Source organism: Cololabis saira, chromosome 1, assembly GCF_033807715.1.
Source record: "Cololabis saira isolate AMF1-May2022 chromosome 1, fColSai1.1, whole genome shotgun sequence".
Taxonomy (NCBI): domain Eukaryota; kingdom Metazoa; phylum Chordata; class Actinopteri; order Beloniformes; family Belonidae; genus Cololabis; species Cololabis saira.
Genome location: NC_084587.1, coordinates 22,366,283 through 22,485,663, shown reverse-complemented (window position 1 = coordinate 22,485,663; position 119,381 = coordinate 22,366,283). Strand labels below are relative to the sequence as shown.

The window sequence follows — 119,381 nt, the reverse complement described above, 5'->3', positions numbered from 1 at the left end:
GTGAGAATTTCTGCCTTTTGAGAAGCTGTAACGAGAAGGTTTGTCATCTTTTCCCAGCAAGTAATAAGTAATTAACGCATTATCAAAACTGCAAACTGTCACACTCAGTACAGCTTATGATTTTTGCGCTAGCACATGAAAAAACACTTTTCTAAGTCCGTTAGAGGGCACATGTGTTGTGTTGACAGAAATGCATTGCTTTTCATAGTGGTCGGGTCCTAATTGCCGCCCAGTGCACCAACTTCCAACACAAACCTTTGGTCCCAACCACTTCCCCTCACCTTCTCCAGAGTGGGCATTCCAGTATAGATTAGCTGGAAATCTTTCCTGTTCTATCGAGGATAATCCCTCAAACAAGGCTGCCCGGCTCTCATATTAAGAATGATTCAGGCACAATGAATTCCGGTCAGGTCAAGACTCTGCTTTTATCTTATGACGTGGCCGCTTCAGCTCTTATACTTTAACTTGCTGAGAGAATAGGAGGAGACAGACGAAAGGAAAAGGGAACGTTTTCTTTTAAACTGTTCAAACAGAGTTCAAAGTCCTCGTGTGGACTTGAAGCCCGAATTAAGGTCACGGATACACTGCAGCTCTGTCCATCTAAAAAAAAAAGGAGGAAAAGTGCGTGTTGATTGAAGGGTGGGAGTTAACACTAAAGAAGTTGGAGGTCTTAGGGATATTTCCTTCAGCCTCAAACTGCACACTACATAGCACAGCATTCATCAGGACTGTGTTTGTCTGAACAGGAATTACAAAAAAAAAGAGTGGGCTTTTCTCCTCCCAGGGTCACACAGAAAAGAGTGACTCACATGTGTTTACCCCACATAATGTGATTTAAAAGTGACTGAGAGGACACTGCTGCCTTTAAGATAGCAGGAGGCTTTAATGATCCCCATGGCATAATTGTGTATAATGGTTAAATTAAGCTGCTGTGACGTGATTCTATTTTCATTTCTGAAGTCAAACAAATGAGCCTGATTCGTTTCTTTTTCATGTTGTTCCCTTAAACACGTATTCACAAATGCTGAGAATGATGCGGCACCAGAACCAATACGCTCAGCTTTATTTAGTTAAGCTCATTTTAGTCAAATTCAGCAGCGTGTAACAAAAAAAAAATCTGAGGAGAATGCTGCAGGCAGCGAGCTGTCATCCTCTCTCCACTTCTACGGCTAGATTTTGTAAGATGAGGCGGGCAGGAGATTTGCTAACAAGATTTATAATTTTACGCCAAAGTTTCAAGCTTTGGCTTGTTCCCCTGAGTGGGATTGGTCAGCATCTAGAATTTTAATTCATTCATGGAAACACTGCGCAGTGTTTCTTCGTCTCAGAGGAGATGGGTTCAATGAGAGCATAATACAAGAGCAAGCTGTGAAAAAGCCTCCTGTGACAGAGCGCAGGGAGAAAACGCTGCCTTTCATCGAGCTAAAGTGAAAAGGACAGTATGGGGAAGACAGGGATTTTAGTGGTTTTACAGTTCAGTGGTGGTGTGTGAAAGCACGGTCTTCCTGCAACGTGGGTGGCACGGTTGTTCCAAGCATCTCTGCTAATGTATTGTCATTGGCTTTATGCACTTGTCAGCGTCTCTGCTCGCTCTCCGAGGATAAATGTTGATTTTGCTTTATCTAAGGTAAGCCGAGGCAGCAGGGCTTTGATTTGTTGAAGTGCAACAGTCTCCGTGTGAGAGCTCGTGTCACTGCAGATGTCCAAATTCCTCTGACATGTTTATTGTTTTCTTTTATTTCGTGGAGGTCATTCTGCGCGGCTCTAGCGCCACTGTTAGCTGTTCCGCCATGCAAAATCTTGTTTGTCGTGTAAACAGAGGAGCAGAAAATAACAAGCAGAAAGAAAAAAAAAAGGGGGAAAAAATTTCCCCCTCTTTTTTCTCCCTCACCTCATTCACTAGACACACTCTCCGCTGTCCTTTATTTGTAGCCTAAGTGCTTTGGCATTAACTCTTATTATTTTTTGGTAAATAAACCAGTTTCTGGTAAGAATTACACACATCTTGGTGTGAGGTCCTTTTCAGAGAGGGGCCTGGATCCTTTTATCTAAAATGTTTTCTATTTCTGCTTTTGTAAGACACTTTTGACTGCTTTGAAAAGAGAGAAACCAGGTTTTTCTTGCGTTTCTGGGGGTGAGGTTGGGGATTTTTCTCAGCATTGTGGTGAGATTTATTCTAAGAGGCTGCATTTTTTCCTGATTTCGCTCTTTGTTCTCTGTAAGTAGTTCCAGGTCCCCCCCCCCCCCCCCCACAACCCCACACCCACCACTACCCCTTACTCTCTCTCACACTCATTTGTGTGCGTGTAGCCGTGTACAAGGCTCCATGCTTTTCCACGCGGGCGTATGTGTGTGTGCGCGAGAGGGGGGCACATGTGTGAATGTGTGCGCGCGAGGGTGAGGCGGGGACTTGATGTGACACCTGCTGCTGGGATGAATAGGGTCAGTGGCAGGGCCCTTCAGCAGGCAGCAGCTGCTCGTTGTCACTACAAACCCAACTCCCTCAGCGCATCAAAGCCTCTAGGACTACAACTGAATCCCTGAACTTTACTACCCTGACAAAACACATGGTGCCCTCCACCATCATCCCCTATCATTACAGTTATTATCTCAAAGCAGTTCAGTTCCCCCCCTCTCGCCGAGGTCACGATCTTAATCGTTGGGAAGGAAACTCGAAATTGACTTACAATTTCAAGTAGGTAAAACATCAAAAACAAACTTCAATTTCCACTCTCGTGCTCTCTGAACACAGGAAGAGGTTTCTAGACAGCTGCTGACAGACAGAGATTCCTGGTATTCGGTTGGTCTGACCTGTCTGCGCTCTCTTGCTGTGTGGTAGTCTGCCTTGCATGTGACGTAGTAGGTCTGAAAACATTCCCCGTGGCATAACAGGAGGAGAGGGCAGAGGATCAACACAGAGGTATGAAAACAACAGTCTGTTGCTCCAAACTGAGCATACCAGCTCCAGTCTTTATTGAAAAATAAGAAATGTAACATCCGTTGCAGCCGGCAATCACTGCAAGGTAGCATCCCTATCACCTTCAATCTCTGAAGGAATCACCCAAGGCAGAAAACGTACTGTTTTGTCCCTCATCTATCCAGCAGAGGTCAGCCTTTTATTTACAGATTTTTTATCCTGAACAAAACCAATTATTTTTCCCCATTGTGAAGCCAACATCCAAAGATATATTTATTACATTATCAACCGTGTAAATGGAGTCTTTCGCATATTTTTTCACATCACTTTGTTGGACAAAATATACATCTCACATGCCATAAGAAGGGCTGGAAAACCACCTGTGGAGGAAAAAAAAGTTTTAACTGGCACAGAATACGCTACCAACAGCAAGCACAAGGTGAAGTAAAACAACCCTAAACAGAAAATGGAAGCAAGGCTTCCAGCTGAAATGCATAAAATACTAAAATAAACAGCATACTTGGAGAGCCAAAGTTGTGTTTTGAGTGTTTCATGAGTTAGTCTTTATTGATTCCTGTCCCTTGTCATTTGAGCCATGAATATCCTTAACGGTAGCACTAAGATGAAGGATAAAGGGGCTTGATTCTTTTGTAGAGTTTATAGTTGTTGTACAAGGCAGCCTTGGACTGTGGGGCTCTCCTGGGCCAGCAGGTGCGTCCGTTGCCGAAGTAATCCTCTAAACACAGACAAGTGTAGGAACCATCTGTGTTGACACACTGAGCGTGGCGGCTGCACTTGTGAGAGCCGGTTAAACATTCGTTCACATCTTTAAAAGAAAAAAGAAAAAAAAATTGGCGGATTAGAAATGCACAGTAATAATTCTGTAATATATTTATATTCATCTCTTTATATTATGTAGAAACAGCAGACAAAAGACACTGCGTGGAGGTAAAGTGAAGCTGCTCTGTCAGTACAGAGAGAGCAAAGCATGTCAGGACCGGCTGCTTCAGACCTGCTCAGAAGATAATTTTGCAGCGCTCATCACAGTCATGAAAATAAAAACAGCTTGTGGGTGAGCCCACAGCAGAGCGGGTGAGCTATGAGTGCTCATCAAATAAACATGGTCTCTGAATTCTCTGCTGGCAAGCACTTTTACACAAAAATCACTCTCGCTGCCAATTTACACAGATGAGGAGAACATGTGGAGATGTGCTGTGATCCATTCAGTCATTTGCGGCACCGACATTGGAACAAATCTGAATTTGTGGTGAAAAATCATGCGGCCTAGTGGTCATCTTGAGATCCCTTGTTTGAAACTAGCGAGGATATTTGGGCTGCAACATCTACCCAGTATTTCCTGTTCATTCCAGCTGTAAATGTTTAATCAAAATGTGACAACCTCAGTTCCCCAAAAAGTTGGTACACTGTGTAAAATGTCAAAAAAAAATAGAAAGCGGTGATTTATAGGGCTCATAAAACCGTATTCTATTCATTAATGGAAAACAGAAAGCCTACCATATGTTGAAAATGGGACTTTCATGAAAAATATCAGCTTGTTTTGAATTTGATGTCAGCAACATGTCTTGGAAAAGTTGGAACAGACTGATGTTTACGTCAGTGTAGCATCCATTCTCCTTTTAACAAGAGTTCACTTGCATCTGTGAACTAAGCTTGAAGCTTGGATTTGCTGGAGTTTTTGGAGAACCGATTCAGAACAGATTCAACTACTGAACAACCCTGGGTCTTCTTTGCCACATTGTTCCCCCTGATGCAGAAAAGGTTTTCAATTGATGAAAGGGCTCAGATACAGGCAGGCCAGTTCAGCACTCAAACTGTTTTTCTATCAAGTCATTTTTAACAGATACATTATGCGTTGTCTTGCTGAGAGATGCAAAGCCCTCCATCAAAAACATGTTTTGTTTGGAGTCTAATGCCCCTTTTTCATTATACAGCCATGAGGCACAGAAACGTGTGGACTTCCTCGTTGCAGCAAGTAGTAGCCGTTGCCATTTTTTGCTGTATCAAAGTTTAGTTGTAAAGTAAATACCACGGCCCGTGGGTTGGGTTTTAAATATGGCGGGTGTGAAGGAGTTGCTATCAGGACTCATTTGAGACGTTACTCTCTGGTCAATCAATGGCCTAAAGCCTGGAGACGTTGCAATTTTAGCCTGATTCAGCTATTGTTAGCTGGAGCCCAAGCCAAGTAGGTCGGGAAAAAAGGAGGTACTAACTATCACCTCGTGAAAAACCCTTAAAACAGAAAAGAGTCGAGCAGAGCTGTGACGAGTAGATACTAGTGGAAAAGCCCTATATGTTGCTCTAACACCTTATTTTCTGAATTAATGTGATCTATACAGTTATGCAAGCAGTCCATCCATCCATCCATCCATCCATCCATCCATCCATCCATCCATCCATCCATCCATCCATCCATCCATCCATCCATCCATCCATCCATCCTGGACTAGTACACCCTGCGTCTCCGGTCCGTCACAGGGTTCTGTCCATTATATAGATACTAATGCATTCATTCATCCATCTTTTAAACTTTTTCATGCTAAGAAACCATATATGAACATGGTCCAAAAAAATCACCAACTTCACTGAGTTAATTTAACATGGACTGAGGTAAAGCTGAAACGGTCAAACAAATCAAAATTGGAAATTCTCTTTGAAAGCCATGGACACCACATCCTCCGGTCTCAAGTTCAAGGGACCATCTGCCTTATCATTGGTGCTCAGTTCAAGAACCTGCATTTCTGACGGTGTGGGGGTGTATTAGTGTCTATGGAATGGGCAGCTTACACATCTGGAAAGGAAACACTAATTCTGAAAGGTGTATACACGTTTTAGAGCAACATATGCTCCATCCAGACTGTGTTTTTTTCTTCAGGGAAGGCCTTGCATATTTCTGGAGGACAATAAACCACATACTGCATTCATTACAAAACCATGGCTTCGAAGAAGAGTCCATGTGGTAAACTGACCTGTCTGCAGCACAGACCTTTCACCATGACACTATAGTTACATCAGTAAATGGGGAAAACAATAAAGAAGACCCAGGGCTGTTGAGCTGCTAAAAATACAGGCCTGTAGTTAAAAGAACAGGGCATGCTATACAGTCGTTGACACGTTTTAACTTTATTCAGATGTATAACTACCATTTCATTGACAATGAGCAAATCTTTGAACTCAAATTGACAAATTTTACCTGAATTTACAGGAAGAAAAATGACTATTTTAAACCGGTCTTCATTTTAGGATAATTTCATTACCACCTGAACCCAATTGGGCCACTATTATGGAGCAGAATATAATGTCACAAAATATATATCTATAGTAAAGAGGATTACTCTATCTTTTGAAGAGTCCCAAATGCACATGCAAAATAGCAGGATATGCTGTTTCACACTTTAACTTAATGTCTACTTCTTCTACGATTGCAATACCCTTAAAGTCTCTTTTCCACTGTAAAAACCAGAGGGATTTCCATGTCTATAGCATTTAAAATCATTCTATGCATGGATTTCACTTCTGACCACATGGGGGCAGCACATCAAAAGAGAGTTGTATCAGCCCCTGATGTTAGACAAAACAAAGTGTACCTCTGGTGGAGCAAAGTGTTATTACAACATTTGCCGTACTATCACCAGTCACAGTATGTTTGGTGACTCTTTTGTCGACACAACTCATCTAATGTACCCATGTGGTCAGAATTGGTATAGCTACATAGAGTAGCTTAAATATAAAATATTAAAACCATTGGAAATAACGTGTTTTTGTCAATTCCATTTTGTCTACCAGTGAAATGTAACTTTTAAGAAATACCTCAATGTCTACCAGTATTATGTGATCTTCAAACAATGGCCTGTAAAGTTCAATAAAAAAGTGCAAAGAGTTGCCATGCATAATTCAGTTTTTAACGAGAATGATTTCAAAACCTGGCCTGTTTTTGTACAATAAATGTCAAAGTTAAACACATTCATTGTTTCTGGAAGCATAAAATTATAACCTTTTTTTCTATCAAGTGAGTTTTCTTTGATTTAAATAGTCATTTATATTTTACCTCGACAAGCCACAGAGCCCTTTAGCATCCCGATCACAAAGCCTTTTTGACACACACAAACAAAGCTGCCAAAAGTGTTCTTGCAGGTCCGTCGAGGTGGACACACGTCAGCTTCCTGACACTCATCTACATCTGCAACAAAACACAAATGAATCAAACAAAAAAACACCAACATCATTAAAATATCTGTCTCTCTTTATGACCAATCCCAGACCACCCATTAAAATTAGATAAAAATATACACACACACACACACACACACACACACACACACACACACACACACACACACACACACACACACACACACACACACACACACACACACACACACACACACACACACACACACACACACACACACACACACACACACACATGCATTCCAACCCTTCCAAGGACAAGGTAACAGATTATTTCTTGTTCAAAACAGTAATTAGTTTCCAAAGCACACAGATGAGTAGTTTGACCTTGCAGCTTTTTCTTGGTACTGAAGCTTTGAGACGTGTGCTGCTGTTTAAAAAACCGGATGGACACAAACACCCACATCCTTGACTCTTAGCAAATTTATAAAATGACATTACATAACGTGATGCAGAGATAAAAAAAAAAGTTCATTTATTTGAGTCATCTGCATTTAACTAGCATGTAGTTTCATGTTCTTTTTGATTAATAGATCAATATGCCCTTTCTATATGTTCTATATCTAAATGGAAACAGATTTAACAAAATAAATGTAATTTAAAAGGACACAAAACAGAAAGCTACAGAAAGGAAGTGGATTGCTTTTCTCTCATAATTAACCTTATAATTCAAAATGGGGAAGAAATATATTGTCTTGAAGAAAACACCAGTGTAGGTATCTGCGACAATATTGTGTACATTAAAGGTAAACCATTATCTTCATATTTAATTAGAAAATAAGACAGCAGCTAAGTGTGTTACATTTGACTAATAATGTGAGAAATTTGGTCTTCTGTGAAGTGTATTTTCAATATCTGTTTAAAATATATATCACTGTGCAGTGATGTGGAAAAAATGATATTTTGCCATTCTGCCTTGGACATCAAATAGTTCCCACAAAAATAGTTCCCACAGTGTGAGAATTTTTCCTGCACAGCTGTGAGAGAGACTGGCTCATTACAGGACAGGAGCTGTCTGCGGCTGAGTTATCGAGGGGAACTTGAGTCATAAAGCGGACACTGATGAGAGTCCAGGGTACGTTTTTCTATACTTTAGCTAATTAAAGGCTTCTTATAATTGTTATGGCAGACTTCCATCAGTAACTTCCCTTCAGATGGTTGACGTAATGGGAATGGGATGGCTTCGGTCGTCATTTGCTTTGTGCAAAAATGATATCGTAAGCAAAAAATATGAGGCAGAAATACCTTTCGATTTCTCCATGTTACTTCTTTATTCATTAAGTAACTAAATCCATATTTTCTAGCCAGTGTACACACATTGTTTCACATTTTACAAAGAAAAATATTACATTGTAAATATTACCTCGCTTGACCTACTGATTGTAATATATGGAAGGACCTTCATAGCAGTATTTGATCATCTTAGGAGCAAATTGACAAGCTTGGCACAGATTTTCTTTGGAAGTTTCTTTCATTATTCTTGGCAGCTCAGCCTCGTTGGATGAGGAAGGTTGGCGAACAACCATTTTTAGGCCTTTCAAGAGGTGCTTTATTGGATTTAGATCCAGACCAAGCACCAACCATCTCATTTCTGCATTGAGTCTCATGCAGAACTAAGTTTTGTTGCAGTCGACTGACCACCACTGGGGGTGGCCACAAAAGCGAATCAATCTCCGTTGACTCTCATGTTAAAATGTCCAACTCTAGAGGTTCAAAAATATAGTATGTTCGTCATGCTACTGCCCCTTGTGAAGCAACCACCCATTTGCTGGATTCCAGCATCGGCTAAAGACGGCCGTCATATTTGATTTCGCTATCGAGTCAACATGTCATTTGACATATCCTGCTGTAAATGTCTGATGGCAGCTCTGCAAATATTTCACTGGGGGTTGATATGAAGTGAGCGTGATCCCATTGGCTTGCTAAGCAACATGGCTGTGCTCTGAAGAACAACAGGCTTCAAAACCGGTCTTCAGAAACCAATAAGTAACATGAACGAAACGGTCGTCCATTGTTATATAGTCTATGATCCAAACTCTTCTTTGATTAGTCTCTTCATTTTTCCAGAAGCTATTCATGTGTTTGCTTGGTGGTATGCTTTGGGTAATCATCTTTTGTCTCTTCAGCCTGATGCTGATGTCTTTTTTCCTTACCTTACTTGTCTGAAAAAAACGTTTAAAGAAATCCCTATAGAATGATGCTGCGATCACCTTGTCTGACCAGAGCCATGGTTGGCTTGGGCTACTCATCCTATCCCTTGACACAAGCTCAACCAAACTTTGAAGGAAGTCCATTTTGGATGCTTTTGCATTTGCAAACCTCATTCTTTTTGTCACATCTCATGATGACAGAAAGTAGATGGAATGGCAAGTTTTCAGCTTTCCATCTCAGCTCAGATCTGTCTTCACCATTTTAGACAAATAGAACATCTTCAGTGATGTGGACTCCCTAATCTGCCTACAGACCCTGCGCTCGATTTTAGCCCAGTGTATGAACAAGATCCCGAGACACTAAATCTCTGCCACGTTTGGCACCAACTCTTTCCCAACCTAGAGTGGGCAATCCACCTTTTCTTTCAGAGCGCTAAGTCTTTAGAATACAGTTTGCAAATTTTATATCCAAGCTGCTTCATACTTGGCTGCAAACCACTCCACTGTCTGCTCCAGGTCTCTGCTCAGTGAAGCCAACATGACCACATCATCTGCAAAAGGCAAAAATGAAATACTGAGCCCACCGATCTGGAAACCCTCCATATTTCAGTTCCAATTCTGTTCGTAAAAGTTAGAAACCAATTTTGTAAAAAAAATAAATAAAGAAATGCCGTCCTGCCTGAGTCCAACACTCACTAGAAAGGAATTATGTCCAGAGTAAACTCAATTCGATATGCAAGGTGGATTCCAGTCATGTAGTAGAGTCTCTGTAACATTACCCATCCAAATTGCACTGGAGCTCGACTGCAAGTCTTGTATTTAGGGGGATACATACTTTCATAAATTAGATTCTTTAGTATTCTGTAATTCATAAATGAATTAAACAAATGATTGTTATCGTGTGCTCTACTTCCAAATATGTCTCCAGGCATTGTATACTTAAAAGCTAATCTCTTTTCATTAAAGTTGACATTATCCAAGACCCCCCCCTTTTTTCTGTACAATTTAAAATTGCCTAGATGAAACTCCACCCCTTTGCCTTTGGAGTTATTAGGTATTTGATTATATATCTGTTGAGGTTCATTACTGAGCTGAATATCCCACTGCGCTGTGCCTGTGAGCCACCCATAGTGTTGTGCTGTTGTGGAAACATCATACCACCCATTACTTTTATCAGGTGGGATATCAGTCCTGTGTGAGGTCCAAATGAACAAAATCTTTTGGGTTAATGAACTGAACCTGAACAAGTCTCATTGGTGTTGCTGCAGCTGTGTCAGGATCAGTGCTCCATTCACTGAATATAGTAAAGTAGAATACAGCTGAATGTGCTTATAGCCAACAGAAAACATTAGTCTTGAGGGCTATCCAGTGGCGAAAACTGCCAAAATTAGCCTCAACGAGTCCAAGACCAATACGGAACTAGACCAGGTAAGAAGATTTAAATATAATTTAAAACTGGTGCTCGTCTCCAATCTTCAGTGGCAAAATTGCTTAAATGTAAAGATTTATAGGAATCCGGTGTGTTTGTCAAAGTGACAGCACTGCTGGAAGAATCATGACCCGAATCAGGAACTGCTCAGTCATGTTTCAGCTGAAGAAGGTCGGATCGAGGATCAATGGACGGTTCACACGATGCAATAAAGGACGGAGCTGTTGAAAGCATGTTGAGTGGTACACAGCAAAGACAAGTATGAAGAGAGAGCCTTATACAGGCACAAGTAAACTCTGGGAGACAATGCAAAAGGTGACTGAAGTCCATCGCATCTGCCTCTGTTGTGTCTGTGAAGCTCTGGAAGTGACAGTGGGAAAGCAACTGGCTTGGCTTGGCCTCAGCCTTGACTTTCAGTTCAGTCGTGGAAAAGCGACTAATGGCTCCCAATGTATAAACACCCAGAGCCTGAAACTCCCTACTGAGCCATTACAGATGGAAGAAGCTTTTTAGAAATTTGAAAAAGAACCCTTTTAAAAGTTTGTGGGGAAATATGCTCAAGAGCAAAGAAGAAAATAGTCAACTTCGAGTACTTGTAGCTTCTTTGGGGTTCTATTATCCTGCATATTGATCATTGAGGCTTGTAATGTTTCTGGCACTACCATCTCTCCATCTTGATAGCTTTCAGAAGCAAACAGGCAAACAGTGCAATGTGTTTTGTTATTTTAAGCAAGAAAGGAGAACTCTGTGCTAAACTTGTAAAAGTCATGGAACAAAACTGTTCTGGTGTTGTCATCAGGCAGAGTATGCCATGTTTACATCCCTGTTTTACTCATTTCACAGGCATGTCTGTTTTGATCATCTGTGCAAATTCAATCTCCTATCAGTGTAAACTCTGTTCAATTTACTTTAATTTTAAATGATTCTATCAACCCTTCAATGTTATTTATGTGTTACAAGAGAAATTACTTGGCAAATAGATTTTCTTTAGCGAAGTGTCTAATTCTTGGCCATCATAATAAAATAAAGCATTTTTGTATTTTAATAAAGCATCTGAGCTGTTGCCTTCATATAAGCATCAGCAGATAACACGAAAGTAAACTCTCTTGGCAGATTACACCAACAGTTATCCAGGATTTTACCATCTATTATGAGCATGTACTGCCCTCCATCCTGTGCAACTCTCACTGCTTTGTGTACAGTCTATTTATAACTGTGTAATGTGAAAATCTGGGTAAAGAGGCGTTGGAGTCTTGGAGTAGTTTTCTGCAGCCATGTTTTGGTAAAACCCATAATCCTGCATTCTTGATATTCCCAGTGTCCTTGACAGCGATCCAAGCTTTGTTTGCCAGTGATCACAAATTCCAAATGATGATTACGGGAAAAAATGCTTCAATCTAGGTCTTTGTTCCCTGCTTTGCTCCTGCCCTGCATCTGCCTCCGAATCAGTATATCAAGATTTGGGGTCTTGTTCCAGGAATTGCTAAGGCTTTCAAAAGCTGTTCCCACACGAAAAAAAGAGGTTTCGCATTGGAAATTGTTTCTTGTCATAAGACATGTTAAAAAATGTTACAGTGTACATACCACATCAGCCAAACCAGCATGGAAAAGTGCTTCAAATATATATCCTTTTAAATAGAAAGACATTTAAAAATGTTGACCCTTACTTTTAGAGCTTTGAATGGTCAGGCTCCTTCTTATATTTTTGACCTACTATAATCTTAAATCCCAACTTGCAATCTTTGGTCAGCAGGGGTGGTCCCAAAAACCCGTTTCAACACGTGGGTGATCGCTCCTTTGCAGCACAAGCACCTAGGAATACTCTGCCTCAATCGATTCGCTGCCTTTTCTTTGAAACAGGCTTTTAGTTGACAAATGGTTTTATTTGTTTATTTCTTATTTTTTGAATCCTGTGTTTTTGATGTACTCTATGTCTTCTTTTGTATTGTTTTTATCTGGTGAAGCACTTTCTGACTCACATCTGTGAAAGGTGCAATATCAATTAAAGCTGCAAGCAGCAATGAACGGGCCCTCGCACTCACGTCAACCGCCCCCCATAAGCATATCAGAAATGACACCACCCACGACTTCCTATGTAAAACCATTCAAAAGTTATAGCAGAAAAAAGGGACGACCAGTCAGAAGAAGGGGCGGGGCTAATTCAGGGCAAAGAAGATCAAGGACTCATTACAGAGTCCCATGACACCACCCACGACTCTCTATGTCAAAACATTCAAAAGTTATAGCAGAAAATAGGGACAACCAATCAGAAAAAGGGACTGGGCTAATTGTCACCAATTATGGTCAAGGACTCAATGCCGAGTCCCATGACACCACCCACGACTCTCTATGTCAAACCTTTCAAAAGTTATGGCAGAAAAAAGTATTCTAAGGGGCGCTGTTGAGCCGTGAGGACACGCCCATTAATGCAAACCATGAAAAAAAAAATCAGATCACTCAAATGAACGACGATCATACAGTACAGCTGTATCTCATGGTCCAGAATGTATGATATTATATTAATCTATTATACCATATTATATTACATGTTGTTATTTCATATTAGCGTACCCAGTAATATAGCATATTGTATTATTGCATTGTATGTTGCTTCATTTAATATATTTTTGACTATATTATATTGTAAAATTATATATCATAGCGATTGCATTATTATATAATTTCAATTTATAACACTAATATACAATTCCTCACACACACACTCCTTCCAAATGTTTCTTTTTTTTCTCCATTATGACAATTGTATGCTGTCATCCGTTATGTTTTTTGTTTTTAAGCTTGTTATCTCTGTTATTCAAATATATTTATACATTCATTAATATGCTATACTGTACTTTGTATTGTGTATATTGTGTGTGTGTGTGTGTGTGTCTGTGTGTGTGTGTGTCTGTGTATATATATATATATATATATATATATATATATATATATATATATATATATATATATATATATATATATATATATATATATATATATATATATGTGTGTGTGTGTGTATACCTGAAGTGTGACTACCTGCAGAACGTATTTTAGCATGAAAGCTTGCATATTTAACGTACATCAAGCATCCTGTATCATAGCTACATGTCTGCCGTTTGTAACAAAACAAACCGCGTGAAAATCGGTTGAAAATCAAGTGAGTTATAGTTATTTTACTTATGCAGACACCTCCTTCCACAATAGAAGTGAACGCTCTAGAGTTAAAGCGATACCGATCCAAGATGGCGGCCACGTCCGACGTTCTCAGGCAGTCAATGCGGCGCCTCGACCAAGATGGCGGCCGCGCTGAACATCAGCCCCTCCCCCCGCGGGAGCTGCGCGCGCAAACTCCACTCAAATTCAAAAGTTATGGCAGAAAATCGGGACAACCAATCAGAAGAAGGGGAAAGAGAAAAGTAATGTGCGCCGTCACAGGACAGAGACGAACATTTTGATGTAAAAAAAACACAAAAATTGCTGACAAAAATTTTGGCATATCAAGCCAGGCTTGAACTCTCGACCTCTGGCAGCAAAGACCGCAATAATCTGGCTGAGCTAAGTCTCAGCTATTCCTTTTATTTGACCTACTGGCTTAGGACAGACCAACATAGCGATAAAATGTCTGGAACTTTTTTTTCCTAATTTTTTAAATATTTGTAAGTTATAAATATTAGTAAAACCCTACTATTTAAATTGTTACTTTTTCTGTAACCATTCTGCCAAGGTTGTAACCGGGCTGAGCCGGGAATATTTCTGAAGTCACCACATTACAGGGAGCTGATTGGTCGGGGGGCGGGGCCGTCATCACCCTACTCGCCACTGATTGGTCGGGGGGCGGGGCCGTCATCACCCTACTCGCCACTGATTGGTCGGGGGGCGGGCCGCCATCACCCTACTCGCCACTGATTGGTCAGGGGGCGGGGCCGGCAGACATTTGAATCAGGAAGCGGGAGTCAGCGCGAGAGCGACTGGCGGCTCGCGGCAATTTTATTATAAAAAAAGGACAACCAATCAGAAGAAGGGGCGGGGCTAATTCAGGCCAATGAAGGTCAAGGACTCCATAAAGAATCTGATGACACCACCCACGACTCTCTATGTCAAACCATTCAAAAGTTATAGCAGAAAATCGGGACAACCAATCAGAAGAAGGGGCGGGGCTAATTAAGGCCAACGAAGCTTAAGGACTCATTACAGAGTCCCATGACACCACCCACGACTCTCTATGTGAAACCATTCAAAAGTTATGGCAGAGAAAAGTATTCTAGGGGGCGCTGTTGAGCCGTTAGGCCACGCCCATTAATGCAAACCATTAAATATCAAATTTATCGCCAGGCCTGGCTTGCATGCAAATTTTGGTGACTTTTGGAGAACTATCAAATATGGACCAATCAGATGAAGGGTGGGTGCGCTTTTTCGCGTCTAGCGTCGCCACGGTAACACTTTTGAAAGAGAAAAGTAATGCGTGGTGTTGCACGATGGAGACGCACATTTTGGTGTATAACACACCTGGGTGCACGTTACGGTTCGGGCTGAATTAACTGCCGAAGGAATGGCATAAATTGCGCCAAAATTACACAATTAATTCAAAATGGCCGACATCCTGTTCGGTTTCGGCCATGGCTCCAAGAGACTTTTCTTTAAGTTGTGCCATGATACAGGAGTGTACCGATTTTCGTGGATGTACGTCAAACCGTATTGTGGGGCTTGAGGCACAAAGTTTTCCAGGGGGGCGCTGTTGAGCCATTTTGCCACGCCCATTAATGCAAACCATGAAATATCAAATTTATCGCCAGGCCTGGCTTGCATGCCAAATTTGGTGCCTTTTGGGGAACTATCAAATATGGACCAATCAGATGAAGGGGGGGTGCGCTTGTTGGCGTCTAGCGTCGCCACGGTAACACTTTCGAAAGAGAAAAGTAATGCGTGTAGTCGCAGGATAGAGACACATATTTTGATGTATAACACATCTGGGTTCACGATACGGTTCGGGCTGAATTAACTCTCGAAGGAATGGCATATATTGCTCCAAAATTACGCAATTAATTCAGAATGTTCAAAATGGCCAACTTCCTGTTCGGTTTCGGCCATGGCGCCAAGAGACTTTTCTTTTAGTTGCAACATGATACAGGTGTGTACCGATTTTCGTTCATGTACGTCAAACCGTATTATGGGGCTTGAGGCACAAAGTTTTTTTCTGTCGAACCAATCAGATGAAGGGTGGGCGCGCTTTTTGGCGTCTAGCGCCGCCACGGTAACGCTTTTGAAAGAGAAAAGTAATGCGTGTTGTCGCAGGATGGAGACGCACATTTTGATGTATAACACACTTGGGGGCACGTTACGGTTCGGGCTGAATTAACTTTCGAAGGAATGGCATAAATTTCGCCAAAATGACACGACTAATTCAAAATGGCCGACATCCTGTTCGCTTTCGGGCATGACCCCAAGAGACTTTTGTTTAAGTTGTCCCATGATACAGGTGTGTACCGATTTTCGTGCATGTACGTCAAACCGTATCGTGGGGCTTGAGGCACAAAGTTTTCAAGGGGGCGCTGTTGAGCCATTTTGCCACGCCCATTAATGCAAACCTTTAAATATCAAATTTTTCGCCAGGCCTGACTAGGGTGCAAAATTTGGTGACTTTTTGGGCATGTTAAGGGGGGCAAAAAGGCCTTCACTTTGTCAGGAAAATAATAATAATAATAATAATAATAATAATAATAAAAATTCCTGCAAATACAATAGGGCCTTCGCTCTGAAGGTGCTCGGGCCCTAATAAAATGTACTTACTTTAAAAAAAAACTCAGTAAGAGATATAGTGTAGAAATAAATGTGTTCAGATGAACATATTTTGGTAAGAATTTTATTGTTCCTTACCGTATTACCATATATGTTGCTTACTGTGTGTGATATTTGAAAACTGTTTTCACTGTGTTGCCCATAAAGTTGGACTAATTTTGTTTTCAGAAACATCTTCTTCTTTTAGTCCTCTTTTTATTTGCAATCATTTCTTAGAAATAGGTAAAAAATGTTTTATTCAAACTTTATGGGCAACATTATGAATGACCTCTCATTCTCGAATTAAGTCTTGTTAATTTAGTTGACACTGCCCTTTTATTAAAATTTGTTTCATTCATCTATGAAATACTGTTTGGGGGTCTAATAATCTAATACTATTTGTTTTGGTTAGTTTTTTTCTGTCTTCCATTGAATGTCTGTCTACTGGGACACTGATTAGAGTGGACAAAGAACCAGAGAAGGTACAAAAACAAACAAACAAAAAACAACGAAATTATTTAGACCTTTATAACACATTTGATTCATAGAGAGCAGCTTAATAGCTCCTAGAATCCTTCCCAGAAGAATCTAACAAGTTAACTGACTAAATCCACACAAAGTTTTAATCGGATTTGAGGCCAAAAGCTAAATCTTGAATAACCCCAGTGATACACTGAGAGTTATTCCTGAAGTAACATTACCTTCACAGGTCCTGCTGTCAGCAGCCAGGTGGAGGCCGGGTGGACACAGACAGCGAACAATTCCCCGTCTTTGCAATTGGCAACCAAACTGGCAGCGCAGGAAGAAACATGCATTCTCTACTGCAAGACATGGGGACAAACAGTGGCTAAAGGACGGGTCAGAGGATGACACACACATGCTGTTGTGCCACCACACAGTAGACCCTGCAACATTCAAGCCCAACACTTAGTAACCTCACATAGATTACAAACCTAGGCTAATTTATGCCCTTGAAATATATATTTTTACTGCTAGGCTTTGCTGCTATCACTTTTGATGACCTAAGCAAAAGTTATGGACCCTGAGAAACATGTATTCATCATTTGCATTTTAAGATATTACCTAGCACATGTTGAGTGTTTGTTTGAAAAAGAAAATTACTCACTAATGCAGGTGTATCCATCCACGCTAAGTGTGTATCCAGATTCACAGTAACAACGATAGCTACCGTCTGTGTTCATGCAGCGCTGGGAGCACGGCCTCTCCAACAAACCACACTCATTCACATCTGGAGTTAATATGGAACATTATTTGAGCAATAGGTTTTAAGTCCTTGTGGTAAGTGATGCAGAAGGACACAGGTAATGGACAAGAAATGAAAAACATAAGGCTGGCAACAGTTTTATTAATTACACTCCACCTTCATCACATCGCGGTCCTTTATAACCTGAGAAGCACGAACACTTGTCCGGTCCCACGCATTTTCCATTTACACAGGGCTTCCTGCACACCGCTGTGGAGCACAAAAGACAGAAAATCTAAACACACGTGACTATAACATAACCGTCCAAACAGATGCATCATTAATAGTTTTTTTGTGTGCAAGGTAATGAGTAAAACTGATTGGTGACTATACAGAATTTAATATTATCAGTTGCCTGTTAATGAATCCACCAGGCACAAAGTAACATGAACATTTTTTGGGGTCATGTATCGAGTCCAAATGGCTCTTCAACAGCAAAATGCTCAGCTATTTCCACCAGCAAGATGCTTACCTGGCATTTGTTGTCTGGCACGTTGTATTCATTGGGTTTATTCATGACGACATTAGCTTAAAACAGTCAGCGTGGTCACATTCACATCTAAATCAAGCTATTGGCAACAATCTAGCTAAGGATTAAGCTGGAGTTTCAGAGAAATCCAAGTATACATGCGCGAGAAGACAATCGATTATTGAGTGAGGTGCGTTTGACTCAGCGATGCTATATGGCGCTACACACACTTCTGGGTTGCCGTTCTTCCAGTTCCTTCTTTGTTGTTCGTATTCTTCTTCTCTCGTGTTGATATTCTGGCTTTCGCTATGTCGTCGTGTCGATGTGTGCTCACTGAATTGCGGAATGACTTACGATCACAAATGCCGTTTACGATCCTCCATCCAAAACAACAGGAAGTGGTCTGATCATAGCTACACAGTCCCAGCTGTTCGTGATCCCAAGTGTGTTTTAGCGGAACGTCCACTGACCTGTGGAGGCTGGGACAAGAGTGTAAGATGATTTACGTATTGTCATTAAGCTTCAATCTTAACATTTCAACTCTCATTTTTTTTGAGACGTATAAATATTATCTGTCATCTATGGAGGATGAGGCACAAAAAACTAAAGAACCCGCTGCCAATTGTTTTAATAAAACCGTTAGTTGTCCATGGTCGGTTGCGTAGGTAAAATAAATGACCTTAGTGGCTGAGAATGCACCAACCACCCGAAAAACCTGTGTTGGTCGAAAGAGAGAGAAATAACCAAAACCAAAAAAGAACAGGTGTAGGCTACGACAGAAAATCAGTTAAAAATTAGCACAGAGTGCTCAAACGATTGAGGGAACGGAAAAGACTGGCATGATGGCTGTATTTCTGTTGGCTACATAGTGTCTTTTAAGCTTGTCAGACACTACATATGAATGAAGTGGTTTGATACCTTGACATAAAAAAAAATCGGTCAAATTTGTTCTTTTGTTAAATTTGTTCTTTTATTCAGTAGCAGCTATAGCTACAGCTACATTTCTTTCTATGGCTTCAAATATCTTGCTGTCATTACTTTAGCTACTGAACTTGACATGTGAGAACTTGAATCGAGAGAGCATAATTATTACTCCAATAACTGCTGATTATAAGCAATTATGAGAGCATTATCATAATCACTCATAATCTGCAGTTAACAGACCATCACAATGAGCTCGAAGTTGGCCTAGAAGGGTCCTGGGGCACTGATGGTTCGCCTGGAGCTAGCAGCCTTTAGCTTTGCCTGCCATATCAGTGCATCCAGGCAGCAGCAGCTACAGCAGCAGCTGGGGGGCAATCTGGCACAAACACCAACCATCTTCCATGATAAAGTTCATGCAGAACTACAGTAAAAGGTGGCTGCATAGGTGTGTCGTTCTCCATTGACTCCCATGTTAAAATGTCCAGCTTAAGAACAGAAATAGCCTAAGTACATTTACAGCCTGGTCCAAAAAACAATTTTGGTGTCAGTTTTTTAATGTTAACATCCATGACAACTCCGAAGGAGGGACATTTTTTTCGTACCACATCAGGAGAGTTTGTATAAAAATTTTAAATAAATCTATTTCTAATATAATTGCATTGACAGAAGGCTCACCCAATGGCTAACCATTATCAGTTCTTCATCTGTAACTGCCATGCTACTGCACTTAGCGACGCAACCAGCCATTGGTACCACGTGACAGAGATTTTTGATTTGAGTCAGTCTGCTAAATGGTAGCCTGTATTCTGCTGTAAATGTCTTCCAGCAGCTCTAGAGATATTTCAGCAATGATCAGCTGAAGGAGTAGATCAGTCAAAGCGAACTTTAATTGACATACAGTGGGCATGTTATCTTGGCTTCCTGAGCAACATGGCTACCCACCAAACAGATTCAAAATCGTTCTCCATAAAACAGTGGATCATGTGACTTAGTGCTTCATCCATTGTTTTCTGATATTGCAGCCAAGGCAGCTGTTTGGCTCAGGGTAAAGATTGACAAGTAGCTGCAGTCTGGCTGCTGCTACTGCAGGACTACCTAGCTGGATGACAGCTAGTTTCGGCCATCCGGCTAGCGGTAGCTCTGTTGCTTGGCCAGAATTCCAGCAGATCTTGTTTTGTCTCTGCCAAAACCAAAACAACATAAGAAATAATGCTAAATGGACAGATTTGATTCAAATGTAAGGTAATTGAAATCGTAGGTTTGTACTAGCTAAGCTGAAATAGTTATCTTGTGTTAACAGAGCAAAGGTGGGCATGTTGCAATCGACTAAAAAGATAGTCGGTTTTGCCATGGTGCCTATTTAGGATCAGCCAGTGTTTAATAGAATCAGCCAAAGCCAAGATGGCTACCAACAACGTCTGAAAAAGGGGCTTCAAACTACTTTTCAGATATCTCTGACTGACATCATAAAGAGTTTCTTTAGTTAATTTATGCAGTTAATGTATGCACATCGATATAGGGTAGATTGCAGCACAGCCGTATCCTACAGTAGATATCGAATAACATTCATGGAAGCATAACACATAAAAACAAACAAATGGTCTGAAATGTGTTTGTAAAAATTAGCGTAGTAAGGCCGGTGGACTAAAATGCAGGGTAGCTATCAGATAATTGAATGAATGATCTCAGGTACACTGTCACCTAAACAAAAAAGAAAAACAAAACGTTGGCCATAAAATCCCACCAACAAGACTTAAACAATGTATACATGCCTGTGTTTCTCTAATTTTTTCCAAAAAGTTTAACTCTACCTTTTTATCAATTCAAAATTAAAATGTAATTTAAATCAGAATTCGGTTCTCATATTACATTCCATTTTAACAACTTGGGACTCGATATTTCATTTAAATTCCTCTGTGGACATTATAGGCTTTGGTCTGAATTAAATTTTTCTGACTGAGTTTTGATAGCTTATATTTATTTCAGTTAGAGTTTCCTCTACATCTGGGATTACACATCCTCACATCTTAGTCTTCCTCATATAACCGTTTGTTTTTTAATTGATCCAGCAGACTGGAAGCTTTTGAAGAGAGCTGTAAACTGTGGGAGTTTATCCAACTTTATTTGCTGTGATAAACAAAGGCACAATGCTCTTAATGGTAAACAACGCTTCTCTTAAATCACCTCTAATCCACACTGCCCAGGTGGCTTTAACCTGATTTGAAGATATAAATTGCATACGCTGTGTTGGAAAAGGCCACGAAGAACCAAACAATTCTTACCCCACAAATTGTTAATAACAGCTGGTAAACAGATTCTTGGTGTTTTTATGTAATATTTAGCATCACTGTTCTACGAAAAAGCTGCAAATATTAAATACAGAGAAAGAAACAAACCCAGCTTCTACACAATCACTAAATTGGATTTTATTCAAACAATTTTTTCTTTACATTTTTAACAAACCTTCTTACCTTTCTTGCTGATGAGCCAAGGAGAGCAGCGTAAAATGCAACAGCACCACAAAGATCTGCAAACTTTGCTCAGTCATTTTTCTTCCACCAGTTTCCAGCCTTTGAACTACATATTAGCTTTTTCTGTCCTCCAAACTCTTTTTTGTGGTCAAATGTTTTGCGATATGTGTCTTCAAAAGACGACGGTGTGAGTGTTTGTCTGAACAAAGTGTTTGTCTGAACAAAGTGTTTGTCTGAACAAAGTGTGTGTGTGTGTGTGTGTGTGTGTGTGTGTGTGTGTGTGTGTGTGTGTGTGTGTGTGTGTGTGTGTGTGTGTGTGTGTGTGTGTGTGTGTGTCAGGGGGGGTCACATGGTGTAATTGTAAGGTGCTGACAGTAAGAAGTGTGTATGAGCTCACCTGGGTGGAGGGAGAAAAATACAGAGTGATGCACAAAGAGTGGGACGAGGTCACCAGGGACACATTTCTGACAAACATGTTACAGATATTTGCTTTGGTGTCATATATTCAGGTTTATTTATTTCAAAACATCAGGCTCCAATCTGTAGTTTTTTCATTACTTGTGTAATTTATTTAAAAAAGAACTAAAGATATCTTTTTGACTTACACTTCAGCATGTAAGTGCTCCAAAGATTTATACATGATGTGAACACGGTCTCACTGCATGTTGCTCTTTTACCCTTTTTAATGACTTAGAAATGACAAGAATGTGGAAACTCCGACTATTTTGAATCCCAGGGCTGGGACTCTTGGGGTCGGAAATGACTACTGGCAGCTGTGGAGGTGGCGTCTTTGAAGCCTTAAGTATTACCAGGGACTGATCAGAGTCCAATCAGTTGTATTAAGCTCAAAGCAGAGACCATGTCTGGATGCCTGGTGGCCCGCTCACTTTCCAGACACACAGTGACACATGGTTGTGTATCCACAACTGTCGGTGACATTACTTTGACTATATTCCCAGAGGCCTGCTCTCATCTTTCCTGTAACAACTGTCTTACCCATACATTACCTTTACCATAAACCGTCTCTTCATGATTTGTAGTATGTTGACTTTTTTCCCCTGTCAAGCAAAATGTGTCCCTGCACAAAATGAAACTGCACACATTTTGCTTCAACGCTGCCTCTGCCTGATTGATGAACATCAGCTGTTAAAAACTATTTCATAAGTTGATATTATTAGCCTCCTCGCAGCATCACTGACGTTACCAAACTGTTGCATTTGCACATTCATGCATTCCCGTATGAAGGCCAGACATTACTTAACTAATTTTAGAGAAACCTGGATGGCATCAATTCCTTGTTCCTTCCTCCATATGTTTTGTGAAGCAAAACCCAAAATCTAAGAACGAAAACCCGGAATTTGTAACCGAGAGTGCCAGCCAAGAATGACGTCAGAGCGCTAAAACCCTGCTCGTCTTGGTCATGGAGCACCAGCAAGCGGAGATAAGTTGTTAAAGGTATTGTGACATCATTTTTAACATGCTTTTAACACTATTAAAAGTCTTGGGCAACATCCCTCAAATGTGTCTAAAAGAGTGTAACAAGAAAAACTTCACTCTAGTAATCTTTTCCTGGCTTTTTATTACAGTGTTTTTTTGCGCCGTGAAAAATGCTTCCTTTCCCCCCTTTCCTGTCAATCATTGCTCCGCTCCTCCTCCAAACCTCCTCCTCCTCCAGCCATACGCTCACAGCGGCGTCGGAGCGACAGGCGAAGCATGCACGGAAAAGCAGGAGGGCGAACCACAGCAAACAATCATAAAAATAAAGGCATGCAAGCAGCACTGTCCCCTTATCTTAAGTCCAGTCAGTGGCCGCGGGTCTTCTTAGCAGTTTTCCTCCGGTGATTAGAACAAAAGAGGCGTGTTAAGCCTCATTTATGGTTCCGCGTTAAATCGACGCAGAGCCTACGCCGTAGGGTTCAGCGTATGGTGCGCGTCGCCGCGTAACCCTACGCCGTAGGCTCTGCGTCGGTGTAACGCGGAACCATAAATCAGCCTTTATGGTGCGCTGGAGAGGAGAGGAGACAGGGAGCTGGGTGGAGGGGGCGGTGATTTAGCGGATCGTTACGTAACGATCCGCCACCAAACCACATGCGCCGTTTTTGCATAGTTATGCGGAAAATCCCAGAAAGCACACAATACACTGAATGTTAAAAGTTCGTTGTTTTTTGGGTGTAATTGATGTCAAGACACCCAACAAAACACAAAAAATCAAGAAAAATGTGTTTTTCATGTCACAATCCCTTTAATGTCTGTCCCTTCTTTTTTTGTAGATTATCAATTTGGCGCTGTGTCGTCAATAATGGACCTGAGCATCTTCGCTCAAAGGGTCAGAATTCTTTTTATCTAAACTAAAACAACAAAGGACATTTTTAGCCAATTCCTTAGGGTCCATTGAGCTTATTTTACAATCATCACATATTGGTGTTGCCAGGAAGGGGTCAGTAGAGACCAGGCCAGCCAGGTGGAAGTACCAACGGACTTGGAAGGAATTGACTCTACCATTGGAAAGGCATGTAACCAGTCAGAGAAATGAAGGAGGTTACGTGGGCGGTGCTAAAACCGGACTACAATCAACAGAAGTCATTGTATGAGGCCCACCCATGCCCCGTTGGGATTGGTTTGGCATGTTCTGCACCAACGGGGCGACCAGACTCATTTCATTAAAGAGAATTTTCTCGAAGTTAATGGCATGATTGACCAGGCTACAGGGTGAACACTCACACTGTAAACCACAATGTTGAAAAAGAAAAAAAAAACAACTATATGATCGTTTTAGGCTCTGGTTGACTCTGGGGAGAGAGCAGCTTAAAGTAACTGAAAGCTATAAACTGGCATACTACCAATTCATTTTCAGTTCTGACTTATTCCACACAAACTCAGAACCCCACCCAACTCGTCACCTTTATTTTATCATATATGTCACCGCCACACATCAGCAAGTGAGGTGGAAAGAAACCATAAAACAGCTGTGCATGGTCTGGCTGGAATTAGCGCCAAACCTCACTCAGTCTCGCAGAATACGATTTAAGTAATTCCTGCCCGCCAGAGAGGACAGGGGGGAGATGTGATTAAATAAAAAAGAGAACAAAAAAAAGTCTGTAAACAGTAAAACAGGATGACAAACGTTGATGATGCTTAGCTCAGTGTGTGTCAGGTGCAGGAGTTGATCAGAGCAAGAGTTTCATACTCTTTCATCTACCAGTATGGAGAGGATTTCAAGTGCGTCTCAGTGCCAGAACTGCAGACCCCCCCCCCCCCCGCCCTTCTCCTGCACTTCTGACCACATTAGAAGTGTAGCGCACTGGTGGTCCTCGATACCTTAACTTGAAAGAGATGTCCCACAAATAGATCAGCTGTCCTTTAAAGCTCATTCTACAGTCTGCCTGCTCATAAAGTACAACATATCCATCACAGATGATGGAACTGAGTCACTCCACCGATGTTAAAATAAGTTCATACAGAACATATACAGTTTTATTATAGAAACATCATAAATGGGTTGCAAACTTTAATCCAAGCTTTTACTTAAAACTTTATAATAAGGATCAAAACATTTCCTTCATGGCCTTATAATTGATGGGGGGAAAAACATGTATTAGCTATTACCTAATGAAGGATTTAGGATTCAGTTTTTTTCAGCAGTTACGTGTTACTTTGTAATCAGTTAATGGTCAGTTGAATATTAAAAGGGTAAGGAAGAAATCAGGGTTACTTAATTACTGATGATTCATCAATTAGTATATTCCTCAAGTATTTTGAATAACTGTCTAACAGATGATGAGTAAAAAAAGAACTTTCATTTTTTCAATCCCAATAATTTTAAAATTAGGTTAGGTGATTTGACATGACTTCAAACCTTTTTTTTACCATTTTCAGTAAATACCTCATCACCATCTGTTACAAACAGACAAAAACACCCAACCAAGTGCAGCCTTTGCTGTGTAAACTGGAAATAACTCAGTGGGGGCACCTTGCTATCAGGAGACATGATGCCATCTAAACACTGCTAACCCTACTTTAAAGGCGCCACTACACAGAGCAGCTTTCAGTCATGAAGATTAGCCCGAAGCTTCCATCTGGCAGATGAAAGATGATGCTGTTGCCTCATGTCTTTCCTCCTTGGCTTACTGTTAACCCAGACCTGAATGCTCCAGACCCGCCAACTTTTTAAAACGTCCGGTTTAGCTACACTCGCTGATGATCAATTCATCCATTTAATTTGATCAGCTGCGGCTGGCTGACACTTTCCCTCTTAGTTCTTATGGAAGGACAAAGAGCGTGCTATGAGTTTCTTAGACTGCCTTTGGGTCTGTTTTTCGGGCTCAATTTGTGTTAAATAAACTCATTACGTATTACACAAGGTCTTATACGTCATGTGCTTATCTAAATGTCAAAGTATTTTGTTGCAGTTCACACAAGCCTTTACGGTATAATTATAGACCTGGTAAGACCTGGAGGATTTTTACATAATGTCCAGATACTTGAATTAAAAGAGGCCGTCATCTCTTTTTCATGTTTCTTTATTGTACTTTTAAATGACAACTTTTAGGATGACTTTAATCTTAGGCCTTTAAGTCTAGATAAGCTCTATGGGTGCACCATTCTTTAAAGGGTGCTTCCCTGATTTATGAGCCACTGCTTTCAGCACCACGAGCTACAAGAGATTTTACTTTGCGAATGCTTTTAACGGGTGACCCTCAGATGATCGACAGTCACGGGTCAAGGGGCGGCGAGGGTATGTAAAGGAGTCGTCCAGGTGTGAGAGGTTAAAGGTTGAATGCCAGAGATAAGGTCAGCAGATGGGACACCTGCAAGGACTTGATGATGAAAGCAGCGGAGAAAACAACGTAATAGATTCGATGGGAAAAACATGGCCTTTCAGGCTTAAACCCAAACTCTAGACCTTCGTTCTGACTTTCTGACACGTTTTTTTTTTGTTTTTTTGTTTTGATGTTTGCATAAGAGACTAAATGAATCTGGTATTGTTGTCATATTAAAGGATCAGTCAACTACTCTGATGATAAATTCTCTAAATGGACAAAAATACTGTATGTATGATAAAAGCAGCAATTGTGCTAGCATTTCAGATCTGTGGTGGAGAAGCCCTCCTCCCATGTAAAGCACATAATAAGAACATCCGTGCCCACTGTGGGTATAAGTGAGAACAGGCAGAAAATTCCACAGGAGACAAACTTTGCTGCAGATTGTTCTTATAGTCTTATTTAACGCATGTAGGTGGTAGCAGCTTTATTACACGCAGACTTTAGCTGCACAACAGCTGAACTCAACCCACGTCTGCAGAATGATCAAAACCTTTCTGTTTTTAAGGTTCAGGCGCAATGTGGGTGCCAGACCCGACTTAAACAAAAGTTACAGAGTTTCAAAGGAAACTGGACCAGTGTGGACACAATCTCAGACCTTGAAGTGACCTGCATCCTTGGCTTCAGAGATTCATCTGGTTTATGTCACAAAATCGTATGTTCCAATGTAATTTTTCATTCAGGAATAATCAATTGTGAATTATCTTAAAAGTCTGCTAACTATTACAAGAGATTTCCCTCTGCTTTTGTTAATTATCAACCTGAGTAAATTTGATTAGCCCAGATCTGGTTTTGCCAAAACTAACCCACAGTTCGTCAACAGGAGATCTTTTCTGCCCACAGTAATAAACTTCTGAAGAGACTTAAATTATGAGTACTGCAACAATTATTCCCCTTTGGGTATTAATAACATATTTTGAAAATTTGAATTTCAGATCTACAGTCCAGGACAGATCTGCTGGCACGCCTGGAAAAATCCTTAATGTATTCAGAAATAAAGGAAAATTAAACCAAAATATTTAGGACCTTATTGTTTTCACAAAATATCCAAAATTACTGAACACGACCAAAAAGGCTTTCGCGGAGTGAAATAAATGATCAAGAGATTATAAAGATACTGCACCCCCTTGACGAATTTGACAACATTCAAGATACTGATTAAACAAAAGAACAATCAGTGATTTCTACATTTAGTTTGAACTGTATTAAACTGGAGACAGTTTGAAGCCATAATATCTAGCATTTTGTGTTGTCAGCTTCATTTCAGGCTTGCAGCACGACGTGCAGGAGTAAAATGTGCCTCAGTGAATCACTACACAGTCGCATGAAGATCTGTATTCGGTGCTTTAGTTCTAGTTTTCATTTACACGTCTGTGCGTTTGTGTAGGAGCTACAGGAACATGTATGGTGCTGTCAAAGGCAACACGTCACTCTCGGCTTGCTTCTGCTTCTCTGTTCCTCGGTTGGGTCAAGGTAAACAACTGATGTCGGCTGGAGCGGACCACCTAAGTGTACGTTTCCTTGTGGGGATATCCTCTTAGCAAAGCGAGGAAATTTTCCGAAACACATTAAAAGAAGTTATGCAAATGGTTTACGGCAGCGCTCGTGTGGCTGTATTGTTATATTAATCTGTATACACTGTGGCTCATCTTGGCAGGAGCCTTTGTTTGTCTTCGGTCCTAATCTGCAAGGCTCATCTCGGGCTTACATCACTCAGAGTCAACAGAGTGACATCCGCCTCCGTCTTACTCCTAACAGAAGAGCTACCACTGGGGTCAGATGTTCTCTTTGAGTGCATGTGTTTATGTGCGTCAACCGAAAAAAAGAGCTATAAAAGAAAAGGTCAAACAGTTACCTTGACGTCTCTGCTGTTGTTCACAGGCCTCTGACCACTGCGGCACAGCAAATATCGCATTGGCTGCTTTTGTTATCGTTGATGCATCAGAAAGATACATAACACGGTTTAACAGCTTCATACAGCCAAAATTAGTGCTGCATTTTCTGATGATATATTTACTTTTGTAGGACAGACTTCTTGGCAAAAATCTCCTTCGCTTCAAAAAGGAAAAAGAAAGAGGGGCACATCTTGTGTTCGCTGCAGGCATGGCCCATTCTCCGAGTATGCTGTGTCTGCCAATCAGTTTATCACACATCCCTACAAAATAGGCTGAGGTATTGCAAAAGGACTAAGAAAACACATGAACCGTAATTATGTGTTGCTTGAAGATTTTTAACAAAAAGAAAAAAAAAATCGTACTTGCATGCGCACCTAAGCATAGACATTTCTGCACCTCTATGTTGTTAGACTCTTACAGCCAGTAATGATGAGGTCACTCAGGCTCAGTATTGCTTCAGAGGAAAATAAAGGAATCTAAAAACATGATTAAGATTAGATAGCTGTCGCCAAACTGTTCAGGTTCATTCCAAATGAGTTGTTGTCTGTGAATCCAGACATTAAAGCGGCCCAAAACAATACATTGCTCATGATTGATCCAAAGCAGTGATGAGGTTTTGCTTTTTGTTACACTTCGCAGCCTCTGCTGAGACATGGACTGCTAATGGTCTTACCTCAACTCTGAGGTCCCTGGTTCACTAGTTGGTCGACTGTGAAGGAAATCCTGGCTGCCCGCAAAGCTAACAAGCACTTGGTTGACACTCTTTTTGTATAATTCCTGAACCTATGTCCCAGATCCCTGGATAGGCGCCTCTGTTCATGATGGCTCTCATTAGATCTTCACAGCATCTTTCCTCACTCTGTAACTGTGCAATTACCACTGCAGCTCCTCACCTACTCTCCTCTGCTCCAAACCCAAGAGCCGCTGCATACCAAACGCTAAGTCAGACTTTGCACGTGCAACCTTTAGTCATAATTTAGGAATAATATGCTCCTGGATATCAAGTGGTCACTGGATTAAATCACTTATCTTCTGATTACATGCTTTCCTTTATCAGGATGCATTTCTTAGAATATGTCTAACATTGGATAATGTCTCAGTTTTCCTTCATATTTGTTGGGAATGCCCTTACAGAAGCTGGTGCCACAAATATTCCCTTCTCCTATGGTGATCTATGGTGATTTTGTATTTATCGGGAATGGATTTATGGCAGCTGGTGCCATGGTGACACATAGCTCTAACTATATAAACCAGTGGTCTGCAACCCTGATCCTCAGGACCCACTGAATGTCCTGCATGTGTGAGATGTTGCTCAGCCCCAGCGCACTCCTGATTGCATCACCATCAGCTTGCCATCAAGGTCTATGCTAGTCGGCCAATGGTCCACTGATTTGAGTCAGGTGTGTTGGAGCAGAGCAACATCTAACACCTGCAGGACAGTGGGGTTGAAGAACACTGACATAAACCTTACTTTATAGAGATTCCAATGTATATCTAATTTGGGATTCCTTGCTGTTTTGAGGTTAGTTCGTTGATCACCGCTTCTATGGAGCCAAATCAAGGCCAAAAGTTTTGCTAATTTGAAAATAAAATTTGAACCTGAAAATTATTTTTTTCAGTTTCAAATCTTTTTATTTCAGTTTCAAATCTTTTTTTCAGTTTCAAATCTTTTTTTTTCAGTTTCACGTCTTTTTTTTTTCAGTTTCACTTTTGGCCCCGATCTGGCGTGGGGGGCGTGGCATCAACTGAGAGGGGCGTGGCATCATGAGTGACAGCTTAACAGAGAAGGCGGGGGACGTTCCTCAGTCATGTTGCCTTCAGGAAACGTAGGTTGCAGAAGTATGATCAACACTGTATATACACCATATTCACGTGATTGGCAGTGGAAAAAACTGATATTAGTGACACATTTCTGTTTAAAAAGCTGTTTTAGACCGTACTTGGTAGTATGTGGAAGTGGGAAATGTCAAACTTTAAAGTGTGGCTGTTGAACTGTACAGTCTGGCATAGTTTATTGCTTTTATACTGCGATTGGTGCCAAGTACGGTGTAAAACAGCTTTTTAAACAGAAATGTGTCACTAATATCAGTTTTTTCCACTGCCAATCACGTGAATATAGTGTATATACAGTGTTGAATCATACTTCTACTGATAACTTCTGCAACCTACGTTTCCTGAAGGCAACATGACTGAAGAACGTCCCCCGCCTTCTCTGTTCTGCTGTCACTCATGATGCCACGCCCCTCTCAGTTGATGCCACGCCCCCCACGCCACATCGGGGCCAAAAGTCTGAAACTGAAAAAAAAGATGTGAAACTGAAAAAAAAGACGTGAAACTGAAAAAAAAGATTTGAAACTGAAAAAAAGATTTGAAACTGAAATAAAAAGATTTGAAACTGAAAAAAGATCTGATACTGAAAAAAATAAAATTGAAACTGTAAAAAAGAATTTTCAGGTTCAAATTTTATTTTCAAATTAGCAAAGCTTTTGGCCTTGATTTGGCTCCATACGCTTCCCAATATCTCAGTATAATCTATCTATATAATCTATGGGACCGATAAAGTCCGATCCTAACCATCGAATCGTGGATATACAGTATGTTCTAATGATGATAATGCATTTGTGTTAATTATAACATCAGTTAATTATTACATCTGGTAACAAACTGGACAAGGGCACTGAAAAGGAATTGCGGCCCCTGGTGACCTGTCCGGTGTGCACCCCTGCCGCTTACCCATAAGACAGCTGGGATGGGCTCCAGCCGACCTCTGTGACCCTGAATAGGATGAATCAGGGATGAGCATAATGGATGGGTGGAAATATAGCCTGTCTCCTTTCAGAAAATATTAGGATTTCACTCTCATCAAGGATACATTCAACGAAAAAAGACAAACGGTGTAAACATTTCCTTAGCAAATCTCTATTATCGTTTGCATGGCTAAGGGCTTTTTGGTGGTGCTGCCTCAACATTGCCAAAGCCTTAATCCTCGTTTTGGTACAGAGACTGCCTGTGGTGGTGGTGTGCTGTGTGCATCCTAATCTCTCCAAAGCTCTGTATCTAATGGCTGTGCTGCCTCTCTGTACACTGTGTACCTCCACATAAGCTACAGCCTAACAGGCATGACAAACGGGGTGAGAGGAAGAGGCTGTTACACAAACAGAGCAGGGAGGAAGGAAGCAAGGATGGAAAGAAAGAAGGAAAAAGGAGTTCATGATTTCATCTGAAAATATTTAACAATAAAAGTGTAGGGATTTTCACAACAGCAACCATAGGGTAGAAGTCGACTTTCAAAATAAAGACATGTATAATAATAAGAATTTCCCAGGATCAGAGGAATGATCAAAACTTCACTTCCAGGCTCACTTTTATTCCTCTATCATTGATTAGTTCAGTTTGTGCAATGAATTGTTAATGTTGGCATAAACTTTCCTTCAGTGGAGCAAATGTTAATCATTGGCTTGGGATTTAAAAAAATAAAATAAAAAATTATTACATTTCAATGTTGCTGAAATGCCCTGCAGAATTATGTCCTACTGCTCTTTTGATTTGAATGGAAAAGTAATAAGTAAAAAAACATATTTTGTCATATTCATGTTTAAAATAAACCTCAAAGAAAATTAAATCAATACAGATGAAGAAAAATATTAATATGGCAAATAATGCCACAGTCTGCAGAGAGGTGTAAAGCTTGAAATAATTGCATCCCCATAATTTAAATGTATATGCATAAATAACATAAATATAAATGCACCCAAAGATCTAAAGTCTTATCTATATCTAGATTTTCTTTTACACATTGTGACTCCTGCAATGCTGGTCATCCATCTCCTTTGTCTTTTTTAAAATTTCGTTAAAACGTCACCTCTCCCCAGTGAGTCTTACCTGTCGCCCCAGCACCCCGTGCTGCCCTCAGCCCTCTGTCGGGGTTTAGCATGTGTTAACATGACAGATTGAGCCCCAGTAGGAATCTTAATTGCATCATTTCATGGATGCGAGTCAGTGCGTGGTCTGGAGAGAGTAAACAAGCTTTGAATCCAGGAGCAGAAGGGCAGAAAGGGGAGAGAAGGGCACATGGAAGGAAGCTGTAGAAGAGGGTTCAGGTGAAAATTAAAGTGGACGTAAAGAATTGGAAAGTTCAGATTGTAAATAGCGAAAAAAAAACTCATATAAGGGAGTTGGAGCCACACCAAACCACACTAAATTAAGATCAACTCTGTGGTTGGTCATGTAATACAACGAACAGAGAAGCTGATGAGGGAAGAGGAAAAGCAGCAGCCTTAGTTGGAAAGTCATTAAAAGTAAGTGATCGGAAATAGGGAGTGTGAGATTTCAGCAGCCTCTGTCATGTTTTTCACTGGAAATACACACTAGAGTAAATACATGAAGTCACAAAATGCACTGCGCAGTTAGGGCCGGACAAAACCAGATATACACCTGAGAATCTCACAGGAATCCAGCTGAAAACAAGCACAAGTAAAAGAGGCCCAGAGCCAACACCAGATATGATATTCTCACAAAAATGCATATGCCGGAGCCAGGAGGCAGCGAAGCTCGCCTTCTAAATACCACATGACCAAAGTGAAAACTGTAGTCTTCCAGCAAAGGAGCCTTCCTTGATGAGACTTCAAAACTTAACAACTCTGGCAAATCCTACCAGACTCAGCAGTACGCACAACATACTTCACATTTACCCGTGATTTTCTCTATTTTGCGGTGTTGTGGTGAAGTGGTTTCAGAATAATTAGATTACTGTGGAAATAGTTACTCATTCTGGAGGGATCTTCAAACATGGCCTTAAGAGATGTCACAAATGTAACAAACATCAGGACAGCTGTTCAAAATCAACGACATGTGTAGACATGAGCGATATCAGACAGTTTAATCATTGCAGTCATTTCTAAATTATAACAATTTTCATAAAGAGTAGTTTCAGACATGAAAATTGGAAACTTTCATTTTTAGTGAGTTGTTTTGGAGAGAAAAATCTGGAACATTTTACTGCTTTAGCTTTAAAAAAAAAGATCAAATATCAACAGTATATTGATGAAATCTTAAAAAAAATAACTGAGAAACTGGGATATTATACATTCCATGTCACTTCTACCCTTTTCAATTTTCTGTATATACATTAGTTTGATGAAATTAGAAACTGTAAGGTGAAAAGCGAGGAGAGACATCCCATTATCCCATTTTCCATGTTGAGCTCGATGAGGAAGTGAAATGGGTTGCAATTCCTTGACTGACCACTGGGGGTTGGCTCCAAAAGCGGGTCAATCTCTATTGACTCCACGTGTTACAATGTCCAGCTTTGCAGCAAAATAAACAGTTGCAAGTGGGGATGGGAGGGGCCTTTATTGACTGTTGCAAAGACTCATGGGAGTGTCCCTGCGTTAAAAATGACAGTTCTGATAATGTTATGCAACATGTTTAGTTTCTTTATGAGTTTTTGTCTTTAACATGACACCGTGACTGAGAATTTAGTTCAACATAATGGCATCCAGTCTTGTTTAAGCACAGTCTAAAGTGAAGTAACATGCTGTCTTATTGCCGAGCTGGTGATGGTATGGGGTTTATTAAAAAATCAGAATGATTAATGAGCAATTTTGTACCCACATGCTTGGCATAATATGAAGTCTGTTTCAAAAAATGGCTTTGGTTGCCATAGCTGGATGACATAACCCTTTATGGGGGTGAATTAAGCAACAAATTCATCTATTATGAGGTCTGCTTCCTTTTACACTGAGAGGAGTCAGTTAAAATTGTTTGTACCACTGATAGGATGCCTCCTCACTATTTCTCTTTCTGAATCTGCAAGACACAAGCAACTGGAAATAGACATCACACCAACTTGTAAAAATGCTTTATTTTACAGTCCAACTTGGGATGACTGGGTAACTGGAAAAAAAAAGAAAGGACGGATAGAGACATAGAGGCCTGGATGTCTCTGCAATACAGGCACGCCAGAGATAGTATAGCTAAACATACACCTCAGTATGCACACAACCTGGCAGACTTGGCTATCACAGTCAACTGAATTGTTAGGCGGTAATTTTGCACTTTTACTCATAGTGTCCTTTTGACTGCATCAACTGATCATTTCAAGAGGTATTGGACATTGATTATAGTTTCCAGAGCCTCTGGAAAATTGACACAGAACAGAAACAAAAGTAACTACAGTATAGTGACTGACTGTTCAAATTTGAATGAGAAGAAAAAGAACAGTACGTAAAGTTTTCATCACTGAGCTATTGTTTTCCTGCTCCACAGGTTTCCTGTGTTACTCTATAACCATTCCTTGAGCCGACTCTCAGTCATGTATACAGTATTACAGTGTGCTTCCAGCCATCTCAGTCCTGCAAATATTTAGTATACAGACTTCTCATGTTTATTCGAAGTACTGAGTTACACTGTTTGGGAAAGATAGCCAGACAAGGGCCCTTTGGGAGAGAAAAAGAAAACTATTTCAAATGAAAAGTAATGATTCTTGCCACAGATATTGTATAAACTGAAATATATGCTGGACCTTGTAGCCCAATTGGACAGTTCCACTTAATGCCATTTTGATTGGATCTGAATGTTGCGTAGACAACCTAGTATTGCATTACTCTAAATATAGCAGTGTGTTCATTTCGGTGTCAGACTATGTGTTTGTATGAGAGAGACTAGAGTGAGGTGGGTGGTCTCCACTCACTTATCGTTATACAACACAAAAGACTCACTGGTATTTTGAAAAGGAAATTAATATTGCCATTAGCAGTGGCTCTCGTGTGTTTGCCTCCATGCATCAATGTGTTTTCAGTCTAAACCCAGAATGATGGCAAGATGCTGTATGACACCATCACAGCCCATCAATTTACTCACTCCTTACTGTCAACGCTTCTTCGTGAAGCCAGTATAAAGGAAAAACCCTGGCTGTGTGGCCACACTTGCTTTAGTTTAACTCAAAATATTCTTTCCGTATCTCTTTATTTATTCTTTTGTCCTAGTGGGAGGGGGAAAAAGTGTAAATGTTCCAGTTAACTTCCCAGAAAGTCTCATTACGACTGGAGCGATACACTTCTTATGGATTTAATTGCCATATTTAAGGATTATGTTTTAAAGAAGGTATGTTATACCCCCTTTTCAAAGGTTGAAACCATTTCTTGAGGTATTAATGATGTTTATGAGACATATTTTGGTCAAAATACAACAGAGTTATAGTGCAAAAATCGTCCTTTTTAGCCAAGTTCAGGGGGTGTAGTCAGCCAATCAATCCCATCCCATGATGTTCATCCAACCGTTTTGCCTAATTTCAAATCCCTAAAGTACAGCAAAGGCAGCATGAGGTGAAGTTGGTTGCAGCAAAAGATGATGAGTCTGGATAATTTAATTGTGATGTGGGTCTGTGTGGTAACAAATGCAAACCACTTGATGAATGAGACATTTTCTGATCCAAGCTTCCCTAAACAAGAGTCAGGGCTGACCTACGTCTGATAATCAGCAACTCATTGCATCAGCTACAGCTGTGGCAGGCAAAATGCCTCCGTTTCAACATCCAATGTTATTTATACTCTGCTGGGAATCAAATTCGGGTTTATGAAATTTGCAAATCATTGGGTTTTATTTTTATTTACATTTTACTCAGCAACCCACATTTTTGGGGATTTGGTTTATAGATGCAGCAGTTTCCTTCAATAATTATACTGATTTTACATTTTCTTGGCATTAGATTTAGCTGTTGCTAACTGTATATTGTAACTGTAATATGCATCACATTTCTTCAGGGAAATTTGTTCTTATTCTGTTTAAAAAAAAGAAAAAGACATTACCAGTATCCAAACAATGAGAGGAGCAATTCAGACATGCTATAAATTTTAATAGACATATTGATACTTTTGAAGAGAAACAAAGTTATCCCTAGTTTTATTTACAATACAGGAATAAAAAAAAAAGTCAAATACAGTTCAATAGTAAAAACAACATAGAGAACTTAAATAATTATTTTATCTGTGTAACTACTTAAATAATGAAAATGGTTATTCTATTCACACCACGCTGTCTCAGCAGCTACAATGCAACTTTCACATTAAGTGCTAAAAACAAAATTCTGATTTTCCATTTTACAGCATGAATTCCATTTTGATATCTTTTAAACCAGGTAGAGTTTGATTTATTTTTCAGCAAAACACAAACAAAGCAGGAGATGAATGACAAACACAATTTATGGATGATAAACTTTCAATTAATCATGATACTTGAAACTTGCTTCTCAAAGTAATGTGGGGGAGAAAGTATCTGCCTTCGAAACTATTAAACTGAACCGATGATCATGTCAAGACTCGTTTTATGGCATTTAAAATGACAAATCAGGTGATTTACTAAAAAAATAATGCCATGCATGCATATATTTGTATGAATGTAAATTTGGCATCTGAAAAGACAAGCACAAGTATACAGACACATACACACGCGCACACACACACACTAACTAGTGTGGCTCCAGACAATCTTCTGACAATGTGTCTGAGTCAGATGCTCATTTGAGGGTTCAATATTGACACCTTTTTTTTTTTATAACTCCTTTTATAACTCCTATAACGCCTTCCACGGATAAGATCTGCCTCTGACTGTGAGCTGATTCTACAGTGACTTGGAGGACCAACAGGATCTTTGATCATGTTACAACAAAGAGACATTTTTGACAGTGGTAATAAAACCATATGTCAGGGGAAAGAGTTAGATGGACTCTGCCAACTGCTCTGAATTACTCTATGCAGGCACAGACATGCATTACTTTTTGAGAAAAAAATAAAATAGAATAAAACAAAAAAAAGCCCCCACGGGTATTCCATAAAAGCTGCAATATGTATAAGTACAACATGAAATGACATATGACCTGACAAGCTTAGTGTAAAACTGTCTTCTATACATACCATTTTCTCCCATATATTATTACGCTTAAAAAAATAAACCCTCCTCTATGATAACAATAGTAATGCTATAGTTTTTTTTTCCTTTCTTTTTTTTTCCGCAATGCTAAGTAGTACTTAGGTAAGCTCTATTGGAAATATACATTACCACGCTTTCTCTTCCCTTTGTAGATTTGAGTTTCGGTTTCAGTGTGTGACACAATGAAAGGAGCTTGTTCGACTATACCTGTGATAATGTTGTGTGTGTGTGTGTGTCCGTGTGTGTGTGAATGTGAAACTACTCTCCTTCCGCTTATAATATGTGTTCAAATTCATTCTGAATGAGAAAGTCAATGAAACAAAAAATGAATACAGTGCATGAAAGCCAAAAACTCCATTTGGATAGCAGAAACTGGCTTTGAAAATGTTGTCGTTCTTATTTCCATGTTTTTAACAGATGATTCATTCACTACACTGAGAGCAAGTGAGTGTTGCGGAACAAAGTATACAGACTGCACATTACCTTAGTTTGTACGACAATTTGCCCAGAACCTAAATACAACAACATAGATGAGACAACATGACCTTTCTTTTAGTGCTGTAAAATAGTACAGTACAAAGCACTGCAGGTTCTTTGACCCGGGACTCGGTTTCTTCAGTCTGTGTACACAGACGTTTATGTTGCCATGTTTTTAATGGACCATGAGCACACATTACCTCTTCAGCTGTGCCACTTCTCATAGTTTTAAATCCTGAAAGAGCTCCTGAACAATCAGCAGTCTCCATTAAATACCTCAAACTCCATGTTTGGGGGTTGCAACCATTTATTGGGGGAGGCAGCAAATAGTGCCTGACAGTCTTGGGTTTAAATGGCCCCTTCCAGGGGAGTTTGTGTTCCTGTGGAGTCAGTCACGGACAGGTGAGATCATGTCTTGGTTGAACTTCCATAACTTTGTCATGCTTGTCAATCAACTCACTGTCTGCAGGTCTTTTTGAAAGTGAACACAGCTTGGATGCCAGGCTAGGTGCTCAAAAGCAAATAGCCTATAGGTGAGATGAGGAAGAGTTTGGTATGACGACATGGATCCAAAGCAGTCTGACAGGGATCCTGTATGTATTTGGGTATTTGTGTGTTTGTACATTATCATGTGGGTGTGAGGGGGATTGGGATGCCATATTAAAGACACCTTTTTAAGAGTTTGTCGGTGGTGATAGGTAGATTTGTCTCAACATGAGGATGACGGTGGGGAGCACCCCCCCCCTGCACACCCCTATACGATGTAGCTGGTCAGGTCTAAGAAATATGAGGTCATATCAATGATGTGGTCGAGTATGCCGTCTTTCTCCTGGTCGTTGGGCATACCCCGCTCACTCTTCTCACACTGAGCACCAGAGTAGCCACTCTTACACAGACACTTGTTTGGTTCGATACACACTCCTCCATTGCGGCAGGCTGGTTCACATTTAGCTATGGAAAACAAAGGGATTACAGATTAACATCAAACAGATATCTCATGGGAAAATATGGCAAACCTACTGTGCATGTTGTGCATTACTAAACCTCATTTACACATAAGCAATGAAACACACTTACCAATTCGGCAGAAGGGTCCCTCCCAGCCGGGACTGCAGCAGCACTTGCCAGTAGGAGTGCAGTGTCCGTTCTTGCAGTGCCTGGAACAAGCTGTCATCAGCAGCTCTGGTGGCTCCACCTGACGCTGGCACTCCTTGGGGGCATGAGGCCTGCAACATTTGTTAAGAAGAACAAGAGAAAGTCAGTCTGTTGGAAATATAGGCGTCACATGGTTTAAAAAAAAAATTGAGAGAAACTAAACATGCACTGGTGTTTTCAAAAATTAAGACTTGAATACAGATTCCCTATCTACCAACGGACAACAAGTGTATTGTGCAGTAGGCGATTTGAACTGTAATACAATGTTTAAATTGTAAATTACATCTCATGAAACATGAGAATGATAAAACTGGTCTCCCATCCTAAGCAGAAATCTGAGCTTAGTGACCACAGGTTGATTAATACAACTCGTAATAAATTGCTTCCTTTCTTTTGTATCTGCCTTTAAAGGCTTAGAGATGGAAAGCATTAGCCAACACACAATTTTGAAACAACTGGCTTCTGATGATGAAGGCAATTTGGCTTCTGAGTAACTTTTAGTTGATCTACAATCAGAAAGTATTTTCTGTTTCCATGTAAAACAAGTAACCACACCCAAAATGATCTGTGGTTACTGGCAGTTATGCGAGCTGTTGTGACAGAGAAGGAGATGGTGTAAAAGTCTGTGTCAGTGCCATCTTGTTGTTGCATAAATCTTTTTCATTGACAGCAAAGGGAAGGAAACAAAAACATTACATTCAGATTGGTAACTATACAACACATGCAGTTAGAATCAAAAAAGCCAAACCTGATCACTACATCACAACTACAGGAGTCTTTATACATATTTTCACAGAATCTTAAGACAGTAAGTTATGCTACAGTATGTAGTCTTTTTATTGATTTTTCTTGGGCCTTTGACATAGTAAATCATTTTAAGTTAATACAAAGACATATCAGTGTAGTACTCTCTGATCATATTAAGAGATGGTTTGAAAAGGATGGCTTTGGCAAATCTCAGTAGCTGAAGTCAGAAGGTTTTGGATCCAGTTCCCTCAGAGGGACAAAAACGCGTCCCCCTAGGGTCAGTTCTGGGACCAGTCCTGGGATCACTTTTATTAAATTTAGAAATCAACAGCTATGACTGAAATGCTTTCTTGGATTTCTTTTTCTGCTGATCAACAAATCAAGTGTACAGCTGGGACACCCATGTCGAGAAAGATGTTTTGAACTGCTTTGACTCTTACATTGTTCCCACTTGAAGAACAAAACAATATATAGGGTTAACGCAACACTCAAACTGATATAAACATGATGTGAAAAATGCACACAGACACAAACATCTCCGCACCATATGCGTCAACTTCTAACATGAAAAAGACATACTGTGATCATTCCATATTAAGACAAACATCCAGACACGCACATGACCAAATGGGCTGAAGCTGAATTATTTGATATCACGCTCTAGAAATCTGGAAACAATATAGCAAGTGTGTAATCAAGTTCAAATGTGGAGTGTTTGTTAGTACTTGCTGAAACACACACAAAGACATGCACACGGTGTACATTTGTGAAAGTGAGAGAATAAGGAATACAATATTGGTGTATAAAGATTTCAGTTATACCGAAGTGAAAAACATCGGGCATTGTGGGACAATGGGAACATATGCATGCATATACACAGTGGTTAATTTGAGCCGGATCCTGCCGGAACAAGATCCGGCACCTCTCGATTTTGGCCTCCCTGCGTTCCGGGACTTATTTGGGCAGATCCGGCACCTCTCGTATATATATAAAACAATAATAATATAAAAAAGTTTTTTTTTAATGTATAAAAAATAATAATATGCATAAATTCATTTACAGAACAAATCCCAAGAATTTCATGTTGTTTATAAAGATTTAACGTCATTTGAAAGAGTCGGAGATTTGGTGATGCAATGAAAAGATGTGCCAGCAAACCACGCCCCCGACCAAAAAAACTTTTGAAATTTGCTGGATCTGCAGCAAGCAGCGAGCAACGCAAATATGGCAAAAAGACAGCTGAATTTGATGTCTTTTTTCAAGAAGAAGGAAGAGGTACATGATTCTTTAAAAAGAATCAGAAAAGCAACAAGCGGCGATGAGGGCAGGTGCAGCGGTCATGAGACCAGCGCCGCAGCAGCAAGCCAGGTTCAGCGCCAGCCGGAGCGGGGGCCAGCTCCAGCAGTCAGCCAGGTGGACCACCAACAGCCAGAGCAACAGGCCAGTACCCTGGCATCAGCTACCCCGGTAGAGCACCCGGAGCAAGAGGCGGGAACCTCGACATCAGCGCGCTCACGGGAAGATTCAGAAGGAGAGGAGAGCGCACTGAGCGGAGAAGAAGGCGGGACGTCCAGCGACAGGTGCGGGATGGGATGCGCAACTGTTTGGACAGCAGCTCAGTTCAAGGTGAAGCAGACTTACTACCCCTGGCTTCTTATGGGAAATTCGGGCTTGGGCTGTACAATTTGTAAGGCGGTGGGGACGTTGGGGCCAGAAAAGACGGGCGGGATGAAACTCGCAAAAGAATGGGTTTCAAATACAGTGAGCTCATCTGCTCCAGATATAAAAAAACAGCAACGCGCACTCAGAAAAAAAGTATTTGAACATGCCCGTACCAAGGCTCACCTAGCAGCAGCAAGCATTCTTGAGAAGGCTAAAGTAGACACTTTAGGACAGGCTATAATTAATAGTCAGTCTGAACAGATGACCACTACAGCGCGCATATTTCGCACGGCGTACAAGGAGGCTAAACGCCACCGTCCCGCACATGGCTTTGAACACGAGATTGATTGCCAAGAGTTAAATGGACTCGATATGGGGAGGATTTTACACTCCAATGTTGCGTGTGTAAATATACAGAAACACATTTCGGAAGAAATGAAAAGGAAACTGTTTGAAAAAATAGTACAGTGCGCACCCAAACTCAGTCTAATGCTGGATGAGTCAACCAGTTTAAGCAAAAAGAGCTGCTTAATAATATACATTAGGACTCAGTTGCCTGATATGGACAAGCCTGCAAACATTTTTACTGATCTCGTCGAGCTAGATGATCTAACTGCTCAAGGTATTGTCCACAATTTATTATCTGCTCTAGAGCGCGTGCATTTGACTCAGGATTTTCTCTCTAAAACCCTCATTGGGGTAACTTGTGATGGCGCTTCTGTTATGTTAGGGCGTAAAAGTGGAGTGGCCAGTCGGCTCCAGGCCATTTTCCCCAACATTACTCTGTGGCATTGCTCAGCCCACAGACTAGAGCTCGCGGTCGCAGACGTAGTGAAAGAGATGGGCGCTATAAATCATTTTAAAATATTGATGGACAAGTTATATGCACTGTATAGCACATCTAACAAAAACCGAATTGAGCTGAGAGAGTCTGCTGAGAGCCTAGATGTCCAGCTATGCAAAATAGGTCGGATTTTAGACACTAGATGGGTGGCATCAAGTTTTAGAACCGTTGAAGCAGTGTGGAAGAACTACCCAGCGCTTTACAAGCATTTCAAAAGTGCATCAGAAGATCCCTCCCGTGTTAGCATCACGAAGCAAACATACAGTGGGCTTGCTATGCGCATATCTTCACATGCTTTTGTGAACAACTTAGGTATAATGTGCGATGCATTGCAAGAATTGTCCGAGCTCTCAGTCGAGCTTCAGAAACGAGAAATTACCATCATTTCAGCACACAAGACAATTTGTCGGGAAATCAGGGTACTTGAAGCAATGTCAGATCGGCCAGGGCGCTTCACTGAGCTGAGCCAAAGGGGAATTGAGGAAAACTCTTTCCATGGCGTCACACTGAATGCAGGAAAATCAAGCGACAAAACACTTGACCCCAAGCAGTTTTTCCTAACTGTGGCCAAGAACTTGGAGGCCCGTATGTTATCCCAGGGAGGCCGGTTGCCAGATAAAACTGGATATAACAAGTTTATTGAGGAGTTGAAGGTGCTTTACGCGCGGTATTGGCCCGAGGGTGCAGGTGCGCTGTATGGAGAGGCTGAGATTGAGTCGCTGTGTCAGCGCTTTAACATTGCCAACCCACGCGCAGTCATACGGGCCTACAGAAAGTGCAGAGACTCTGATGGAAACGACACGCCTGAGGAACTGATGGGGTTACATGCGGCTGTCAACAGCATTCCTATTGCAAGTGCTGAATGTGAGCGTGGATTTTCTCAAATGAACTTGATTTGCACTCCCAACCGTGCATCTCTGCTCACATCCACCATATCCTCTTTACTCTTCCTAAATCTTGTTGGACCCCCCCTGGCTAAATTCAATCCAGTCCCGTACGTGAGGTCGTGGGTGGCCAAAGGACACAGAACCGCCACTGACACACGCAGTAAAACCCGAAACAGAGAGGGGGAGGAGAATCCGGACATGCTCGTGGTGTGGAGTGTTTTGGACAACTAAATATGGTGAGCATACTGTCTATTAATAGGCCGCCGTGTCAATCTTTAAATAATAATAATGGAAGATTTCGTGTTATTTATTGTAATCTCTGATTTTTTTTTTTTTATGTTTTACAAGTTAGACTCACCAGCTTTGCTTAAAAAGACCAAGGGTCTCCTCCTCACTGTGTTGCTGGCTCCTGCAGGAGGAACTACTCAGTCGGGCGGTAAGTGTTGCTCCACTATGTTTTGAAGAACTTTCTTTGAGTTTTGAGACACTAATCAAACTTTTCCTTTCCTCCCCTAGGCATCCTAGGAGCCCGAGTAAACTCCTGAAGGGAGAGTTTGTGTTTTCCACACTGATTGTTTTCAAAATTAAACACCACGCTTCAGCGTGTTAAACGTGACTTCCTGCCTGAGTGTCGTACCTTCACCTGCCTTATCACAATTTATACCATGGATATTATCTGAAATTGAGGCTTGTAAGTCCCAGAGCATGGCAAGTGGGCTGCTGGGCATTTGCGTGTTGTTTTTAGCACCATTTTCTGTATATGTTCCGGGACCTGTGCCCATCTCGTCATCCCTGCGCTGTCATGTGTACTTTGTGTTCCTGCACCTTATGATTTACAAATTAAGCACTGCATATACAGTATACACACATGCAGGGTAACTTGACTCCTGTGGAGCCATGCTGGTATGAGAGCTGAGAAGCATGAGCAGTGAGGTCAGTGTGTGAGTGTGTATGTGTGTTGTAAAGTTGAAGCCATCAGATAACAGGCCTCATCAATCATGTCTGAAGAGCAAATGGTCATTCAGCAGTAGAAGCCAAAACTACATGCAGCTCAGGACCAGTGCTGGAAATTACATTTTCCTCCCATCAGCCTAAGAGGCGGCTGTATTTTAAGTTCTTCTAGGAACTTCTATTGTTTTCCAGTCATCATTTGGGGAAAAAAAAGAAAAAAAAATTAAGCTTCAACACCCGCACCCATACGAACACACACAGTCTCTCTGTTTCCCTATCAGTTCATAATCTATCTTTCTAACAAGAATGTGAATCATATCCTGACTATGTTATTGTTCACTTCCCTCCATAGAATCTGTCTTCACACCCATAATCACACATTGTCAATAAATTAAGAAAAAACAATAAGAAGACAAGGAGGCCACTACAGTTAAGGCAACTCAGTTTTATCATTTCTTTTGTTTGCATTTCATAGTGAAAGCCAGATCTAAGGTTCATTACTGTCATACTGTGTAGGCCTGCATGTGGGCCTTGGTGATATGGACACAAAAAAAGAAAGAATAAATAAAATCTTGATATTTTGTGTCCCATATACAGTGTATTATGAAGCTAAATTCTCAGCGATGCCATTATAATTGACTTATCTTCACCATCTTAAAATAATGGCCTAAATCATGTTTCTCAAGTTTTTTAAAAATCAAAAACAACTGAACCAAATATTTGAGTTAGTTTTTCTGTTTCCTGAAAAACTTGAGAAAAATATGACGAGGCATAATTTTAAGAGGATCTGTATATATTAGGAAATATGTCAATTTCTCTGATCAGAAAATATAACAAGTCCAAGCCAATCTTACTGTGTAATCAGTGAGATTACACATTGACCAGCAATCACTGATGCTACGAATACAATTTTGTCAAAAAATACTGTAAATGATCACTATGCTGTAATTCCAGCTGTACACATGTAGTATGATAGCTCAGGGAGAAAGTTGGTAACATTGATAGTTCACAGCTGGGATAAAGACAGAGGGGTTGCGGGAAGAATGGATGTTCCCATCCTCACATGATAGTTTTCATGCTTGTTTAATGGAAAGAAGTTTTATTTGATTTCTGTAAAATAAAATAATATATCCATCCATCCATAGTAATTAAAATAATATATTTAAAAAAATTATGTTTTTGATTATAAGTTGAAAATAGGGATGATTCTATGTGACTATAAGGCACTTCAATTTTTTTAAACTTATAATTCTTAATAATTTTCGTATTAATTGTACTTACTTAACTTATTAATTCCGTATTAAATCCAATTGAGCAGCTATTCTGACAGCAGATTTACTAGAGTTCTATATGGGGAAATGCTGAACTCCTATTCTGCTGTTCAGTACTTTAGAAGATATTATATTTCATTTCACCTGTTTTAACACTGAACATGTTGAAAGATGCATTTTTCTTAAAAAAACCCCCAAAACATCACTTGTTAGATAACTATGATTTTATGTAATGCTAACTGTACCTTTTGACCATGACTCTCAGCTTGATAACTGTTCTCCAAATGCTCTGGAAAACACAGTGACGGACGGCAGTGACAATAATGTGACTTTGCGTGTGTTAAAGTGGCTTTAAATTTGGAGGATGGGAGTGTTGGGTGGGGTGGGGGGGTGATTCCCATGCTCCCATCAGCAACCAACTCCAGACTCCATCCCTGCTGGCTTTTGTTGTTGCAGGCTGCATGCAGTTAAAAAACAGCTAAAGAAGGAAGAAAACAGAAAGAGAAGGAAAGGGAGAAAGAGAGAAAGCGTAAGAGTCCCTGGAGAGTTGGGGGGTCTGTAGCTAACACTGTTAATAGCAGGCAGGGGTCAGCAGTGCTACTAAACAGTCTGTACGACTGCCAGGGTGGCTGTGAAAACAGCACCTGCTGGTAGCGACACTTGACAAAGGCAGCTGGGTCAACAGCCACTGTGGGAATTTATCAACTTTGGAAGGGGTGGTGTATGTGGGAGAGCAAGAGAGTGAGAGAAGGCAATAGCACACTCACATGAGTTAAAAAACGACAGATAAAGATGAAAACAACTGATGTCAAAAGGTTGCATTAAAATCTAAATATAGTAAATGTGAATATAAAAATACAGAAAATGCTACAGAGGAGACAAGACAAGACTATGGAGGATAAATCCAGATGAATACAACAATTCTATTCTGCAAGTCTCTTCTTTTTGTACTATACCAGCTAAAGGCTGGCATTTTCAAGTCTCCTGTGTCAGAGAAGTGGGGATGCGCTAACTCAAATGTGTTCCTGATCTCTTTAATTATTTTGTTTGTTAGTGTGTATGTGCATTCAGCTTGTTATCTTCCGAGGCCTGTTTGATTGACATGAGGTATATGTGAGAAAAGTGCTGTGGAGTGGTGTACATTGTGCACCTTAACAATGGCTTAATCAAATGGCCCAGTGTGGTCTCCTTTGCTGTTTTGTGATCTGACTCTATTGTTTGAGGGCTCCTTTTGTAGCTTTATTCCTTATTTTGATTGTGTAAGAAATTTACTGTGCATTGTAGGAGGCAGGGCTATTCAGTGTGACTGCCAAGCAGCTTTGTCAAGACGAGGACCACAGCAGAGATGTAGGAAGATTTAGGAGGGATAGGAAAATAAAGGAACAACTTTTTTTCTGTAGTGTGCTGGGAGCTAGTGCAACACACATTCACACAGGCTCACAGATGTGCATGTGCACATATTCCCACTACCCACATAGTTTACACATAAACATACAACATACAGATAAAATTATCCACAAGTGACGACCTGCAGTCTGCTTTCTAAGCAAAACCAGTGATTTCTTAGTTCATAAAGAAGGTCCCAGGAGAAAATAATGAAAATAAAATAATTGTGTCACATTAAATTCTCTGCTCACTGTAACTTAATCTGTGCAATTTGCAGCTGACAAAACCCAAACTTGTAAAAAAAAAAAAAAAAAAAAAAAAAAAAAAGGCCTTTATATTATTCTCTGTGGTAAGAGGCTGCACCAAACAAAAAGGCAATTGGCCTTTTACACCAGTTTTTCTAAAATTAGGTTTGTTTTTAGCACAGCTATATTATTACTTCATAAGTAATTATGCCATTAAATGGAGACTTTGTGGTTAAACGTGACACTGAGTCTGCATTTAATGGGACAATATAGTTTAATACCTGCCAGAAATATACTGCATGTGGTCAATCATCATGTCATAGCTGCTGTTGTAGCTGCTGCTGATGGTTAACTTAAGCTCTTGCACACCAAATGCAACATGCCCTGAGCTCATGAGTGTCATGCACTAAATGGCAGGGAGTCACATAGTACAGAGAAAATTAGGTGCAGTTTTTTTGAATCTTTCACAATTGTTGGGAAGAGGGGATGCCTCTGGTTTGAATAGAGACAAAGATCCACCTGTCCCATGCTAATAAACAAGCTCCGGTATTAGTTCTACTATTAGTTTATTATTATTACATTAGGTCTTATGTTAGTTCTTGAGAAAAAGAAGGCAAGAAGCAGCTAAGAAAAGCATCATGTGGGTACATGAGAACTTTTCTTTCAGGGAACAATTTGGGCTTGTAAAGGAGTTTTTTTTCCCCACAGTGACCGGTTCAATCTTTTGACTCAGGCATGATCCTTAATTGATGTTTTGTGTCAGTTGCTTACACAGGTATATGTCATAGTGTGGGGCTGTAGTTCAGTTAGGTTACCGCTTCTCACTGTGTTAGGCTGGCAAGGTTGCTGAGCTCCACGATTCACTGTGGTTTTGATCAGCATGGCAAGAAAAGTTTCAGAGAGCAATGGTATGCAACACAGAGACATTATTGCACTGCAATTCTTGCATATTTTCACTACCATTTAAATTTCAAATGAAGTTTGTCTTGAGGCTCATCTTTAAATCCTTAATTCAATTCATATAAGGTCAAGTTGATTTGACCACAATATCCAAGATTTACATCTGTTCCATCGCTTACTCGGTCACGCTCTTGTTTTTTTCTTTTGTATTTTTCTTGAGACTCTTAGTTTCCTCTGCTATGATGAATTAGCTCAATTTTTATTGATATAAGACATAGTACAATGTGCAGTTGTTGCACGAGGTAACCATTAGTCCATAGGATGAGAGTCCAAAGGGACTTTGGAGGCTTTCTGTCAACAGTATGGATAGGAGACCACAAGAGTTAATCAAATTAAAGAAATTGATCATAAAAAAACAAATAAGAATTAAAAAAAAACAAAAAAAACAGAAACTTGTAATTTAAGTTAGTGAAATCAGCTGAAGGTGGTTGAGCTGTAAGGTGGTAATTTTTGTAATAGTTGTCATTAAAAAAAAAATCATATGAGTCATGTAAGTTAGCATATGAATTATATGCATAATTTTTATGGCAATACAAATATGAGGCTTTCATCTGAATGTGATAGTGATAGTGATGAGTTATAAACTATGAAGCTAGTTTGATAGTCCGTTCACTCCGTCATTCAGCTATCTTCCTCATACACAGTTTGGTTTCTTGAAAATGTAAAAAAAAATTAAAAAAAAGGAAATAAATAATAATGCAGGCTACCTGATTAGGGTAAGCCCACAAGGCTTATTTAAAACATTAACTTGAGCAGATTACAAAATAAAAGGAATAAAAAAAAAAATGCAATTAATCGTGATTAATTATGAACAGGCCATGCAATTAATTACAATTAAACATATGAACTAATATAGTATCTTTTAAAATATTTCCATCCCACAGCCCCACCACAAACAAGACCCCTCCTGCATTCTTTCTTTCTCTCAAATATGCCCTCATTCACACCGCACCCATCCAGCATGTTTCAAAATGCATGGTGGCCTATTTATTATTGGAGGGGTACTCCAACTGACAAACAAATACCTAGAAATGAAGTCATCTGGCCAGGACATGTTTACACAAACACTGCTGAGCGATTTTATGGCTGATGTTTCCTTGTAAGCCTTTACCACTCTCCCTAACAGTTCCTCCTTCTCCCCCTCTATGTTCCCAAACACACAGCTGATCAAAACACGGCACTAAACGCTATACTGGACCACAAATACCACTATACTCTTAAACAAACCTCTGCCTGAACAGGCTTTAGGGTCCAGATGTCCTTGCAGTGTGAAAGAGAAAAAGAAGGCAGGACCACCAGACTTGATAACATGCTGAGGTTAGACACCACGGTATGCCATTTACTCCCCCCTGTCACCCTCTCTCCATCCTCCCAGTAACAAGATCCTAATAACTAAGCTAGTGTATTAGGAGTCAGGGCTCCGACACCACAGGGTCCACACAGACTAAACACGTCCAGTTGATGGTGGAAAGAATTATTCTGTGGGAGAAATGCGTCCAGAAGTCATGCCAGAAAACATAAATACAAAGCAAGTCACTAGGGCGTCTTTGAAACATCTGTGGTATAATTAATTGTGCTAATGCTTGGGTGGCACTGTCGTCACCCAGGAATAATCAGCTCTGGATATGTTTCTATTGTGAATCTGACATATGCAAATTCTCTTTCTCTTCCTATATGATGTTATACACTACAGTGACTGAACAGTAAGGGTTAACACTAATAAATCTCTTGTATTACCTTAAAATTATGATGGCTGAAATATTTAGACGATTCAGATTGACACTATGAAAATGCTTTAAATGAAAACATTTGCTCACACATTTGAATTATGAAATTGTACTTCGTATGTTCCCTCCATGTTCCATTTTTTAAACATCAGATACTAAAGTATTAGACAGGAAAACACATGATTAAAGTTCACACTAACAATAAAATAGGTGTGCATATTAAGGCCTTGTTGAACTTTATCCACGTGATGACAAGTGAAATATCCCCCATAAAATATGACCCTACTGCATATGTGCTTGATTTATTAAAAGGCTTCATAACAGGTTAAGATCGTGTTTTACTTGTACTAACTACGATAATTGATGTCAAATTATATGAAAATAACCAGAAAGCCATAGTAACTGGGATGCACATGTGCAACAAAGCGGACTGATGCAAATAGGAGTTGTATGTAAAAACAAATGTTTTGAATTGTTTTACACAAATTGCTGCTCAACCTTTCTTTTAGCCAAGACTTGTTGAACTGCAAATATTTACAACAATATTTTGTTTGCAAGTAAAGGCTTCAGGGGAAAACCAATAAGGAAAGCTGTCTTCATTATTTTATGTAATCAATTATGATCTGTAGTTTCATTAGATTTAGTTGCAGAGAAGAAAGCCAGATCGTGAATGGTATCCTACAAAACAAAAATAGTTTGACGTTTGAGGTTAAAGACCAGTTTGCAGCTCTGTAAGAGAAAGCTCCTGGGGAAATGTTTACTTATTAAACAAGGTTACAAAGTCACCAAGTTATAAAAGCACTTCTTGATTGTACCTTTTAGGGTCTACCAGCTTGTAGAGTTTCCCACTGTGTGACTGCGCCAGGGTTTTACTGCTTGCCAGTATGTAAACTTCACCTGCAAAAGGAGAACAGTCACAGAGAAATTGGTCGTCAGCATGATTTGCACTAAGTACTTCTATTTGCAGCATACTTGTATCAACCAACAATTAGCTGAAATCGCAAGACATGACAAGAGAAGGACAAAAGGATGAAAGGACAGTACTTGAGGGAATGAGGAAAATGAAAGCACCCGAGGCTTCTATAAAACTGGACTCGCCAAAAGACTTAAAGAAAGAGTTTAATGGGACAACTGGATATCCATGACTGAGAAACAGAGGGATAATTTAATGAGGAACAATCCTGCAAGAAAATTCCATAAGGGGACAAATTGTAAACATGTGTCTGTGGGGCCCCTTCTTTGGGACATACAGTTCTTGCACTGCTTGCAAATCATGATCACATGCAGGAATCTTTAAGTACCTCATCAACTAATAACTCCAAGACCTGGCAACAACCGTGATCAAACATTTCTAATGGATGTTGGAGTGATTCACATCATGTGTTCATTTTAATCAGAAACACCAGCGCTGACAGTTAATAATTCTGCAAGTGTCTGGTGGAGATCCAACTGGTAAAAATGCTCTGAATCATATTAATCAGTTTACCACAACTTACCCTGCATGTCTTATGTTAATCCTGCTGCCCCCCAGATAAATAGAATCCAGTCTTTGTGGCTGGTTTGCCATTTGATACAATATTACTGTCTTTAGAGGATCACTGTGATCTCATGGAAATGGAAGTAAACCCCAAAAGGTAATATGCACAATTGAATAACTTTCTGGAAAAGTGTGGCAGAAACAACTGGGGTGTTTTTTTCATTGTCAGTTTGAGATTTTAAAGGATGAGTTTATGTACCGGTAATAAAATTACATCAAACAATTCTTACATCCTTTGGACATGTGTTTTCTGAATTCTACGTATCTTTAAGTAAATCCAGTAGCTTCAGAAGATATGTGAACGTACAGTTATGTGATACAGGGAGAAATAAAAGAATAGAGAAAACAGGATTAGAGCTCAGTTGAACATCTGAGAAGATGTGATGAATAGGTTTCCTAACCTAGTTCATCCTCTCCAAAGCCCAAGATATGTCCAACAAGAATTGAGCCACAGGAGCTGGCTGCGCCAAGACACAGAGCTTTTTCCTGCCACTGTTCACCACTTGTTGAAGTTGAAAATGAAGACTTCTGAAGGATCCGCAGGTTACTAAGAAACAAAAGCAAAACACACGCACACACACAGACACACATGTACAGGGTAAGTCATTGACACTATTATATTTTACAATGTATCACACAAGACAGGCACATTTTTTACACTTGGAAAATAGCTACAGCAGTACCACCCAAGTTACAGCTGATATCTGGAGACAAGGACAACTTTTACTTCTCATAATATGGTTCAATGACCCATCTTCCTTTTCCAGCCCATGGCCCACATGGTGTTATTTAAGACCTCGTATTTAGTTTCAAAATAAACACCATGCCGGAGCCTTTACTCCACCACAACAATATACTCCCAAATTATAATGAGACACAGAATTTACCAACCACACATTGTTTCAAACACTGTACCAACTCCTGATAGTGTGCCACCACACTATTTACTTCCTGTGCTTACTCAAACGTCAGTGTTTGACATCAGCAAAGTAGGATAAATTACAAACCAAAGAGAAGTGTGAGCAGCATAGGGCAGGATGTCTAATCTCCATTTACACTAAATGGGTCGTGCTATAGTGGTGACAGTAACACAAAGCTTATTTTCCTCCACGTGGTTGGAACCCTCTGTTTACAATGGCACATGCAAGGAACAGATTTTTCACTATGACAAGATAAGGGGAACTCATGCTGATCTCAATAACATTTATCTCTTTTCCCCTCAGGGACAAATGAAGTATTATTCAATTGAAATTGAAAAGAACTGAACTACGGATAAGTCATTAATCAACAGTAAATCATACTGAGAGGATGAAGCTGCAATAAAAAGATAACAATTAATTTATTCTTCTTTAACTTACCCATTCTTATCACCAAACACATAACTGCCATATAGTCTTCTAGACTGGCAGCCCCTGTAGATGAAGCCCCCCACAGGTGGTGCCCCTCCACTGGTTTGCAGGTCATAGATTGAGGGTTCATGTTCTATAAGGGACAAAAAAGCATAGGTCTGACTTACGAACTATTCATATTTTCATATGCCATTTCCAAGCATGATCAGTGAAATGCTCTGCACTCGGATTATCTATTTAATTTAGCAGGTAGTATAAGGGAATTGACTTTTTTACATAAGTGAATTGAAAAAACAAACTATTCTAACTTCATTTTGTAAATAAACAATTCCTCAATATGGTTTCTTAAGGTTTTGTTTTTGGTAATTGTTGGTCAGCAAACAGATTATTTAGGATACCCAAAATATCTGCCACAGCAGCAAAGATAATGTTCCAAATGTAATATGGAGCTATCCATCCATCCACCCATTATCTATTCAGGGTAATGAGGGTCTGCTGGAGCCTAGACCTGCTTTCTTTGGGTCAGGTCACATCACCAGTCTATCGTGGTGACATATATAGACGAACAACCACATACACTCACTCCAACAGGCAACTTTGAATCACCAATTAACTGAATATACATGCTTTTGGAGTGTGGGAGAAATCTAGAGCAGCTCGAGAAAACCCACACAAGGACGGGGAGAACATGCAAACTCTTCACGCCATGACCCATTTATTTATTTATATATCTTACATTTTTATATATCTTGAAGTGGTGCACAGTAAGTACAGCATGTATGTGAGTTGGTATGCATGCATATCTAAGTTTTTTTTAACCTTACACCCCCAAAAAAGATCTACCAAATTCTATCAAACCGGGAACCTTCTTGTTGCGAAGCAACAGTACCAACCGCAAAGCCAGCATGCAGCCCAGTGCGGAGCCAATAGCAGCTAATTACTTTTTGCGACGAACAGTAAACATGCTGAAGTCACTGCTGTTACTGATCATTTTATTTTCTCGGTTTGAGAAGAACTAGATTCTTCTCTGCTGCGTTTTCAACACCACTAAACCATCATCTAGACAGTTATTCTTGCTGACAGCTTTAAATCTTTCTGGTGGACAGAATCTCGCATTCTCTTGGAAAATCTACACTCCTCAAGGGGAGAATATTTCTGAATCACATCCTTTTTACATTTAACGTTCACTGTCTCCACACTCAACCAGTGGGTTTCTGAATTTGTTGCCAAAACATTGTGTTCTCACAAAATGAAAGACATTCATAAAACAGGAGGAATATATATGAAAGGTTGTCCAAGAGATTGATGTTTTATCATTTCTTACTCAAGATGTAATACCATCAGACTACACTTAGGCAAAGATTGCACTCAATTATTGCTATCACGGGCTGTATCAACACTGAAAAACAATGAACTCTCTCCAACATAAAAAAGGTAAATATTATGACTTTTTCTTAAAAAAAATCTTGTGGAAACAATGACTCACCATAATCCTTCCCCTTAGTAATTTCCAATATTCTTCCTACTGATGTGTTTTTGCCACTGGCATCTGTGCAGAGGATTACGAGACTCCCATTGTCAGCCTGAAGTCGATCCACAGCACACCTACAGAATATAGGAAGCCAAGAATAAAGCAGATGCCTTTATACCAATCTACAACAATCAGAATTTATAAACTCCTCTTCATGTTTGTTTTTGATTTGCATTTTTTTTCCTGAATGTCTAAATTCAACTGAACTGAACGATACCTTCTTTATCTCTCTCTCCAGAGGTTATTAATTATGCCTGCACTGTGGTATTGTGTTTTTCAACTCGCAGCAAACACATCCTTTAACTTTCTGATACAGTTTAAGGGTCTACTCAGAAGTCTCACCTACCTGCCCGGGTCATGTAATCCATGTGCAAAAATTTCAGGTGGCTGATTAGTGCTGTTGAAGTAAGGATTGTTCCTTGGTATGGAGTAGGGCGATGTACAATAGTCTGTGTCCACATCTACCCTTAGGACAGACCCTGTGAAATCACTGCATTCAAACACATAGAAAACGTCAGGATGGTAGAAGCCAGGAAAGGATTCAACCATAGATCATACAGTACCGTCTTCCATAGAAACACATTGTGACCTTTAATCTCACCTGAGTCCATCCATTTCCTCCATATCGTCCAGAGTAATCATGCCATCTCCCAGAATGATGTGCAACAGACCATCATGACCGAACAGAAGCTGACCCCCTAGGTGTTTCCTGTGCAGCTCTGCTACTTCCATTAACACACGGACTGTCCTTGTGTCTACTTGGTTCGGGTTTTTCCTGTGAAAAGCATCAACAATCTTTGTCACTGTCATCACAGCGCGAACAATACCATTGTTGGACTACACAAAACATGATAGCTATGGGAACTGGAAGCTATTTATACAACTGGAAAATCACATGCTTTCATATAGTCTTGCTCTATGTCTTTCCTATTGTTTGATATTCTAAAACAGCTTGCCTGAAACTTTATCTGTATTTATTCAAAACCCAATGAAGAAATACAGAAATGCATTTTCAATATGCTTTGAAATATGAAGGAAGACACAATTCTATAAATGAGCACGCCCTTAGATTGTGTCTAATTACATTTTCTAATTAAGTTGTTAAGAAGTTAAACCCTGGATAAAAATTAAAATAAAAATGCTGACATGACATACCAAACAAAATCCAACATTAAATGAGTTGAAATACTTTGTTGTCTGGAGACACTTAGCTGAGTCTAAATTTAATGCTCTCTCATTAGGGCAGAAACAGTGGGTGGAGATAAAACATTCTTGCACCATTTCTTATACAAAAAATGACTTTTGTTTGAAGTATCAGCAGCAATATGTCATAATGTGTCTTAGTGTATTTTGGGTATTGACATTTTTCAAAAGCAGCTTGCAGACAGGAAAAATCTCTTAATCTACCACCAAATATGTTTAACTTTCATTTTTTCAATGGATCCTTAAATGAATGACTATGCAGCAGTCATCAAGCCTGCATTCCAAGAAAATAGCTAAGATTAGCTCATTAAGTCAAACATACAACCATGATTAAGAAAATTAAAATGTAACACTTAAACACATTCGTGAGAGAACATTGTTTCTCTAAACACAGGTCATTGTGAAAGGCGCGCAAAGGAGTGTTGCACATACTCAGTAAAATAGTTCTTAAAGGGCGGTTTACTTGGAGTTTTAACCTATGTTCTAAACCCTCATAAGACAAAAATTCTTGTTTTTTTTCTGATTGCATCTCTAGACATTTACTCTGTATGTCCACTAAGCTTTGTTGCCATGGTTGCTGTAAAAAAAAAAAAAAGAAGTGGATTAGAACTGTCGGTGATATAATCCACGGATCCAGAATTGTGGGATCACAAAAGTTTGTCACGTTTCTAAAGAAGTTTTTTTATATTATTTTTATGCAGGAATAACGTAATTTATGAAATCAGCTATTGAAAATCAGAACATGGACATTTTCATCAGCTTTCCCACATCAATACAAATGACATGTAACTGATTTTGACACTAACGCAAGCTCTATGTTGAAATGTGTGAGGCTGCTGAGGTTTTAGTGTTCTTTCAGGCAGTGGTGTACATTTAAAAAGGTACATTTGGCACACACTTCTTCCATTACCTTGAAACGGTGTATTCAACCACACGGAGAATGTGGTCGTGTGGTCCAATGGCCCAGCGCTCTTGGTTGGTGGTGTAGGAGACGTAGAGCTTTCCATTCTTCTTGTAATTGGGGTGGAATGCCAGGCTTAGTAGGCCCCTTTCATCTCCACCCTGCAGTCAGATGAGAAACACAAAAGATCCAGGAGTTAATTATGCCCCTGCTTGGCTTCTGCTCGGTAGTGTGGGGATGGAATCAACCCCCTCGGTCATCTTCATCATCACCAACATTCAGCCTCTGCACACCCCTCACCCCCTACCTCCTTTACTGTTTTTCCATAATCCTCTTTTATATTTGTTCATCACATTCCCTGTCAAAGCCTTGCTATTATCTCATTCTCTCTTTCCTACTCTATGCACACCTTTACTAGCCTCCTTCAATATAACATCACCAGCCATTATAAAACATTTGACTCTGGGTACACCTTCCCTACGAGGAGACACCCCCCACACCCACCCTCACCTCCCACCCCACTCCCACAGGGTCGGGGGGCCCTGTGACACCCAGACCCTCCCGGTGGCCTCCATTGTTTGGTGATTTGTGTGTGTAATCTTTGGGGGATATTCGTGAATGCTACGCTGAGTGGCTGAAAGAATTTATTAGCTCACTCACAGTTCATAGAGAGCACAAAAGTGCAGAGTGCTTCAGTCCAAGCATTTTCCTCCCGGTCCCCTCGCTCCTTCCTGTTTCACACAAAATCCATGCAAAATTTGAGGCTTGGGAGGGGGTCAGAATGATTGAGTTGATTTAAAGGTGGTAGGGGGGGAGAAAACCTAAACAAGAAGTGAGCTGCCAACTCCCACTGTCTTGGCAACATGTTTAGAAAACATCTAAATTGCTTGTGTAATATGTAAACCTTTGTCTCACCCCGGAGGCAGCTACATCAGTTGTCACTACCCTGGTGGTCTACCCATCACAGTTAGCTATAATAATCAGCTATAGCATTTCATTCCCCAGGCAAGGGAAGCCATGTCTGCCCTTTTTTATGTTGTAGTCTCCTTCGCTATTTCTTCTTGACAAAAGAATGAACAGATTCCTAAACTTAGTTGTGAAAAAATGTTTACACAGTGGGCACTGTGTGAGTGTATCTGTCCAAAACAGCTTGATTATTGTACTACCTGAAGCAATTTATTTTACTGGATTTTTAAGCATTTTGTGAACTCTGTTTGTTACTCGGAGACAGCCACTGGTACAGCTATCTGATCCTTCAGATATTCCCTGTCAAAATTGTAAATAAGAAATAAAAAAAAATTAAAAAAAATGTGTCTGTCCTGACAGGCTCGAGATAGATGTATTTTTCAAGCCCCCGTCACAAGCCAAGAAACCCACCATAAATCTGTGCAATGGATCTCTTGGTTCTGGTTGGACTGTATTATCCCCAGCACAGTCAAACACAGCAGTGACAGTGGTGATCAGCCACAGGAGGATTTATCAACTTTCAATATTCACTAAAATATTACGAATATTGACGATAAAACCTAAACCCCTAAAGACAAAGTTCCTATGGAAAAATGTATGACTTATAAATATGTCAAATTTAAAATGTCAGATTGTGATATATATGTTAAATATGTTATGCACTTTACCCTGTACAATATATGGCTGGATGTCAGTTGGTGGACAAGTGGCTTCACTTTGCAAAACAATGAAGGAACGTTTCATCTTAGGAAAAGAAAATCAAAACCTCACCATGAAATGCTGAATGCATATGATGGAAATGGATATGCAGTGACCCAGTTCCCCAAAATAAACTTGCGATAGGGAATGGGCCAATGAGGCCCAGATCTGGAGCCAAAGGGGGACCACCAGGAAACACTGTGGTTAAATGATCTGAAATATTAGCTCCCTTGCTAATGACTGACTCTTTCAGCAGCAGGAGAACAGCAGAGCTGGCACTAGAGCCACAAGAAACAAACATTGCATGAGTAAGTCCTCACTGCAGAGCCAATATATGAAAACAGACAAAGTACCAACTTGAGTTTTCTGAGCATAGACCATTTTAAACCTTCTGCCAAAGCTGCAGTAGGTAAGATATTCTTGGCATGTTTCAAAAACTAATATGGCATATAAACAACCTAATTTTGAGAATGTACAAACTGCTAGTTTCTCATAATGACAGCTGTAAAGGGAATTGTCAGTGGGTTGCTAGATAGACTGCACTCACATGAAGGAGTTTTGTTCCCCCTTGTGTCATAATACATTTGCAAAACTACTACCATGTGTGCACCTAAATATGGTGTTAAACTACATATTCACCCCATTTCTTTCTTTCCAGTATACCTAATAATGTAGTAAGTAAAGACATATATATGAATAGTAAATTGGCTGCTGAGCATATAGGCATTAGGTAAACTGCAACACTCATTTCTTTATTATAAACACTGCACCTGCAATTATTGTGAAGTCAATATCATTTCTAAAAGACATATTTTAATGGCAGATTGATTGTTATGCATGTCATTGCCAAACTTCAATAAAACTATACAAGTGACAAGGGAGTGAAATCTTTAAACCCGACTTTCCCTTGAACATCTTTGTCTTATTTATGACGGCCATCATTCTTTCAAGCAGGGGGTTCTAACTGAATTTCCCATGAGGTATTATCTCTTCATTTTTCTCCCAAACACATGCCTTTATAGTCCTCAATTCCATCCAATTTTGTTCTCTGGGGCGACGGTTTTGGCCTTGTCAAACTTCTGGCATCATTCCACAAAAATTTGAGAATGTGAGTGCAGGGATGAGGAGTGGTTGTTATCTCAAGGAACCTTACACAGAATACAGGCATTGTCAGAATGACAGTGACACGTACAACAGCTTCCGGCTCAGCAGGGACATTTATCTTTGAGGTCTGGTAACATGTGCTGGCAAGTGCATTATTAACCTAAACCTTTCAATCTTTCCAAACTGCTTTGTGGGCATTTTACCACCAAAAGACATTCCACAAGATGACAAAAGGAAAACAACGTCTACACCCCTTATTCAAACATAATCTGAGACATTGAGGCAAAAGCCTCCCTCCAATGTGGAGAACTCCCTGTATAGAAATCTCTACTTTATAATCTTGTACAGAGGAAACCCTCCACTATAATCATGACTCATGGTGATTGCCCACTTAAATCCTTGTACCAGCCAAAATCTTCCCACTAAAAAAAGAAAAACCAGTGGTCATTTACAGAGCCACAAATTTAATGGTTAGACATTTATATTATCACTTGAGCTTCCACTAGTATCTAATGCATCATCGACAAGAGGTCTGGATTAGTGTAACCCCACACCTGCTTCAAGGCAGAGAAAATAGTGAAGGCCACTTACTTTGCTTGAAAGGTCCTGAGCGTCTGACAGCAGAGATAGAAAAAAATAAGATGCTTTAACTTATTTGTTTAAACAGTGAAATATTTTATAGGACACCCAGTCACGCCTGTTATACAGGGTAGTTTATATAAGAAGACTCCCATTTCTGGGGTTGCTACTCACAAATGTCATCTTTATCAAGTCCACATCTATCAAAGAACCAACAAGTTCCTCTCTTTTCTGAAGCTGTAAAGAGAACGATGCTTTGGCTTCGCATCATAGTTGAAAGAAAAAAATGTATTTGCAGAGAATTCAGGGAAGATTTTGGATGTATATCAAACCGCATTTTTGGGAAGGTTGAATTTTTAAAAAGTTGCTTTGAGATTAGTTCCAAACAAGGTAACTGGTACTTGAAGCAGCCGTTTTGTTTAGTTGTGTTAACATGTGTTGGTATGAGTGACGTCCCAATCCGATCATAATCGAAAATCAAGTTATCTCCGAATGATCGGGATTGGGTGAGAATTATTGTATTTATTTCTATTTTATTTCACTAAAATACATTACTATATGAATAACTATATATATATATATATATATATATATATATATATATATATATATATATATATATATATATATATATATATATATATATATATATATATATATATATATATATATATATATATAATGTATCTACTTTCTATCAGTAAGTTTCACCATTAACATTACAGTTTATGTCAGGTGGGGAAACAGGGGGAGCCTTCAATGTAGAGTAGCAGTTGTAGCTGAGTAGTACTGGTAGCAAGCTTATATCCGTTTTGCCAACTGAGCAACTTTGTTGCTACATTTGGTGAGTTTTCATACCCCTCTTGTGACATTTTTCTTCAAAAAAGAGCATTTAGGAACAGATCTAGAAATTTTTTCAGGTGTCACTGAATACTTTTGTAAACTCTAACCTGAAGGCTAGCATTGTCCTCACTCTTCTCAGCCAGCAGCCTGTGCTGCCGTGGGCCCCTCCCCCATACCAAAGGGCCCACAGCAGGTCTCTGTTCTCCAGCAGCAGTGCCTCTCAGCGCACCCGCGATTATAAATCTGGCTGGTCTAGCACTGGCCCAATGCCACTGAATAATAAAAAATTATTATTATTATTCATTTGTAATTCTAATTCATATAATAATTACAACAAACATCTAATGCTGGCCTGTATTCAGGCCGAAGGAGGAAGCACCCCTCATTTGTTAGTATATATATCATGACTGCTTTATGTAGACACTGTAGTCTGGAAGGACTGCTCACCTATCTACCATAGAGGCACGCCAACACTACAACTGAATGGACCTGAGGGGGTCAGTGTCATCATACCAATATGACACCATATTGCTTTGTGGAAAATATAAAAATAAATAAAATTAAAGCTGCAAGCAGCGATGAACGGGCCCTCGCACTCACGGCCACCGCCCCCCATAAGCATATAAGAAATGACACCACCCACGACTTCCTAAGTCAAACCATTCAAAAGTTATAGCAGAAGAAAGGGACAACCAATCAGAAGAAGGGGCGGGGCTAATTCAGGCCAATGAAGGTCAAGGACTCCATAAAGAATCTGATGACACCACCCACGACTCTCTATGTCAAACCATTCCAAAGTTATAGCAGAAAATCGGGACAACCAATCAGAAGAAGGGGCGGGGCTAATTCTGGCCAATGAAGGTCAAGGACTCATTACAGAGTCCCATGACACCACCCACAACTTCCTATGTCAAACCATTCAAAAGTTATGGCAGAGAAAAGTATTATAGGGGGCGCTGTTGAGCCGTTAGGCCACGCCCATTAATGCAAACCATGAAATATCCAATTTATCGCCAAGTCTGTCTTGCATGCAAAATTTGGTGACTTTTGGAGAACTATCAAATATGGACCAATCAGATTTCAAAATGGCCGACTTCCTGTTCGGTTTCGGCCATGGCTCCAAGAGACTTTTCTTTAAGTTGTGCCATGATACAGGTGTGTAGCGATTTTCGTGCATGTACGTCAAACCGTATTGTGGGGCTTGAGGCACAAAGTTTTCCGGGGGGCGCTGTTGAGCCATTTTGCCACGCCCATTAATGCAAACCATGAAATATTAAATTTACCGCCAGGCCTGGCTTGCGTGCCAAATTTGGTGCCTTTTGGGGAACTATCAAATATGGACCAATCAGATGAAGGGGGGGTGCGCTTGTTGGCGTCTAGCGTCGCCACGGTAACACTTTTGAAAGAGAAAAGTAATGCGCGTAGTCGCAGGATGGAGACGCACATTTTGATGTATAACACACCTGGGTTCACGATACGGTTCGGGCCGTATTAATTCTCGAAGGAATGGCATATATTGCTCCAAAATTACGCGATTAATTCAGAATGTTCAAAATGGCCGACTTCCTGTTCGGTTTCGGCCATGGCACCAAGAGACTTTTCTTTAAGTTGCGACATGATACAGGTGTGTACCGATTTTTGTTCATGTACGTCAAACCGTATTGTGGGGCTTGAGGCGCAAAGTTTTTTCTATCTGAACCGATCAGATGAAGGGTGGGCGCACTTTTTGGCATCTAGCGTCGCCACGGTAACGCTTTTGAAAGAGAAAAGTAATGCGCGTAGTCGCAGGATGGAGACGCACATTTTGATGTATAACACACCTGGGTCCACGTTACGGTTCGGGCCGTATTAACTGCCGAAGGAAGGCATCAATTTCGCCAAAATGACGCGATTAATTCAAAATGGCTGACTTCCTGTTCGGTTTCTCGACATGACGCCCAGACACTTTTCTTTAAGTTGTGTACTGATACAGGTGTGTACCGATTTTCGTGCATGTACGACAAACCGCATTGTGGGGCTTGAGGCACAAAGTTTTCAAGGGGGCGCTGTTGAGCCATTTTGCCACGCCCATTAATGCAAACCATTAAATATCAAATTTTTCGGCAGACCTGGCTTGCATGCAAAATTTGGTGACTTTTTGGGCACGTTTAGGGGGGCAAAAAGGCCTTCCTTTTGTCAGAACAATAAGAAGAAGAAGAAGAATAATTCCTGCAATTACAATAGGGCCTTCGCACTGCAAGTGCTCGGGCCCTAAATATCACCATTTCATGAAATAATGTCATGCTTATTTAAAGTACATTTGTTGAAGGCAGATATTTTTTGAGTCGACTCCTTGTGACCACCCATGAAACTGCAAATTTAGTAAGTTTAATGGATTCACATTAAACTTCTGTGGCTATGTCCATCATTTACATACAGTCTGTGGTCCTTGTATTGCAGTCCAGAGCAACTAAATGCCTGGATTTTCTACCACTGAATAAAAGGCTTGACATAAAAAGAGGGATCAGATCTGAGAGCATAAAGCTCTGCCTATCAAGAGATAGATGTACAAGCTGCTTGAAGGGCCCAAGTTAGGTTACTCTTTCGCTTTTGGACTGGTTTGCTTTGGAATGAGCTCTGCTGCTCTAGTGTGGCACCCAGTGGTCTTTTAATGTTATATACTGGATTTTGAAAGTATCAGACTAAGCAGAACATTCCACAGATAAATAATAAAAACCACCAATGGTTAAACAAAGGTTTTATTTCTTTGGTTTACTCCTTTGATTGCAACAAGCCCATCCTGTCTTTTTACTTTCATGAGCTACAAGTCAGCTGGACACTGCTGGAATATCTCCTTTCAATCGATTAGCCAGTAAATTAATAATGTTTTATTATGCATTTAAATAGTAGACTGATTGACTTTGATGGAATGTACAATACAATTTAGGAGATGTATAATGAATGAAATGAAACTCTGCTCAAGCCCTTGCTTTACCAGAGTTTCAGTTAACACGTTTTATTTCCTTTTTAAACTCTTTACACATTCTCTGTTGGGGAATGTCAGGCGTGCAGGCAGGTCAAACCAATACAATGCTGCCATATGACTGCAATGTGTGCAGAATATTATTCCATATTGTCTTGTTGAAAAATGGAAATGTATAAGTGGAACTCTCACGTTCCTGTATTTATTTTGCAATCCAGCCAACCCTCCATGTACAAAAACTAGTGATGACGCTACGACTGCTAGAGCCTATCATAGCTATCTGCAGTACACAACGGAGATGTCACAATCACAACACAAAATTGCTCTCACAAATGTGCAAGTCACCTTTGCCAAAGGCTCTGATGCAACCCTAAACCATCACAGATCCTAGCTTTTGGACTTGTTACTGATAAATGTCTGGACAGTCCTTTTCTTGTTTCGTTATCTTTAGGCACACAGTGTACATTTCCTTCAAAAAAGATCTGGAAAATGTATTTGTCAGATGACAGCTCGTTTTCAGTGGGAGCTAGACCATCCGAAATGACCTCAATGACCCAATTTTGGTCAAACTGTAGCTGCTGGACAGATGTCCTTGCATTTGACTTTAAAATACTTTGGTAAACATATGGGTTAATGATTGACTCAAGATCCCTAGGACCTGTGGCTCCAAAAGAAGCTTGAATGATCACCCTTCCACCACCGTGCTCGGCAGCTGGTTTTAACTGCTCATCGTGATATCCTGTGTTTGGTTTGCGACAAAGTTAGCACTGTGTATTCTGAACAGCAATCTTGACTTATGAATGATCTTTCTCATGCTACAATGAAGGACTTTGAGTTAGTTAGAGTTTCAGGTGCCGATGTCTTTCTTCCATTGTGTTACCTGATTTTACATAGGTAGCCACTGGTCACACTTGTGTACTGATCAAGAGTATTTGCTCAGCAGCACCTGGCTGCTACTCAAACTTTTCACACACTGTTCTGGCATTTGGGCTTATTTTTTGTTAAAGAAACTGGTTTGTCGTATGCTGTGTGTTTTTGTCCATTTGAGGTTACTTAATTTGAAAACCTGGTAGGGTGGAAAAGATTTTTCAAAATGTCTTGATGTGTAAATCCTCATAATATACAGTTTCATAAAGCTGTATATCAACATGGGAGTTGAAGTTGAAACTTGCATTTCAATGCATTCCGATCCTTTTTCTGATTTGCAGTAGTGATATCAACCCGAAACTAGAGTGATGGATGGAAAGAAAAAAATATGAAAGACAATTTGGAACAGCTCAACTCCATCTGGCAAATAAAATGAATAAAATTCTTTTAAGTTCTCAAGCTTCATTTCCCTGAGATGTGATCTTAACTCGTAATATATTGCTTAAGATTATTAACAAGAAAGTCCCATATAGCTGCATATACAACTGGAAGTCTGAAAGATTGAATTTCAGAACACCCACTTTGCAGGTAAGAACCCACAAAACCACATCACAGTATTTTTTCTGTGTAGTTTGGCTTAATTGGCACTGAGGGATTCGTGGAATGAGGGGAATAGAGGAGCAAAAGGAAACACAGAACATTACAATCAAAGCATGTGCGTGGGGCTAACGATAAACTCATTATCTTCCTTGTCTCTTGGGTGCCTGGGTTCCTCTCTCTGTATAAAGGCAGCTCCATCCTGTTGATGCTCCCAGTAAACACCTTGGCCCTCCACTGGTTCTGTCTACCCTGAGTGACTGGGAGCCCGTTCCGGTAGCCATCATCTTAGAATAGGACTCTTGGGGCCTGCAGGGGATTCAGCCACATCTAATTGTCATAATAGTCACTTAATCCACAACCAGTGTGGATTGAATTATGATAAGACAGCTGAGAAGAGCAGGAAGTGTATCCCGCAGGGGGTAGTTGCATATTCAAAAGCTGTGCTCCGTTTGACTCCTTGTAAGCAAAGTGGTTTGTCAGTGGAAGAGCAAGAGGCATGCAAGATAGATAAATTTCCTGTCAGGGAGTGTGCCCGCCAAACATCCCAGCTATTCCATCTCCTCAAGGAATCTAAAAACTTGCTGAACGATTCTCAAATTCAAAATCTGGAATCAAATAAGTATTAAAGATTGAAAGCAAATCTCGTAATGTTACAATTAGGATTAAAGCCTCCATAGTAAACAATTTTCAAAGATTATTTTCAAGAACTATCACAAAAACTAGACTTCAACACACATCTTTTACAGTACATATACAAATCTAATGGATTAAAAAGTGTATTCGTAATGATCTTCTGTATATGCAGTTATATAAATATAAACCAACAAAAAAAAAGGAAAAGATTGTTCAAGTCCACCTTTAGTTCACCTATTGCATTTTGACAAGGCTCCTTTGTACTGCTTAGGCTCAGTGCTCAATCTGAAAACAGGAAAAAAAAAAAAAAAAAAAAAAAGAAAGAAAAACACACAGGCAAACCAAATCAATGTTTACTGTACTTGTACACCAACTCCCCAATATCCTATTATACTCCTTCTCTTGGCAGGTAGACATCAACAAGGTGGTCAGGTAGACAAGGTAAATCCAATATCGGTACTAAATCCTGTCATAAATACAGACATATCAAATGGTATTGGCCTTGCGCTTTTTTAACCTTATCCAGGTTCTACAAAGCGCTTTACACTTTGTTACTCAGTACCCATTCGCAAAAACACCACAGTTCCTCTCATGTATCAACTCTTTATAAATCAAAACTTTGATTCTTACGCTCATACCCCATTGATCAGACTTGGGGGTAATGTAGGGGTCATGCATTCGGCACGTGATTAGGCTAGGGACTGAATAGAGGACAGCTGTCTCAGCCCACAGAGCAGCTACTTTTGTTACAGCATGAAAAATTACACCAAGCGAGCTAGAAAAAAAATAAAGCAGCCTCACAGACTGCAATAAGATGTTGTGGAAGTGGATTAAAAGTAAGGCGCGATTACGTTTTAAACAGACTGTCAGTTCTATTATCTTGTGAGGTACTTGTGCTACTCACTATGCTCACCCTTTTAGGCAAGTCGATAACATTTTATAAACCGTATTGAGGCATTACCGGAGAGATCAAGAAAGCCATAAAGCATTATAATGATAAGTAACATAAAGTAACATAAAATTTCCAGTTTACACAATATGCATTATGCAGAGTTAAAAGCAGAAATACCTTAATCCACAATCACATTTGTATGTGGACATCTGCTCAAATGACATCCATATCAACATATTTCTATGAGCAGAGCTGACACTATGACAGTTAACACATTCCTACCTTCAGGCCGCTCTGCACCAGCTTGTGGAGGTCCAAGAAGGGCTCCTTGATTAGCTCAAGGTTATGGTTGAGTATCCTGACAATCCCCTCCCTCTCCAGGACAAAGAGTCGCTGAGAGCCATCGCCACAGTGCACCACAGCCACCGGCTGCTTCAGACCACTCAACACCTCCTGAGCACAGTAGCAGTTGTGCTTGTGTCTCCTGGGTAACAAGAAGGATACAAAAGCTCAAAGAATGATGGAACCGCTCAATAATCCAGTTACAAAGGTATGAGGAGCAGTGGAGCATTTCAGGTAGTAGTTTTCAAGTGAAGCATGCAATAAGATATAAGTAAGTTCTTAACTTTTTTGTACTAAGAAACATGTTTCTCCCTAGACAACTAAATGATTAAAAACCTAAAATACAAAGACTGCAAGTACCTTCAGCGGGCAAAAACCGAATGAGTCAGGAAATTAAATATCGATGGCCGAAATGCAAAAACTCCTAATGATCATCTTCTAATCTCCAATTTGCAACTCATTAATATCTATTTAGTCTTATTAACACATACTGTGGTATAGTAATCTTCTCCAAAAACTGTGCAACATTTGTTGGGTATCCATAAAAAATACAATTGATTGAGACAACAAGGTTTTACTTTGTTCTCCCAGGAGAGTGCATGTTTCAGATAGGTGGTTTTGCGTTTCAGCCATCGATATTGCATCTCAACAAGCCTCGGTGAGGTCTTTCTCATCTTTGCTTTGTATTTCCCAAAAAGCTGCACAGACATATTATGTTGCAAGGCCCTTGAGAGCTCCATCCAAGGCTTTGTGTTTTCCTTTTTTAATGCCAAAAGTATTGCCAAAATCCCATTCATCTGTAAGTCCACAATCGTTTGCTCTAAGAGCCTCTGCAGAGTATTGTTCTGAAATGTGACCTCGGTGTCATTGCCTGGGGACTGACACAGGACTGATGATGCTCAGGCTGCTACTATCACAGTTTCTTTGATTTATGAAGGAGCAAGAGAGCATCCATGAGATGCAAGCAAGTGAAACATGAGAATGACATGACTCAAAGACTAAAAGCTCTAACGTGGGGATAGGCAGCTAAGTATGTTGACACTTTTTCAAAGCACCAGAGTCAAATCAAAAAAACCTTAAGGCAAAGGTGTGGGGGGGTGAAACGGACAGGTCAGACAGAAGTAAGGGGGACATAGACCTAATGCTGATTAACTCCTTCTACACCAATCTCTGTCCATCATTTTAGTTTTTCAATTTTTCAATGGGCATTGGGTTTATAAAACAAACTGTGCGTCAAAAGGATAACTGCCAAAAGATGCCTGCTTAGCAGTGTGAAAGTATCAGCAGAACTGGATAGACATTTGTTATACAAAAATGTACGATATAGGAAAAAAACTATTTCTCTTACATGACTGATATCAGTCAAAGCCAAATATTCCTTCAAGGTTATCATCCCCATCTTTTCAACTTTACTCAATATACAAGCAGAGCATCAACTGTGTATCAACTTTTTATGAGATCTGGCTAAAACATCACAGGAGTTTCATCCCCACATCTACACTCCACTGTGCAACCATATCACAGAGACATGGGCATTGCATCTCTCCCAATCTTGAACAGGACCACCAGGGTGCAAAAAAGACTTTAAAAGGACTACGGAAAGAACGGGTGGTTGCCAAGAATGATACCACTTCTTAAAAAAAACATCCTATGGTGATGAATAGGAATGATTTTCACTTGTCCTGTGATGTTTTTTTGTTGTTGTTTTTTTTTATATATATCTTTTAAGCTCTTTTTTCCCCACGTTATAAGGTAAACAAAATAGAAAACCTGTCATGAAAATGCCCAAAAAACTGCTGTGCTGGTGTACATCTGAATTCTATGCCTTAATCCTGCTTCTAATATTGAATAAAATAAATCACAGTGGAATATCTTGAACTTGAGGTCATACTAATGATGAGACCTGAAAAATGTACAATTGTATGTAAAATAGATTTAATATTTGCTATGCTAATTGTACATAGAACAACACAATCCACAGATGGAGTAAAAATTGAAAAAATGGAAGAAAAAAAAACAGACAACAAACCTGCTTAAATCTTCTATTTTCTCTTCTTCCAAGTAGTTGGAATCTTGCCCAAGAAGTTGTTTTCGTTGAAAATCCGGAAAACATAAGCTGGCCCCTCTCCTCCCATAGTACTGGCAGAACTCATCTACGTCAGCTTGGAACAATTCTACCAAACACAACACATAAAGAGACATAGGCATTTACTGTTGACACTGCATCATTTAACAAGTTCAAACGCTTGGATCAAGAAGATTGAATGCCTGTGAAATAGTGAAGTTGGCGCTAGATTTTTGTATCTCCATGTGTACAGTGGCAGAAGTGCAAGAACAAAGATTTATATGAAGGCAGGAGGAAGAGAAGTGAGGTATACTGCAAAAAAGTGATTCATTTTAATGAAAAATATAATTCCTGCACTGCTTATGCAATTACTGAGTCTCTTTTTTTACAAAAAAAAGAAAAATCCAACACTTTATTGTTTAAATGGGTCTGAATGTTTTGCATTACTGAAATGCATACAAGGACAGCAAGTGAAATAAAATAATCTCCCTTTTAAATATGGCATGTCATTCTGTATAAACAAAAAAAAAAAAAAAATGTGTTCAGGCTGAGATATTTTCCCTTACATTGCAAAACAAAGGCGAGATGGGCAAAAATGCTTACAAAAGGTGATCTGCATAAGCACAGTGTTAACAGGCAGATTTATGTCTAGCCAGCGCAGTCACAACATTATGGTCTCGGAAAAATAAATAAATAAATAGAAAATCACAGCGTACAGTGCATCTCACAGGATTCTGCAACCTAAAAACAGTCTTGACAATATTGTTTCCTCTAATCAATCCCTCAGAGGATAGAGGAGAGCAAATACACCAGTGATAAAAACACAAACAGGACTCTCCCTGTCCCTTCTTTCATCTCTCTCTCCTGCCACACACCGCAAAGGCTGACCGCACTAAATACTGGAGGTGATAGGATATCCCCTCAAACATCTAAACACAACATGAAGATCAAACATGTGTAGAAACACACACATAGCTCCGGCTATGCCACCCACACTCTTGTGTCTGCAGTTATCTTAACCATGCTGATTGGGGACCTTGGGTTCAGGATGAGGGAATGAGTGAAGAAAGAAATGAGAAGTGTATGGAGAAAGTTAGAGGCCCCTGCGCAGAAGTGACTTAAGGCAGTAAATATCTATACTGTATGTGGAAACAGGAGCTAAATACATGCTCTGATCAAGGGCTGGTAGATTTAAAGGCTACTGTTTAAATTTAAAACCTTTAGTCAGTATTATCCATTTAGCTAAAGGTGAGGGATGTTATTCATGTTAATTGTTGTATTCCATTTCTTTCTTATGATAAAAATTGACAATTTCAAAAATATAGATCATTTTCAAATCTGTTTAATGCAAACTACCCATTTTAATCTCATTAATAAAAAGCAATAAAACAAATCTGTATGTGTCAAGTATGGTAAAGGTTTGCCCTACTTCTGTTGGGATATGTGCACTAAGAGGAAAAGTATAGGAAAAGATCAGCAAGTCACACATTAAAACACACACAGCAGACAAAGAGAGTGGGCAAAAATGGGTGTAAGAGGAAGAGAAACAGAACTCTATCCATATTCCTGGCTCCCCAGTGCTAAAGTTATACTTCCATCTGGTTATCTTCCAAGACAACCTGGGTGGCCCACCCAAAGTACTTGACATCTTGATGCACTTCAGCAGTTTTACATACACACAACCTTTGTAGAAAAATAAATGTGTCATTCGTCACCACATATGCTGATCTGTGGTGGGCTGAGGGGGGTGAGCTAGGAGGAGCATAGCAATGAACAGTGGGAGGGGGCTGGATTCTTCTATGGATTTCTCTCTTGAGCTTTCGTGGTTTGACTCTCTGGGCCCATATGTCTGTCAGTTCATGACCAAGTTATGTACCTCCAGACAAGCCTTCTCCTTCCATCCCCTTCCACCCTATACTGTGAAGTCCTAGTCATCAGCCTCCATTGTAGCTTACGGTGTATTATCTGTCTAGATGTCAACTGTACTATCTCTAAGCTGGCTATTAGATGCAGGTGAGGATGTGCTCAGATAGAATGTATGTGATAGATGTTTGACTATGACTTGCAGCATACCATGTGGGTAGGTTGCAGACGTGTGTTTGAAACTCTTGTCTCTTTGCAGATCTCAGCAGATCTAATCAGTGTGTGGCAACAGAGATTGGAATAAGACCTGGCTAGAGGAGGATGTAGTGTTTGATCATGCTTGGTATGCACTTTGAAGACACATGTACCTGTGATCTTGCATCCCTTCAAAGGAAATTCTTCTGAAGAGCAAATGCTTTCAGGAGCAGAACAGTTCCCATGTAACAGCACCATATACACTTGGAAAACTGACGCATTGATATGCATTTCCCTTCTCAGTAGATTCCCCCATCTTAAAGTCATTTAGAAGCATCTGAGTTTACAACTCAACAGAAAAAGATGGAATAGCAAAGCATGAGACACATTTATAGGCTTTATCTCAGTGTGACGGCCAAGTACCAAGCAGTTAGGTTCACAGCCAGGGTGCACATACATCCCAAATGCAGAATTCGTAGACTTAAGTCAGTCAAACAGAAATCTGGAATAAGTCATACAAAATTCTTCTTACTTGTGTATGTCAAATGTTCTAGTATACTGGTCAGGTGAGCAATAAGCACATGAGAAATTTGATTCCACACATCTTTTGTAAATCTAATATTTTCATTCACATGTCAAGCAAATGTTCATCTATGTGTGTTTTAAGTGTATGTGAAATGTGTTTTTAACTACCATCACAAGTGAAAAAATAATTATTCCAAATATTTTCTCATTTAAAACAACAAACCTAACAGAATTAAGAACAGAATTATAATACAACAAGACTGTATACTGTGATAAAAAGGACACAATTCACCCTGCTCTTTGCTAGATAAAATCTGCTGGATTAGTCTTTACTCAAATTAGACATTTTATACTGTATATACAGGAAAAATTTGGCCATTTATCCTGCTTATGTATTGAATTGCTCCTGCAATGCAGGGCTAAAGTGGTGAACGAGCATAGGACAACTTCAGCAACAAATTGAGCTGAGGTCAACTGAGGTAAGAGTTGGATAAATAAATATTCACAGACCAGACTACTGACGCACCACTTCTTGCATAAGTTCAGAATTCTGCCAGGTCTACATGTATGAGCTGAGCCTCTCTCAGAAATGAGGCATGCTCTGAATTTGAATAAATCGTAATGAATGATGTTATCAACATTTCATGTGTATCACTTCAGCAAATATTCTGGGTGTTTACTTTAACTGGGCCACTTTCATTGAATATGTTTGCTTTCATACCACCAGGTAACCACTCTGGCAAGAGTTAAGTTATATTCACAGTCGTTATTATTGGTGTGATTACCTGGTATGTGCCCCCTGCAGGTGTAATAGAACTTGCGGCAAAAGTCCTGGCAGAGCCGTGGCAGGTCTGGCTCTATGTGTGACACCCTATCCGTGTCCAGGGAGTGAAACAACACCTGGGCGTTGGGGGAGCAGCGAGCACACTTGATCTCCTCCAGAAGACGTCCACATTCTGTGTTGTTGGTGGAGAAAATCTAGAAACCACACAAAATAAGAACCTATGTCTTATTAAAAGATAGTACCAATAACTTTTACCCTTTTCGTCACATCCAAACAGCAATGGGTATTTTAAGATTAGCAGACATTTGAAGAAATTATTATCAAAGAACATTATGATGTAGAGAAGATTACATGTTAACTGTACAATGCGGTGTAATATTTGATACGTGAATTTCTGAGACTTCTCTACCATCCCCATAATCAAAACAAAACAGTTTTATACAATGAAAATTTAAACATTTGACTAAAAAATAAAAGCAATCAGTTAAAGAGTACATAAAATGATCCATTTTATTCATAATGATTGAAAATATATACATTATTAAGGAAACTGCTGTAGTCAAAACTGGGAGTGTTTTTAATTTCAATATATTATAAACACTTCAAATATTAAATATTTAGATTTTCTGTTTCATTTTATATGTCAGGTAATAGGTTAAGTTGCATTTTATACACTTTTGCAACTTTTCTATAAACGTCTGACAAAACTGCTTAACAATTTCAAAGAATGTAGCTATAATAATTGAGCTGTTTCAAAATTTGCACCAGCAATTAAAACCACAACATTATTTATCTTAGTAACCTTATTTTACACATCTTTACTCCAAACACTTAATTTTTTAATATGTATGATTTTGACTCCTTATGTTGATCGTTTTAATAATACAACACAGAGATGTCAGCGATGCCTCAACAGATTTTTTCCTGTAACCTTCTCCAGAACAGAACTGAAAGTCACTTATCTCGGACTATAAGATAAACAAAGTAGGCTGATAAAGCAACTGTAGGCTGACATAACCCTGTTCCCATTTGACACATGGAAAATAAGACACTTTCTTGTTAAAGCAACTTAAGTGAGCCCAGTGAATCTCGGCAGCCTTCTGGTGGACTAGTGGCCTATCCAGGTTGTACTCCTGCCGTTCACCTTAAGAGAGCGGGATAGGCTCTAGCAGATCCCCGTGATCCTAAATAGCAATAAGCGGCTACAGATGACGGATGGATCCTGGCATTGTTTTCTTCCTTAGTTGTTTTGGTTGGTTGATGCAGACCAATAAATTGACCTTGCTCAACCAGTAAAAGATTTTTCCTACAACCAAAGGATATGTTTTCTGACAAGGTTGTTATTTACTGCATCGGTTTGAGTTCAATAACTTTCTGTCAGTGAAAAAAACTATTAATCACTGCAATACATTTGCAATGGGAAACTCTATACTATTTGTTTGTTTAAAGTAGAGACTTGTCTCTTTGCCAGAGAGTATACATTGTATTTGACATTTTGATTAACATTTTCATTTTTAGCTCAGCAGATCCCCCTATAGGCATGGAGGTCAACCCAGTTTTACAAAACGTCCAAGATTTACACTTTTTTATTCTCTGCATTGTCATTCGTTTTCTATTCCATCATTGCTCTCTTGAGTCTCTGCCATGACGTCTACTGAAGCTCTTCGAGCTAGTTGCATCATTGCTGATGGGTGACATAGTATCTTAAAGTGGCATGTACTTGTCCCATCCAACTGAGAGAAGTGTCTAAAGTTACTTTGGCTAGTTTTGACTACTGGAAGAGATTGGAGACTATGACAGTGAGAAGTTGATCAAATTTGATATAATCTATACTTTCCCTTTGGGGATTAAATCAGGACTTTTAAAGTATTATCTCAAGTGAAATTAAAAATAATATTTTGACATTAAAAAAGTACTTTGTGCTGCTTTAAAGTGTTTATTCTCACAACAATTTCTACCATAGTAGCATAATCTATGCAATGATGTAAAACAGACACATAAATGTAACTACCTGCAATTTTATAAAGACGTACTGAACCATACAGCATTTTCTATTCCATATAATTTGATACCAGGTAGTTATGCACTCATGTGGAACATCCCATTAAGTCTGGAGAAACACACACACACACACACACACACACACACACACACACACACACACACACACACACACACACACACACACACACACACACACACACACACACACACACACACACACACACACACACACACACACACACACACACACACACACACACACACACACACACACACACACACACACACGTCTTCTCGGTATCTGCCTACTCTCACAAGTTCATAAGTAGTTAAAAAGAAATCACAATTCATATATCTGACATAACTCATGCCATAAAATAAATGAAGGCAAATAAGACTAGCTCAGGGTCATTACACAAAAGTACACAAAGAGTTAATCCAAAAGAAATTAGCTGGATTATTTACATAACAAATTAGCTGTAATAAAACACAGTGTAATTTGTTTTAGGTCAAGACCAGTGCTGCTTGGGCAGGCGGGCAGGCAGGCTGGCTGGTAATGTTTTGCTTTGTGTGAGGTCCATGTGTAAACACCAATTTAGAGATAGACAGACACATCATTCCACTCTGGTATCAACAAATTAGCAGTCTGTCGAAGTCAATTAAACCACGGGACCCACGGCTAACATATGGACACCTTCCACTCTAGTTGTAGAACAAACTGCAACTGTGGAAAAGGCTATGTGTTTAGAAATTGCATGGAGCTGTGTTTATCCAACAGGTGGCAGATTCCCTGACAAAACAATGATTTTCTAGCTGAAAAAACATGCAGACGGGCACGGATTATATTTCCCATTAGAGCAGCCACTTTAAGGGGTTAAAAGTATAAGGATAAGCAATTCTAGTTTATCTGAGTTTCCACATATAAACTCTACTCTGCAACCCATTTTTTAACTATTATTTGTCAGACTTAATTATTTTGCTCAAAGGAAAACCTCATGCCAACTATGACCATGTTTGTTTGGTAAGTTCCTCTATCTTGGTGCCCTTTGCTCTCGTGCCATGTAGTGCTGTGGGCTTGCCTACTCTCTTATTCTAAATTGCCCATTGATTCTGTGTGCCATGGGCTGGCACAGGGTCCACTGAGAGTAGCATTTGTGTGCTCTCAGCCATGCTCTCTGTCCATATGTTGCTGGGATGGGCTCCAATGTTGCCATCATCCAAACCAGAACAAGTGAACCTTTGTTTGTTGTGTTTTGCTGAATCTCAGAGGGGCATGTTCCTCAAAAGTGGGGAGAAAATAGCAATCCTGCTAGACACAATAGCAATAACATGTTTTAGATGATTAATAACTGGCTTATAAAAATAACAGTCACAAAAACAAATGTACAGGATTTGCAATTGTGAAAATGAATGATCCATTTTTATGACACAGAACAACTGTCAAAAGTAAAATATTTAAGTTATTTCAAGCCTACTCAATATTTTTTATGTCATTTGAAAACAGGGTGGAACTTGTTACCCTAATATTGGAGAAATGTTAGCTTTTCAGTTCGCGGAAAATGTTGTGCAAGTGTCTATATTACGTCAAACAAAATACAAGGTAGAAAGTACATGCACTCCACCTCCAACTTCAAAGTATGTTTTTTGTTGTTCCTTTAAACTGGACACATTATGACCTGTATATGTGTCATGTCTTAATTTTAACATACTTGACCTGTCATCGGCTGGAAGTATTTTTTGCTGTGAACAGTTTCCAGTATGCTGCAAACTCAACGATCAGAGTGGGAGAGGGGTGTACTGAAGTAGGCAACACTAAGCTTTAACAAAACATTTGTCCCCAGGGAACAGGAGTAAGTTTGCTGGCAGGGGGATCTAGTGAAGAACACACACCCTCCCAAAGGCATTAACACTTGGACAGAGCTGATGACTGGGGGAGAGTGATGTTCTCCAGCTTCTCCTATTAGTGAAACCAACAAACACAATGGTGTTGTTGTTATTCTTTTGCCATAATTAGAAAGGGCTCCGTGTGTGGGCAGTGTAGTGGGGAGGAGGAGAAGTCGAGTTCGTCCTATTCACTCCCCCCCCACAGTCTTATTTGCATGACTTGAGCAAATGAAATGATGCAATATGGCTTTTTGTCGCAACACAAAGTGAGATACCACCCAGCCACTGAATTATTTGAGGCGTGCTTTACATGAGAATGGCCCGGTGGTGAGGATCCATTCTGTTAAGTTTGGTACATACAGTTGCGTGTTTTCTTGGGTCTGAATTTCCAGGGAAAGACTTACAACTCCTGGCTCGCTGCATGACGTTTTAATGCATTACTTCTTACACGCGAGCCCGGTACATTTAACTATTTTCACGCAAGAAAAAAAATGGTGTTTCTGTCCTTCTCTGTTGACAGTTGTAGCTGACTGTTATGGGATGTAACGTGAATCGGGCCATTGATTGCCATGGTAACGCCGAGGCGCATTGGACACGCAGAATTAGAGCCGCGCTGGTTTGTCCCAAACATCTGGTAAACAAACTCCAAGAGCGTGAATACTCCAAGTTATTTCCCAAAGTCATGTCCGAAACACCACGGCACAAACCTTTTGAATGAACCCCCCTCTCCGTAAAAGCAGGTAAAGCGACAGCTATCACACTTGACCAGAAACATTGACCATATGTAGACATACAGTAGCCATGTGGAAAGGCTGATTTATGGTTCCGCGTTACATCAACGCAGAGCCTTTCCGCGTAGTACGGCGTAGGGTACGCGTCGATTTAACGCAGAACCATAATTCAGGTTTAAGACTATAGGGCTGCCTGACTTTTTTTTTTTATTTTTGGTTTTTACTTCTGAGGCAGCTCAGGGCAACTTTTTCGTCCCGGAATCGAGCTGTTGGCACAATAACAATAAGTCAGGGCTGTAAATGCATCCCCCGAGAACGTGCAAATAGTAAAAAGTGTTAGTTTTGAACGTACCCTGGCATCCCTGCGGTGCAGGATCTGATAGGCGGCTCTCCTGGTGGGACAGCAGGACACACGAGAGTACAACATGTGGCAAACTTCTCCGCTGCTGCCGTCCAGCAACACTTTTCGCTCCCTTTTCTTCAGCCTCTTGGGCAAGCTTCCGTCATAACATCTTCTCCTCCTAGGGCTTATTTCTCCTTTCTCGCCGAACTTTGCGTCCCCACATTCCCACACGTTAACAGCGATGGCCAGGACGAGCACAAATTGTAAATGCTTCATAGTTTAAAAAAAAAAAAAAAAAAAAAAAGGTTGAAAAAAAGAAAAAGAAAAGAAAAAGCAGCTAAATAAAGATAAAAAAAACCCTTTCAAAAGAGAGATGTTAATCTGCAGCGCAGTCTGTGTATTTATTGAGCTGTAATATCTCCAAGCTGGAAAAGGCGTTCAAGAAAAAAATTTACTCTAATATCTTGTTTGTAAACGCAGGTGTTCTCAATTTAATTCTAACGTTATGAGGATAGATGCTTAAAAAAATAAATAAGGCTATGGTTTCTTCAAATTATAATGGCTAAAATCGCAAAATAAGAAATATAAAAAGAGAATAAAACAGTAGCCTACAATATATCCTGATGAAAACAAACAAACAAACAAACAAAAGTCAAAAGAGCCTGACGTTCCTTTCAACGTTGTAATTCCTTTTGAGCCCAGTTTGTTCATGCACGGGACAAAACAACATCAGAAAATAAAAGTTGTCTCTCACTAAAGTCCTCAGAGCGCTCACATGTTTTCTCGTGCTCTTTCCTCCTTCTTTTTAACCAGCGCGCGAGAAGAGGAGCGAGCGCGATGACGTATGAGCCCGCGGGGACGCGCGTGTGGCCGCGGCCGCGTCCACACGGAGGTAAAGTGTTACCTGCCGGAGCAGTGGGAGTCCCGCTGCTGGCCGCTCACTGCACCGAGTAAGTTCACACAACGGCACTTGATTGTGGCTTTAAATTAAATACTGTATATCGATCCGTTTGAGTGATAGGACACTGAAGAAACGAGTTCCTTACCTATTCCACTTATGAGATTTTTTTCTTTCTGTGTTAATGGGCATGCAGACCGACCTTTTTTTTTTGTTTGTCTTCACTTTGTGGCAACTGAAAATTACTTATTAGGCAACAATCTAAAACGCTCATTCAGTATAAGTAGGTAAGTAAGTACTTAGTAAGCAGGAGCACGGTTGACTAGCTATATTAAAGGCTTTTATTTAATATTCCTAACTTCACAACATTTGAGAGGAAACTTGTACTCTGCAAATTAAGATTTTACACAGCTTGCAAAATAATAAGCTCCTCCTCAGCTAAGCACTGCGTTCAAATAAGTCTTACAAATTTATCATTTTTAAGATACTGTATTTTACATAACTCTGACTATTTCAATTACTTTTCATATTTTTTAACTAATATATTTAGAACTAAGTTCTTAAGCTAATGGAATGTTAGTAAGTAACGAATCTTAGGTTTAAAGAGTATATTCTCAAAAATTAAACGTAAACTGGGAAATGGAAAAAACAAACAAAAAATGTGAATCACTCATCACATGATCCCCAGCCATTTGCTGAGACACAGTGTATTTAGACAGGCATATTTAAGTTTCTTGAAAATGCCAAATTTGCGGTGATTCCTTTTCATTCCCCTCTTCCAAAAAAGCCACATAGCTCTCCAAAAAGGAATGTCCAACCATTGCAATTACTGTAAGAACAACACCCTTTTTGGATGCAGAAAACCTGAATTCAGTTACATTAGTGGCACCTGTTCTTACTTGGGGGTCTGCAGCTCCCACCAGATTCCCGGCTCAGCTTATCTACAGGAATCTGGAGCGAGTGGAATCCAGGAGGGGTTGGTTTGATTGTGGGCAATTATGGAAATGACTGTGTGTACTATGAAGCTGTGCCGGACTCTGCCAGATCTGACCCCGCACTCTTAACATTCTTTGCGTTACCCAACAGGAGGAATTTCAGTATAGCCACTGTATGCAGAGCAGCAAAGGAACAGAACCATATGTGAGAGAGGGAATCTGCCAATTACACCCCTATCACCAAAAATACTAGCGCTCAAAGAACAGAAAAGAATATAACTGCACAGAGTGAAAACATATGGGATGCAGCTGTGGACCAGAGGAGTGCATCTGCTGGAAGAGATAGACCAAGAGAATCACAGTCTGACAGACCGCAGTTCTAAACTGACATTATCAGGCACAGACTGAGAGCAGACCCCCCCCCCAAAAAAAACAAAAAAACAAACAAAACACAGACATGTAGACAAATAAAGAAATAACCTAACATCCACATAAAATGCCTTGCCCTACAACACTTTTCTTTATTTTATGTTACGTTTTCTATTTAAGGATCTTTTTTTCTTTAAAATTGCTTATAAAATTAATCTCATAAACTTAGAATTGGTCCATCCTTCCATTTTGATAACACCTCATTTAATCCACGGTCCAGGGGGGCTGGAGCCCTGACCAGCTGTCATTGAGCGAGAGGCGGGGTACACCCTGGACAGGTTGCCAGTCCATCTCGAGACCACACAGACAGAAACGGACTAACAACCATGTGGGCTCACCGATTTAGAATCACCAGTCGACCTAACACACAGGTTTTTGGACTGCGGCGAGTAGTAACGTACAACAAAACACAGGGAACTGATGAATAAGTAAAATATCTGTAAGCAAAGGCGTGATACTTCCCGGACATCATACCACCTGTTTCATCCTTTTATTTCTGCAGGGTCAGTGAGGGAATTCCCATGCACTCAGTGTTTGACCCTCTGAAATGATATCCCTTGGGATGATGGTTAGGGTTGAATGTGACCACATAAGCATCAACAATACGGCTCTGGAGCGCCACTAGCTCTTATTGCTGCCTCTGCTATTCCGCTCATACGTTGAAAGTTTACCTTCTCTGTCCATTCTGTAAATGTGCTGTTTACTTCATAACTCAGCATCATAGTCATGACCTTATACAAAAGGGGTCATGACAGAAATTCATCTGTGCTTTTTTAGTTTTTATGGTCGAAGTTAGTCGACAAAACCACTGCCTTACGCCTCAGGATGCAAAAGTCCCATTCAAACAGTCTCATTTTTATCACCAGAGGTGGGCAACACAAACTGTGTATGAATATCAGTTTTTAAAAGTATCCAGATATTGTTACAAACAGAGCAATGACACGATATACACAGCTACATGAAAGATGTGTGAGAGGCAGTTTGAAAAGCTGTTGCAAAAATATATAAATAACAGTATAAAACCTTTTAGCTTGTACAGAAAATAAACACAAAAATATGCATACACAGTTTTTTTCAAGATAAACAAAATACAACTCATTAATGTAGTACATCCTCAAAGTATTCTTCAGTTTCAACATCACTTTACATTACTCAGTTTTTCTCGACTCCGCCACTAACATGAAATCATTAATTTCAGCATTCTGCAAGCAGTTGTTGAAACCTGTGTGTACTTTTCTTTCATGGCAGCTATCCCTCACCTTGCAGCACACAGCAGCATTGTGTTACTCTCACACCTTCTTTAATGGCCCGGCTTTGGCAGTCGTACACCATAAGGCATACAGACCTCTGTGAGTGTTCACAATGTCATTAACAGTCCTGACAACAGCTTAACGAACCACTGCCATCTGTTTGTGAGGGCTTCAGGGAAAGAAGCAAGAAAATCAGATCCAGTAGCTATTTCCAGCTGTGTGAGTGCAGCTGATTCCCTCTTGAACAGATCTAAACACATGAGGACATTTTAAGTGAAGTGACTTATGCAGCGTCATCCAGAGTGAGTCAGTGACAGAGCCTGGGCTGTCTGCCCGGTATCAACAGTTTCTAAATCATGTTCTTCAGCCATCAGACCACACTACCTCGCCTTCAGCTTCCTTTCCTCTCCGTATTCTGCACCACCCTGAAGTGTCCTTAGGCCTTGTTTGACTGAAGAATACACATGGCATGAGTTAGTAAAGCCACCCAGGACTCCGTAGTGCAGTGGCACGAGACACATACACAAGATGGCGTGTTCTGTGACTGTTGAAGCCAGACTCAATGCCTGACGCATACTCAGAGATACATTTTCATACCATTGTTCTTTGTCAAAAATATTGGAACCTTTGAAAGACCTTAGGATATAATTTTGGAGAGCTCAGAGGGGGTCCCACGGATCAAAATTTTTTATTTCACTTTAATTACATCTACGTTTCTAACCATAAAACACAAAGGATGCAGTGATTGAAGTGACCTGGCCTTAGTACATGGCTAATTGCCTCTCTGCTCTGCTTTGAAATGGTCTATTTCAGTCGCTTTGGTTTTCTCCGAGCCCTATAATAGAGAATAGTTCAAGTCCCCAAAGGCAAGTAAGAGGTTAATGTGCAGATTGATGACTCTTTGTGGTCACTTGTTTGTAAATGTTTCCATCAGGCTTTAACAGATCCCAAAGTAGTACCATGTTAGGCTCCGTACATATGTGTGCAAATTGCAGATTCATTACACTCAAGAATCACTGCACTGAAAATGATTTTGGTGAGATGGGGTGGGGGTGGGCCGCTGGTGGTAAATGTCGTCTGGTGTGGGCAGCAGTGATGGTGGGCCCATACTGTCGATGCTCTTTCACTTCGTTCTCTCTCTTTACTCCCACTTTCCCAGTACCCCGCAGTCCTCAACCCATCTGTTCCTGCTTGGCTTCTCAAGCTCCCCATCAGGTAGGCCCGAGCCATCGAGTGCTCCTTCAACTCAAGGCATCTGAATAAGCCAGGCAGTGGAGAGCGAGTGTACGTGTGAATGCACTTGTGCACCTGCAATTTTTCTTTAATGCACTGGCCGAATCATTTTGTAATAAATAAGGGCATATCAATATTATTTAATGGTTAATAATTTACCTGATACTCTGCTAGAATATCATTGGCCGGTTGGCTATAAATTCTTGCTTAGTTGGTGAATATGAAAGACAGCAGATCTCTCTAAATGTGAGCATTTCATCCAAGGAATTGCTCAAATGAAAATGAAAAACAGACCCGCGGACCAGATTAAAATGTTTTTCTAATCACTTAAAACAGATCGGAAATTCACAATTTGCAATGTTCTCTTTCTGTGACTGGGATTATTTTACAGTAAAAATAAAACATGTTGAATTGAATATTCATTCCCAACAAGGATTTCAGATGTGGAATAATTAATTACTGAATGAATTAGTGGATTCATTTTAAACTTGCTTCAGTACTGTTCCCGGAGCTTACCCCAGCTGTTGCTGGGCCAGAGGTGCTGCAAACCCGGACAGGTCACCAGTCCATTACAAGAGGTGGGATCAGTTTAACTTTTTTTTTTTCATTTTTCCATTGCCCTCCTACAAAGGTCACTGTTTGGAATTGTACTGTGTTTTATTGTCCCAAGGAGCTGTTTTGAGGTCTCCTTTCAGAGTAATATTTCCATGCCTGGTCCTTATTCTTTTATATCAAAAAGCCACAGTGAAATCTACCCCTTTGTCCAGGATCCAATTACAAAGCTTGACTCATTTTTATAATGTGCTAGCCTCTCCTGTCAGGATGTTTTTGTTCTAATCCCTTTCAGTAAGCCAAAGGTATGTCTGCTGGAAAACACTGCCAAGTTGTTACAATATATATTTTCTTATTCCTCCCAAAATGTAATTCAAACGAGTCTCTCTTTTGTCATTTGGGTTCATACAAACCATGGAGCGCTGTCTAACAAACTGCAAAGAGCCTGATTTGCCACCTCTTTCGTTATTTTTGTGTTCTAAAATCATTGTGTTATTAATATTTCTCATCATTTATGTACAGGTGTATTTCCATCCTGCCCCTGGTATTGTTCTTTTTGCATTACCCAACCGTTTAATAGCTACAAAAACCTCTGAATTGGTCATGCACAACCGCATATAAGTTGAAAGTGTTTGGCCTCTTCATGGCCTTAAGGTTTCCATTAGCAGCAGTATAAGCTTCATGTCAGGAGATGGTCTCCATGCTGACCTCAGTCATCACAGGCTTGAGTTAGTCACTACAAACAATAAAATGGATCACTAAAATTCAACATTGATATAGCTATATAAATTCACAGCAGTAACTTGGTCAAGTGTGAAATTTCTTTGCTTTTTCTTTGCTTAAAGTTAAAAAAACAATTAGTTCAAACTGAAACTTAGGGAGAAAAAAAACCTTCAAAAGCAAATTGTCTAACTCAATTGTACCGGATGGCCGCTAAGTTAATTTTCCACTACCTCAGCCTCCAAATCAAGGCTTTGTTGCTGGTTAAGGAAACCTTTTTTCTTGTTGTGTTTCCATTCAGTTTTAACAAAAATATAAAGTGGAAATTAAATATACATTAAAGTATGCATAGCGGTGTCTCATCTGTGGACACTGGCACATTCAAACTGATCTGTGTTGTTTGAGTTTGAGTTTTAATTGGTTTTAGGATTTATTGTCTGGGTTGCAAGGTTGCACATGCAACTAGAAGAAACATCCATTCTGTTCACTTATTTAGTGGTGTCACAGCAGTACTTTCCTTGAAATTTTATATGTGAAAGTATGTGAAGAAAGAAAGGTGTGTACAAAAAACTGTATTGTATTGTACTTCTTTAGCGATAGTCTTCTTTTTATCCAGGTTTCTCATGATTGGTTTGAGTAAAACAAAATTTGTATTCGCTTAAAAAAAGTAACAAAAATGCACAAATTGGACCAAGTGTGATTGAACACTTGGGTCCCATCCTCAGACTTCTCTCAGCAGGGTTCACCTCAGACTAATGGGGTCAGTGCCCTGTCTGCCACTGTATGCCCCCTCCCATTCTTCAAACTCTCTGTCACATTGACACATGGACAGACAGGCTGTCTCATGCAGTCTCAGGCTCACAGATGTCTTCCATACATGTGCAGAGACCAGTCTGTGCAAGAAAACAAGATACGCAAACAGTTGTGAGGCTATTACCACTAAGCTCTCAAGAACATAAACATAGCTTCATTATCATGCACTTATGTCCTCACAGCCATCAAAAGCAGACAACAAATTAACAAAAGTCAGTGACCATAAACACAGGCTAGATGTTTGTACTTTCTTTTGGGAAAGATCATTTTGTAAATAATTTAAGAAAGAAAGGTTGAATCCGGAGAGTGTAAAACCCAAGTTTATCTTCAGCTAATTGCACAGATACTGCACAGAACTTTTTGAGTTCAGTCCCCACTGTGTTGCATTCCAGATGCTGATAGCAGTGTTGGACCACCAAGGAATTGAAGAACACTTACACAAGTTGATATGCACGAAAACATTCTCCTTTGCTGCATATTCATCCTCTCCTTGTCAGGAGAGGTGTCGTGTCTGTAAGAAGACATCTCTCATTTGACCACTGACCTGCTTGAATCTTCTAAATGCCATTTCAAAGAGATAAACACCTTATAAATCTGTTTTCACAGTTTAAGTGTCATGTAAAGCATGGGAATATGAGAAATTGCGAGCAAAGAGCTGTTGTAAGAGCACGTTTTTTGAATTCAGAAACACTGAGATCATTCGTATCTGTGGTTCACAGAAACATAAAATGTCAAGATTTTATACTGGAGGCCAGGCAGTGTCGACAGCTTTTAGAAGCTATGTCCTCAGGAAAACTCAGGAAAACCCCAGGATATATCTATTCATAGAGCACACCAAATAAAATGCAAGAACATTTGTTCTATATTGGACAACACAGACAGTAATTTGCAAATAAACATCTTGTGCATTGCATGATCAAAACAGTGCACGACTGCCACCAGCCACATCCACTGCCTGGACCCTTCCAGATTGACCAACAGGATTGCTTGACTATGGTCAGCTAGATACTGCTACCCAAGGACCATATTCTGACTGAGCCTTGGGGACCCCCTGACCACAGCTAGGAATCCTCCAGTTAAGGACGCTCAGCTTGCCAAGGGTACTGACAGAGTATCCCCTTTCACATCATGTTAACCAAGGTTCCCGACAGAGCTAGGTTTCAGTTTTGGCAGCCCTTGTAATAGCTGCAGCAGTATTCGTTTCAGAAGTTTTGATGACTGAGGTGAGGTAGGCATGCTCCAACCAGTTGGGGCACGCTTATTCTTCCCGTTTGCCCATTTATTTATATATATATATATATATATATATATATATATATATATATATATATATATATATATATATATATATATATATATATATATATATACATATACATACATGGGTGTTTGTCTCTGTCTGGTGGACTGTTAACCTGTCCAAGTTGACCTGATGAGCCCCCTCCCGGTGATTCTAATTAGATGAAGAGGGTTTAGAAAATGGATGGATGGATGGAATTTTCATGAGCCAAAGCTTTCATTTAGAGATTTGAAAAAAGCCAAGTGCTACATAATTGTGAACAGCAGTATAGTTACACGAATTGTGGCCGGCATGAGCAGGTGTTTAACGTCAGTGCTCACAGATGTAGCATTTGTGGTAATATGCTGTAAATTGCTGTCTTTTTATTCACCCTTTGGCAGAGGGATATAAAAAAAAGAAACTAAATGGGGTGCCTTGCCAACATCAGGCCACAACTGGAATCTGTATTCCTTAGACACGATGTCTTTGATTAGTAAAGTTGTTATGATTTTACAGGCCAAGACTCAGAAGCCATATGGCATGTTTTATATTACGATGCTAAATGATCTGAGCCTTTATGTTCTTGTGGTGCACTTAGCCCACCAAAAGAGCTCTGTGAATTCTGATATCCATGGACCAAGCTCTACTGTGCTTGTGAGATAAACCAGCAAGCAAATTACAGGATGGATTGATCATAAATCATTTGTGCACCACAGTGCAACAATCAGATGAATTTCAACACTTGTCTTTCCTTGGGAACATGGATTTTTTTCCCCCCTACCCGTCTTTCACAACCTTTGGCTTACATGCTTTTTCAAAGAGGAGATACTGCCAAGTATCACTGCATACTCCAAATATTTGCGTGGTCATCTGGATTGAACTGTGCAGTTGGATCACATCAGTAATGTTCAAACACTCCTGAACCCACATGTTTTGCACCATGGTGTTCAAGTGAGTGTTGACCTTTTTTTTTTCTTCATACATCAGTTGGTTTTTGTTGTCTGCTTGTCACGATTCATAGATGATGGAGGAGCCCATATGTATAAACCTTTGTTTGACAAAAATGAAAATAAAGACACTGCCAAAGTATGGAGTCAAAAATCAAAAGTCCAAACAAACATGAAACTGGGTGGATGTAGAAAACAAGACTGGACTCTCACGAAGTTAGCAACATAAATTCAAGTGAGGAGCTGACCGAACAAGAAGTACGCTGGGGTGAACTGGTGGAAAACAAGTTGCCTGGTAATAAAAGGATCTGGCAATGAACAAAGGAAACCTGGTCAGTTTTACATACTCCTTACAACACATACTTAACACTACACAATATGTCCACTGCACATTGCATACTGCATTCACTGAAATAACTAGAATGCCACCATACATGAATAGGAAGGATAGTTAACACATTGGTGGAAGAATGCTGGAGATACAGCTGCCAGGCAAGAGAAATAGGGAAAAGGAAGAAATGAAGTGAAAGAGGATATGCAGTTGGTTAGTGTGACAGAGGAAAATGCAGAAGACAGGGTCAGATGGAAATAGATGATCTTCTGTGGCAACCCCTGAAGGGAAAACCCAAAAGAAGTATGCATTAGTAATTTAGGCTGTGGTTTTGAAAATGGGCTCAGTTTCAAAAATTACCCTGGTATTAAATATAATGGAGAAGTTAACGGCTAACACAATACAGGTGAGTGGCAAACAGTAATTTACACTCACTCAGTTGTAAAGCGAGGACTGAAACCAACACTTAAGTGAACATATTACAGATAAGACAAAAAAAAGGGAGCAGTAACTGAGATTTTAAAGAACATTTTATTTTTAAAATAAGACTTGAAAGACAGACTATATTACATAATATGACAATAAGGCAAGTAAAGACTTAACAGAACAGGAATTTTACAAAAGCAATGAGCACAAGTAAATCCTGACAAACCCAGCAAACAGATCTATGTTAACAGCTGGCACATTGAGTACACATTGAGCAAAACACAAAATAGCAATCAATTATAGTTTGAATGTAATTTATTTACATTTCTTTCCAGTGAACACATCTTTAAGAGAATACCTTGGAAGATGATATGATTGTAAACAGGTTGAAGCAAAACGTTCAACGCTCTGCTGTTTGCAGGTGGTACAGACAGCACGACCACTTACAAGTAAATACACTGTAAGTATAGCACCAACTTAATTAGCAATGCTGTAATTCATGTAAACAGACAGATAATGGGATGCCTTTTGTCCCAACTCTCTGGTCAAAATAGGAAAAAAAATAAATCAATGAAGTACATGCGCTTTTGAGGTCTACCACAGCAAAACACAGTCTAAGTTTTACTGTCTGTCCCCCTCTCTGTCTACAGCTAGAGTTTGTCAACTTGAAAGCTTTAGGATAGAAGAGATAGTTTTTTTTTTTCCTGGTCCAATTCCTCCCAAGTATCCAAATATGTTTAGGGTTAGGTTTTTGTTGATTGTTGTGGTTCAAGAAGTTATTGGCATAATGGGTTGGTGCAAGATGGCCTTTTCTTTCCTTCAGATGTAACAACCAACTGCAAATCTTACCGTTTTCCTTTTTTCTCATTCACAATCTTGTGCTCCCTCTTCTCTGGATAGCTGTTTAAAAGAGTAAAGCTTCATGTGCTGACCAAATTACTTTGCACGTGGATCCACATTCTTATTGCTTTTAAGATGAATGTACTTCTTCCTTGACCTGTAGGCCTCCCTATAGTGTAAAATTTAGCTTTGAAAAGTGACACAAATTTGACCACATAAAAAAAAGAAAAATAATTATATTTTTTTAAAACAGCTTGGCACCCTTAAACCATTTACCTCATTAGTGAGTGGCAAAGTAGAAAACACTACATTTAGCCAGTAAATTAGGTAAAGCTGAGCAGAAAAAGTACATGTTTGTCCAGTCTAGGCGCAACATTTCTTCAGAGAATGCAAAATGTTTTGTATTAAATCTGCTTGAAATCAGTTCTTTAACACTGGATCATCCTGAAGGAACACGCTTATCTTTACAGCTGAGGTGGTTCATATGCAGTATCAGAAAGCAATGTCAAATTTCTTTCTGAACTGTGTACGTATGCTGAAAATTGCTAGTCAAATCTCAGCTGTGTAGGTGTATAAGCACATATGCACTTGGTCAAAGGATTAATTCACATGAAAAATGAAATGGAGCTCCTTTTTCAGGGCTGTATAGCAGTTTGCGCATTAAGAGCATTTTTGCACTGAATATTTGATTCAGGACAGTTGTCTTGTTGGCCTCACTAATAAGGATGTTAGTGTATGTAATACATCAGTAATCTCTTTCCTCAGTTATACCTGTTCTTACAATTATTCCCAGAATTTGTAGCCAAATCCAGAATTTCCAATTTATTTCTGCAGTTTTGTACTTACATGTGCCTGTTCACATAACACACCTTCTATACGTGATAACAGCCTTTGATCCTCCTCATCCATACAAATTATTTTGATAATCTTATATATGTGTTATTTTGTACATTTGGAAAGCTAATTTTATAGCCTATATGCAATGGAAACATCATTGACCTATAGACCACTGGTCTAAAAAAAACATTTTCACACTTTAAACTGCCAATAAATTAAATTTAATTTGAATTTTCTATAATGGTTTTGTGCCAAGCTTGATGTATGATTGTGTTTAATGTTTACGTTAATGTTGTAATAACTTTTATGTTCGGCAAAGGGATAACATACAAATAGGAAAACATCCAGAGAGCACTTCCAAATGCCAATACCCTATTACACAAAGGTGGCATATGAGGTTTCAATTAAATGTCCTTGACATGTTTTATACTAAATCTCATGTGAATACAGCACAAAAGGTTCCCCTGATCGACCATGTTCAAAACAGCCTGTTTAAGTGGGTGTAGGTCTCTCAACTCCATCCTCCTGTTTGGTAGGGAGTCCCTGAATTGAAATCGGTGACCCCAATCAGACCTAAAATGCATCCGAGAAAATCCAATCACAAGTGGTCAACACAAATTAAAGGTCTGAAGACATTCATGGATTCAGATCCAATCATTTCCAATCAGAATTTGAAGGTGGTCTGGGACAGTTTTGTCCATGTTTTCTTTATATTATGAACACAAAGGAGTTCTGGGATGGTTTCAGAGACTCCTTACTTCATTGTAGGCAATGGTTATTTTGACTTTGTTTACATATAAAGTTCAGACCAAAGGTCTTTGTCATTAGATTTCGTCTTCTTCTTGTTTATGGCGGAGCTTTTTTAAAAAATCGTTTTATAAGCAAAAATTACAGTGTTTATTTGCATATAGAATGGAAAGGTGAGAGCCAGTTGATCAAAATGTATTTGGAAGCACATTCTAATGACTGGTGTGAACATGTGCAAAGCAGTGACCACTTGAACGGGCCAATGTTATAGTTTTCTGCTAAAGGCTGGATTATGGTTCTGCGTTAAATCGACGCCAAGCGTGCGCCACAGGTTGCGCCGCGTCGCGCACCCCACGCCGCATGCCACCCCGTGCCTGACGTGCACCTCCCACAAATTGTAACTACGCGTCGAGAGGTCGCAGACCAACGCAGACCGAGAGGGCTGTGATTCGTTCGCTTGGTAGCAACGCATTTCCGGTTCCGGTTCGTGAAGCAGTCGTGAACTTTCAGCGCTCTTTTCTTCGTGTATGTGTGATCTTTTTTTTTTTGTTTGGGTTTTTTCACAATAGTTGTCCTTATCTCTTTGATTCACTGTGACCGGAAAAGTCAGATAAACCATTGAGGAAAAGAACGCCGCGGTGAAATGGAGTGTTGGAGAAGTCCGAAGGATTCACGACGGCATCACGGCAACGGCGTATGCTCTGCGTTGGTGTAACACAGAACCTTAATCCAGGTTTAAACCACTTCCAAGGGGAATGGAAAATGGGTGGAGTCAAAGGAGGAGAGGTGGGAACATTCTGATCTCAGATGTCACAGCACACTGTGATACTGAACAGCTAAGTGAATGACTTATTTTCGGGCATATTTTAAGGCATGCCCATACAAAACTGCAGGGCTGTGCCACACCCAAGTAGATGCTCTACCGCATAGATTTTTTTCATTTTTCAATCATACGCCATCTTTAATGTAGAAAATCTGTTGACATCTGCTGCCATGTTGAAAAGAGTTTGTCGGAAAAAATCTGATACGTTATTTGTAAAACCACAAAATTATTATTGTGATGCCTCTCAGCCTTGTCTGTATTGCTAGTCGGGTTATTCACTATTAAGACTAGAAAGAATTGTTTGTTTCTATTTTTTCCCTCAAATAATTATTAAATTTTTATATTTAAGGAACAAAGTTCCTTAACTTGCAATGAAACATTATTTATAGCATTGACTTAATGGCATTAGATATAATTTTTTTGTTCTGTGATGTAAGAGTTGGATTAAACAGTTAGGGCATTTTAACATTACGACCGAATATCGCAGAATATCGCACATTGCTTTAAAACCAAATACTATATTGCCACATAGGTACATGAAGGGCGCAGTGCAGTATACAGATGATGCCAGTGATAATTGTTTAGTAAGTTGTTTGGACTGGCTGTGTGTCACAGTCTGGAGTCCTGGCTAAATATTTACCTGGTACTCTGAGGGGGTTCGCAGACATATTTGGCTGTGTGTGTGCGTGTGCGTCCCTGGTTTAGGAGCAAAAAGATGAAGGAAGGCTAAGATGGTTAAGTCATCTGCATCGACTAATGTCGTTTAAGCGAGCCACTGACATCCACTCCTGACCCTATTACCATTTAGGGGTCCATGGACTGATATGAGTGTTATTGACCCAGAGGCCGTGTGTGGCATGTTTGGGGTCTGCAGAATATATCCCCAGCTTTAACCTATACAACAGGGCCAATTATAGCTGTGAAAGGCCAAACAATACAATCCATCAGTCAGCTTTCTAGGGTAAACAGGACCGGGCGAGCCATGTCCGGGTGTAAACTTCAAATCCCAGAGAAGCTAAGGGTCAGTAAAGCTGTTTGATTGTCTAATTGGGGTTTGGCTGGACTGTGTGTGTGAGAATGAGTGATAAAAAAACAGCGTAAAAGAGACTGTGCATGCAATCGTGTACATGTATAGATTTAAATGTCTGTGTCTGCATGTGAGAAATGTGTGTATTGCTGCTCAAACACCACAGGTCTAGAGGCACAGAGACACCTAATGAATGTGTGTTTGTTCTTCAGACCCCACACACATTTGTTTATTTGAATATCGGATAGTGTTCCTGAGCTGTTTTATCCTCCCCATGTTTGCCACTTAACACGTGCACCGCAGTGTTGGCCTTTGCGGCAGTGTGCTCGGGGTTTTTTCAAACAAGGAAAATAAGTCAGCTTGACAATAATAATAGACAAACAAACTTTATCTTGTAGTTTGTGGACACAGTGTTCCCCTTCATTATTGTTCAGTCTTCATTATGAAACTGAGTTATAATCCAAACAGCTCCAGCGAGGTCTGTGCCAAAGGCAACGGGCCAGCGGAAGATTGGCGGTCGGTTTAGTGTCAATGATGTGGTGATGTGGGTCAGGGATAGCAGCAGCAGCGGTCATTGCACAGTGGCTAAAAGCCCAGGCAGACCACCGGGGAGGAGGCCTTCACCTTTTTCCTCAGCCATCAATCACTCACATGGACATATGGATGATACAAGCAAACACAACTAAATCCACGTAAATTATCATTTACACTGAAGTGTTGCCTTCAGTGAACTGTAATGCGATTCTCACTATTCTGAATGTTATTCATGTTGTTTCTTAGAGTCATAAAAACATGATAGATACTCCATGCTTTACTTGTGAATGACCACTGTGCAGTTTTTAATGTCTTCTTTTTATTTATCTAATGGTGACAGCTGGTTCTTGAGCAGCCCCTCAAAGCTATCACAGCTTTAAAGACCAAGTGTGATTGAAACAAACTGGATGTTGTACATTCTGTTCCAGAGAGCAAAAGTTTTTTTTTTCAGTTTTTTTTTTCCCCGCAAAAGCCCACGGTTGTCATAGAGGGTAAAATAAGCCCTCAGTCATAGATAACTTGCATCAACAGCTGTAATTCTTTACATGATAGATATGTGCAGATTTTAGACTTTCAGTCTTCCAGACACCTGCCACATGCTATATGAAGTGTAGCTGACTTTGAAATTGACAATTTGGGAAAGTTACAAGCCTTATGAACACAGCTGGAGCAATGTCTGGGGATGAGTCATATTATTGTGCAAAGACAAAATAATTTAAGGAACATGGCCAGGGACAAAATAAAAAAAAATCTGTTATTGTACAATGTGGTTTCTATATGTTCTACAGTCACAGTGAACCTGAAAATTAATATATGAGACAAAGAACTCATAGATATGATCATAATCACAGTAATTTGGCTTTGATTTATTCGTATTGATCTACCGATGCTAGAATTTCACAACAATGTAACACAGTACACAGTACACATATGTACAGTATGGTCAGTTACACACAATGTGGTAATTCAGTGCCTTGTCCAAGGACACTTCAGCATGTGTACCTTACACCCCCAATCCTCTGAGTGGAAGACAACCACTCTACCAAATGAGCCATGGACACCCCCGCATTGTACTTGCTGGATGTTTCATATTACCGTAAAGGTTCAGCTTGCACCGAGTCTGGACAGCTTTATGTCATTAATGGTGAAGTGTGTCTTTGACCTTTTAAGACCTCAGTGTGTCTTCTGTGAAGGTCTGCTATTTTATGCTTGTATCATAACTGACAGCTATTGTTTATGGTTATCTGCTTCAAATTCACTCTGAAAGTGATGATTGGAAGGATGAAAGAAGTATTTCTGGAGGTGATGACACACTTTGATATTTATTGCTTGTCGTCTAAAATTCCTATTTCATACTTAGGACGGGGTTAATCTGCATTTTTCAATATGTTGTATGATTTATAGGTCAATAAACAGTCATTAGTTATTATTACATTTATGTACATTGTCATTCACCACCCCAGACAACTTTAAACACACACACACACACACACACACACACACACACACACACACACACACACACACACACACACACACACACACACACACACACACACACACACACACACACACACACACACACACACACACACACACACATTCTCACTCTCTCTCTCTCTCTATGGCTGCAGTTGCTATCCTTTGCTGGTGATGTGATAGTGTATGCTGGGAGTCATTCCCACTGAGTCTTTCAGTTGCCTGAAACACTCTACTTCAGCATAAAGCCTTATTGCCCACCCAAAGAGGTTATAGGGATTCTCGACTACCCTCTCTCTGCCTAAGTGGGTGGTCTTCTGGGGTATGGCTGAGGCACAGGTGGAGCATTGTAGGGGTGCTCAGAAAAATACCCCCCCCTCCACTCCTCACCAACAACGTCTCTTGCCACTGCAAGTTTTTTTTTTCATACATAGTGTATGGAATGATGGAATACATGTTTCAGAACCATTCATTAGATCATTAAAACACTAGTGTCGACATACACAAACCTGTGTGTTCCCTGTGATGGGGAAAGATGAGCACATTTAATATTCATGCTGAAGAAAGCGTGCTCGGTCTTTCAAACAGTCTCAAGAGATATTCTCTGATCTAAGTGAAATGAGATTGTATTATGTCAAAAAAATAAATAAATAAAACCCCCTCTTCTAAACTAAAACTATTCAGATTGTAAATAATTATAGTTCTGCTGGACTGTGTTCCTTAAAGTTTACATGGTAAGTTCAGTGCACCCTATCTGTTGTTTGGAACCCTGCGAAACCACCAGCAAGATGTTGACATTTGGCAGCTCTGTTGTAGTGCACAAGGCATGGATTTCTTGGGACCATAATAAACAGGAGCATAAAGAGGGATCTGTACAGAGTGGGTGCCCCGCAAAGGCTGACTCTCCACGGACCTCCTTGTCTTATTATCACTGTGTCTGTCTCCAGCTTCCTGACCCAGTTCGACTCACTGGGCGTGTAGTGATGCAGGATGTAATCACACTCACCCCACACACAACTGCACGTGGTGGCTTAGTTGGTGAGAGGCTGTCAGCCACCTGCTCATACGTGTTAACATAGTGATTTATTGTTAAAAGGTCTGGAGCATCAATATGGAGAAAGACAAAGAGTGCATGTCTTGATAACCTCACAATCCTTGGAATGACATGATATCTAACCAGAGTTCACACATAGTAATAAGAGACAGATTTGTCCAGAAATATTGCAGGTGCTCTCCAGTTTGAAAATATGCACATAGTGTGCACAAAGACCTGGCTGTGTGCTCCATCCACCTGCACTTTGCGAAAGAAATACCAGAATTTCTTATTCATTGGACCATTTATGCAAGGTTGAGAAACATTGAACTCTCCACTTATTCAGAAATTGCAGACCCCACTATACAAAAATGCACAAAAGGCTTAACAACTTTTTATTCCTATTGTCTTATTGCAGAAACGTTCCATAAAGATGGAGTGTTTTGGCGATGCTGCCAGACATTCAGTAACAGGTATTTCAGGAAATGACAGGAATGTCAAAGAATCAGCCAACTACATGTGAGGCTAAGTATCCATTATCAGAGTTCCTATCCTCTGACGTCTCGCATAACTTCCTGCTCAGATCTTTGCGAGGGCCAGATGGTTGCATTGGCCACTGGGGAGAGCAAGAAGCCCTGAGACAAAGTTTAACAATGCGCAATTAAGGGACAGATAAACTAAAGGGTCAACAAAGCAAGGCATTCCCAGATCCATGACTTCTAGACTTTGATAAGGCAACAAGCTGCATTCCTTGGCCAATTTACTGTCTTTAAAACTCAAATACCAGTCCTAATGAACACTTATGCTAGAGTTTGAATGGGAGATTCTTGTCTCAGCTTAATGAGAGCAGAGAAGTGTAGATATACAGTAAAGCATGCTTATAATGGTCCAACTGGGGAACCATCAATGTGAGCTTGAACACCAAAGCATTCAAAGTTGACTGATGTGTTTTATGCTTGGTCACAGGCTCATTTATGCTGGAGAGGATAGAGTTTCTTAACCAATGAGCCTGGTTCCACGTATTACACTCCAAGTTCAGCCTGCTTTGTTCCACATTAACATTTCACAGAAGATCAGGCGCCTGCCCTCTGTGCTTTACCCCAGGGAGCAAGAATCCCCCACAAACTGACACTGATACAATCTCCAGGTAATGGCTGCCTGACTGCAGGCCAGAGGCTGTCTGACGACATACTGTTTGTGTGTATGTATGTGTGTGTTTGACTTGAAGAGGTACCCAGCTACACTGGTGTGGTCACAGGGCCAAAGTTCACTTAGGAATGTGTGGCCTGGGGTCAAGAGGTGCTACAGCCTCCGTTAACGGTGAGAGTAGAATTTCAGCCTAAACTCTCACCCTCATCTCTTTTCTTCATGTGACAGAATCTTGATGGAAGTAAAGAAAGAACACACAACAGAGGACAGAAGGACTTTGAAAATGGAAATACAGACTTCAACCAGAACTGATGGAAACATTCATAAAAATTAAAACTGTAAATATTTCATTTTTGTCAATCTTGATGTAACAGACACAAGGACCGAGGAAATTATTTTCAGTGATTGTTCATCAGTATTGTATTTTGGAAAATATGAAGAAATGAAGAGTTTGAATCCACCAGTGCACACCAAAATCAAGTTGGAAGAGAGGCAAGTTTACTGTTGTATTAAATTTGTAGACTGTATTAGAAGAACAGGACAAACTTCCTGCAATATCACCCATTGGTTTTTCCTCCAAACCGGTTCCAGAGCTGGTTCTGGGCCAGTACTGGTGCAGGTTCACAACTCGTTCAACTTGCGAACCAGTTGAGAACTGGTTTACTTTTTCATAGCTCGGGTGCTAAGGGGAGCCACGTCATTACGTCACTGCAAACGTCAGTTACTTCGCTGCGTTTGCATTGATGCGAAAGTTGAAGCAACAACAACGTATTTGTTCTAATACAGACTTGATTTCAGGTCCTCAAAAGTCCATGGTCATTCCCATCTTTTATTCCTTTTCATTATGCACTATGCATCTCCATCTCAGACTGGTGGGTGAGCCAAGTGCATAATTCTGTGTTTATGAAACTAAGATACAGTATCATAAGTACAAACGAATTAAGTCTGGCATTGTTCTGCTGAAATAACGCACATCATGGGCAAAGACTCCACCTTGATAACTGCATATGTCTGTCCAAATATCCAATATGCATTTCTCCATCAAAGTTAATTGGACACATTTTAAAGGCCTTTGCAAGGCCTCTAGTGGTACAGCATGGATAGCTTTTCTCACTTGGACTCATTTCACAACAGAACATAAGTCCACTGTCTTCACGTCCATGTGATATGAGCCTGTGTCATGACAACTTGGCAGCTTTTCTACGACTTGTCATGTGACATCCTCCCTGTGAACGCAGTTTCAGATTTATGACAAAGTATCAGTGAATGAGAAGGACATTCCAGCACAGTCAGTCCTTTTAATACATTTTTTTTGTACACATACAAAGTTAAAATGACCTTGGTTTGTATGTGGGGACCCTATCTGCACAAGTACAATGATATTTCTTGGCTTTGTAAGAGGCTTAAAACAGTAATTCTATTCTGGCATTGCTACTTGATGTCTGGGCTAACATTAAAATCCATTATGCTGTAAGTGTATATTCAGTTCAGTTCGGACTGAAAACTGCTTTGATTACTGTTGTTTTGGTCCTTAACCAAAGTTTAAATTTATTACCATATAGTAATAGACCAAGGATTAAGTAGTGCTTAATGAAAGAAGAAAAAACAGATTAAGGGGCACGGTGGCGCAGCAGGTAGTGCAGCCGTCTCACAGCAAGAAGGTCCTGGGTTTGATTCCCGCCGGGGACGCTGTGGACGCTGAAGTGCGTGTTAGTTCCCCCATGATTTCAGTGCCCACACCCTGGGTGGGGTTGGTGAAAGGATCTTTCTGTGTGGAGTTTGCATGTTCTCCCCGTGTTCCCCTGGGTAGCTAATGGGAGCTACCCTCACAAGTCCTGGGCTATACATGCCCCCTCTGGCCAACCGGGGCGCCAGATGGGGTGGGGAGGATCCGGCCGGAATAACATGATCCTTCCACGTGCTACGTCCGGCCGGAGAAACCCCACCCTGTCTGGTGAAAAGATGCGGCCTGCTCACTCCTCAGGTTAAGGAGGAGACTTGAGCTCAGTGCGGGGCCCTCCCGGGGTTGGTAGAGGATGGCAATGCCCAGGACTGTTAGGTAGGAGCACTGGGTGATAAAATGGGGAAAAAAACGGGATAAAAATATTTAAAAAAAAAAAAAAAAAAAAAAACAGATTATCACAAAACAAAAGGGTTGCTGCAGATCCAAAAAAAACCTTTTTAGACCTGTCATGTTTCTCAAAACATTTCTTTTTGCAAGATCTTTGAATCATAATTTTCACTATGGGGGTTTCTTTGCTTTCATATTTTGATTTAAATCAAATGCCACATTTCATGGACTTGACAAGGGTTAAACCTATCTAATATGGTCAAATACTCTGAACACAGTAAGAGGTGTCCTCGGTGCCAATCCCTCAGGTTAGGCTCATAATAATAATAATAATAAATAACTTTATTTATCAAAGCTCATAAAGTGAAATCATCACCTGTTGTTGGTGGAAGAAATATACAGAGGCTATGTTCACACTGCCGTTCAATTACGATCTTTTGCCCAAATATGACTCATATCAGATTTTTTCACAAGAGTCTGAACAGCACAGCTCAGAGTCTGAACAGCACGAATCATATGTGGTCTTAAATCGGATACACTGTACATATCCGATCTATGTCGACCGCAGTCAGAACTGTCATTAGGGATGGGAACCGAGAACCGGTTCTCTTAGATTCCGTGGAATTGTTAATCCGCCTGCCTAACGATTCAATTTATAGGTTCTGCCAATGTCTGAAGCATCTTAGAGGCAGAAACGCTCCAAAGTTTTGTTATATTTCAAGAAAAGGACAATATTGGAGCCAGTTGCAACCATAGACTATATGTAATGGACAAAGCATTTGGTCACATGACCCATTGGTTTCTGAGGACCAATTTTGAAGCCCATTTTACTTCATACCGAGTGCAGCCATGTAACTCAGCAAGCCCTCGGGAACGCGGCCACTGCATGTCTATCACAGTTAGCTTTGCTCCCAGCTCCTTCAGCCGAACCTCACCGAAATATGTGCAGATCTGCTCTCAGATTTTTACAGCGGGATATACCTTTTAATACATTGACTCGACGGTGAAATCGAAATTGACTGTCCCGTTTATCCAAGGCTGGGTTTGTATAAACGGATAGTTTCTTCGTGAAGGGCGATAGCTCAACGAATATATGGAAATGATAATGGCTAGCCATTGGCTGAACTGACTGCCAAACAATCAAATTAGAAATAAACGTAATGCTTGATATAAAGTCTTAGCGTGGTACAAATCAATACCCGCAATTTTTGAACCAGTTTTTTCCTCTAAAATGGGACATTTTAACATGGAAATTGACTCGTTTTTTGCAGCCACCCTCCATCCGTCAGTCGAGGAACTGCAAGAAAACTTAGTGAGATGGTTGGCTTGGTTGCAACAGGTACAGAACTTTTATCATGTCAAAAAGGGGAAATACCTCCAACACCTGAAACATTTTCTGCATAAAATCTGTTCATGTGCAAAAGTTGATCATTGCGATTGTATTTATGTCACAATGTTCATTTGAAAAAGTTCCTGTTTTTCAGCTTCAGCCAGCTTTTTTTAGTTGAATTTGAGTGCAAAATATTGGTGCATACCAAAGTCGTTCATACTATATATAACTGGATGTGAATCGATAAGGAACCGAATTGATAAGCAATATCGATGATGGAACCAGAATTGCTAAATGCTTAACATGTCCAATCCCTAGCGGTCATGTCGCACTTCATCTGACTTTGACGTCATGGGAGATAAGTGTGACGTCATGGGAGATAAGTGTTTTGTCTTGAAAGTCTAAAGGAGAGGTGCTGACAGAAATATTCAAAAGTCTTGCTCGACATTCTGGAATCATTGATTAACTCTGTGACGACCCTCACTTTGCAATCCCACCACTCCTGGTTCCGACTCCTTATCCACACATACAGTACCTCTGCACAGAGGTAGCAACCACTGCTGCACAAAACCCACTGTTAACATTTGTGCTCTCCTTTTTCTCAATTCCCTATATATATATATATATATATATATATATATATATATATATATATATATATATATATATATATATATATATATATACCAGTTCTCGGTTCCCATCCCTAATGACAGTTCTGACTGGGGTCGACATAGATCGGATATGTACAGTGTATCCGATTTAAGACCACATATGATTCGTGCTGTTCAGACCCTGAGCTGTGCTGTTCAGACTCTTGTGAAAAAATCTGATATGAGTCATATTTGGGCAAAAGATCGTAATTGAGCGGCAGTGTGAACATAGCCTCTGTATATTTCTTCCACCACCAACAGGTGATGATTTCACTTTATGAGCCTAACCTGAGGGATTGGCACCGAGGACACCTCTTACTGTGTTCAGAGTATTTAACCATATTAGATAGGTTTAACACTTGTCAAGTCCATGAAATGTGGCATTTGATTTAAATCAAAATATGAAAGCAAAGAAACCCCCATAGTGAAAATTATGATTCAAAGATCTTGCAAAAAGAAATGTTTTGAGAAACGTTTTTTTGTGAGGGTAGCTCACATTGCTACCCAAAGGAACACGGGGAGAACATGCAAACTCGACACAGAAAGGCCCTTTCGCCAACCCCACCCAGGGTGTGGGCACTGAAGTCATGGGGGAACTAACATGCACTTCAGCGCCCACAGCGTCCCCGGCGGGAATCAAAACCAGGACCTTCTTGCTGTAAGACGGCTGCACTACCAGCTGCGCCACCGTGCTCCCACTTTTCATTAATACATGTATTTATTTTTCATTTATTGTATTTAAAATTTAATATTTTGCATAACATTTTATGCTGGAAAGCAGTGGGGCAGAACGTTGTGGTTGCTCCAGGTTTTCTGGGAGCCGCACCTTCCTCTGCTCCAGGGACACGTTCTGGAGGAAACAGAGACGCATGGTGTCTTAATTACTCCGTACTTCACCTGCTTTTACAGGTAAACATATTTGTCACCACGGTCCTCAGCCTTGGGACCCGTAACAAATCTTGGGGGCTCGTCCGGGATGGGCCGTTCCACCGATGACATCTTGGGCCAGGACTGGAGCTGATGCTGGTTGAGCGAGTGGTGAGCTGGAGCAAAGCCTGATCCATCGGCATGCTGAGTGACCCATCGAGAGGGACCGTCAGGAGCTGCAGCCATGACCGAGGAGGGAAGGAAGAGCCTAGTGTGGGACATTAGGAAAAGCCTACTCGCTCTGTTGGCGGAGGAGCTCTACAAGGTTGCCAAGAATGTGGGTCCAGAGGGGCCGGATCAGCCAGAGCTCAACGCGGAAGACCAGGAGGAATGCTTCAGATATATCAGTTCTTTCATGTACAGTAAGACATTGCTTGAGTCGGAGGATGGTGGGATGGTGAACTTGTTAATGTTAAAGGACTTCATTGATGAGGTCATTAAGAATTGACAATCACAATCTACAAATGATCATAGTGAGGCTGTAGATTCATGTACTATGCCCCTTTTGCACTAGTCCTTACTCGGCCCGACTCGGCTCATCACGCCTCTACCCGTTTTGTCCCCGTTTGTTTTTCCACAGCCAGGGGAGAAGTGGGCAGGTTGGGGTGAAGCTGCTGTGACGTACTCGATTGCGCAACCGCTTTGTTCATGTCGGCGCTGATCAGAAATCAGCTGGAGCCGCGAGCGGCTGAGAGTAAAACAGCCCGTCTACATCCCTTTTTTAATTCTCTCCTCAGCCACCAGGTTTATGAACATCTGCACCTCAGAGTTGGATCACCAAACAGACGTTTTGCGCTTTATAATAAAATCGCCGTGAGCCGCGAGTCGCGCTCGCGCTGACTCCCGCTTCCTGATTCAAACGTCTGATGGCCCCGCCCCCGACCAATCAGTGGCACGGAGGGTGATGACGGCCCCGCCCCCCGACCAATCAGTGGCGCGGAGGGTGGTGACGTCAGAAATAGTCCCGGCTCAGCCCGGATAGAACCTCGCCAGAATGGTAATAGTATCGGCTTGGAGCGGCTCTACCCGTCTCAGCCCCTAGTGCAAAAGCGCAAGACGGGGCCGTGGCGGGTAGAACCGAGCTGAGGCGGGATTAGTGGAAAAGGGCCACTAGACACTCTTCAGGTGACATGGGTGTTAGCCCTATACAGACTGTTCCTGTGACCACTACAGCTAAAATGGTTAACCTGCCACAAGTTGTAGGTGCAGCTAGTCAGACTGGTTTAGCCAGCTCTATTCCTGATAACAAGTTCAGTGATGCTTCCACAGTTAGCCCTGTAAGAGCATCCGCCCAAACTGTCTCCAATGTAACTAATATTGAACTACAGGAAATGTTAAGTAACTATGAGGAGCTTGGTAAGAGACTCAGGCAGAGCATAATTGTACCGACTGAACAGTCACCACAACACGCTATAGAGTTACCAGTCCAAGCGAACCAAACCCGAAGTGACCCATTTCGACCCAGTCCACACGGGCAGCCAAGGGCCCAGCCCACCTGTGAGGGGACAATCTCTGAGAGATCTCTCATAAATCCAGAGAAGAGAGTTTGAAGTGCAAGGGAGTCAAGTTGGGGATCATTCATCCGACATTAGTTACAACTACATTTGCAAACAGATGGATGAGGGGATTAGAGAAGGCTTCCCCAACGCAGAAATAGTTTGTGGTATTCTCAGAATGAAAAAGCCTGGAACTTTTAAAGATATGCTAATCAATAAAGATGATCTCACCTTACTAGAAATGAAGGGGTTTCTCCAGGCCCACCTGAGAGAGAAAAATAGCACCGAGCTATTTCAAGAACTAATGTGTGCTAGACAAGACGAGAGTGAGACACCACAGCAGGTTCTTTACCGTGTGAGGGTTGAAGCAGCGGGTCCTCTTTACATCCAAACTGTCAGATGCAGGCATAAAGTACAGTCCAGCTACTGTCCATGATGTTTTCTTACACTCAGTCTACCAGGGGCTAGGGTATAAGCACAGTGACCTTCGCCGAGAGTTAAAACCTTTTTTTGTCAAGTAGAGAAGTGAGTGACGAAACAATTTTTTGCCACGTAATGAAAATCACTAGCGAGGAAAGCGAGAGGCAAAAGAGAATTCGGTCGTCGCGTAGACAGAACGAAACTAACGCACACAGTGCTCAGTCTGAGCTTAGTACCGTCCAGGAGTGCAGCAAGCAGGATAGACCAGTTCACGCAACAAAAACTGACCCAATTAAAGAACTCACAGCCAAAGTTAATGAGCTCACTGGTCTAGTGGAAGCAATAAGACAGCAGGCCCTATTGCGACCAGTAGATCCAGGGAACCCATATTCACAGAGCAAGTCAGGAAACAGAAAATACAAAACCTTTCGGTGCTCAAACTGTGTTGGACAGAACCGCTCATATTGTTGTCATTGTTTCATCTGTGGGGAAGAAGGTCACAGGGTTGTTGGCTGCTTAAAAAAATCAAAAGAATCAGGGAAACGCAAACCGGTCTCTGCAGCGGGGCAAGCAGTGACCGAGTTGGGAAAAGAGACCCAGAGTGAGCACTTAAGGGGGGTAATGACCCAACCTAGCCTTAACAGAAGCAAATTAGGGTCCCCCTTGTCAGTTAAACCAGAGGTAACTCATTCTCAGCAGGGTGAGTCACTTGCTCCGTCTAGTGTTATGTCACTCCACACTAAAGGAGCAGTTGCTAAGCTAATCGGAAGGAAAGCTCTCATACAATGTAACTTGAACGGCTTAGCAGTGAAAGCATTACTTGACACAGGTACTCAAGTTAGTATCATACGTCGACAATGGAAAGACAAATACTTACCCGAATTAGTCATGCAAACCCTGTCAGAGATCATAGAGGAAATGGACGAGTTGAAAGTGTGCACGGTCAACGGTGAAACCATACCATTTGACGGCTGGATACCCATCATGATCAGCTTACCTGGGGGTGAGGACCCCAGCCTCTCCATTAGTACTCCGGTTCTCGTCAGCTCTCTGCCTATGGACAATCATTGAGGGACAACCAAAGCGGTTGATACCTACCCTTGTCACCTTGCTTTGTAATGCCATCTGTCTTCCCCCTGAGAAAGCAGAAGTGATTGTAAGCTTCATCCAGACAGTAGAGCCGAACATCTCCAAGGGCGCTTGAGAACAAGTGAAAGGGACGTAGCTATCCCTGTTGGATAGGTCACTTGGGTAAGGTGCCGGGTTCCATCAAACATGAACCCGTCTGATGGTCTGATGTGGTTTGAGGCTGAGGCTGAGGAGGGCAGCCAGACCCTAGAGCAGTTAGATGTCGGACAATTGCTCTCCATAACAACACTAAACATGACATTACTGTGACAAGAAAAACGGCCCTAGGCACCTTACAGCTGATTGAACGTATTGTGGAGGCTGAAGCCCCAAATGAACCCCAACCTACCGTAACAGTTCGGGGAGTGACAGTCGAACCAGCTGAATCTCCTTCACCTTCATGGCATCCGCCAGTGAACCTTGATCATTTAGAGGAGAAACAACAAAAGGTTGTCAAGAAAATGTTGTTTGGCGAGTGCAGGGCTTTCGCGAGAGACGGAGATGACATTGGTTGTAATCCCAATCTGAAAATGGTGATAAATTCAAAAGATGATATACCAGTACAGAGAGCATACACTTCCATACCGAAGCCACTGCTGCGGGAGGTTAGACAATATGTTCAAGACCTCCTGGTGAAAGGATGGATAGTAAAATCCAAATCCTCTTATGCTTCTCCAATTGTGTGCGTGCGGAAGAAAGATGGTTCCCTTTGTCGCTGTATAGACTACCGTCTGTTGAACCAGAAAACGGTGCCGGACCGACACCCACTGCCTCGGATACGAGACCTGCTCGACACCTTAGGTGGATATTCTTGGTTCAGTATCCTCGACCAAGGTAAGGTCTACCACCAAGGGTTTGTGGATGAAGGCTCCAGTCATCTCACTGCCTTCATCACACCCTGGGGCCTATACGAATGGGTCAGAATCCCGTTCCGGCTGACTAAGTCACCCGCCGCCTTCCAGAGAAGTATGGAAGAGATCCTTTGTTCTCTGCGGGATGACTGTTGCATCACATGCCTTGATGACATTGTTTGTTACTCACAGTCTTTTGAGGCTTATGTCGAGGAGGTCCGTAAAGTGCTTCAGGCCTTACAAGTTCATGGTGTGAAGCTTCGGCCTGAAAAGTGTGAGCTATTTCAACCTGAGGTCCGTTATGTCGGGCGCCTGATTAGCACTGAGGGCGTCAGGGTTGACCCAAAAGAACTCAACGCCGTCTTGGCTCTGAAGGCCAAAGCACCTCAGACTGTGAGTGATCTTCGGCGTGTCTTTGGCTTTCTTAGCTACTATCGTTCGTATGTACAGAACTTTTCAAGAATAGCTCAGCCACTGTACGAGCTACTTCAGGGCAAGTCTTCAGAACGGCCCGCTCATGGCCTTCAGGGTAAAACTAGAGGGCCCCAAATGTCGTCTAGGGCGCCCATAGTCTGGACCCCTGAACATCAGAATATACTTGAGCAACTGGTCGATATGCTAACGCATCCTCCAGTTCTAGCATATCCAGACTTTGATCAGCCATTCATCTTGCACACTGATGCAAGCAGGGACATGGCGCTGTGCTCTACCAACAACAGGATGGGAAGTTGCGTGTTATTGGTTACGGATCACGGACCTTGTCACCTGCCGAACGGAACTACCACCTGCACAGTGGCAAGTTAGAGTTTCTAGCTCTTAAGTGGGCAGTGTGTGAAAAGTTTAGGGACTATGTTTTCTATGCCCCACATTTCACAATTTACACTGACAACAACCCACTTACATACATCATGAGCACAGCTAAGCTCAACGCGATCAGCCATCGTTGGGTTGGAGAACTGTCGGATTTTTGATTTAACATTAAGTACAGACCCGGGAGAACTAACATAGATGCAGATACACTGTCCCGTGTTCCCCCTGATATTAGCAACCTCAGGTCAGTGTGCACAGAAGAGTTATCACAGGAGGTGGTAAGCGCGGCTTGGGAGGGAACCGAGTAGCCCAGCAGAAAGAGGTTGCTTGGGTGGCTGCGCTTTTGGCTACCTCTCAGGACATCGTGTTGCAGCCTGGCGCACCCCTCCAGGAAATCAAACCTGATGATTTGAGGCAGGCGCAAAGAGATGACTTCACCATGAAGGAAGTCATCAGACTTAAAGAATCTGTTACCCGACCTACCGAAAGTATTAGGAGATCATGGAAAGGATCCGCTTGTAGACTCCTCCGTGAGTGGGACCGATTACATCTTGAGAACGGGATCTTGTACCGACGTACACCGGAAAGGAAACAATTAGTTGTACCTCTTTTATATCAGTCCATGGTCTTAAAACACCTTCATAATCATATGGGCCATGTCGGTACTGAGAGGGTACTCGCGAGAGACAGGTTTTATTGGCCTCTCATGAAGAAGTGTATCGAGGACTATGTGACTAGGAAATGCAGTTGCATTAAACAAAAAAAAGCAACCGTTCATATTCAAGTTGCTTGAAGTCCAACTCGCCACTCGAACTTGTGTGTATCGATTACCTGCATCTCGAGAAAAGCAAAGGGGGGTACGAATAAATTTTGGTTATGGTGGACCACTTTACGCGGTTCGCTCAAGCCTACCCAGACCAAGAACAAATCCGGTCGTACAGCAGCGGAGCGGATTTATAACGATTTCATACCCCGCTTCGGGTTTCCCAACAAGCTCCATCACGATTAGGGGCGAAAATTCGAGAACAAGCTCTTCCGGACTCTCGGGCAGCTCTCGGGGGTTAGACATTCTCGAACATCCCCATACCACCCTCTAAGGAAACAAGCAGAACGCTTTAACTGAACTTTGCTGCAGATGTTGCGTACCTTGACAGACAAAGAAAGGGAAACAGAAAGACCATCTCCCACAAGTTATACAAGCGTACAACTGTACTCGTCATGAGTCCACTGGTTACTCGCCACATTTCTTGCTTTTTGGTTGTCACCCGCGCCTTCCGGTGGATCTATTGTTTGGTTTAGTTGAGCAGACTGACCGTGTTTCCCACAAGGGGCACGCTGAAAAATGGCGTAAAAGAATGACAGAGGCCTATCAGGTTGCTAACAAAAATAGCCTCTCGGCTGGTGCTAAGGGAAAGTCATACTATGACCAGAAGGTGAGGGCAGTAGTACTGAAACCGGGGCATAGAGTGTTGGTTAGGAACCTAGGAGAGTGTGGCGGACCTGGCAAATTGCGCTCTTACTGGCAGAACAGGATATATGTGGTCAAGGAACAAGTTTCAGATAACCCAGTGTATGTCGTCCATCCAGAGGGTAATGGCCAGGGGAGGACTAGAACCTTGCACCAAAACTTGCTCCTGTTGGTCAATGATTTGTGGAGTGCCCACAACAACCAACTAAGCCAACCTCAAAACCAACGCGCAGACAGACAAATGATCGAGTGAGGGTGAAGAACCATGACGAACAGATAGGAAATGCGGAGACCTCTGATTCAGATGATGACTCAGGTAGTGGTTATTGGCTAAGGATACCACAAACCTGGATAGAACCCAGAACAGCAGTTGCTCCTGAGAAGCTAGCGGTTAGCCAGAACAAGGGGAAACCAGTGAAGCAGACACAGATCCAGTCTGACGAAAGACTTGTTCAAGGTTTGAGGGGTCATGATGAGTCTGGGCGAAGGATGCCTGTAATGGGGACCGCAGACATTGTTGGGGACCTGCCAGAGATGACTGAGGTGGAGGAGGCAGGTCAAGATGAGTGGCAATGGGGGGATTAAGTTGAGACTCACAAAGATGACTTAGAGAGCAGTGATAGTCCAGCAGCCCTTAACTTACCTCAGTTAGATGTCGAATCTGAGTCCCCTCAGCACAGATGTAGTGAGGAGCAGATAACAGACTCTCAGACCAGCCCACCGACCTCACTGAGGCGGTCCACTCGACAGAGGCGCCCAGGCCAAATGCTCACCTATTCATCCTTAGGTCATCCAACGTACCAGTCAATGCCCACTGTAAATACTGTAGATACTTACCTAGTGCCTTCTACTAACCTGTGGTATCCACAGTCATACTTACCTTTAGTCCAAGGTCCACCTTTTGTCCAGTTTCCATATCTATCTTTTCTTTATCCCATATGCAGCTGTTAGAAAGGAATAGCTGTAATCAAGCACAAATAACACATAAGCTATGGAATACGTGGGAGACTGACGTACCTACGACCAAACATTCCTAAGTGCTTTTGGAGTTTTGATTTTAGTTGAGAATTTTGAGTACTACCTGTTTGAAGACAGTAACTTTAAGGGAAGGGAAATTTTGTTTTAGAGTGTCAGGAGCCACTTTTGTTGTCAGGGAGGCTGTGGCACCCCTGGGAGGGAATGGCCACATTAATATCATTTTGTATGTGTATGGGACACTTTTCATTAATATATGTATTTATTTTTCATTTATTGTATTTAAAATTTAATAACCATCGTAAAGAGGGACATTTTATGCTGGAAAGCAGTGGGGCGGAACGTTGTGGTTGCTCCAGGTGTTCTGGGGTACGGTAAAGGAGCCGCACCTTCCTCTGCTCCAGAGACACGTTCTGGAGGAAACAGAGACGCATGGTGTCTTAATTACTCTGCACTTCACCTGCTTTTACAGGTAAACATATTTGTCACCATGGTCCTCATCCTTTGGACCCATAACATATACAAACCTACGACGGTGTGTAAAAGAAGATTGGCTCGCAATTCCCTTCCCATCTTTTCTTGTGTACCAAAAGCAATGCATTGCCTAGATGCCACAAGGCATAGCAATGAAACACAAAATAAAGTGTACAACAGGTATAATCTTACCTTCAGAATTTGCTGTGGACTCTTGGGGAGGGATCTGTTTCCATCAGGTATTATTCCTAATAAAAATGTATTTCCAATTAGAGACGCAACACAGTTTTTTTACAGCAGAAAGTTTTTTGGATATAAATAAATTAGTTTTTCACTTTTTTTCTCCTTTAACGTGGGCCATCCACTGATTGACATGCATGTTGAGGACTAACATTTATACCTCCTCATGTGATGGTCCTTGTGTACTGCTTTAACTATCGTCCAGAGCGCACTGATAATTTACGAATAATTCCCATTCATGAAGATACATGCATTCTAATAAGCAAATCCAAGCTTCAAGCAGCGTTTGTGAATCTGAGGTAGGTTTTTACTTAGGAGGTGATTTATATGCTAATCTAATCACAGTTTAAAAAAAATTCTGTTAAGGGGAAGACGGAAAATAGGATCCAAATGCGAACACCGTGTGGATGATTAATTATTGTCTTTATTGAAGTTCAGTGGTGTAGAAGAGTGGGGGCAGAACATAATCCGCATCAGGTGAATGTACGGGTGGGCTGACTAGCAAACGAGCGAGTGACCAGGTATGCTTTGGAGCAGGTGTTGGAACAAATCATAATTCGTGGTAGTTGAATGGATGGTTGGGTTGTCATACAGACGAGCAGGTGAGCTGGTGAGCAGGTGAGCAGACAGGTCGACAGACAGAATGGTCCCTGGCAGGACAAACGAACAAGAGTAGGCAAGATTGGAGCACGGTTTAGTTTTCTTAGAGCAGAACTAGTGTGGGGCCAGAGAGAGTATCCAATGGTGAAACAACAACTGGTTCTGACAGGAGGTCCAATGTAGAATAAATACAGCTGCTGATGAGATGAGGCACAGGTGTGCTGCTTGGCGGCTGGGGCGCAGGGGCACGCCCACTGGACCATGACCGATTTCATGAATGAATGAAGCCCATGATGTTTATGTAGAAGCTGTTTTTGATCCAGCAGGACTGACTGAAACATCTTAGATGAAGCTGATCGGTCATTGTCAGAATGTGCAATGACATAACTGGAAGAATGGACACACTTTACGATCTCAGAATGGTAATTGTTGGTGCATAAGAGTGCAGTTTGGAACACAATGGATAGATTTACAATTAATGTATTTTGTACTGAATTAAGAATCATTTTAAATTAATAATTCTTTTTCAGTTGATTTTTTTCTGATGATTTTGAAAATTGTTTTGAATTTAATATCCATTTTGAATTATTTCAGGCCTCTGAGAATTCCAATTAAAAGCGAATATTTATTTTTACAGTAAACAGACATAGAAGTGTTTCATTAAATTGGAGCTGTCTGAACATAGTTTGGGAATCTAAGCTATCATCTGATTACTTACAGATCTTCTGGGCAACACATTTTCAAGGCTTTCTGACTAGACCAACAAACATACTGGATATTTATGCCATATTTGAATGATGTTTTAAAACAAATAAAAATGTTATCCTCTTAAGATGACTGGACTTTTGAAACCAAAGCCCACTCGAGTGTTTTTGGTTATACTCTTCAGAATATAAATGGAAATGGAAATCATAAACCATCTGTTATCTGAAACATGTCCTTGTTCATGGGGACTTTATTTAACAAATGTAACATCAATATATTGGCTTGGTTTCAGTTCTGTGGTGCCTACCAATTCCAGAGGGACACATCATCTCTTCAGCAGCTAATTAATCCAATATGTTCATCAGCTAATTTTAAACTTTATCATTGCACATGAGCCAAAAACTAATTTCTAAAAAATGTCAAAAAAAATTGTCTCACTTTTGTCTAGTAGTTGGACTATTTTGCTAGTTTTAAAAATTCTAGTTAAAATTCTAGTCTAGTTTTTCTTACTCCATTGGGTATATTTTTTGCTTAATATAAGACAATTTGACTTGATTCAGGAATCTTAAGCTTTTTCGTTGAAGGGCTGTTTTTGCATCAAATGCCACTTAGCCAACGATGTTTGACTCTGGTTCAATGCTGTATGATTTGAAATGTAAATGTGACTGGAGTGCCCACCAGCAAGAGCTTCTGTCCCTCTCTGCTTGAGGAGTGATCTGTCCAAGTAATGTATGGAATTTATTGGTGCATCCTGCAAATATGGAGCCAGACAGTATGTGATCCTCAGACAAGACAGCGTTTCCTCCACTTTTAAGGAAGTCTCATTTCAAGGATCAGTCTGGCGAGGTCATCCAGACACAGGAAGGGAGGGAGAGAGAACATCTCTCCTTTATGATGCTTCTGAGCCTAGAGCTAAATTGAAAACTGGGTTTAATTTTTTCGTTTTTTTCTTTCTTGTATTATACTATTTTTATTTCATTTGTTTTAAAGTTTGCTGTTGTTTTTCAATATTATAATTTATTTGTCATGATTTCTATTCAATGCTCTGTCTTTTTTTCTTTTGCTTTTACTGGTTTGCCTTCTCACCACTTTCTGTCTAACTCCCTCTGTCTCCCTGCTGGTGTTTTTCTGAAAAATAACAAGGTCTGGGGCTGTGCGTGTGCATGTGTTTTGCGCTGGCTGTATACGCTGGATGCTCTGGCTGCACTGGGCTGGCTTCTTGTGTGGTCTCCCGGCAAACTTTATGATTTATTCAGCTAAAGGCAGAGGAGCACGACCCCCAGTGACCACAGAGAGTGAGCTGCACGTGGGTTTAATGATTTCACCACAAAAATGTCTGCTATGGCTGGGCCTGCGAGGAGCTCAGAGGGCCCCCCCCACCCCCCCCCGGATGGATTGGGGGGGGGGCGCTTGAAAAGGGAGCTCGGCTGACCAACCAAAGTCAATACAAATGCTTACCGCTACTTGTCTAGATACGGGGATTACAGGCAAGAGGAAAAACAAAAACTACTTCCACTTGGCATTTTACAAATGTTTTTAAATGTCTGTCTTTCAGCAAATCCTCTCTGATTTGTGTGTTGCTATTTTTTATTGCACATTCTGGTATTTTCTTTCTCAATCAAACCCACTTCTCCACCCCCCACAATAGCCCTCATCCCCTTGTGTCTTGTTGCCAGTGGGAGATTTCAGAGGCATTATTATTACACTAAGCAAGCTTTCAAGAGCACAGAGAGGCAAAAATAATAGGGGACAGTGGGGCAGGGACTAGGCTGAGGTTGGTGGTGGTTGGTGGGTGTCATTTGGCATATTTTTCTCTGCTGTTGTCCAGGTCTGCTGGCTCAGGAGGGTGACTGCTGAGGGCTTGGATCTGGATGCAACGCTTGGTGCTGCTTCTCTCTCTGTCTGTTTGGCTACAAATCCCCAGAACAAGATGATGTCATTCACAGCGATTTGTGAACATTTTTGATACGGAGACAAAATCATGCGGTGAACCCAATGATTTAGTCAAAATGTGAACAGGTCATAGAGCTGTGCCATTCCTCATCTTTTTGCGTGTAAGTTGATTGATTTTGGTCAGTGATTTTGGTCAGTCGTGATATATACAGGTATACAGATCTATATATATATATATATATATATATATATATATATATATATATATATATATATATATATATATATATATATATACATTCAGTTTCATACAAGTAAAAATATTTTGCCACAAACTGAATAGTTTCTTTCATGTATGATTTAACTTTTTTCTTTTCCAGAAATGTAACAACTAAAATTAAATAAATAAATAAAAGTAAATAAATACATACAATTTTACATCATAAAAAAGATTGATTCATGCTCACCTTATAAGTGTAAGAGGAGATTTATTTTTGTTAAGAGGGTTATTTTGGTAATTCAGGGTTCATTATTTTATAAATATATTCTTTATATTCTGATGTAAATCAGGGACTATAATTACACTAGTCAGTTTATCTGTAGTGCTTAGTATGTTTTAGATTGGGCGGAGTGATATGCCACAGTACGGCACTAGGTGCTGTGTTGATGTTCTAAAATCCTACACTGTTAAGCGGACATTAAAGTACACTCAAACTCGGCAGAAGTTGTCCCCGTGTTTATCCTACTCACGACCCAAAAAAGGTTTAATTTAATAAGGTAAGGCTTAACTCTACACCAGCCTTACATAAGTAAAAGTTCAGAGCCCAAACTCCAAGAGTCCCATGATCGGGACCGCAAAACGGTACTAGTTTCTTCCGAGCGGAGTAAGATTTTGGTCCTCGGGTCAAGGCGCGGTCGGCATGCGTGGTCGGATGCGCGGACGGATGTGCGTTACTAGTCAACACAATAGATTAATATTAATAACCATATATCGCGATACAGTTTGTCACCTCCACGACACGTATCGTGACGTTTTTGTATCGCAAAATTTCGTGGCACGATATATTGTCAGTGCTTAATTTGTCCATGAAGAGGTCCCGGAACATCAAGAGGGAGAGAAAAGGTCCTGTCTGTGGCAACTTTCAGACAAATACTCCAAAAAACTCCAAACTCCAACAAATTACATTACAGTTAAAGAAATATATATAGCCTATGTATATATTTATACACGCCTTTGTTTTCATTTAGACTCTATTATGGGAACTACATACATAAGAATGTCCACAGCATTTCAGTGTCAACAAAGGTACATAAAGAGCACATAATTGTAGTTTGTAAGTGATTGACAGGTAGATATTTTAAATATTTTGTAAACCTGTCTTAGAATGTAATACTGGACCTCGGTTGGGCTGGTTGGACAGTGGGTGGCGGAAAACTTCCCTTATTTTTAAATCCAAAACTTGACAGGTATGTATGCCATGAGTATTCATATACAGAAATCCCTTGTTTTTGTGGGGGTTACGTTCCAAAAAGAACCCGTGATAAGTGATATCCGCATAGTAGCAACCCCCCTTTTTTTTTTTTACAATTATTATACAAGGCTTCAAATTGCGGAGATCAGCACCGCCTCGCACGTATTTCAATGCTCTTCTGAGCGGCTGCATCCCGACTCGCACTGTAGCGTCTTTTTCTTCTAAAGCCCGCGGTGCAGGTGTGTTTTTTCGAGAGAAGAACATGGTTATGGGTATTTTTTGTTGCTCTTTTTTTCTTCTGGGCAAAAAGATTCTTATAAACCGACATTCATTCATTTTTTCTCCATCTTGAAGTCGGTGATTCGTATTCCGGCAGGTTGAAACACCGCTCTGCGCCCTGCTGCCGTCAAAGACCCGCCCAGCTCTACTTCTGATTGGCTGGTGTTAGTTTGGTTAAGCGCCAGAACTGCTTTCCTCTCATTCCATTGGTAGACGAACTCAGTTGACTCAAACTTTTTTTTTTTCTCAATTTTTTTTTTTTTTTTTTTTTTAAAGCAGTCAAACTCGCACGCCGAGAAAAGTGGATAAAAGGAGGTTCCAATCAAATAGGTACCGGATCTTGTTCCGGCAGGATCCGAAAATGTTGACAGAAAAAGTTAAATTTGGTTAAGAGCTAGGTAAGTTTGTAAAAACCTTTTTTTTGCCTTCATGAGAACACAGATGGGATGCAAAATGGCAGATGCAAATGCTTCAATCAGTTCTGACATACCAAACCATGTCAGTCACAGGAATGATTAGCTCTTTCTTCTTCTAGAGAAAAACTATAGCCAAAACTGACAATAGATCACAAACATAATATACAATGTATAAAATAATTTCAAAGACCTTTCCATCTTAGGGTTGCAACCACTGTCACCTCATAGCAGGAAGGTTCCTGGTTCAAATCTCTTTCTTTATGGAGTGTGCATGTTCCCAGTGTGCCTGCTTAGGGTTTCTTTAGGTATTCCTCCCACAGTCCAGAAACTTGTATGTTAGGATGTTTGGTGCTTCTAAATTGTCCGTAGGAGTAATTGGGAGCACTCATGGTAGTTTGTCTCTGTGTGGCCCTGTTATAGAATGAAAACCTGTCATGTGTACCCCACATCTTGCCCCATGACAGCTGGGATAAGCCCCAGAAGACTTCATGACCCTAAATATGAATGAATGAATCTATAAATGAACGAATGAATGAATAAATGACTGATTATTTATTGATGCCTAAAAGACAGTCCAGAGCAGGATCTCCAAGGCAAGGGGAGCCTTCGCCATATTAAAGACCATTTGGAGATCATCAAAGATCAGTACAGTAACAAAGTTGAAAATCTTCAAGAGCAACGTCCTTGGGGTCCTACTGTATGGGGCAGAGTCATGGAAGGTGACACAGGCCATCTGTCACAAGTTGGATGTGATTCAGACACGATGCCTTAGAAGAATACTGAGGATATTCTGGCCCATGACAGTGTCAAACACAGACCTTTACAGGAGCACAGGCTCCACCCCACTGTCAAGTGTCATCAAACTTAAAAGATGGATGTGGATAGGCCACGTATGCAGAATGGACCGAGGCGCCATCCCAAGGGTAGCCATGAGATGGACACCACCAGGAAAGAGAAAAAGAGGCCGACCCAAAGAGACCTGGAGAAGATCGGTCGAGAAAGAAATGAAAGAACTTTGATGGACCTGGGGCCAAGTGCAGCACTGGGCAGCAGACAGACAGCATTGGCGTTCATTGGTGAAGACCTTATGTGCTACCTAGCACGAAGAGGAGTAAGTAAGTAAGTAAAAGACAATTCAATTAATGACAGATAACGCTGGTGAACTCCTCGTAGACAAGATGAACTGAAACTCCCCAAGACTGTAATTATTTTAGAAATTCAAATTCAAAAATACTTTATTAATCCCCAAAGGGAATTTAATTAACCAACATCAAAGACAGAAAATTAAGAAGAAACACATTCAGAAAACAGGAGGATTCTACCCTATTTGACACAGGTAGCGTTCAGTTCACCAAGAATATTCTGACTGGTCAAATTCCTGCATAGATGAAGAGTGTAATGGTACATGAATGCATATAGATAATTGCAAAAAATAGGTAAACTGAAGGCGGCATTATACGGGCACACTGAATTAGCACAGATCATTGTGGCAGGAAGTCAGACATAAGAATAGTATTAAAAATGTGGTCTGTATTCAGGGCCCCGATAGCTTAGTTGGTTGAGCAGGCGCACAATATACAGAGGCTATCATCCTTGTGCAGGCAGCACAGGTTCAAATCCTGGCCTATGGCTCTTAACTGCATGTCTCCCTCCCTCTCTCTACCCAAATTTCCTGGCACTTTCAAAATAAAGGCCACTAAAGCCCCCCAAAAAATAATTTGGTCTGTATTCAAGCTGGCGCGTCCAGGACCGCCTCCTCCCCGACGCAGCACTGCTCCCGTCGCTGGTCCGTCCCCGTCTTCGCGGGTCCCGCCGTCGCTGGTGCCGCCTCAGGAGCCGTCGCCTCAGGAGCCGTCGCCTGGTGGCCTGCAGCCTCTGCCTCCCGGCCTGTCGGCTGCAGCGCCACCAGCGCTGCCGCGGCGAACCTCAGGCGTGGTGCCGGGATGGTTCGCTCCGCGGGTCCCGCCGCCTCGGGAGCCGTCGCTGGGCGGCCCGCAGCCTCTGCCTCCCGGCCTGCCGGCTGCAGCGCCACCAGCGCTTCCAGCGCCGCGAGCTGCCGCTCACCCTGGCCCTGAAGCAGGACTGCCAGGTCCGCCAGGGCATGGGCCAGCGCTTCCAGGGCCCGCTCCGTGCCTCCCTCCTCCATCTTGTCGGACGCCCCACGTTGGGCGCCAGTGTAGCAGGGCGAGTGCTACGGGGGCCCGACCGACAGGACAGAGACGACACGAGGTTTCAGTGCAGAACTCTATTCCACCCAACACACAGGACACACGTGCTTCAGCTCCTTCACAGCCCCCTTGCTGCTGTGCAGCCACGCCTTATAAAGGCAGGCAGGGTGGAGAGGTTGATGGGACACACCTGTGACCCATCACCTGAGTGGCTGCTGCTCCTCCACCCTGCCACACAAGCCTTACAGTCTCAGAAGAGATTTTGATCAGGCAGTCAGAGACAATGGACTTACAACGCACGACTGAAAGAACAGTAAAACCTTGAGTGGTTTATTCCAAATAAAAGTATCCAGAGAAGATAATCCAATTTGGCAGGCAGGTAATCAGTGTTGAAATCAGAAAATAAACCAAGAAATAACAGGCAAATAATCAGGATCAGGAAAGAAACAGGGTCAAACAGGAAAGAAAAAGCAAGAAATTATGTGCCCATGGGACTACATGGGACAGTAGCTTAGAGAGAATGTAGAGATGTGTCAGGCACACGAGGAATGGACACAAATGCAGACAAAGGGAAAACGGTTCAAAAGATTTATTGGAGTAAAAATCCGTCGAGGGGCAGGCAAAGGTCAAGGTCCAAAAAGGCTGTCAGCGAAGGCAGAGGTACCGGCAAGGGCTTAGGCAAAAACGTGGTCTGGGGGCAGAAAAAGATCAAGAGGTCAAAGGGTCAAAAACTTGGAGAACTCACTTGGCTTGATAAACGGCTTGAAGGCTTGGAGAACACAAGACAATCTGGCATGGACTGAAGAGTGACTGAGGCTTAAATGCTGTGGGCCTGATTGCACCAGAGTGATTGCAGGTGTTGCCAGGTAGGTGGGGAGGAGCCAGACACACCCACTCAACCTCAGACCATGACAGGACCCCCTCTCCGACGGACGCCCCCTGGCGTCCCATCCAAGGCCCCAGGATTGTCACGGTGAAAGTCCCGAATGAGGGAACGAGCCAGGATGAACCTGGAAGGGACCCAACACCGCTCCTCAGGCCCATAGCCCTCCCAGTCGACCAGGTACTGGAGGCCCCTGCCCCTGCGGTGGACCTTCAGCAATTTCCGGACAGCAAACACCTCACCACCATCAACGACCCTGGGAGGCGGAGGGGGCTTGGAGGGAGGGGACAAAGGGCTGAGAACCACAGGCTTGACTTGGGAGACATGAAAGGCAGGGTGAATACGTTGCATGGGTCGAGGCAGTGAGAGTCGCACAGATGAAGGATTGACAACCTTAGAAATGGGGAAGGGTCCAATGAACCTGGGCGCCAGCTTCCGGGACAGTACCCTCAGAGGTAGATTCCTGGTGGAAAGCAGGACCTTCTGTCCAACACTGTAGAGGGGGGCTGCCGAGCGACGTTTGTCAGCCTGTCCCTTGAAATAAGCCACCGACCTCAACATGCGAGTTCTGGCCTGCATCCAGGTTCGCCGACATCGCCTAATAAAGGCCTGGGCTGAGGGAACTGCCACTTCCTCTTCCTGTGCAGGAAACAGTGGAGGCTGGTAACCCAGGCAGCACTGAAAAGGGGAAAGACCAGTAGCAGTAGTGGGAAGGGAATTATGCGCATACTCCACCCAGGGAAGCATCTTACTCCACGATGCTGAGTTGGAGGAGGTCATGCACCGGAGAACTGGCCGTCTGGCTGTCTGGCCGTTGGTCTGTGGATGAAAACCAGATGACAGGCTGGCAGTGGCACCGATTAGTTTGCAGAATGCCTTCCAAAATTGAGCAGAGAACTGTGGACCTCTGTCTGACACAATATCATGGGGTAAACCATGAAGTCTGAAAACGTGGGTGATCAGTAGCTCCGCTGTCTCTTTGGCTGTGGGTAATTTGGTCAAAGGAATGAAATGAACTGCCTTAGAGAATCTGTCAACAACGGTGAGAATACAGGTGTTACCTTCGGACACCTCGAGACCAGTGACAAAATCGATGGCAATGTGGGACCAGGGTCGATGTGGAACAGGAAGGGGTCTGAGAAGGCCAGCTGTGGGTCGGTTACTGTGCTTGTTCCAGGCGCATGTATCACAGGCCGCCACAAATTGCTCCACATCTGTCCTCATAGATGGCCACCAGAAGCGTTGTTTTATGAAGGCCAGAGTCCGCTTCGTACCTGGGTGACACGCCAACTTAGAATCATGTCCCCAGGTCAGTACCGCAGCGCGAACAGCTGTGGGGACAAACAAGCAGCCAGTAGGCCCATTACCTGGGTCAGGTTCCTGATGCTGGGCCCTCCGAACCTGGGACTCGATGTCAAAATTCACAGCTCCGACTATCAGCTCGGGAGACAAAATGGGCTTAGGAGCTAGAGACTCCTTCTCTGGTGAATAAATCCTGGCATCAGGCTTAATGTTCTTAGAACCAGGGCGATATGAGAGGATAAAATTGAAGCGTGAAAAGAACAGAGACCATCTAGCTTGGCGGGAATTGAGGCGTTTAGCTGACCTGATGTACTCAAGATTCTTATGATCCGTCCAAACGAGGAAGGGCAAAACTGCACCCTCGAGGTAGTGCCGCCACTCTTCAAGGGCCAGCCTCACAGCCAACAGTTAGCGGTCCCCTATGGTGTAGTTGTGCTCTGTAGGAGACAGGCGATGAGAGTTATAGGCACAGGGGCGCAGTTTGTTGTCCTTGAGGGACCTCTGGGACAGCACTGCACCGACTCCGGTCTCTGAGGCATCAAATTCGACTACGAACTGCAGAGAGGGATCAGGGACAGTTAACACAGGTGCAGTAGTGAAACAATTCTTGAGGTTAGAGAAAGCATCCTCCGCCTGGGAATTCCAGAGGAAAGGAACCTTGGGAGAGGTCAGAGCTGTGAGTGGGGCAGCAACCGTACTAAAGTTGCGTACAAACTTGCAGTAAAAATTGGCAAAACCTAAAAAGCCTTGGAGGTCACGCCTCATGGTCGGGGTGGGCCAATCAGTGACTGCCTTACCACATGGACTTGGCCTGCACTCACAATGTGTCCCAAAAATGACATCTTGGTTTGGTGGAACTCGCATTTCTCAAGAGACGGTTCTCCAGGAGTCGTTGGAGGACCTGCCTGACAGGACCTGTCTGTGTTGTTCGAGGGAGGAAGAGAAAATCAAAATGTCATCTAAATAAACGAAAACAAAACGATTGACCATGTCTCTCAGCACATCGTTGACCAAGGCCTGAAAAACAAAGGCCAACAAACAAAAGGCAAAACAAGATATTCATAATGCCCTGTGGGAGTGTTGAAGGCTGTTTTCCATTCATCCCCCTCCTTTATCCTCACCAGGTGGTAGGCATTACGCAGGTCAAGTTTAGTGAAGATTTTAGCACCTTGTAATAATTCGAAGGCTGTGGACATGAGTGGCAATGGGTAATGATTCTTCACAGTGATATCATTTTTTTTTTTTTTTTTTTTTTATATTTTTATCCCGGTTTTTTTCCCATTTTTACCACCCCGTGCTCCTACCTACTGACAGTCCTGGGCATTGCCATCCTCTACCAACCCCGGGAGGGCCCTGCACTGAGCTCAGGTCTCCTCCTTAACCTGAGGAGTGAGCAGGCCGCATCTTTTCACCAGACAGGGTGGGGCTTCTCCGGCCGAACGTAGCGCGTGGAAGGATCACGTTATTCCGGCCGGATCCTCCCCACCCCATCTGGCGCCCCGGTTGGCCAGAGGGGGCATGTATGGCCCAGGACTGTGTGCATGTTTTTGTGAGGGTAGCTCACACTAGC

At 41.0% G+C, this 119,381-nt stretch overlaps 2 protein-coding genes and 1 long non-coding RNA gene across 3 annotated transcripts; 1 reads left to right on the top strand and 2 right to left on the bottom strand.

Annotated features, from left to right (window-relative positions):
- Positions 1-3,472: 3,472 nt before the first annotated feature.
- Positions 3,473-21,791, bottom strand: si:ch211-194g2.4 (epidermal growth factor-like protein 6). Its single transcript, XM_061727471.1, has 7 exons — positions 21,612-21,791; positions 18,571-18,695; positions 17,865-17,957; positions 17,610-17,732; positions 17,185-17,304; positions 6,984-7,115; positions 3,473-3,743 (listed from the first exon to the last, which is right to left on the bottom strand). Exons 1-7 carry the CDS (start codon positions 21,686-21,688, stop codon positions 3,535-3,537), a joined length of 879 nt encoding a protein of 292 aa, XP_061583455.1. The 5' UTR covers positions 21,689-21,791; the 3' UTR covers positions 3,473-3,534.
- A 14,197-nt stretch (positions 21,792-35,988) lies between these two features.
- On the bottom strand, positions 35,989-77,798 carry hhip (hedgehog interacting protein). Its single transcript, XM_061718307.1, has 13 exons — positions 76,978-77,798; positions 72,008-72,200; positions 68,604-68,748; positions 66,515-66,716; positions 56,097-56,248; positions 54,585-54,758; positions 54,330-54,473; positions 53,939-54,057; positions 52,462-52,585; positions 51,505-51,650; positions 50,382-50,463; positions 38,809-38,957; positions 35,989-38,682 (listed from the first exon to the last, which is right to left on the bottom strand). The coding sequence occupies exons 1-13, from the start codon at positions 77,242-77,244 to the stop codon at positions 38,486-38,488; spliced, it is 2,094 nt and encodes a 697-aa protein (XP_061574291.1). The 5' UTR covers positions 77,245-77,798; the 3' UTR covers positions 35,989-38,485.
- On the top strand, positions 41,180-43,463 carry LOC133451546 (uncharacterized). The gene is made up of 3 exons (XR_009783170.1): positions 41,180-41,259; positions 43,130-43,262; positions 43,379-43,463. It is a non-coding gene; the product is annotated as an uncharacterized LOC133451546 (long non-coding RNA).
- Positions 77,799-119,381: the final 41,583 nt, after the last annotated feature.

Bases quoted from the DNA above. Each gene is read 5' to 3' on its own strand.
- si:ch211-194g2.4 (XM_061727471.1), bottom strand. From the start codon at position 21,688: ATGACTGAGCAAAGTTTGCAGATCTTTGTGGTGCTGTTGCATTTTACG. The intron at 17,733-17,864 runs GTGGAGTGTAAT...TATTAACTCCAG, and splicing joins AGGACCGCGATGTGATGAAG to ATGTGAATGAGTGTGGTTTG. The intron at 3,744-6,983 runs GTAAAATATAAA...TTTCTTTTAAAG, and splicing joins GGGCTCTGTGGCTTGTCGAG to ATGTGAACGAATGTTTAACC.
- hhip (XM_061718307.1), bottom strand. From the start codon at position 77,244: ATGAAGCATTTACAATTTGTGCTCGTCCTGGCCATCGCTGTTAACGTG. The intron at 54,058-54,329 runs GTAGGTGAGACT...TATATTCTGTAG, and splicing joins GGATTACATGACCCGGGCAG to GTGTGCTGTGGATCGACTTC. The intron at 38,683-38,808 runs GTAAGTGTGTTT...TGTTTTCCATAG, and splicing joins GGGACCCTTCTGCCGAATTG to CTAAATGTGAACCAGCCTGC.